We start from the raw sequence: 112,917 nt of genomic DNA, 5'->3' as shown, positions 1-112,917 counted from the left end.
TCAAATCAAGTTAGCCAAATTGGAGGTCTGAGTCAAACAATGGCGTATGTGTGTATGTATGTAAGCATATACATATGCATGTATTTACATTGTACACAGTTGCAATTGCCCGGCAATTATAATATTAAATTGGTTATCTGAGTAACGGGTATCTAATAGTCGAGGCACTCGACTATAGCGTTCTCTCTTGTTTTTTCTTTGTTCCAGGTGTTTTTATTCCCTTGTGAGTGTATTATAATTTCAGTCAAAAGTTTGCATCGCAGTGAAGGACCCTATAAAGTATATATATTCTTGATCAGCATCACCATGTCCGTCTGTCCGTTTCTAGTCAGTTCAGTTTTATAGCTATCTGCTTGAAACTTTCCCAAAAGTTGTCTTTCTATTGCAGGCAGTATATAAGTCGGTGACCTTTACTTCCTTGCAAAAGGTCCAAGGTCTGCTCGCTTGACATTTTTAAACTACTCTTAACAAATTCATTGTTTTCGCAGGCTTTTTGAAGCTAAATAATTTGTACTTACGGAACCATATACTAATGCCATAAATATTTGTTATAATGCAATAAAACAGATTTCTTAATCTTGCGTTCCGTTGTACTATCCGTTTATCTAACATAAACCACATTAGTTGACACACCTAAGAAACGTTATTAAAAAAAAATACTCACTGGCTTGCTTTCAACGTTTAAAATGATAAGTTTATCGGCAAACTTTTTTTCAAAGCGGCGTAGGTAAGTAGCTAGTAGTAATGATACCTTAAGTTAACATTTTGAGCGACTTTAGATAGCTGAGTCATCAGCGTACGTGTGTCATAAGTTAGTGGTTTGTGGGTATATCTTCCGAATATAGGAGGTAAGAACTGGGACGTTACCTTGTGGTACGCCTGCCGCGATGTCGATCTATTTGGTTAAAAGGCACTATTCAAGCACCAGGTGTACGTTTTGCGGAAGTAGAAGCTTAATCTATAGATGATACATTTTAGCCATGCTTTTCAAACGCCTGGGAGACTTCTAGGAAGATCTGTGTTCGAAACAGAGATTTGCAACGAGTATGATCGAGTCAACTCGACAAATACGTGATTGCGAGTGATACACTCCCGAAAGAAATAATCATGCTCGCTGCATCATTTTGACTACGAATTCTTGCAGTCTATCGGCCCGCTTCGTGTCGATCAACATGCTGATTCTTAGCTTTGTGTTAGAGTACATGAAATGATCGTTGGCGAAAAAATATGCAGCTTTAGCCATAAATTTAAATTTGGGACCATTATTCCGTCAGTTTTAACTAGGATATTCTCTTTTAAAATCGAAATTAATAACACAATCTGACTCTAAATGCAGGAACCAAAAATAAAACCCATAGAAAATCCGAACTTCCTAACTTTACAAACACCAAAGTTATGGCATTTCCGATCAATCAGTTGTATGGGAGCTATAGGATATAGTCGGCCAATCCCGGCCGTTCCGACTTATATACTGCGTGCAAAGAAAAGAAGGGTGTGTGCAAAGTTTCAATTTGATATCATTAAAACTGAGAGATTAGTTTGCGTAGAAACAGATAGACAGACAGAAGGACATGCTTATATCAACTCAGGAGGTGATCCTGATCAAGAATATATATACTTTATAGGGTCGGAGATGTCTCCTTCACTGCGTTGCTCCGAAGCAGGCGAAGACTGTCCCATCGGCCGGAAAGGTGATGACCCCCGTTTTTTTGGATTCACAAGGTGTGATCTACATCGACTACCTAGAGAATTGCAAAACGGTCACAGGGCTGTACTACGCCGAATTATTAGGCCCCACTTGGCGAAGAAAAAAGTGCTCTTCCATCATGACAACGCACCGGCTCACAAATTGGTCGAATTGGGGTAGCACCCCATCCACGATATTCTCCAGATTTGGCCCTGTGTGACTTCTTTTTATTTCCAATTTTGAAAAAGTCACTCGCTGGACAGAAATTTGCGTCGAATAAGGATGTCGTCGCCGCCACAGAGGCCTATTTTGCAAACCTCGAGAAAACGTATTTTTCAGATGGGTTAAAGAAGGCTGAGCATCGCTGGGTCAAGTGTATCGAGCCAAAAGGAGATTAAGTTGAGAAATAAATCGCCTCTTTTCCAAAATTTTCGTTTTTCTTTTGGAGGCTAAGTACTTATCGGACCGTATGCTTATGTATGACCATACAAAAAATTATTATTTGGCCTTGGCCAACGTTTTTATTAACATATGTCTGTATGTCTTCCTTGGATAGAAACGTCATGTAGTGTAGAGAATATTGCTTCTTTTTCTTTGTTATTTGTTATTATGGTCATCAGGTTAACTAGAGCCACTCTTAACGTTTTTAACCACCTATGCTTATACCCTTGCAGAGGGTATTATAAATTTGGTCAAAAGTGTGCAACGCAGTGAAGGAGACATCTCAGACCCTATAAAGTATATATATTTTTGATCAGGATCACCTCCTGAGTTGATGCATGTCTGTCCTACCGTCTGTCCGTCTGTCTGTTTCTACGCAAACTAGTCTCTCAGTTTTAGAGATAACGAATTGAAACTTTGCACACACCCTTCTTTCCTTGGCACGCAGTATATAAGTCGTAACGGCTGGGATCGGCCGACTATATCCTATAGCTGCCATACAACTGATTGATAGGAAATGCCATAACTTTAATGTTTGTAAAGTAAGGAAGTTGGGATTTTTTATGGGTTTTATTTTTGGCCAATCAATGCAATCCTATAGCTGCCATATATAAGAACGATCGGAAGTGCCATAAATTTGGTGTTTTTAAAGTTCGGAAGTTGGGATTTTTTATGAGTATTAGCCGAAGTTAGATTTTCTTTCTTGTTTTATTTAATTTTTTCCTATTTTTATATATTGTATTTCGTGCTTTGTTGAAAAACTATACCAATATTGTCGTATGTTTTGACACAGTGTTTTTTTTGTAATAGACTTTTGCTCCTGGTGGTCAGTACCATTGGTTTTTATTTGATCCCATTTACATACATTCGAGCTCTGAGATGCTACACTGGGTCGTTGAGACCAATAGTATAAAAAAATTGCAAAATTTGGGTCTCTGTGATGTGTTTAATATTTCTTTTTTTTTCAAGATAGGTATTTAAAGTATTAATTTTTATTTATTAATTTGGATGGTGTTAAACCCTGTCTAGGTTAATTTTTCTGCTCTTATAACGCATATACAGATAATTTTTCTTTATAATTTGTATATTTATATGTAGTGACAATAAACAAAAGTAAGACAAACAGTGGTCTTATCATCTCTGTGGTCAATTACTTTGATATTATAGAAAACGTTCGCCGTATTGTCTTTGGCTTGGTTATCATCCGATAACATGTCACGGTCGCCATGTTGTAGTTTTATTTAAATAGCTTTAAATTTAATGGATTGATCGTAAAACTTTTGGTTGAGTTATGTTTATTCGAATGTGCTGTAATGCATGTATTAGAGTCAACTTAGCCTTGGCTAAGCTAATGCCCCTCGGTATTATGTGTTAGAATAAAAGAGAGGATGTATATGCACTTAAACTGGATCATGCTTTGCGCCGAGCTATGTAAAATATGCCGCCGTTAGCACTTATTTCGTCTGAACCAAAATTTTTTCGCACGTCGCACTTGAGATATACCTGTTTACGTTTAACTGCAACAAAGTGTTTTCTTAAGTGTACTTGGTACAGCGGGTATTCTTAATATATACATGTAATGAAGATTTATTGGTTATATTTTATATTGGTTAAATATGATTTGACAAAATTGATACAACTTAAATTCTCCGTGACATATAACGACTTTTCGACTTATTTTTTGTATATTCCGGACTTAATTCAGGACAACTTGCTTCTGCTCACTTTTGCTGCTTCCCTTCTACTGCCACTTCTCTTCTGTAGGGCTGCCAACCTGTAGCAACTGATCTGTTCCTTACATTCGGTCATCCTGGCCACTCGAGTCTGTCCCAGACGACAAATTATCCACGTGCCAGTTGACATATTTCCACATCTTCATGTTGTCAGAGCTAGTTGACGGAGAGTTTGGCCCCTCAATTGCAGCAGCTTTTTTGACATCATAACGTCCATTTCTCTTAACATTGGATACTACATACAAACTGGGTGCGTTTTATTGCAACTAAATCGCCTTCTTTGTAGATGCTTTCTTTTTTCGCTTTTTGTATTAATTCCTCGCGTTCTTTGGTCCTCTTTGTATCGAATTCGTCCAGCAACTCTTGTTCTAGCAAGGCAATAAGATTATCGTTGGTCTTACTCCGCATTTTTACACCAAACATAAGTAGGAACGGTGTCTTCTTTGTCGGACAATTGACGTGGGAGTTTATTGCTCTCTGAACCTGGGGAACAAATTTATACCATTTGGAGGTATCTTCAGCCGACAACTTGGATATGATTGAAAGAATGGATCGGTTGACCCGTTCTATTTGTCCGTTGCCTCGAGGTACACCAGTAGTTGTCCAGACATGATCAATTCCATTTTCCCTTGGGAAGTCCATGAAAACATTGGATGTGAAGGCTACTCCTCTGTAGCTGACGATGCGGGATGGGTATCCAAAAACAGCTGACCAGTCCTTAAGGGTTTTGAGAACTTCATCGCTGTTTGTAGTCTTCGTTGTAAACAGCCAGACAAATTTGCTAAAAGCATCAACTACTGCGAAAATATATTTGTACTGCTTGCTCGTTGCATCCATAGGTCCCAAGTGATCTATGTGCAGTGTGTATAGTGGACAGTCCCCTTTTTCTATGCAATAAAGCTGACCTTCCTGCTTTCCCAATTTTTTGTTGCATATACTGCATTTAATGCAAGATTTTATAACTTAAGCGACCTTGTTCTCCATATGTGCGATCCAAAATTGTTGTCGCAGCGAGTGCAACGTTTTTATACCCGTTACTCGTAGAGTAAAAGGGTATATTGTATTCGTGCAAAAGTATGTAACAGGTAGAAGGAAGCGTTTCCGACCCTATAAAGTATATATATTCTTGTTCAGGATCACTAGCCGAGTCGATCTAGCCATGTCCGTCTGTCCGTCTGTCTGTCTGTCTGTCTTTCTGTCCGTATGAACGCTGAGATCTCGGAAACTATAAAAGCTACAAGATTGGCATTTTGCATGTAGATTTTACGATTTCCTACGCAGCGCAAGTTTGTTTCAACATGGTGCCACGCCCCCTCTGACGCCCACAAGCCACAAGCTGTGGCCACAGTTTTGATGCTATTATGAAAATTTTAATTGATATGTATTTGTTTCGTCAATACCTATCGGTTGGCCTAATAAAAGTTTGCCACGCCCACTCTAACGCCCAAAAACCCATTAAACGCTAAAGCCTGGCTAGCGCCTACAATAACGCCATCTAACGGATGACTTTGGAACAGCTGGCCAAGGTGCTCAACAGAGTCAACGTTAATTCTCGATAAGGATTTCTATTAAAGGAAATTGCGATGGTTATCATCTGTCAATACCGAACTATATCCCAAGAACTATGCAAATCAAATCAAGTTAGCCAAATTGGAGGTCTGAGGTCATATGTATGTATTTACATTGTACACAGTTGCAATTGCCCGGCAATTATAATATTAAGTTGTTTAGCTGAGTAACGGGTATCTAATAGTCGAGGCACTCGACTATAGCGTTCTCTCTTGTTTTTTATTTTTTTCTTTGCTTTTTTTTTTATTGAATCTTGTAAGAGTATAACATCTTATATAACAGTAATAATGTTAGTTAGATTATTACTGTCCAGTCATATGACTGCAACTGAGTTATGGGGCCCTGATAATAATTGCTGGGTTGCAAGGTAGTTGCTTTATAAACGGATTCTGCTGGATACCCGAGTTAAGCCTCTTGCGAGATGATTTCGGTGCACAGAGAGTTTTTCTTTGTAAGTCATTTTTTGTTTGTCTGTTTTATCTTTTACTGCAAGAATGATGAGGACTCTGTGGATGTTTTGTTTGTGAATATCCCATGGTGCTCCAGATAGTTCTAAGGATTTTCGACTTGAGAGCGGAGTTGCAGAGCAGCAACTTGTAATCCAGACGCAGGGGCGATCGAGCGTTTAATATCCAGTGGAAGCTGGATGGCCTTTAGTTTTAGATGTAGTTTCTTGCATTTGATGTGTCTTCTAGACGACTACTCTGTCGAGGTGGACGCCGAGATACTATTCAAACACAGTCCAATTTGTTGCTCAGATTTATTATTGTATTATATAATTGGCTTCCTTTGGGAGTCACGAGTCTTGATTTCCATTGGCGTTCCACATTGTTATTCATAGATTTGCCCTCAATTATTTGTACTGATATAAAGTTTGAATTGCCTAAAAATGGGTGGTTCGGCTCAGATGATAGCCAAACAAAAGACAATACGGCCAATGTGGTCAATAACGTAAAAATCGTAGATCACACCGAAAAACTTGAAGCCATAACGTTACTGCTCCTAATATTGACGATAGTTACAGTCGCTCAATTTCTTATTATCTTGTATGTGAAACACAACAAGATAATTAAGAAAAGATATATTAGCAGAGCAGTCAATTTGAAACGATAATAATAATTTATGCGTTGTTGTCACTCGTCGCATGCGGTCTTTCAACTCCTTGTACACCACACATCCCCTGTAGTTTTCCGTGTGATTTCCTCCGCAGTTTTCACATTTCTTCTTTTGGATGCACTTCATTTTTCTTCAAGACTCTGGTGTCTGGCTCCAACTCTACCTTGAAGAGTGGTTGGGGCTTTTTGTTCATGTTATTGCTGTTACTAACGTTCTTTGCAGAAAACCCGTTTTCTTTTGGGCATCGATATCTTCATTGGGGGTTACGTCGGGATCGATTCCTTTTAGAACAATTTGCAAGTCCTTGCTGCTTTTTAGTTGTTACATTTAGTAGTTTTCTTAGCTTCTTCCAGGTATTTATACACAGCTCGGAAATGTTCTTTAGATTTGGTCTGAATTTTGTTGACCAGGGCGATAGATCTTTTCTCAATAATGTAAATTGGTGGGGGCTTTGGTTTCGGTTGGGTCTCTTGACCCAGTTCTGGTTGAATTTAAGCTAGGAGGACAGATCTGTTATTGTTGGATCTCCTAGGAAATTCGTTGTCTCTTTGGACACGGTTTATTTTTGGCTTATTACCCATTGCGGTGCTCTGCGGGCTAAGATTACGCTTAATTTGGATGTAGCGATCTATGCCGGTCTGTATGGCCGGGCCATTATGTTTTGCTTTTGTGGTCATATTTATACCCTTGCAGAGGGTATTATAATTTTGGTCAAAAGTGTGCAACGCAGTGAAGGAGACATCTCCGACCCTATAAAGTATATATATTCTTGATCAGGATCACCTCCTGAGTTGATATAGCCATGTCCGTCTGTCCGTCTGTCCGTCTGTCTGTCCGTCTGTCTGTCCGTCTGTCTGTCCGTCTGTCTGTCCGTCTGTCTGTTTCTACGCAAACTAGTCTCTCAGTTTTAAAGCTATCGAATTGAAACTTTGCACACACCCTTCTTTCCTTTGCACGCAGTATATAAGTCGGAACGGCCGGGATCGGCCGACTATATCCTATAGCTGCCATATAACTGATTGATCGGAAATGCCATAACTCTGCTGTTTGTTAAGTTAGGAAGTTGGGACTCTCTATGGGTATTATATTTGGCCAATCAATCCGACGTACCAAATTTCATAAGGATCGGCCGACTATATCCTATAGCTGCTATATAACTGATTGATCGGAAATGCCATAACTTTGGTGTTTGTAAAGTTAGGAAGTTGGGATTTTCTATGGGTTTTATATTTGGCTAATCAATCCGACCTACCAAATTTCATAAGGATCGGCCGACTATATCCTATAGCTGCCATATAACTGATTGATCGGAAATGCCATAACTTTGGTGTTTGTAAAGTTAGGAAGTTGGGATTTTCTATGGATTTTATTTTTGGCCAATCAATCCGACCTACCAAATTTCATAAGGATCGGCCGACTATATCCTATAGCTGCCATATAACTGATTGATCGAAAATGCCATAACTTTGGTGTTTGTAAAGTTAGGAAGTTGGGATTTTCTATGGGTTTTATATTTGGCTAATCAATCCGACCTACCAAATTTCATAAGGATCGGCCGACTATATCCTATAGCTGCCATATAACTGAACAATTGGAAATGCCATAACTTTGGTGTTTTTAAAGGTAGGAAGTTGGGATTTTTATGAGTATTAAGAATGCATCATATGAATAATTTTGGAGAATATAATTTACAGAGTATTCTGCAAGGGTATATCAACTTCGGCTCCGCCCGAAGTTAGCTTTCCTTTCTTGTTTTTATTGACGTTGTATTTGGCGCTGCAGTCGACAACATCGCTGTCGATTCCTTGATAAGAGCCGTTGCTGTAGATGTTGTTGGGTTTTCTGCCGTTACTGTAGTTGTTGCTGTTACTTTTGGTGTAATTGCAGAAGTTGTACAGCTGCATGTTGCTGATGTACCAAGCGTCGAATCTGATGGTGGGGGCCCTTACATTGAGAACTCCACGCCGTAGGGGTAGGAGTAAGAGTAAGTAGAGAGGGTGAGCATGACCTTGCTCTTTGGGTATCGACTGACAGTAGAGCCGGATTTCTCTTTATAGACGTTGTTTGCACTTCGCTATCGCGCGTAGAGACTTACGAGAAGTATATACACGGAGCTTCTTCCCTCTTTAGTTGGTTTGTCGGTCATTAGTGGCACTATTTCACTTTTTATACCCTTGCAGAGGGTATTATAATTTTGGTCAAAAGTGTGCAACGCAGTGAAGGAGACATCTCCGACCCAATAAAGTATATATATTCTTGATCAGGATCACCTCCTGAGTTGATATAGCCATGTCCGTCTGTCCGTCTGTCCGCCTGTCTGTTTCTACGCAAACTAGTCTCTCAGTTTTAAAGCTATCGAGTTCAAACTTTGCACACACCCTTCTTTCCTTTGCACGCAGTATATATGTCAGAACGGCCGGGATCGGCCGACTATATCCTATAGCTGCCATATAACTGATTGATCGGAAATGCCATAACTTTGGTGTTTGTAAAGCTAGGAAGCTGGGATTTTCTATGGCTTTTATATTTGGCCAAGCAATCCGACCTACCAAATTTCATAAGGATCGGCCGACTATATCCTATAGCTGCCATATAACTGATTGATCGGATACGCCATAACTTTGGTGTTTGTAAAGTTAGGAAGCTGGAATTTCCTATGGGTTTTATATTTGGCCAATCAATCCGACCTACTAAATTTCATAAGGATCGGCCGACTATATACTATAGCTGCCATATAACTGATTGATCGGAAATGCCATAACTTTGGTGTTTGTAAAGTTAGAAAGTTGGGATTTCCTATGTGTTTAATTTTTGGCCAATTAATCCGACCTACCAAATTTCATATGGATCGGCCGACTATATTCTATAGCTGCCATATAACTAAACGATTGGAAATGCCATAGCTTTGGTGTTTTTAAAGTTAGGAAGTTGGGATTTTTATGAGTGTTAAGAATGCATCATATGAATAATTTTGGAGAATATAATTTACAGAATATTCTGCAAGGGTATTTCAACTTCGGCTCCGCCCGAAGTTAGCTTTCCTTTCTTGTTTATATTTCATTTGTTGTACATCCTCTTTTTCAACTTTTCCCGGAGCTCGGTCGAAACTCGCTCTCTTAGGCTGCACTATTTTGATTAAATACGTTAATTCAAGCAGATTTGTTTTAATGGAACGGCGCTTCATTAAAGAATGGAGAGATGGGCTCATTAGGACTCCTGCTTGTTGTAAGTCACATGTTGCATTGCCGCACTGTGAGGTAACAGTTGCGAAAAGTATAATTTGTATATGCTCCTAATAATTACAAATATGTAATTTTTAAAAGAATCTGAAGATATAACCCTTCAAAGTTGTCCGATTTTGTGAGTATGGGTTTTCTTTTGTAACTTAAAGGTGAAGATGGCATTATGCACGTATTTTGTAATGAGCTGTAAACGTTCATGAACATCTCGTCCCGCCCTGAAACACAGTTTCTACTACAACCTTCATAAAAGGTCTGGTCATCTATCCTGTGGGTGTCTTCAGCTAGAACTAGATTGTCCTTTCCTGAATAAGTTTTTCTTGGATGCCTTAATGAGTACAACGATAGAAATTGAGATGTGAAGTGCTAAAGTAGTCCATTTAGGACGATGTTGCAATGTAGTCAAGTATTCCAGATGGCACGTTTTCCAAAAACCTTGGTACATAAATTGAATGTTTTGCCAATATGCTTCTTTCTGACGTTGATGCACTATGATCAGCGCAAGCAAGTGGTCCTTGCAACACCAAGCAGTGCTTGTTACGCGCGAAGCCCTATTCCACAATGGGAGTAAAAAAAGAGATCGCGAGAAGTTAGAGCGGACAATATAGAAACGGACAGACTAACTAACAAATACTAATACTATTTGTGTGCTAAGTAAGATAAAATTAATGTTTTAAGATTGGCAAAGAATCGGTAGAAATGACATAGTCTATTATAGTCATTACACAGTTAAATGTTCATGCATATCATAGTTAGATCTACAAATAGTTAAAGTAAAAGGAATATAGTTCCTGGTAATTCTATCAGGCCCAGAGAAGTTTATGCGACGCAGTAACTCGGTACTCTCCACATCCCCTTGAATAAGTTTATGAATAAAAGTAGTCCCAAGCATCGTTCTACAGTTTAATAAGGATGATAGATTACTTAGGAGAAGTCTAATAAAGAAGGATGGTAAAATAAGGCTTGCATTCCAGTTAAGGCCCCATAGAGCAAATAATAAAATGTTCTTTTGCACAGACTCTATCCGGTCTATATGTACACCATACTGAGGACTCCAAACTGCTGAACAGTACTCCAGGATTGGACGGACTAGTAAGATGAACAGAGTCTTTGTAACATAAGGATCATCGAATTCCTTTTACCACCTTTTAATAAATCCAATGGAGAGATGCCCCCTGGTTTTATTCACCATAGAAGTAATATGGTCACAAAACTAACGTTTTGGGTCAAGAAGGACGCCAGGGTCATCAACATGAGTGATTCTAGACAACGCATCACAACCCAGCGTATACGTTGCATATTGTGGGTTCACCCTAAAAAATTGCTTTACACTTAGCGCTATTTAAATCCAAAAGATTTTCACAAGACCATGTTTGAAGAGCATTTAGGTCCGATTGTAAGTCTGAACTGCTGGAAATTTCGTTATATTGCAGGCATAACTTAACATCATCTGCGTACATGAGGACACTCGACTTTATCAAGACTAGAGGGAGATCGTTAATAAATAATATAAAAAGAAGTGGTCCAAGGTGGTTTCCTTGTGGGACGCCTGAAGTAACTGCGGTCAAATTAGAGATAGAGTTTTTAAAGACGACTCGTTGAGTCCTACCACTTAAATAACTTAAAATTCATGTTAGAAAATCAAATGGAAACCCTAATAAGTCTAGGTTTAACACAAGAAGCGATTTACTGAATCAAACGCCTTACTAAAATCAGTGTAAGCAAATGTTCTTTCTGAAGCCATTTATTACAAAAGACGTTAACTCCAATGACTCCTTCCGAAGTTTTCAAAAACAAGGTAAAAAAGAGGTCTTCACAGAGTTTCAGCGCTGTATCTAAGCACGCAGCCTGGAACTCCGTCGGGACCCGGTGAATAGACTGGTTTAACATTATGGAGGTCTAAGAGAAGAAAGCTTTCGCTTAAACTCAGAAAAAAAGAGTTGCATATGGCACATGAATAAGACGGATTTGGACGGGATGAAACAGAATATGTTGTTTAAAAAACTGGGCAAATAGATCGGCAATTGCCAGATCAGTATTAGAATTTTCAAAAGATAGGGACTGATTTAGGCTGATTTAGGCTTACAGAATTATAAAACTGTTTTGGTTTTTGGAAAACTGGACACTACAACGAGTCAGCTAGCTTTTATAACACCGGGCGTTTAGCACTATATATACAATTTGACCCAGCCTTTATGTAATGAGAAATGACAGATTGTAATCCGCACATTTTAAATTTATTGAAAAGGTGGATATTACATTTTTTAGGTGTGACAAGTCATTATTAAACCTGGTTTATTGTAAATTGACGGATAACATATCGGAACACATAGATAAAAGTAGTTTAATGCATTATAAAAGATATTAAGCGGCCTATCCGGGCTTAAAAAAATATTAAAACGACGAAAATTTGCCTTACAAAAGCAGAGAGTTCGTTTAACAGACTTTTCGGAATTTTTTATTCAGCTCAGTTCCTGCATCTACAGTCAGTCTAAATGGTGACGTTCTTAATAGACAAACGCCTTCTGGATTTCAAACAAAACACAAGTCTACTAAACGTCCTAAGGAGTTTTAATAAAGTCATGCTGCGCTAAAGAAAGTAAAATATTTGATTTTTCGTCTGGTATATTGAAAATCACTAATCTCGATCTGACAGTCTATTGAAAATGGATGGGAACTCAGATGGCGGTGGATATATGAACAAGTAATATAATATATATAAAACTACCGGGAAACGATAATTTTATACTTAAAAATTCTGACGATCAAGCCTGTAAATTGTGTACTTTGGAAAAATTTCGGAGCTAAGAATATCCTTAAGGTTTCTGTACATACAACAATATTATATGGAAGGGAAAAACTATCCGAGTACAATTTAGTCAGCTTATTAGATAAGCTTCTTGTACTTTGATAAGAAAGAATAAAGAAAGAGGATAGTTTTTTGGTGCAGAAGAGGATATGGAAGGCTGGGGATGGTTTTTTAATGGTATTGCCATTTCCCCTGAAAGAGAGTATTATAATTTTGGTCAGAATTTGTAACGCAGTGAAAGAGACGGTTCCGACCCTATAAAGTATATATATTCTTGATCAGGATCAATAGGAGAGTCGATATAGCCATGCCCGTCTGTTTCAATACCGTATGTGAGCTCAGTTTAAAAGCTAGCGATCTGAAACTTTCACACTCGTCCTAAAACACGCAGATCAAGTTTTAAAATCGCCCCGATCGGACGACTATATCCTATAAATCCCATAGGAACAATCGGATATATCTTGCAAGAATTGATGATATTTCGCGCAGTGTAAAAGCTATTGACATGAATCGTTCCAAATCGGGATTTTCTATGGGTTTTATATTTGGCTAATCAATCCGACCTACCAAATTTCATAAGGATCGGCCGACTATCCTATAGCTGCCATATAACTGAACAATTGGAAATGCCATAACTTTGGTGTTTTTAAAGGTAGGAAGTTGGGATTTTTTATGAGTATTAAGAATGCATCATATGAATAATTTTGGAGAATATAATTTACAGAGTATTCTGCAAGGGTATATCAACTTCGGCTCCGCCCGAAGTTAGCTTTCCTTTCTTGTTTTTATTGACGTTGTATTTGGCGCTGCAGTCGACAACATCGCTGTCGATTCCTTGATAAGAGCCGTTGCTGTAGATGTTGTTGGGTTTTCTGCAGTTACTGTAGTTGTTGCTGTTACTTTTGGTGTAATTGCAGAAGTTGTACCGCTGCATGTTGCTGATGTACCAAGCGTCGAATCTGATGGTGGGGGCCCTTACATTGAGAACTCCACGCCGTAGGGGTAGGAGTAAGAGTAAGTAGAGAGGGTGAGCATGACCTTGCTCTTTGGGTATCGACTGACAGTAGAGCCGGATTTCTCTTTATAGACGTTGTTTGCACTTCGCTATCGCGCGTAGAGACTTACGAGAAGTATATACACGGAGCTTCTTCCCTCTTTAGTTGGTTTGTCGGTCATTAGTGGCACTATTTCACTTTTTATACCCTTGCAGAGGGTATTATAATTTTGGTCAAAAGTGTGCAACGCAGTGAAGGAGACATCTCCGACCCAATAAAGTATATATATTCTTGATCAGGATCACCTCCTGAGTTGATATAGCCATGTCCGTCTGTCCGTCTGTCCGCCTGTCTGTTTCTACGCAAACTAGTCTCTCAGTTTTAAAGCTATCGAGTTCAAACTTTGCACACACCCTTCTTTCCTTTGCACGCAGTATATATGTCAGAACGGCCGGGATCGGCCGACTATATCCTATAGCTGCCATATAACTGATTGATCGGAAATGCCATAACTTTGGTGTTTGTAAAGCTAGGAAGCTGGAACTTCCTATGGGTTTTATATTTGGCCAATCAATCCGACCTACCAAATTTCATAAGGATCGGCCGACTATATCCTATAGCTGACATATAAATGATTGATCGGAAATGCCATAACTTTGGTGTTTGTTAAGTTAGGAAGTTGGGATATTTTAAAAGTATTAAGAATGCATCATTTGAATAATTTTGGAGAATATAATATACAGAGTATTCTGCAAGGGTATATCAACTTCGGCTCCGCCCGAAGTTAGTTTTCCTTTCTTGTTTTTTAATCATATCACTGACTACCGTTTTCACCCTATTTTTTAATGCACCAATTTAGTTTTTATACCCTTGCAGAGGGTATTATAATTTTGGTCAAAAGTGTGCAACGCAGTGAAGGAGACATCTCCGACCCTATAAAGTATATATATTCTTGATTAGGATCTCCTCCTGAGTTGATATAGCCATGTCCGTCTGTCCGTCTGTCCGTCTGTCCGTCTGTCTGTCCGTCTGTCTGTCCGTCTGTCTGTTTCTACGCGAACTAGTCTCTCAGTTTTAAAGATATCGAATTGAAACTTTGCACACACCCTTCTTTCCTTTGCACGCAGTATATAAGTCGGAACGGCCGGGATCGGCCGACTATATCCTATAGCTGCCATATAACTGAACGATCGGAAATGCCATAACTTTGGTGTTTGTAAAGTTAGGAAGTTGGGTTTTTCTATGGGTTTTATATTTGGCCAATCAATCCGACTTACCAAATTTCATAAGGATCGGCCGACTATATCCTATAGCCGATATATAACTGATTGATCGGAAATGCCATAACTTTGGTGTTTGATAAGTTAGGAAGTTGGGATTTTCTATGGGTTTTATATTTGGCCAATCAATCCGACCTACCAAATTTCATAAGGATCGGCCGACTATATACTATAGCTGCCATATAACTGATTGATCGGAAATGCCATAACTTTGGTGTTTGTAAAGTTAGAAAGTTGGGATTTCCTATGTGTTTTATTTTTGGCCAATTAATCCGACCTACCAAATTTCATATGGATCGGCCGACTATATTCTATAGCTGCCATATAACTAAACGATTGGAAATGCCATAGCTTTGGTGTTTTTAAAGTTAGGAAGTTGGGATTTTTATGAGTGTTAAGAATGCATCATATGAATAATTTTGGAGAATATAATTTACAGAATATTCTGCAAGGGTATTTCAACTTCGGCTCCGCCCGAAGTTAGCTTTCCTTTCTTGTTTATATTTCATTTGTTGTACATCCTCTTTTTTCAACTTTTCCCGGAGCTCGGTCGAAACTCGCTCTCTTAGGCTGCACTATTTTGATTAAATACGTTAATTCAAGCAGATTTGTTTTAATGGAACGGCGCTTCATTAAAGAATGGAGAGATGGGCTCATTAGGACTCCTGCTTGTTGTAAGTCACATGTTGCATTGCCGCACTGTGAGGTAACAGTTGCGAAAAGTATAATTTGTATATGCTCCTAATAATTACAAATATGTAATTTTTAAAAGAATCTGAAGATATAACCCTTCAAAGTTGTCCGATTTTGTGAGTATGGGTTTTCTTTTGTAACTTAAAGGTGAAGATGGCATTATGCACGTATTTTGTAATGAGCTGTAAACGTTCATGAACATCTCGTCCCGCCCTGAAACACAGTTTCTACTGCAACCTTCATAAAAGGTCTGGTCATCTATCCTGTGGGTGTCTTCAGCTAGAACTAGATTGTCCTTTCCTGAATAAGTTTTTCTTGGATTCCTTAATGAGTACAACGATAGAAATTGAGATGTGAAGTGCTAAAGTAGTCCATTTAGGACGATGTTGCAATGTAGTCAAGTATTCCAGATGGCACGTTTTCCAAAAACCTTGGTACATAAATTGAATGTTTTGCCAATATGCTTCTTTCTGACGTTGATGCACTATGATCAGCGCAAGCAAGTGGTCCTTGCAACACCAAGCAGTGCTTGTTACGCGCGAAGCCCTATTCCACAATGGGAGTAAAAAAAGAGATCGCGAGAAGTTAGAGCGGACAATATAGAAACGGACAGACTAACTAACAAATACTAATACTATTTGTGTGCTAAGTAAGATAAAATTAATGTTTTAAGATTGGCAAAGAATCGGTAGAAATGACATAGTCTATTATAGTCATTACACAGTTAAGGGTTCATGCATATCATAGTTAGATCTACAAATAGTTAAAGTAAAAGGAATATAGTTCCTGGTAATTCTATCAGGCCCAGAGAAGTTTATGCGACGCAGTAACTCGGTACTCTCCACATCCCCTTGAATAAGTTTATGAATAAAAGTAGTCCCAAGCATCGTTCTACAGTTTAATAAGGATGATAGATTACTTAGGAGAAGTCTAATAAAGAAGGATATTAAAATAAGGCTTGCATTCCAGTTAAGGCCCCATAGAGCAAATAATAAAATGTTCTTTTGCACAGACTCTATCCGGTCTATATGTACACCATACTGAGGACTCCAAACTGCTAAACAGTACTCCAGGATTGGACGGACTAGTAAGATGAACAGAGTCTTTGTAACATAAGGATCATCGAATTCCTTTTACCACCTTTTAATAAATCCAATGGAGAGATGCCCCCTGGTTTTATTCACCATAGAAGTAATATGGTCACAAAACTAACGTTTTGGGTCAAGAAGGACGCCAGGGTCATCAACATGAGTGATTCTAGACAACGCATCACAACCCAGCGTATACGTTGCATATTGTGGGTTCACCCTAAAAAATTGCTTTACACTTAGCGCTATTTAAATCCAAAAGATTTTCACAAGACCATGTTTGAAGAGCATTTAGGTCCGATTGTAAGTCTGAACTGCTGGAAATTTCGTTATATTGCAGGCATAACTTAACATCATCTGCGTACATGAGGACACTCGACTTTATCAAGACTAGAGGGAGATCGTTAATAAATAATATAAAAAGAAGTGGTCCAAGGTGGTTTCCTTGTGGGACGCCTGAAGTAACTGCGGTCAAATTAGAGATAGAGTTTTTAAAGACGACTCGTTGAGTCCTACCACTTAAATAACTTAAAATTCATGTTAGAAAATCAAATGGAAACCCTAATAAGTCTAGGTTTAACACAAGAAGCGATTTACTGAATCAAACGCCTTACTAAAATCAGTGTAAGCAAATGTTCTTTCTGAAGCCATTTATTACAAAAGACGTTAACTCCAATGACTCCTTCCGAAGTTTTCAAAAACAAGGTAAAAAAGAGGTCTTCACAGAGTTTCAGCGCTGTATCTAAGCACGCAGCCTGGAACTCCGTCGGGACCCGGTGAATAGACTGGTTTAACATTATGGAGGTCTAAGAGAAGAAAGCTTTCGCTTAAACTCAGAAAAAAGAGTTGCATATGGCACATGAATAAGACGGATTTGGACGGGATGAAACAGAATATGTTGTTTAAAAAACTGGGCAAATAGATCGGCAATTGCCAGATCAGTATTAGAATTTTCAAAAGATAGGGACTGATTTAGGCTGATTTAGGCTTACAGAATTATAAAACTGTTTTGGTTTTTGGAAAACTGGACACTACAACGAGTCAGCTAGCTTTTATAACACCGGGCGTTTAGCACTATATATACAATTTGACCCAGCCTTTATGTAACGAGAAATGACAGATTGTAATCCGCACATTTTAAATTTATTGAAAAGGTGGATATTACATTTTTTAGGTGTGACAAGTCATTATTAAACCTGGTTTATTGTAAATTGACGGATAACATATCGGAACACATAGATAAAAGTAGTTTAATGCATTATAAAAGATATAAAGCGGCCTATCCGGGCTTAAAAAAATATTAAAACGACGAAAATTTGCCTTACAAAAGCAGAGAGTTCGTTTAACAGACTTTTCGGAATTTTTTATTCAGCTCAGTTCCTGCATCTACAGTCAGTCTAAATGGTGACGTTCTTAATAGACAAACGCCTTCTGGATTTCAAACAAAACACAAGTCTACTAAACGTCCTAAGGAGTTTTAATAAAGTCATGCTGCGCTAAAGAAAGTAAAATATTTGATTTTTCGTCTGGTATATTGAAAATCACTAATCTCGATCTGACAGTCTATTGAAAATGGATGGGAACTCAGATGGCGGTGGATATATGAACAAGTAATATAATATATATAAAACTACCGGGAAACGATAATTTTATACTTAAAAATTCTGACGATCAAGCCTGTAAATTGTGTACTTTGGAAAAATTTCGGAGCTAAGAATATCCTTAAGGTTTCTGTACATACAACAATATTATATGGAAGGGAAAAACTATCCGAGTACAATTTAGTCAGCTTATTAGATAAGCTTCTTGTACTTTGATAAGAAAGAATAAAGAAAGAGGATAGTTTTTTGGTGCAGAAGAGGATATGGAAGGCTGGGGATGGTTTTTTAATGGTATTTTCCATTTCCTCTGAAAGAGAGTATTATAATTTTGGTCAGAATTTGTAACGCAGTGAAAGAGACGGTTCCGACCCTATAAAGTATATATATTCTTGATCAGGATCAATAGGAGAGTCGATATAGCCATGCCCGTCTGTTTCAATACCGTTTGTGAGCTCAGTTTAAAAGCTAGCGATCTGAAACTTTCACACTCGTCCTAAAACACGCAGATCAAGTTTTAAAATCGCCCCGATCGGACGACTATATCCTATAAATCCCATAGGAACAATCGGATATATCTTGCAAGAATTGATGATATTTCGCGCAGTGTAAAAGCTATTGACATGAATCTTTCCAAATCGTATTTTTTTATGCATACCTTGATCAGGGTAAAAGCGCATGCTGATCGGACGCCTATATCCTATAGCTCCCATAGGAACAATACGGTGAAGTCGGTCAAAATTTGATCTTTTTAAAAATATTTCGCGCAGTGTATAAGTCTTATTTATTTACGCATATCTTGATCAGGGTAAAAGCGCTTGCCGATCGGACGTCTATATCTAATAGCTTCCGTAGAAAAAATTGTTAAAGGCTGCGAAAATATCCCTTTTTTTTATATTTTTATATGACATTTTTGCAATATAAAAGCTATTGACATGAAACTATGCAAATCTAGTTTATTTATGTATACCTTATTCCTTTCGGTACTTTTTTAATTTAAATTCCGCTGCTGGTCCGGGAAAACTGGCCTTTATTGAGTCTACAATGAACAAAATGAAATATCTCAATATTCTCAAGGACAATTTGCTGCAAAATGCGGAGGATCTGGGCATAAGGTCAAATTTCCGTTTTTATCAGGACAATGATCCAAAGCACAAGGTGGGTATTGTGCAGCCTTGGCTGATTTACAACTGTCCCCATATGATGATTCCGCCATCTCAATCTCCAGATCTAAACGTGATCGAAAATTTGTGGCAATTTTGGAGAATAATATTCGAAAATACTCCATTTCGAACAAAAACCAGCTGAAGGATGCTCTTGTCAAAGAGTGGAGCATTATATCAGCCGATCTGACGAAAAAATTAGTGGATTCGATGCCAAAAAGGCTTCAAGCGGTAATAGACAATAAAGGCTACCACACTAAATACTAAAAAAACAAAAAAATAAATACTTTCCAAATATTTTTATATTTGTATTGCTGCATAAAATAAGCTGTGAGGTTGAAATAAGCAGTATTTTATTATTATTTTGTTATGTTTTGGTTATAAAATGAAAAAGTAAAAAATAAATGAAGTCACTAGTTCAATCTAAACAATATCATCTATAATTTGACACCACATTGGTTGCAGTACGCCTAATAGTTTTAACACTACGGAAGTTTAAAGTTATGGGTTTGAAGTACATACTTTAAGCTGTGAGCCACTGTAGCTGCTATAAAAACAATCGGGAGAAAGGTAGATAAATTATATCAGTATTTTTTTTTATTATACCCAAATAAAAAAATCTATTTTAAGATTATTTCATAACTTCTTATATCTGTTACTCGTAGAGTAACGTGCGTCCGTCTGTACGTCGAAATCTCGGAAACTAAAATAGCTAGAATTTGGGATTTAGCATGAAGATTTTAAGTTTTCTTACGAAAGTTTATTTTAAAATGGTGCCACGCCCATTCAAACGCCTACAAATCACCAAAACAAAAGTTTTGAATTACACCATTAAATTTCTAGTTATGATGTCATTGCATATTTGAAAACGGGGTTTTAGCATTTTAGAGAGCGGAAAAGAGCGGAAGAGAGTGGAGGAGAGCGAGAACATTGGAAACGGGGACCGGAGAACTGCTCCCTCTCAGCTTTTTGTTTTTGAACTATAGTTCGGGAGATTGCGCGTTTCATAAATGGTCGAAATGCGCAACAGCTGGGGGCAATTTTTTTAAAAATTTTATTTGAGTAACGGGTATTTTATAGTCGAGGCATTCGACTGTAGCGTTTCTCTAACTAACTAACTAACCAGAATGGACCATTAACCAAATCAAACCCGATCCAAGTGGATATATATAAATATATATATGTATATATATATTCATACATAAAAATAGTAAAGACAATTGAAATAATCAATAAAGAGATAATTTACTTTGTAAATACCAAACATAAAGCTACAGTATTCTTATGCTTTCATTTGTTTCAATTTATTTAATATGCTGATACTTAAATAAAACAAAATATTTTTAGATAGAATTATTCATTTACTGTTAAAAGCTATTTATCTTTTATAAAAAATAAAATACCAACTAATTGGCCCAAAATTTGGTAAAACCTTGACGATTTTGACAATTTTTTCTGCCTAATCCTACTTGCTTCTATTCTCTAAATGGTATAATAATAAATTTTAAAGCAAAGATTGTTTTAGTGCTTTAAATTAAATGACAAGTTTGTCCTTAATAAAATAAAAATAAAATCAACTGCATGTGTCCAAAAAGTAATATTTAAAAGGGAAGGATATATGGGAAAGGATTCCCAGAAGACGTTTTTACCATTTGTCCCCTTTGCGGCATTTTAAAGGACCGGTTGCAAAATGCTAAAGAGTGAACACTAATTCCGCGAGAAAGTATCGCAACAAAAAACTATAACAGGTCTGGAATATTAGTTTCTGAAAGGATTTAGGAGATGAATGTCCAATATTTTTGTTATGCAATTGCGGAAATGCACAACGTTTCCTTTCTAATAGTTTTTATACCCTTGCAGATGTTATTATAATTTCAGTCAAAAGTTTGCAACGCAGTGAAGGAGAAGTCTCAAGTATATAGTCGACAAGTATATATATTCTTGATCGGGATCACCTCCTGAGTTGATATAAGCATGTCCGTCTGTCTGTTTCTACGAAAACTTGTCTCTCAGCTTTAAAGATATCGAATTGAAACTTTGCACACACTTTGAACGCAGTATATATGTATGTCGGAACGGCCGGGATCGGCCGATTATATCCTATAACTGGTGTTTCTAAAGTTAGGAAGTTGGGATTTTCTATGGGTTTTATTTTTGGCGAATCAGTTAGACCTACCAAATGCCGACTATATCCTACAGCTGCCATATAACAGATTGATCGGAAATGCCATAACTTTGGTGTTTTTAAAGTTAAGAAGTTGGGATTTTTTATGAGTATTAAGAATGCATCATATGAATAGTTTTGGAGAATAGAATTTACAGAATATTCTGCAAGGGTATATCAACTTCGGCTTTAGCTTTCTTTTTTGTTTTAATTGTTAATTGATAACGTATCCCGAGTCGTCTCATAGTTGCTATAATGGCCCACCCTAGTGTTGGGGAAGTATTCCTGACCAGGTCTTTTTTACTGTAGCTCTGCCCCTAGCGCACTCATGAGTATTTAAGTAAATAAAATGTTAAGACTTCTTCGCTCAACGTATTTATACGTGCATACATACATATGTATGTTTGTGCAATTTGCCTAGGGGCCCACAAGCTGTTTTAATCCGAAACACTCTTTGTTCTAAAATTGTATATTTTCATTCATGTGCGTGTATGTACGCATATGTATGTGCCTAAGTGACTCAGATAATTCCAGATACCATATGCACACGACATTCGTTATTTTTCACTCAATGTCAGGTCTGTTCATTTATACCTCCTTTCTTCTTTATCAATTTTAATTTTGCCCACCGGCAAGATATTTTGTTGGGCGCGCTATGTTTTACAAATTATGTGGAATTATGTGCTTATTGGTCATTGGAGAGCATGTCGCAGCCACTTTGGCCAGTGGTGAGTAAAACAGATGTATATATATTAACGCCTATGTGTGATTTGCTTATGTGCACTAGCTTAATGCCAGCAGACACATTATAATTTCCCCCCTCTGCATCCGTATACTTATGTACATACATATGTAATATATCAGACTTTGGTAAGCCGAGACTTAAGTTAAATATATACTCTCGCAGTTATACGTTTTTCCACCAGTTACCATTTAAAGCTTTGTATTACATTCCCTTTAATTTCTTTATTAAAGCCTAGTACTCAGATCGACAAACGAGAACGACATGAACACTTAAATCTTTTCAGTGTGACTGCATTTTCGAGAGTTCATCAAAATTAAGCGTGCTACGGTCTTACTGTCAATCAGCTGGGATTGTTTACAAGCAGTTAAAATTCAAAAATCGTATTAGCGGGAAAGAACGATATTATCAACTACCTTGGCAAGAGAAGTCTACCTCTGTACAAAGAAATTAAAAACAATACAATTTAAATTTAAATGTAGTTTTATTAATTTACTGATAATTATTTGCTTATATAAAGAGCATCTATGCAGTTAGTTCTAACAGGCGATTTTTGTAAGTTTGTATACCCTTGCAGAGGGTATTATAATTTCCGACCCTATAAAGTATATATATTCTTGATCAGCATCACCAGGAGAGTCGATCTAGCCATAGTCAATCTGTCCATTTCTACGCAAACTAGTCCCTCACTTTTAAAGCTTAAAACTTTCCCAAAAGTTGTCTTTCTATTGCAGGTAGTATAGTAAAAGTATAAGTAGTATAAGTCGGAACGAGCCGGATCGGGCGACTATAACCAATTTTTTTGTTGTTCTTTAGGATTTGGTTAATTGAATTAATTCGGACAACAATATCATATAGCTGCCATAGAACCCAAGGCAAAATGCAAGTAAAAAGAATTTAAAGGACAGGACGAAAGTCTTCCACCGTAAAATCCAGTCAAAAACTTTACTATAAGAGAAAGAAAACATAAAAGAGGAAAGCCGAAGTTTATATACTTGTAGCTGTTACAAAAATTCAATACTCTCCATTTCGATGCTTAAAACCATAAACTATGTTTAATTTCCGATAAACAGTCTTTTTATAAAAACAGTTATTTTAAGTCGTGAAAAAATACTATAAAATACTATTAATATATTACTTAATTTTTAGACAATATCTCTGACTATATTAGAAAATGCTGCATAAGTGGGCTTAGGCATGCTCGAACAACTGCCTCGTGCACAAATATCGATATTGCGCCAACAATAATACCACAACTTTGGCTTGGACTATGTCATTCTACACTTGATGTCTGCTGTTCTCGAGAGGTGGACCATCAGAATTGTGAGTTAGGTCGCCTTGCTGCATTAGAAGGTACTCGTTGCGATAGAGGAGAAAATTTGACGTCAAATTCCTATGCAACATGTTGTCGATCTTGTCAAATTGGATTGGCAGTAAAAGCAAGTAAGGTCAACTGCAAGGATCCGTTATTTTCATTTATTTCCTCAATCGAATCTTACCAAGCTTGTTGCTACGAAGCCTCAGATTCAAATTACAAATCTGATAAAGAATATAATGACAGTTATATTACCGAAGATAGCGAAAGTCTAATAGATTCGGAAGAGGGTATAAATGGTACAATTGTCTTAACCGGTGATGGTAAGTTTATAAATCACCTAATTTGAAATTATGATATTTGATTTATCATCCCATCCTTAGAAGATATATGCGGGAAAATTGAGAACCTTTGCGCCCACATATGCGAAAACACTTTTGACGCATATCAGTGCAAGTGCCACCCTGGATTTATGTTAGACAATAACAACGTAACATGCTCTCCGATGAATACCAAAACGTGTCACAGTGGCCAAGTTTTTGATAAACTGGAAAACAAATGCATTGACATTGACGAATGCAAGGAGTGTCCATTATCACAATACTGCCACAATAAGAATGGTGTCTACCACTGCTTAAGTGTTAAGGCAAAAGATTGTCCACCAGGATATCACTATGATAGCGAATACGATGAATGTAAAGGTAAGTTTTATTTCGATTTTAAAGAAACTAAAAAAAAATTCTTTCATATAGTAAAGTAATATTAATTCCATATGGGCTTAAAATATATTTCATGCAACTGGGCGATGCCAAAAATACCTATTATTCACAAATTAGCAATCATGACGGCTTTATGTTATAATAAACTACAGCTAGATATTTGCATAATTCTTCGAAAACGATTGTTCCTCTGTCAGCTACTTGGTTTTCCGATCAGCAAAAATTTTGAAGATGATCAGTGTACTTATAAATAATTTAATTAAAAAAGTCTGATGCGATAGCTTTTACGCTTCTAAGACAAATTAACAGTCAAAGTTTCCTCGTTTTGATCGGACTATACAAAACAGTGTCTCTTACATAAAACTAAACAAATACAAAAACGATCGAAAAAATAGCTGGCAATAAATAGTGATAGGAGAGGAAAAGAAATTGAATTGAACATAGACAATAAGTAGTTTGAATGTTGTATAAAATGAAATCTTATAATTTATCATGGAGAGGATATATTGGCTCACTCAAAGTATCACTCAGGCGAGCTGGAGATCGAGTCACTTAAATCTGGGGCAACCTGAGACGACACAACTATATCTAAATTCTAATACATCTGTGTAATTGCTGGAGCTTTGAGTTATGGCTGGAATTTGATCTATAACAAAATATATTAAAATAAAACGGTTATAAATGGATCTGAAGCGTGGTGCACTTGAAGACTTCCGACTGATATCCTCTTAAATTCATTATGACAAGCATCTTTACCTGTAAACCGGAGATCTTGCCAAATGGCGTTAAAAATTGAGCTCTCTGTTTGTGACATTAAACGGATTATCTACTTATACTGAACATATCCTGACAGTTGCAAGTAGGGTAAATTTATTCAGTCTTCGTGACAAACCAGAATATATACCAGAACCAAAAATATTTCTAAATTTGTCAACCTTCGAGTTATAATGTGCAAAATTTTTAAGTATTTATAATTGCTGGAATTTTATCCATAGAGAAGTATAGTATATCTAGGACATACATTAGAATAAAACGGTTATAAATAGACCTCTGATTTTATTTTCGTGACGAATGGTTTTAAGCCATAATTGAACATAAAAATGCTACAAATTTTGAAAATAAAACCATCTCAATTTTAAATATTTTTTTTTAATTTATACTTTGTTTTTATATACCTTTTCAGAGGGTATAATAATTTGAGTCAAAAGTTTCCAACGCATTGAAGAAGTCATTTCTGGAGTTATATATTTATTTTTTCGACTGTTTTTTTAGGGATTTAGTAGTCTGATTCAGAACGTTCCAACTTATATATTACCTATAATAAAAGAATTCCTTTGGGAAAGTTTTTAAAGTAAATGGCTAGTTTGCGTTGAAGCGGACTGACTGATTTTATAGGCTTGGAAATGTGAACTTTACTGCGTTGAAATCTTTGAACTACAATTCTATGCCCTTTGCAAAAATATTCCCAATATAAAATGTTAGTAATCAGCATGGCAAAGAATCAATGAGTAGCCCCTAGGTTCCCTTGGATATCCAAAACTTGAAAAAACTTTTCTTTCTAGATGCAAAGCCAAGTTAAGAAAAATTTGAAAGTTTACAAGAAAGGAAGCAAACTTCAGCAAGCCCAAGTTTATATACCCTTGCAGTCACTGCGTTGCTGGCTTTTGACTGAAATTATAATATCCTCCAATAATAATAATAATTTAATTACAAGAAACTCATATAAAATACACTAAATATTTATATTCCCATTGGCTTTACCCTCACATCAAAAAACTCATCCACATATCACGGAGAGCGTTGCTTTCTTGACACACAATTCTCTAAAAGCTCGAGAAATAATCTATAGTGACGACTTTGATGCAGTCTGTACGGAAATCAACTCCAAGATCAAATTCAGATCATAAAAACTGGGGCTCGATAAACAACAATGCTAAAAGAAAAAGAGAACAGAAATGTACCACCCAATCTAACTACAACCTGCTAAACGACATGTTACCAACTGACTTCAGCACGCGAAATACTTTCAATCATCGACCTAATTTCGACATCTCACTACTTTAAGCCGACAGCACACAGAAGATAATTTATTTGCCAGCATCCACTTCCATATCTAAATTAAACTTTTCAGCTCCAATAATGCAAATGATTCTCCGCGTAAGCAAATATTAATTACCGACGAAGCAAATTGGCATATGTTTTCCAGACTAACAGAAAAAAACTTTTCTTTCTAGGTGCAAAGCCGCGTTAAGAAAAATTTGAAAGTTCACAAAAAGGTAGCTTACTTCGGCAAGCCGAAGTTTATATACCCTTGCAGTTTTTACAAATCGACTACATTTCGATTTCTATGCCTGTATTACTAAAAGCAATGAAGCTATGTCACTTTTGCGTTGCATTTTGCCATCGTTTCTCTGGCAGCCATATGATAATATTGTCCGATTTTAATTTAACTAAAAATGTAATTTCATAATATTTAAATATTACCAAATCCCAAAGAACAAACATTTTTTTCCGATTGTTACTATGACAGCTATATGATATAGTCGCCCGATCGTTCCGACATATTTACTATTTACAATAGAAAGACTATTTGGGAAAGTTTCAAGCAGATAGCTTTAAAACTGAGAGACTAGTTTGCGTAGAAACGGACGGACAGACGGACATTTTATTGGTTTGCTTACGAAAGCAGTGGTTTCGTTAAACAAACTTTCAGATTTTTCATTCCACCCGGTTCCTGCATTTACAGTCAGAGTTGTGTTATTAATTTCGATTTAAAAAAAAAAATATCCTAGTTAAAATTGACGGAATATGGGTTTTAAATTTAAATTTATGGCTAAAGCTGAATAATTTTTCGGCAAAGAATCAGCATGTTGATCGACACGAAGCGAACCGATAAACTGCATATATGTCGATTTTAATACAGAACTCAAACGTGAAGGTTGTTTTCCTTATTACAGGAATCCCTCACAGATGGTGACTGGCGACGAAAAATGAATCACATTCGACAATATCAAGCGAAAACGGTCGAGGTTGAAGGCCGGTGAATCGTCCAAAACAGTGGCCAAGTCGAGATTGACGGCCAGGAAAGTTTTGCTCTGTGTTTGGTGGGATTGAAAGGGAATCATACACTATGTGCTGCTCTCATATGGCCAGACGCTTAATTCTACCATCTACTGCGAACAACTGGACCGCTTGAAGCTGGCGATCGACCAGAAGCGACCAGAATTGGCCAACAGGTAGGGTGTAGTGTTTTACCACACACTTCTTTGATGACTCGTCAGAAGCTACGGTAGCTTGGATGCGAGATATTATCGCATCCACCATATTGCCCGGACATAGCGACAAGTGACTACCACCTGTTCCTGTCCATGGCGATTGCCCTTACTGGTGTAAAGTTGGGCTCAAAAGAGGGTTGTGAAAAGTGCCTTTCAGAGCTTTTCGCAAATAAAGAGGGAAGTTTCTACGAGGGGGGTATTATGAAGTTGCCGTCTAAATGGGAACACATTATCGAACAAAGCACTAAATAAAGAGCAAAAAAGCGGAAGGGAGTTTGGCAACCTAATATAAACCACACTTCTTTAATTACACTTATTCATGTATATAATTCTATTTGTGTGTTGAAAGTGTAAACTTTATAACTTCTTATTTTAATAATATTTATTTAATTTCTCTTCCAAAATAAAATACTAAAACGCTTCCCGTAGATGATAACGAATGCAAAGATGACAGCTCCAAATGTTTTATATACAAGGGTCATACATGTGAAAGTGGTTTTAGTTTGAAGAACGGCAGCTGTACTGATATTGATGAATGCGCTAATAACGCAACAAACAACTGTCTTAGTAATAATCATCAGGAATGCTTTAACACTTTAGGAAGCTATTACTGCCACTGCCAGGCTGGATTTAACTTGGATGCCACTCTGAAAAAGTGCGTTGGTAGGTTAGCTTTCACATTTATTTTGGAATTGCTAATGTTTTTTCTACACTTTCTCTAGATATCAATGAATGTTCGATAAATAACCACAACTGTCTTCCAACTCAGAGATGTGATAACACAATCGGTTCATACATTTGCACGGTATGTTTTTCAACATCATTGAATATTTTTCTTCTGATAATATGAGTATTCTTTATAGCGTCTTCAAAGCTGCGGCACAGGATACACGTTAAATGCGGAAACTGGGAATTGTGATGGTGAGTAACTACCTAATTTATTCATAAAAGTTAATTCCTGAGTTATTGTTGATCATGGGGAAATTACTATAGTAACAACTTGTTCTTTCCTATTATGTCTTGCAAATACAACAACAACACTATCTTAACAGTATCTCCAAGAGAGCTCGGGTCCAGGAGCATTCTAGGTGGCAAACTATTATTTAAGTGTAGAGCTCAAGACGTACGATCATTTAAGCCGTAATTATATCTACAATTTGGTATAGAAACCATTCTATAGCTCAAAGAGACCTACCCATCAAATTAATGCTACTAAGCAACGTAGGACTGTAGATTCTGCCGATTCTGGTTAAAGCGCTTATTTTGAACAACGTTTTGGGATCCTGAAGCAAAGACTGATGTAAAGCACCAATTTATTTACTCTGTTCAAGTATTTTGAGACCATCGGCAAATAAAATTAACTCTGAATCTTTTATGCACTGGCATAGAAAAGAAGATAAAAGGACCTAGAGCACTCACTTGAGGGAGGACAGACCTTACCACAAACGGTTTAGAAAAAATCACTGTATTCCACTCTATACACCCAGTTCATTAACCAGGATCTGTTCTATTTTAGGATTGAAGAATGCAAGCCCGGATTGTCTGTAAGAAGTTTGAACTTAATTTTTAGCATACTTATTAGCAATAGCAGCGAGAGTATAAAAACATAAAATTTGCATAGCAAATATCCACAAGCTCTTCATAGTCAACATTAGAAATATAATTTCTGATAGTACTAATAATAGACGCATCAGAGAGCTATTTTATATTATTTTATTTTTGGTACTACAATGATTATTTTGATTTAAAATGATTTAATATTAGGGAAATATAATTTCTAGTTGATCAAAACAGAAATCTAAAATAGAGTAGGTCGTTGAAAGAAATCGCTTATTGCTTAATCTGTGGTTGCAGTCATGCTTTCAAACGACAGAGAGAAAGGATAAGAATTAATTTAAACAAGATTTGACTTCGATTTTATTAACCCTGATTTAAGCGTCAATCTTAGCTTTATAATAATACTATAATAAAATAACACTATTGTTAATATTGATGACATGTCAAATTTTGCTCTATCGGTGGGCTTTATCAAAATTTCACAATCGCTCTCCTATTTCAAATATGCTTTATATTTGTAAAAGACTACTACAACTATGTTAATTTTGTATTTCTGATCTATGATTTTGATTCTTGTAATTTGTCTTTCTTTTATCGATTTACATCGTAGTGATGATTCTGGTCATGCGTTTGGATGCACTTTAACTACATTACCTAGCACTAAATCGAATGTTGTAAGCGTGCAGTTTGTGTGCTTTTGCGATAGTTATAACTTAAGTTAAATATCAAGCTAACTAAATTGTATTCTTATAGCCTTTCCTTTGTACCTCATTTTATCGTGCTTACAGAAACCTCGTTAAAGTCGGAAATCATAGGCTCCGAAGTTTTTTCAGATAAGTACACAATGTAGAGGTTTGATCGTCCCTCTAGATGGGAAGGTGTGAACTTAAACCTCACGTCAGACGAGTTCTTTTTTGAGGAATTCAATTCTATTGAAATTATTTGCGTAATGTTATCGTTTCTTCGTAATATAAAAAGTTTGGCAAATAAATCATCAATTTAAGAAAGCATTGTATACGTTTACAAATTATTTGAATCATTTGAAAATTCGGATCAAGACACCAAGTATTTCGAAAAATGTTTTGGGTTTCTTATCCTTTTGTACTTTTTGTAATTGTTTGTTTTAGGATTTTTGAAACTTCTATGTAAACTACCGCGGCATTTTCATATCTATGTTATTGTAAAAATGAGTCCAGTTATTATGGGAAATCAAGTATTAGTATTTAAGTCAAATTTACGTAAGAATTTCATTTTAGTTTGAGAAGCAATGTAAGAATAGATATCTGGGCAGGGCAAGAAAATTGTCAATTCTACAGGGTGCTCCATCTTTCGTGTCGATATGTACATGCTGAATAACTTTTATATTTACCAACCGATTTGTTGCATCATATTTGTTATGTGTGCAATTCTGTATAATTTTTGCCATGTATCGTTGCACACCCAAAACAATCGTTCCGTTGTATTAACTCAACGTTCATATCGGGAAAAATATCGAGGCAAAAAGGCTCCATCTGACAATACTATTCGTAGGTTCTTGTCGAATTTTTTTGAACACGGGATAGTAGGAGATCGTCAACATGCCGTTAATCAGAGAACAAGACGCTCCAATGAACTGGTTAAAGCAGTGAGACAAAGTGTTTCGCAGGACCCAACAGTGTCGTATCGTCGCCGCTCCCAGCATTTTCGCGTCAGTAAAACTACTATGTGGCGCATTTTGAATAGAACTTGAGTTTGTTTCCGTATAAAGTGCAATTAACACTAACAATTGCATTTCTGCAACGAAAATGCCCGGGACTGGTGTCAAAATAGGCGACATTGACTGGCCACCCAGATCACCTGATTTAACACCCCCGGACTTTTTTGTGGGGTTATCTGAAGTCAACGCTATAACACCCGAATTGCCCAAAAAGGTAATGCCAAACGGTAAAAAAAGAAGTAATTTTGTAATTGCTAGCAAGGGTGGCCACTTAATTGATGTTGTTTTCAAATTGGAAGGAACCAAGCTAAATAAAAATACATCACACATAGAAATCAGCTTTTTTTTCTAAAAGATATTCAATGTTTACATACCGACATAAAAGAAAGAGCACCATATAGTGCGGAATGATAACTTAGCGGTCAATGGATACAATAAAACTCAGAGGGATCCAATAAAAAAACACTAACAAGGATTAGATCTCTTTAGATCCACAAAGTCGTAAAGAGGATCAGCTGAAGCCAACTGCTTATTATAGCTGACCAACTTAAATGCTAGAAAAAGCCTACCACAGTTACAAGAATCGTTGGAGCGATTCAAGTATTACATTTATGCAAAAAGAATAAAAGTGATTAATATTGTAATGCCTTCCAAACGTCGATGAAACAACAATGATGGAAAGGATGGTTTCCTCAAATGCTCAACTATGTTAAGAGCCACATAAAGTCCTGTGAAGGATGTGCACTATACAAATTACGACGCCAATCACGCCAAGCCAACCACCTATAGCTTTAGTGGTCATGTTTTGATTACATTACGCAAATTGGAGCCTTGCTATAAAGGTCCTTTTATTAACAAGAAGGTTCTGCCAAACGACAGATATGTTATTGAAGATATCCAAAATGAACAGCGAACGCAAATGCACAATATGTGGTGTACTCGTCCGACAACATGCCAACTGCCACTGGATAATCCAAATGAAGATATTCAACTCAATACCCAAAGTAAACATATACAAAGCCTACCCCTTCCCAGTGCACGAGGAGTTTTTCTTTGCAGGTGGTTTTTTTTTTTTCGTACGTTGATGCACTATGATCAGCGACACCTTACGTTACCAAACAGTGCTTGTTACGCGCGGAGCCCAATAGACGAGAAGTGAAAAAGGACAATATAGAAGCGGACAGACTAAGTTAGAAATACGTACGAGACTAATACTAATACTAATTTTGTGCCAAGTAAGATAAAATTAATGATTTTAGGCTTGGCAAAGAGTCGGTAGTAGAAATAATATGGTATAGTCTATTATAGTCGTTACACAGTACTCTAAACGGTTCATGCATATCATAGTTAGATACACAAATATTTAAAGTAAAAGGAACATAGTTTCTGGTTATTCTATTAGGCACGGAGAAGTTTATGTGTCCCAGTAACTCGGGACTCTCCACATCCCCGTGAATAAGTTTATAGATAAAAGTTTTGCCAAGCATCGTTCCACGGTTTAATAAAGATGGTAGATTAATTAGGAGAAGTCTACTAGAGTAGAATGGTAAAATAAGGCTTGCATTTCAGTTAATGCCCCGTAGAGCAAATAATAAAAAGTTCTTTTGCACAGACTCTATCCGGTCTATATTGGTGTACATATAGTACTGAGGACTCCAAACTGCTGAACAGTACTCCAGAATTGGACGGACTAGTGAAACGAACAGAGTCTTTGTAACATAGGGATCATCGAATTCCTTTGACCACCTTTTAATAAATCCAAGTACTCCCCTGGCTTTATTCACCATAGAAGTAATATGGTCACAAAACTTAAGTTTTGGGTCAAGAAGGACGCCAAGATCATTAAACTGCGTAATTCTAGACATTTTGTTTGACTATTTCATCTTTAACTGCAAGAATGCCAAAGTCTCTGTGGACGTTTTGGTTGCGAATGTACCACTGTGCCCGAGTGATAGTCCACATGATTTTCGACTGTGTGCGCTGTATGATGTCAATGTTGCTGCTGCTCGCGATTTCACATAGCTGGGAGCCTATGTCCAGATAGGTTTAAGACTGGAGTGGTATAGCAGGACCTTGTAGTCCAGACGCATGGACGATCGAGCGTCTAATATCCAGTGGAAGCTTATGGCTTTTAGTTGCATTCGATGTGTCTTCTCCAGGTTAGTCTTTTGTCGAGGTGGACGCCGATATACGTTACTTCGTTGATTTGGGGAATCGGAGTACAATTTAATGATAGTGGAGGGCGTGTTTGCCCATTGAAAGTAAATGTTATTTGTTTACATTTTTGTTCCTTTATTTTAATTCGCCAATCAGATAGCAACCTCTCAACTACGCTGAGGTGATTGGCTAGTTGTGTTGTTGCTCGGCGTGGGCACCACGAGCGACTTAGGATTGCTGTGACGTCAGCGAACGTAGATGTTGTTAGCTCCTCGTTCGTAGGAATATCCGCTGTATATAGGACGAACAGAGTAGAACAGCTCCGATAATGCAGTCGTTAGATGTTGTTGTGTTGCACTTTATTGCAAAGACTCTGTTGAGATACGACTCAAGTAGTTTATGAGACAAGTGTAATTTGATCTTGAGCATGAGGCCATCGAGCCAGACTCGATCGAAAGCTTGAGGCACATCGAGGAATATTACTCTGCAATATTCCCGATGCTCAAAGCTTGTGAGTATTTCTGAGATTTTTCTGTTAACTTGTTCGATTGTTCCATGTCTTTGGCGGAAGCCAAATTGTTGTGCCGGGATAACATTGTGTACTTGCAGATATGGTATTATGCGTGTAAGGAGGCATTTTTCGAATAATTTAGACAGACACGATAATAAATATATAACGATAATGGTCTGTAGGATTAAGGAATTGTGTGGAGTTTTCCGGACTTCGGTATCTAATATAATAGTAAAATTTGCTCGGATTGTTACAAATAGCCTCAATAGAAGTTCCAGCAGAACTTGAAAGTTCAATTATCATTTTTGGTGTTATTAGGTCACCGTCCGGAGCCTTTTTCGGTTTCAGATCCCCGATGACTTTGGCGATCTCCTTTGGCTGAAACAATGTTGGAAAGGATATATTTTAAAATTAGATTTGTGGTAGGAGAGCGTCTTTCTTCAGGGCTCGGTTTAGTGTGCGAGTTGCTTCTTTAAGGCGTTGTTTTGAAGTTGGCGATCTATTGGTTTGCCAAGCACGTCGCAGACGCCTCTTTTCCAGTACAAGCTGTTCCAATTGCAGATTAGTTTTGAAATGCTTGATTTGCACGTCCTTCGATTGTGGTGTTGAAATAGTGGCTGCTGCCACGAGTACATCTTCAAGAGCATCAGTGGATCTTTCGATGTCCGCTTCGATGTTGAGCTGCGGGGTTAGTTCGATGTGGGAACTTACATACATTTTATATTTTAACCAGTTTGTTGTGAGCGATGTCAGTCTCTGGGGGTGATCTGTACTTTCTGGGCTTTGAAGAAGAGTTATTAGCACTGGCGAGTGGTCAGATGAAAGGTCCGAAAGCGCTTTGGCGCTTATTATATTGCGTGGAATGAAATTTGTCACCGCAAAATCTATTAAGTCTGGGACCTTTCTGGGGTCAGCTGGCCAGTATGTGGGGCTACCTGGGGAAACATAGTCCAATTTGTTGCTTAGTTTTATAATTGCCTTCCTTTGGGAGTCACGAGTCTTGATCCCCAGTGGGTATGTTTGGCATTATAATCTCCTGCTGCTATGAAGCGATCTCCAAGTTAGTTGTAACAAGAAAGGAAAACTAACTTCGGGCGGAGCCGAAGTTGATATACCCTTGCAGAATACTCTGTATATTATATTCTCCAAAATTATTCAAATGATGCATTCTTAATACTTATAAAATATCCCAACTTCCTAACTTAACAAACACCAAAGTTATGGCATTTCCGATCAATCATTTATATGTCAGCTATAGGATATAGTCGGCCGATCCTTATGAAATTTGGTAGGTCGGATTGATTGGCCAAATATAAAACCCATAGGAAATTCCAGCTTCCTAACTTTACAAACACCAAAGTTATGGCGTATCCGATCAATCAGTTATATGGCAGCTATAGGATATAGTCGGCCGATCCTTATGAAATTTGGTAGGTCGGATTGCTTGGCCAAATATAAAAGCCATAGAAAATCCCAGCTTCCTAGCTTTACAAACACCAAAGTTATGGCATTTCCGATCAATCAGTTATATGGCAGCTATAGGATATAGTCGGCCGATCCCGGCCGTTCTGACATATATACTGCGTGCAAAGGAAAGAAGGGTGTGTGCAAAGTTTGAACTCGATAGCTTTAAAACTGAGAGACTAGTTTGCGTAGAAACAGACAGGCGGACAGACGGACATGGCTATATCAACTCAGGAGGTGATCCTGATCAAGAATATATATACTTTATTGGGTCGGAGATGTCTCCTTCACTGCGTTGCACACTTTTGACCAAAATTATAATACCCTCTGCAAGGGTATAAAAAGTGAAATAGTGCCACTAATGACCGACAAACCAACTAAAGAGGGAAGAAGCTCCGTGTATATACTTCTCGTAAGTCTCTACGCGCGATAGCGAAGTGCAAACAACGTCTATAAAGAGAAATCCGGCTCTACTGTCAGTCGATACCCAAAGAGCAAGGTCATGCTCACCCTCTCTACTTACTCTTACTCCTACCCCTACGGCGTGGAGTTCTCAATGTAAGGGCCCCCACCATCAGATTCGACGCTTGGTACATCAGCAACATGCAGCGGTACAACTTCTGCAATTACACCAAAAGTAACAGCAACAACTACAGTAACGGCAGAAAACCCAACAACATCTACAGCAACGGCTCTTATCAAGGAATCGACAGCGATGTTGTCGACTGCAGCGCCAAATACAACGTCAATAAAAACAAGAAAGGAAAGCTAACTTCGGGCGGAGCCGAAGTTGATATACCCTTGCAGAATACTCTGTAAATTATATTCTCCAAAATTATTCATATGATGCATTCTTAATACTCATAAAAAATCCGAACTTCCTAACTTAACAAACACCAAAGTTATGGCATTTCCGATCAATCATTTATATGTCAGCTATAGGATATAGTCGGCCGATCCTTATGAAATTTGGTAGGTCGGATTGATTGGCCAAATATAAAACCCATAGGAAATTCCAGCTTCCTAACTTTACAAACACCAAAGTTATGGCGTATCCGATCAATCAGTTATATGGCAGCTATAGGATATAGTCGGCCGATCCTTATGAAATTCGGTAGGTCGGATTGCTTGGCCAAATATAAAAGCCATAGAAAATCCCAGCTTCCTAGCTTTACAAACACCAAAGTTATGGCATTTCCGATCAATCAGTTATATGGCAGCTATAGGATATAGTCGGCCGATCCCGGCCGTTCTGACATATATACTGCGTGCAAAGGAAAGAAGGGTGTGTGCAAAGTTTGAACTCGATAGCTTTAAAACTGAGAGACTAGTTTGCGTAGAAACAGACAGGCGGACAGACGGACAGACGGACATGGCTATATCAACTCAGGAGGTGATCCTGATCAAGAATATATATACTTTATTGGGTCGGAGATGTCTCCTTCACTGCGTTGCACACTTTTGACCAAAATTATAATACCCTCTGCAAGGGTATAAAAAGTGAAATAGTGCCACTAATGACCGACAAACCAACTAAAGAGGGAAGAAGCTCCGTGTATATACTTCTCGTAAGTCTCTACGCGCGATAGCGAAGTGCAAACAACGTCTATAAAGAGAAATCCGGCTCTACTGTCAGTCGATACCCAAAGAGCAAGGTCATGCTCACCCTCTCTACTTACTCTTACTCCTACCCCTACGGCGTGGAGTTCTCAATGTAAGGGCCCCCACCATCAGATTCGACGCTTGGTACATCAGCAACATGCAGCGGTACAACTTCTGCAATTACACCAAAAGTAACAGCAACAACTACAGTAACGGCAGAAAACCCAACAACATCTACAGCAACGGCTCTTATCAAGGAATCGACAGCGATGTTGTCGAGTGCAGCGCCAAATACAACGTCAATAAAAACAAGAAAGGAAAGCTAACTTCGGGCGGAGCCGAAGTTGATATACCCTTGCAGAATACTCTGTAAATTATATTCTCCAAAATTATTCATATGATGCATTCTTAATACTCATAAAAAATCCGAACTTCCTAACTTTAACAACAACAAAGTTATGGCATTTCCAATCGTTCAGTTATATGGCAGCTATAGGATATAGTCGGCCGATCCTTATGAAATTTGATAGGTCGGATTGATTGGCCAAAAATAAAATCCATAGAAAATCCCAACTTCCTAACTTTACAAACACCAAAGTTATGGCATTTCCGATCAATCAGTTATATGGCAGCTATAGGATATAGTCGGCCGATCCTTATGAAATTTGGTGGGTCGGATTGATTGGCCAAATATAAAACCCATAGAAAATCCCAACTTTCTAACTTTACAAACACCAAAGTTATGGCATTTCCGATCAATCAGTTATATGGCAGCTATAGGATATAGTCGGCCGATCCTTATGAAATTTGGTAGGTCGGATTGATTGGCCAAATATAAAACCCATAGAAAATCCCAACTTTCTAACTTTACAAACACCAAAGTTATGGCATTTCCGATCCATCAGTTATATGGCAGCTATAGGATATAGTCGGCCGATCCTTATGAAATTTGGTAGGTCGGATTGATTGGCCAAATATAAAACCCATAGAAAATCCCAACTTCCTAACTTTACAAACACGAAAGTTATGGCATTTCCGATCAATCAGTTATATGGCAGCTATAGGATATAGTCGGGCGATCCCGGCCGTTCCGACTTATATACTGCGTGCAAAGGCAAGAAGGGTGTGTGCGAAGTTTCAATCCGATAGCTTTAAAACTGAGAGACTAGTTTGCGTAGAAACAGACAGACGGACAGACGGACAGGCGGACAGACGGACATGGCTATATCAACTCAGGAGGTGATCCTGATCAAGAATATATATACTTTATTGGGTCGGAGATGTCTCCTTCACTGCGTTGCACACTTTTGACCAAAATTATAATACCCTCTGCAAGGGTATAAAAAGTGAAATAGTGCCACTAATGACCGACAAACCAACTAAAGAGGGAAGAAGCTCCGTGTATATACTTCTCGTAAGTCTCTACGCGCGATAGCGAAGTGCAAACAACGTCTATAAAGAGAAATCCGGCTCTACTGTCAGTCGATACCCAAAGAGCAAGGTCATGCTCACCCTCTCTACTTACTCTTACTCCTACCCCTACGGCGTGGAGTTCTCAATGTAAGGGCCCCCACCATCAGATTCGACGCTTGGTACATCAGCAACATGCAGCGGTACAACTTCTGCAATTACACCAAAAGTAACAGCAACAACTACAGTAACGGCAGAAAACCCAACAACATCTACAGCAACGGCTCTTATCAAGGAATCGACAGCGATGTTGTCGACTGCAGCGCCAAATACAACGTCAATAAAAACAAGAAAGGAAAGCTAACTTCGGGCGGAGCCGAAGTTGATATACCCTTGCAGAATACTCTGTAAATTATATTCTCCAAAATTATTCATATGATGCATTCTTAATACTCATAAAAAATCCGAACTTCCTAACTTTAACAACAACAAAGTTATGGCATTTCCAATCGTTCAGTTATATGGCAGCTATAGGATATAGTCGGCCGATCCTTATGAAATTTGATAGGTCGGATTGATTGGCCAAAAATAAAATCCATAGAAAATCCCAACTTCCTAACTTTACAAACACCAAAGTTATGGCATTTCCGATCAATCAGTTATATGGCAGCTATAGGATATAGTCGGCCGATCCTTATGAAATTCGGTAGGTCGGATTGCTTGGCCAAATATAAAAGCCATAGAAAATCCCAGCTTCCTAGCTTTACAAACACCAAAGTTATGGCATTTCCGATCAATCAGTTATATGGCAGCTATAGGATATAGTCGGCCGATCCCGGCCGTTCTGACATATATACTGCGTGCAAAGGAAAGAAGGGTGTGTGCAAAGTTTGAACTCGATAGCTTTAAAACTGAGAGACTAGTTTGCGTAGAAACAGACAGGCGGACAGACGGACATGGCTATATCAACTCAGGAGGTGATCCTGATCAAGAATATATATACTTTATTGGGTCGGAGATGTCTCCTTCACTGCGTTGCACACTTTTGACCAAAATTATAATACCCTCTGCAAGGGTATAAAAAGTGAAATAGTGCCACTAATGACCGACAAACCAACTAAAGAGGGAAGAAGCTCCGTGTATATACTTCTCGTAAGTCTCTACGCGCGATAGCGAAGTGCAAACAACGTCTATAAAGAGAAATCCGGCTCTACTGTCAGTCGATACCCAAAGAGCAAGGTCATGCTCACCCTCTCTACTTACTCTTACTCCTACCCCTACGGCGTGGAGTTCTCAATGTAAGGGCCCCCACCATCAGATTCGACGCTTGGTACATCAGCAACATGCAGCGGTACAACTTCTGCAATTACACCAAAAGTAACAGCAACAACTACAGTAACGGCAGAAAACCCAACAACATCTACAGCAACGGCTCTTATCAAGGAATCGACAGCGATGTTGTCGACTGCAGCGCCAAATACAACGTCAATAAAAACAAGAAAGGAAAGCTAACTTCGGGCGGAGCCGAAGTTGATATACCCTTGCAGAATACTCTGTAAATTATATTCTCCAAAATTATTCATATGATGCATTCTTAATACTCATAAAAAATCCGAACTTCCTAACTTAACAAACACCAAAGTTATGGCATTTCCGATCAATCATTTATATGTCAGCTATAGGATATAGTCGGCCGATCCTTATGAAATTTGGTAGGTCGGATTGATTGGCCAAATATAAAACCCATAGAAAATCCCAACTTTCTAACTTTACAAACACCAAAGTTATGGCATTTCCGATCAATCAGTTATATGGCAGCTATAGGATATAGTCGGCCGATCCTTATGAAATTTGGTAGGTCGGATTGATTGGCCAAATATAAAACCCATAGAAAATCCCAACTTTCTAACTTTACAAACACCAAAGTTATGGCATTTCCGATCAATCAGTTATATGGCAGCTATAGGATATAGTCGGCCGATCCCGGCCGTTCCGACTTATATACTGCGTGCAAAGGAAAGAAGGGTGTGTGCGAAGTTTCAATCCGATAGCTTTAAAACTGAGAGACTAGTTTGCGTAGAAACAGACAGACGGACAGACGGACAGACGGACATGGCTATATCAACTCAGGAGGTGATCCTGATCAAGAATATATATACTTTATAGGGTCGGAGATGTCTCCTTCACTGCGTTGCACACTTTTGACCAAAATTATAATACCCTCTGCAAGGGTATAACAAGAAAGGAAAGCTAACTTCGGGCGGAGCCGAAGTTGATATACCCTTGCAGAATACTCTGTAAATTATATTCTCCAAAATTATTCATATGATGCATTCTTAATACTCATAAAAAATCCCAACTTCCTACCTTTAAAAACACCAAAGTTATGGCATTTCCAATTGTTCAGTTATATGGCAGCTATAGGATATAGTCGGCCGATCCTTATGAAATTTGGTAGGTCGGATTGATTAGCCAAATATAAAACCCATAGAAAATCCCAACTTCCTAACTTTACAAACACCAAAGTTATGGCATTTTCGATCAATCAGTTATATGGCAGCTATAGGATATAGTCGGCCGATCCCGGCCGTTCCGACTTATATACTGCGTGCAAAGGAAAGAAGGGTGTGTGCAAAGTTTCAATTCGATAGCTTTAAAACTGAGAGACTAGTTTGCGTAGAAACAGACAGACGGACAGACAGACGGACAGACAGACGGACAGACAGACGGACAGACAGACGGACAGACGGACAGACGGACATGGCTATATCACGGCTATGGACTGGGGTCCGCTATCTGACTGGACTTTGATAGACGTGGCCTGCAATTTATTAGTTGCAAACCTTTAATGAAAGTGGTGATTGATACGTTCCCTGATTAGGATGCCGGTTCCGCCGTGGGCTTTACCGTCTGGATGATCTGTGCGGTAGAAGGTGTAGAGTCTTATTTGAAAATTGTATTTGCTTGTGAGGTGCGTCTCTATTAGTAGCATAAAGTCGATATGATTTTTATTCAGGAACTGTGTTATTTAATGTTTCTGCAGGGAAACGCCAGTGGCGTTCCACATGGTTATTCGTAGATTCGCCACCAATTAATTGGACTGCTTAGCTGCAAGCAACTGTAATACCATGTTCTGGTTTTGAACCAGTGTTTGCATGGTCGTTTTCATGAAGGACATCAATTCCATCATACTTTGTTTCATAGTAAGCATCATAGCTTTGTGAGATTAGACTGGAGTTGGTTTTCCGTTCTTGTTTGTAGGGCGTATTAGAATCCCTTCCGTTCCGAAAAATACTTCCGGCGTCGTTTTTGAGTAAGTGTACACGTTTTGAGTATTGTGATGGAGCGTTATTGTCACTCCTTGTAGACCACACAGCCCCTGTAGTTTGCCGTGTGATTTTCTCCGCAGTTTTTACATTTATTATTTTGGGGGTCTTCCTTGCTGGCAGGGCAGTTAGCGCAATTGTTAAAGTCTTCACAAACTATACAGACTTAATTTAAGTGTGCAGTATCTCCTGGTGTGTTCATACTCCTGACAGTTTGTACATTGCTCTGGGCCGTTTCTTTTATGTGGTGCAATAGGTAATGCAGGTTATAAATGGGATGCACTTCCTTTTTCTTCAAGACTCTGCTGTCTGACTCCAGATCAACCTTGAAGAGTGGTTGCGGCTTTTTGTCCCCTGTAAATGATGTTACTAACGTTCTTTGCAGAAAACCTGTTTTCTTCGAGGGCAATGATAACTTCATTAGAGGTTACGTCGTGCTCGGTTCTTTTTAGTACAACTTGCAAGCCCTTGCTGCTTTTTAGTTGGAACATGTAGTGCATTTTCTTTGGTTCTTTCATGTAATTGGACAAAGCTCGGAAATACATATTCTGACGTTGATGCACTATGATCAGCGTAAACAAGTGTCCCTTACGACACCAAGCAGTGCTAGTTACGCGCGGAGCCCTATTACCCAATGGGTGTAAAAACGAAATCGCGAGAAGTGAAAAAGGACAATATGGAAGCGGACGGACTAAGTTAGAAATACGTACGAGACTAATACTAATACTAATTTTGTGCTAAGTAAGATAAACTTAATGCTTTTAGGCTTGACAAAGAGTCGATAGTAGAAATAACATAGTATAGTCTATTATAGTCGTTCACAGTACTCTAAACGGTTCATGTATATCATAGTTAGATCTACAAATATTTAAAGTAAGAGGAACATAGTTCCTGGTAATTCTATTAGGAACAGAGAAGTTTATGCGACCCAGTACTCGGGACTCTCCACATCCCCGTGAATAAGTTTATAAATAAAAGTTGTTCCATTGACCGCCTAGTACTCCCCTGGCTTTATTCACCACAGAAGTAATATGGTGACAAAACTTAAGTTTTGGGTCAAGAAGGACGCCAAGGTCATCAACATGCGTGATTTTAGACAGCGCACAACCACTCAGCGTACACGTGGCATATTGTGGGTTCACCCTAAAAAATGTCATTACTTTACACTATTTAAATCAAAAAGATTTTCACAACACCATGTTTAAAAAGCATCTAGGTTCAATTGTAAGTCTGAACTGCTGGAAATTTCGTTATATTGCAGGCATAACTTAACGTCATCTGCGTACATTAGGACACGCGACTTTGTCAAGACTAGAGGGAGATCGTTTATAAATAAAGTAAAAAGAAGTGGGCCAAGGTGGCTTCCTTGTGGGACGCCTGTAGTAATTCGGATTAAATTAGAGACCGAGTTTTTAAGAGGACTCGTTGAGTCCTACCACTTAGATAACTTAAGATCCATGTTAGAAGATGACATGGAAACCCTAATAAGTCTAGGTTTAACACAAGAAGCGAGTGATTTACTTAATCAATCGCTTTACTAAAATCAGTGCCAGCTAATGTTCTTTTTGAAGCCATTTATTACAAAAGACGTTAGTTCTAAGAGGTTTGTGGTCGTAGATCTTCGCCTTATAAATCCATGTTGACATGGTGATATAATTGATCTACAAAGATGTTGCAAGTGGGGTGTAATAACGTTTTCGAAAAACTTTCAGCCTGGAATTCGTCGGGACCCGGTAAATAGACTGATTTAACTTTATGGAGATCCAAAAGAAGGGAGCTTTCGCTTAACCTCAGACAAAAAATTAAGTTTGACTTGGAATGAAACAGACTATTATGTTTAAAACACAAAAAAATGGTCTTGCATATTGCTCGGTGGGAAGGAGTCGACGTCAACTTAATAAAAAAGTGCAGCTTAGCAAAAGAGGCTTGGGAATCAATCGGAACGAGAAATTAGTTACCTTTCCACACCATTACAGTTAGAGTGGGAAATATAAAGAGAAATAGTAGACTGCAGTTGTTCATTTCGCAAAAAGCGATAGGGAGCGCAAGGCGGGACAAAGCCATACTATCATTTATGAAATATGCGATGAAACGGAGTCTACATGGATACTTGGCAGTAAGGCTACAGCTTATATGTGTGGCGATAAAAAGTTGTTTACAGAAAACAAAAATGGCATGTCGGGTAATGGCCAAAGTGAAAGGATTTTATGAGCTAGAAGAAGCACCGATTTTGTACAATCTACTTGAACCCCAAAAGCGAGCAGCGACGAATTTCGGAAGTAACATAATCGTAATGTGCAAATAAAAATAGAAAAAATCTGAAAAAATAAATTCGTTGTTTTCAATCAAATTCAGATGTGTCACCAGATACAGTTATTTCACTATACCGTATGGCCCTTAAGACAAATAGCTCTTAAGTAGTTCGTTCTACACTTTTCAATACATGTTAGAAGCTATGATAGAATCCGCCCAAAATCAGTTTTTCCTGTTTAAGCTGGGAGACTCGACTCCGATTACATTTTTATATAGACAGACTGCGCCTTTTGGATGTGAAGCTTTGATCCTCCTTCACCATCTTACCATCATCCCTTCTTAATTGAAATAAATTCGACGGATACGTCCTTTAGAAGTACCAGTTTTCAGACTACTTCCATTTGGACTCAATTCGTGTTTTTAACTACAATATTACTCATAGTTCTCCAAGCACCAAGTGCCTTGAACACAACTTTATTGCGTTCTTTTCATCTTTTAATGTATACCGTATTAATTGTAAAACAACTATATATATTTTTAAGACTATTTAGATATTAATAGCTCCAAGAAGTTTATTTGCTTAAGCCATTTTTGCAAGGATCGTAATCTCATCATTAGTTTGAATGTATAATTATACAGATCTTATTTATTTAAAATTACTTTTCACAAACTTGTTTATGGCGCCTGCGCGATGACCGCCAACAATTCCAACTACTAGTAATGGTAAGAACTCCATTTTTATACTAGCCATCTGGCCATGTCCGTCTATCCGTCCGCCTATCTTTCTCTCCGTCCGTCTGTCCGTCTATTTAAATAGTAACAGACCCGATTGCACTCCTATATAGTTCCCATATGAACAATCGGAAAGAAAAGAGAAATAAAATTATAGCTTCGTTGTTTCTTAATATATACCCTTATACCGGAGATATCGTCATTTTTTTAAATTTCAGAAGTACCGTTAATTTTTATTAAAATCTGACTTCTATCTAATTATCGTAAAATTGACCTAGCTTCATTGTTTTTAAGCATCAAAATCGAAATAGGCCAATTAGTCTTCTGCTGTGCCTATCAAAGATTCGTGCTAACGAAGTTATAAAACTGTTTCGGGTCGTGGGAGAACCAGTATTTTTATATTTCCTAAAAAGTCTGGACTTTACATTTCTTAAGAATGTCAACTCTTTGTTAAATAAAGATAATTTATTGGAGATTAACGGATAGTACCACGGAACACAGACATTAAAAACAGAGTTTATTGCAGTGTAAAAAACATTAACTGCTCAGATATATTATTGCATAAGTAAAGATCATACTAATTAAAGCCAGAAATAAAATTATTTAGCCTCAGAAAGTCTGCCTTGCGAAAACAATGTATTCGTTTGAATGATTTTTAAGATTTCGAGAATATGGCTACCAAAACCTCGTTTGGACAGTGGTCTTGAAAGATTGTATGACTTTTCGCCTTTATACTATAGCCTAGTACTCAGATCGAAAAAAAACTGTCCGCCAGTCATGAGAGAGAGAGAAAGGCAAACAGCTGGCGATCACTTTTCGTCAACGGTTTTTTTTCACCTCGGTCCTCAGATCGACGAAAAAAATACCAGAAGATTGCATAGCGTTGCCAGTCTGCGGAAATGTCTCTCACTAAACATGGAGGGAAAAACTAAAAAAAACTCGCAAAATTCGATTGCATGAGTTTACATGTGAGGACAAAATAACATTAATACTATCTGGGGTGCCTCTTGTCAGAGCAAAATGTTTCTTAGGTCAAAAATGTACGAAAGTGCAGCTATACAGATTAAATTAAAAAATAATTATCAGTTAATTAAAAAAAAACAACTGTTAAATTTAAATTGTATTGTTTTTTAATTTCTTTGTACAGCGGCAGACTTGTCTTGCCAAGGTAATTGATAATATCTATTAAAGGCTCTTTCCCGCAAATACGATGTTTGAATTTGAACTGCTTGCAACTAGAGTTGGTGATTGTGAAACCACAGCTGAAAAATCGTTCGGATACCGAATCTTTTGTAGCTCATCTTTTTAAAATCAGCATGCTAGCAACATTTAAGTGTTATGTGCTGATCTGCGAGAGTGCTCTGCTGTTCCGGCTGCGAAGTATGCCCCTTTTGCTGGTTATCATTAGCGCCTTTCTTTCGCTTAGGGGACTTCTCTAATAGCTCACAGCTATTAAGCTGCGATTCCACCGCAAAGACGTAAACTATCACTAGCAACGCCGAATCAGCTAATCAGCCCTATTTGGCGCATGAGCAATTTCATCTCGTTCGCAACCTCGGCACAAGCGTTGCAACAGAACTGCAAATTGGGCCTTTTTCAAAGGTCATCAGGTCAGCCCTAATTACCAGGCCGCTTTTTTGCAAAAACAGACCAAATTATTCTTACTCAATTTACCTATTCGGCCCACTGTACCAATTTGAAATTTGTAATCGAGCAGTTATACGTAGTTCAAAGCGGGGAAACTGCACGCTTTCTGTGTTCTACCAACAAAGAGGCATAATAACATGTTGCTACGGAGGCTTGATCTTGGTTATGGTCCGACAAAGTCTCCTCATATTGTTTCCTACGGTGCTTGTGCGATTTATGTAAGCATTTCCTTGAGGCATGCTTCGCAGTGTCGCACGTATTGCTTGATATCACGATGCCTGTCTTGCCAGCAGTAGGTTGCCATTACCCGGGGATTGGTTTTCCGTATTTCTTAGTGACCCCACCTCGCTATGGTTAGCTTCCTCTTACAGTAGCGTACTTTAATATTGTCAGTCTGTAAAGCCTGGGCAATATACCGCACGCTTTAAGGCTTGGGTCTCTTTCCCTTTCTTCATCCCACTTGAACTTGACTCCCTTTTTGACACTTTTTAGATATAGTGTGCTAGTGTTGTACATTCAGCTGCTTATATATTTTAAACACAGTCTTGCTTTTTTTTCTTCTCTACGATTATCACCGGACAGCTGTTTGCGGAGTGCGAGGTCTTGTGCCAAAAGTTCGGCCACTTGCTCATTTATAATGGATTGCATCGCTCGGTTTCGGGTGTAGTATATCTGCATAATAGGACGGTCATGCTTCATAAATAGTTGTGTTTGGCTATGTGGGCAATGCCCTTGATCATCTTTTCCAGTTCTTTTTTAAGCGTCTCCTGGATTTCTTCCTCTGTATATTTCTCTGTCAGTTTTTTTTGTTTTGCTTAATTTGTGCAGTGATTCCTCCGATCGGTGTTGTAGCGTTCATTGCTCGAGGAAATCTACTCCTAGAAGTAGTTCTCCGTGTTAGTGCACAGCATATAAAAGTTCTCCTGGGTTCGATGTCGATGCCTACATTTACTTGTGCAAGCATGTGCCGACCATATTTTACTCCTGTTGCGGGTTGCCTGTCGGTGTCGTGAGCCCTGGGTAGTTTCTCTGTTTGGCGACAACAGTGAATCGTGCGTATTCTATTCTATCCGTATACCCAACAAAATGGTCTTACCATTTTACATGTATTCTTCATTTTGATGTTGCCTGTTATGCCTCTATTTAGTGCTTGTGATGGCTCTTGTGGTCTCCAATGCTTTCAGTTAATTGCGGATTTTTCCAGTAATTTTACTGTGTTTACTGAGGTATTAAGTAATTTTACTGTGTTTGTTGAAGTCTTCAGTAGTTATCAGCGGTTGTTATATTTCTTAGCTGGACCATCTTTGCTCTGGTTGTCGCAAGTCCGCAGCTAGCTTGTCCCTATCGTAAATGCATAGACGAGCTTCTTGTTTGTGAAAGTCAACACGTTCATGGAGCACCACTCAAGGGATTTTCGTGTTGAACATGTTTATGAGGATTAAGATGTCTGTGGGGCCAGAGAGCTGTGAAGGATCCGATCCTCTCACGACATAGGATTTTTGCAATGTCGAAGTCAGGCATGACCGCTTTTGCCTAGGCTAAATCTTCATGCGAGAAATCCTACTTTGAGATTTGGTCTGCCGTTATGAAGCTGATGGCCAGACGTTTTAGTATGACTTAAGCTATCTGCCCTTCCAGAGGACCTGCTTGCTGTGTTGGGGCCTTCTTTTGCCCGTGTACTGACCTCGATGCCGTTTTTAACATTACCGACTGAGTTATTCTGCGCTCCCATTTGTTATCCTAGGCTCCCAGCCAGATTACCTCTGTACACGATTCGAATGACCCCTTAGATCTCTCCCTTTGCTCTCTCCCATTCCGAACGCCAATCCTATTTGCAGCTACCCTTCGGTGCAGGGGACTCGCTATCTGGAACTTAATGCTCGGCGCCCTTTAAGCCATCCAACTAGCTCTTCAGCTGAATTATAACACGTATACATTTTCCTGATTTTAAGCCGAATAGATTTTGGACCTGTCAGTCTGTTCATCCGTACGATCGTCGAATTTTCAAAAACTATAAAAGCTATGATTCTTACGTTTTTGATGTCTGCGCAGAGTAATGCCTTTGGTAAACATGTTATGGTATATAGTGGTATTTATTCGCTTAATATCTAATCCATTAATTATGTCCGAAATTATTGTGAGCAACCAGATGGCATAGTTACGGTTAGCTGTTCGTAAAGAATCGTCACCACCCGAGGCTACAAAAAAGTTAGACAATAAGTAAACGATGGATAGTCGCCTTGCTATTGTTAGCTTTGCCAATTATATGAGGTGTTTTTACCATCGCGCAAAGGCGAAGTCGTTAACGAAGGTCATTAATATATATGTCCCCATGTCAAGCGGTTCTTAGAGCCCTAGACTCCCTCAAGATAACCTCAGCAACAGTCGCTGCGTGTTCCTGGACGTCCCAAGAAGGACATGCATCCTGTAAGCACATTCAGAACATCGAAGGTAAACTTTACAATCACGATAGCAAGGGAACCAAAACTCTGATACAAATTAATAAGAAAAACGTTTCAATTACAATTGGGACCCTACAGTAGACTCATACGTGGCATGAGGAATCCAAACCTACACCGATTCACACAAATGACAAGAGGTTTAGAGAAGACTAACTAACCGACGAGCGTCGGGGAACACCGTACTCTCAAGGATCAATATGTGGTGGCTGAACTCCGTCATCCCCAACTACTTATACCTAATCTAACATGTTAAACTCTTTTTTGGAATACAATATAATTTTTGAATCTGCGAGATAAGTGTGCAAATTATTGTTTTTTTGGCCGCTTGGGAATTGTTTTACAACTTCAAAATCAGCTCAATAAGAATAAAAAATTGTGTCACTGTTATTTAAAGCTTCGGACTTCGAAGTAAGGATTGTGTGTCATTTTTAACTTAACTTTATATTTGATTAAACTTTTCTTTTAAGACGATGATGAGTGCATTCTAAATACACATAACTGTCCCTCAAACTATGATTGCCACAACACGAAGGGATCATTTCGATGCTACAGAAAAACCACAACAAGCTCAACCACTACAACGACTTCAACTACAATTCCACCTGTAACTATAGAATCTGCACCCAGGACAAATAATTCTCGATATCCATTGGCAATACATCAGCATTATACACGTCTCAACTATGCTGCACCTGCGGTATCCCAATTGGACTGTTCTTCTGGATTTTATAGGAATAATCTTGGTGCATGTGTCGGTAACTACACATAATTAAATTAAGATCGCATCAATTCGCTTCTCGCTTATAGTATTTCAGTATTAATTTTGATTTCAACTTTTAAATTAATAATAATAGGAGCGAAAGGGAAGGCACCCATCTCTAATAATAGTTTCATTATGCTTATATCATTAACCATAAGCCAAACACAAAACAGTGAAAATATATTAGGCACTGCTAAACAATAAACCAAATTACTTAAGTTATGTCACAAAATAACTGTTTAGTTGGTACAACAACTTTTTTTGATCTATTGCAATCGTTCCTTCCACAATAAGCGCTCAAATAGCTGTTATAGAAGAAATTGGAAAATTAACTAGAAACCTTTCATAACTCCATTATTTCATCTTGCCGAAGTTAGTTTCCTTTATTTTTGTATGATGCACCATAATCTTTGGCATTATAAAGTTGTGAAGTTATAACTTTCCAGTTTCGAAACAATTCAATTTCAAAAGAAGTGTTTTTAATTCTCTAGTATCGAGCGGCGGTAACCAGTGTACAATATAACTTTCCTCAAATCCGACGTCCAAGACTGCTATTTTGGCGACTGGGGGGATCATAGTTTCTTTTGGTATTCAAATGGAAACTCTGCGAACTTTCCCATCCTTGACTTTTATTACGTCACTAATACGCCCCTTTGGCCACAGGTTCCTCGGTAGTTGATCATCAATGACGGCGACTACATCACCAACGGCGATTGGGAGGCGTTTAGTGAACCATTTGCCGCGCCTAGTTAGTGTTGGTGTATATTCCTTTACCCATCGTTTCCAAAACTTATCAGCAAATGATTGCGTTTGATGCCACTGCAGCCTTGGATCGGTGTTGTGATCTGCTCTTGGTTTGTAGTCGCTCGATGAGCCTAATAGGAAGTGTTTTAGGGTAAGGGCGTCATGGTCTGCTGAATCTAGGGATACAAAGGTTAATGGTCTGGAATTGATGATGGTTTCAGCTTCCATGAGAGCCGTTCAGAGTGTTTCATCATTGAAGGCGCGACTTTACACTTGGCGGCTACTAATACAGTTTCGTTGTCGTCTCCTCGCTTTATACGGAGGTAGGAAACAGCAGCGTGTAGTAGTAGACCGATGATCTATCAAGATAATTTTGGGTGTCGATTTGGCGCTCTCCGAGATGTTGAAGAACTGCGGTAGAGTTGGAAATCCAATTTCTGATAATGAATCCGCCTTCGGAGTGAATATCTTTTACTTCATTGTAGTCCTTGTAGCTGTCTATGAGATCGTCTACGTAGTGAGCTTGTGTTATGGATTCATAAGCACGCGGATAAGAATTCTTGTACATGGTAAGCAATGCAAGGAGCGCAGCAAATTCCAAAAGTAATTGCGCGCATGACAAAAATCCTTGGTGCCTGACAATTTTTGGTAAGCCATAGAAATCGTTGTACATGTCTATCGCTTTCTTGAATAGTTATCTGATGAAACATTTCGGCGATGTCTGCACATACGACCGACTCTCAATGACATTAGAATATCAGTCAATGGGTGCAGATAATCGGGTCCATGCAGCATAAAATCATTAAGCGATTTTCAGTGGCTTTTTGAAGCAGCATCCCATTCTAGCCTTATTTTATTTGGCTTGTTAGGATTTAGGGCAAAGTAAATTGTTAGATACCATACTCGATCTTGCTTGTGAGCTACATCTTCGGGTAGGAGCTCGACTGCGTAGCCTTTTACTATGAGATTGTCGTTTTGTCGTTGTATTTGATCGAACAGGTCAGGATCCTTGTTAGTTTTGGCTCGTAGGCAATTGAGGCGTTTTAATGCAGTAGAATAGCTTTCTGGCAAAGGTTACCTCCTTATCGCGCCAAAGCAAGCCAACTTCATAATGGCCGTTAATTTTTTTACAAGTTTCTTCCAGACTACCTATAGCCTTTTTATCGTTTTCAGAGTGGAGCTCCCGCGGTGCGATACGGTCTACATTAAAGCTTTCCTTCACAGCTTTTTCGATTTCTGGCCAGTTACAGTCACAGTGATGCAAGGAGCCGTGACGGTTTGAATTGCTTGATCCTTGAATGCTCTATCCCAGTAAGCTCTTTGAGGCTTTAGGAGCGTTGTGTCTTCCCTTACGAATCTTCCGAGGTACTGCCAAAGTCCAGTTGTTGGCGCCAATTAACAGCATTGGTTGTGCGTTAAAGTATGACTGGCAAGTGTGAATATTGGTTACATAGTTTGTTGACATCGACGCTTTGCTTTGGTAAAACCAGGTTTTTAACTGAGCGTACGTTGTTTAGCCACATCCTTTTTTGACTTCCCGCTTCTGATATTTGAATGTGAGCTTTGGTACATGTTTCCTCCATGCGAGTGGTTTCGCTAGTCCATTATAGGCATAGTGGTTCCAGTGTTAAGGAAACTTTAAGGACCCGCAAAATATTTTCGTCAACTAGCGTGACAGATGAGCCTTCATCCAGAAAGGCAAAGGTGTTGAAAGTTACTCCGCTTCCATATAGAGTGACTGGCACGATTCGGCAGTATTGTTCTTCACGGTCGCTATCATTATGGTGGACACTGACGAGTACTGCCTTCGGTGCATCTCTGTGCAGAAGTGGGTGGTGCTCGAACTGACAATTGTCGACGCCACAGTCACGTCTTGAAAAGCATTTGCAGCTCTAGCCCGCTTAAGCCTCATTAATTATGCGCTGCCGTTCTTCAGTAGTAATTAAATTAAGTAATTAAATTTCTGACACTGGGCAGCTTGATGTTTAGCTGATTTTCACATCGCACATGTGAGGCTTGAAGCTGCTTTTTGATCTGATTTAGAATCATCATCGTTGTCCATTCCTTAGTGAGCTTGTGCTGGTCCTTAAACTTGGTACGGCTATAACGGTTGATGCTGCCTCTGCTAATTTATACACCCAGTCGCTGAATGACTTAACAACTGGTATGTCGTTACAGCGGGGGTGTAAGGCCCAGTTGAGCTTCTGTTGCGCGGGCAGCTTATCAACAAGCTCGCGCAGGAGCGTTGGGCTGTCAAGATGAGAGGTCAGATTGCAGGCCTCCATAGTTGCGCATGCCTTAGCGTAATCGATGAGAGATTTCAATCTGTCTTTGTGTACGTTGACCTTCCTGATTTTGTTGATCAAACAATCAAGGATATGTTCTGGGCGTCTAATAAAAGGTTTTCAGGGTGTTGATAACTTCTCGAACTAGCGCTGGAAGTAGTAACTTATCACGCACCAATTCAAAGGCTTTTCCTTTGAAGCACTTCTGGAGTCGAAGCATGTTTTCAGCGTTTGAGAAGCCGACTACGGCGCAGCTATTTTCGTACATGCTGATGAAAATTGGCCAGTCCTCTGCGTTGCTATTGAAGGTAGGCAGATCCGGAGATAGCACCTGTCTTGCGGCTAGCTGGGATGCAGTTGGTCCAATTAATATTGATGGAAGTAACATAGCGGTTGCTCCCTGTGTTTGGGACAGCAATATTTTTGTATTTTTGATCGACTTACTTCATTTCAGCTTCGCGTGTTTCTTCCAGCATTGCCAACGTCAAGTTATTTGGACATGGTGTGATTGTATTGGTGGGATTCGAGTTCAGGCTTGCACTGGTTTGCAATTTCGAGATATCCAAATTGACTTAATTGATTTGTAAATCAAATGGATTGTCCTTTTCCAGTTGATGTTGCAGTCCGCTTGTTGAAGCCGCATCTGTTTCAGCGACTTTGCACAAGGCGCAAGTCCAATCCAGCTGCGAAATAGTACTGTTCACTCCAGCACAGACAAAGTGGTACCACTCTTTGCAATTATCGCATTGTACCCAATTTTGGATACCATCAGAGGCACGGGTCTTTTTGCAAATCCCACAGACTGTGGTATCCGTTTCCAGGGTCATTTTGTTGGTTCACTCAAAGTTTGGATGGTTTAGATTAAGCTCTATTCGGCTTGATGTATTACAGCGTGGCTACTTACACATGCAAATTAAATTTTGTGTTGTTCGATGAATTAAAAAAATACAATTTTTTTTATTATATTTATTTGGTGATAAACCTTTTATTCTTAAACACTTTTAATACAAGACACTTTTTACTTTCTAATGTTTTATACAACCGATCGCGGTCACGATGAAAATAGGACTGCTGCTTTATTTCTAAATCTAATCCAATGAACCTCGGCCAGGAGCTTTTCTTTTTGAACTTTAGAACTTCAATTTATGTTTAGATTAAAAGCTTAGGATGAAACTGTTGCATCTCATTGTGAAATTCAATTATGCTGACCGATGCAATTTGGTGGGAACTTGAAACGCAAAAGGGCGCAATTGATTGGGATTCAAACGGAAGCTGATGTTTACTTTAATTTTAATTTGCGCTCAAGATGAAACTGTCGCATTTCATTGTGAAATTCAATTAGCAATTGATTGGGCTTCGAACAGAAGCTGATGTTTACTTTAATTTTGATTTGTTTAACTTAGTTGGGGAACCAAGATCGGACCTCAAAGCCAAAGGCAAAGACAAAGGCAAATGCAGAGTTTGAAAATATTGTTTATAAAAGCCATAAGTGGCCTGGTTTCACGGGTTGGATAACTCTCCCCCTTCTAAAATGGATCGTCCCGATTCAATATGAAATTCATTTAATTGCTCTCTTAATTCTGTTATAAAATTTTCTTGGTTAATAGATTTTTCTGGTTCTGGCCGTTGTTTTTTGGTTACAAATAATATAGCATTTTTGTATTTTATAATAAGTAAAAAAATCAAATATATAATGATTAAAATTAATAATATAAAGGTAAGTGATATTTTAGTATTATTAATTTTAATAAATGGATTTAAAATGTTTATATTATCTAAAGAAAGTTCCGAGTTATTTGATAGTATATAATCGGATATTTCATAATTTTTGAAGTGATTCGTAGTTATGTAATCAAGAATTTTGTTTTCCAAATTGGTATATGAGATATTATTAATATTGGTTGTGTCATTAAATGTTATTAAAAATGAACCGTTTAAATGGGAGTTGTTAACAATATTGTTACCAGTTATAAGAATGGCACCATCTTGTATGATGTCAATTTTTTTATTTTTTTCTCTTATTTTTTTACAAGTCGATTTCTCTCCATTTAATAATCGGGTGAAACAACTTTTTCCTTAATTAAAGTGCAATAATTATTAAAAAGTTCGTTTTTAAAGTTAGACATTTCATAAAACATATTTGCGCATTTTGCGACTTCATTGCTTAATACTAGTTTCCCATCTTTTTGAGATATCGCTCTAGCGTGATAAATTTCGCATCTATTTTTAATTATTGGGTATTTTATATAAATGATTAAAAGTTCTTTATGGAGTGCGATTTTAAATACAGAGATGTCCATTAAATCAGCGATAATTACTGGTTTTTGTTCATGTTTTAATATTTCCATGATGTCATCATTGTTCAAAATTTTGGTATTAAAAACATCAATTTTTGCTAGTGTAATTGTGTCAATTAAATTTTGCAGATCAAATGTTAGTAATCGTAAACGATGTTTTCGCAGTGGTAAATCTTGATCAATAAAAACATTTTTAAAATCATCAGAAAGAGATTCAATTTCTTTGAACAATTTGGAATTGATAATAGATTGCTTATTATTATTTTCAATTAATTCATTGATTTTATTCTGAACTTTAATAAAATCATCATGATCCGGGGTTCCAGCTAACCATTTCCATACAGTGCCTAACTCGTTTATACCTCTTTTTGATCTAGTTGATATTAATTGTGATAAAATTAATTCGATTACTTCTATGTCATATTTAATTTCCCATTGTGACCTTTTATTAGAATCCCTTTTTATATTATCTGATTCCAATTTTATTATTTCTTTATAAAAACTTAAGTTAGTTACGTGGAATAAATCTGCGTATGAATCGTACGTCAATACGTCTTTATTGTCCTTGAATAAAAGATACTCGTGACTTGTATAGTCAATTATTTCTGATTTTGTTAATAAAATAAGGTGTAATATGAGCACCTGATAAAACATTTTCTGCAAAAGGTAAAAAAAAGTAATATATAAATATTTAGAATTTTATATTATCTTTGTGAATAATCCTATTTCTATTGTTGATTATTATTTTGTTAGGTAAATTTTCTTTAACTACTTGTTTTTTATATCTAGTTTTAAGTTTATTTCTTTCCCCGTGTTTCTTCTCATAAACTACCTGTCCTACATGATAATCTTTGTTTTTTCTGTTTTCATTATGTATTTCTAACATTTTTTCTTGTGTATTTTTTAAAATTTTAGGAATGTTATCGTGCTCTATTTTATTATATAGTACGTCAAAAGGTTTTTGGTTCGTTGTTGAATGAATGCTCTGATTATATTCTTGAGCGGCTCTTATTACTATTTCGGAATAGTCTGTTAAATTAAATTCTTCTTTTATGCATCGAGCTAATTCTGTTAATGTAGAATGTGCCCTTTCAACTTGTCCGTTTGAGGTACTGTGCCTCGGGTCTGCGTAATGTAAAGTTAAACCGCACCTTTGTGCAAAAGATTTAAATTGGGCCGAGGTAAAGCTCGGTTCATTATCGGTCATTATTATTTTGGCTTGCGGAAATTGTTGAAGAAGTTCCATTACTTTATTTTCGATATTTAATTTATTTTGGATTTCTTTTACTACTAGAAATTTTGAGTAAGCGTCAATACAAGTTATGAAAGTAAGACTTTGCGCGTAATATATATCAATGTGTAAATTTTCGCCTTCTTTACTTGGGATTGGGGCTTCTCCAATTGGAATTTTAATTGGATGTCTGTTATATTTGTTTTCGTTGCAAATTTTACAATTTTTTATATATTCTTTTAATTTTGTAAGTAAGTTTGGCCAATAATACAATCTACTGATTTGTTTATAATTTTCGTCTAGTCCCCTGTGCGCTCTACAATGTGTTTCTTCGATTATAAGTGCTCTGTCTTCAGAATTTTCTACATCTTGGACAAATATTCTTGTATACAAAAATTTATTCATAAAATTATCTTTAAGTGGTTTTTGAATTCTATAAAAGTCCTCTAAAGTACAATGAATACCGACTGTTAAATTAGGAGGAATATATTCCCTTAAGATTGATATCAAATTTTCGGGAGTGTCAAATTCTATTATATGTCTGGTATTTTCGAATATATTAACCGACTCATGTATTGTATACCTCCCCGTTGCTAATAGCAATTGTTGCTTAAACTGGTTTAAGGGTTTACGGGTTTCTTGTATAACATTCTCAAAACTACTCTCTGCTGAATGCTGAGTGTTTTGATCTGAGACCGATTCGTTACTGTCAGTTAAGTTGTTGATTTGAATCCTTGATAAGGCGTCTGCAACTACATTAGTTTTACCTGGCTTATAAATGACTTTTGGAGTGAAACTTTCTATGAAGGAATACCAGCGTTTCATTTCGATATTAGGATTTTTATCAGAAATTGCGAAAGATAATGGTTGATGATCGGTTTGAATTTCAATTCCAATCACTCCGTATAAGTAATTTCTTAATTTTTTAAGGGCCCATACTATGGCTAAAAGTTCTTTCTTATTTGTTGCATAAACTTGTTCTGTTTTAGTCAAGGTTTTTGAAATAAATGTAATTGGTTTACCTTCTTGGGATAATACTGCACCAATTGCTACGTCCGAAGCGTCGGTGGTCAGGGTAAATTTTTTATTATAGTCCGGTTGAACTAGTTCTACTTGAGCAATTAGATTTTCTTTCAGCTCGTTGAAAGCTTTAATAGCTGGATCATCCAGCTGAATTAACATTTTTGTTGACATTCTTTTTGAAATTTTGCCATTATGACCTCCAAGATATTTGGTTAGAGGTTTCGCTATGAAGGCGTAATTTAAAACAAATTTTCTATAATAGCCCGTAAGGCCTAGGAAACTTCTTAGTTCCCCAATATTTTTTGGAAGCGGATAATTCTTGGTGCATTTGTTAGTCCGAATGGCATTCTTAAAAATTCGTATTTTCCATTATTTATTGAAAATGATGTTTTTTCGACATCAGATTCTTTCATTAATATCTGATGAAAACCTGATTCTAAATCTATTGTTGAAAAATATCTTGCTTTTCCCAAATTGGATAGAATTACTGATGGGTCTTGCATTGGGTACCTGTCAGGTATGGTACTTTCATTTAATTTTTTATAATCAATAACGAGTCTTAATTTACGGCTTCCGTCTTGATTTTCTCCTTTCTTTGGGACTACCAGAACTGGTGAATTGTAAGGGCTTCGGCTAGGCCTTATAATTTCTTCTGATAACATTCTACTGATTTCACTATTCACGAAGTCCGTGACAGATAAAGCATACGGATATTGTTTCCCATATATTGGCCTGTCATGAATAAGATTTATTTCCCCTTTTATGTCTGTTCTAAAAGGAATTTGCATATTAATCTTTGAATGCTCTTTTTCAATATAGTGAACTATTTTTTCCTTTAATTCGTCTAATTGATTAGTACCTAAATTATTTATCTGTTGTTTGTCGGATAACTCAACGACGGCGGGCTTGAAATTTTTACATTTCAAACGATTTTTATTTATTTGATTTTTGACGGTATTTACTTCGTCGGTACTCTCAGGATTTTTAATTCCCAAGATATTTTTATTTTTATTGACGGATATTTCTACGTCGGCGTTCTCAGGATTTTTGATTCCCAAGATATTTTTATTTTTATTGACGGATATTTCTACGTCGGCGTTCTCAGGATTTTTATTTCCCAAGATATTTTTATTTTTATTGACGGATATTTCTACGTCGGCGTTCTCAGGATTTTTGATTCCCAAGATATTTTTATTTTTATTGACGGATATTTCTACGTCGGCGTTCTCAGGATTTTTGATTCCCAAGATATTTTTATTTTTATTGACGGATATTTCTACGTCGGCGTTCTCAGGATTTTCGAATCCCAAGCTTTTCTCACTATTTTCCACAAATAATGAATCTGTTTTTTCGCTACTTTTATCATCGAAATATTTTTTTATAATAAATTCTTTTAACGGAAGAATATTATTTACTTCAATTAAACTTATTTCATTTTTTTCCTCATTATCATAATATTTTAACTTTTCTATTTTCCCTTTATATTCCAAGACTCCCTTTTCTATATTTATTATAGCTCCAATTTTTCTTAATAAATTGAATCCAATTAGAAGGTCAGATTCTAATCCTTCGATTTCATAAAATAAATGTCTTGTTTCAAATATATTTATAATATGATAATATTTTATAATTGAATACCCATGAACTGTAGTTACCTTTTTGTATATTGATAACTCATTTTTATTTTCAAAAATTCCCTTTTTTATATAACATGCAGTGGCTCCTGTATCTATTAAAATCTTCAACTGCTTTTTTGTTTTCCTGTCTATCCTATTTAAATAAGGCATTCCCCTGTAGGGGTCTGGTCTAAAAAATGATCTTCATTAATATTATTTAATCTGGTTATTTTATTAGCTGGTTGATTTACTGTTCCATTTGGTTCCCTTTTTTGAGCTTGAATTTGCTCTCTATTTTGATTTGTGTGATAATAATTAGAACGATTATTATTTTGATAATAATTATTATTATATCTTCCTTGATTATTATTTGCCTGCCAATTATTATTTCTTCCTTGATTATTATTTCCCTGCCAATTATTATTCGGCTGCCGATTATTATAAGGTTTATTCTGGAGTTGAATCGATGGATCAACATCCATTGGCTCGACGGCTTGTTGCTTTTGATTGTTATTTTGATTATTGTTTTGCCAAAAATTTCCCCTTTGTGGCCAATTATAATTTTGGTTATTACTAAAATTATTTCCCATTTTATTAGAATTATTATTTTGTCGTATTTGATTAAATCGTAAGTTGTTTCCCTGATATTTATTTTCATTTTTAAATCCATTAAACCTATTTGCAAATTGAGCACGGAAATTATTTGATTCTAATTCTTGGACCTTTGCCAAAGCATTGGGCAAATCTGGTGGATTTAATGAGAAAAGTGTTTCTGAGATAGATCCATTTAGTCCGGATATAAATATTCGTAGAGCATTGCTCCTTATTATTTTGTTTGTTTCCTTGGTAACTACGCTCTCCTTTCCGTATGTCATTATGGTTTTGTTTATTAATAAAGTCATTTTTTTATTGACTTCATTATAAAATTCTGTAACTGTCATTCGTCCCTGCCTGAGGATACTTAGTTCTGACTCGAGTATATGTATTGGTCGTTTATCGTTATATATAAAGTCCAATCTAGATAAGATTGCTTGAAAATTTAAAACGGTGCCATGATTGGTAAGAGCATCATGGGCAGCTCCCATAATTTTATTTCGTAAAATTGTTAAGGCAATAAAATATTGTTCGCTTTGAATTTTATAAAGACTCATTACAGTTTCTGCAGCTTCCCTCCATCCTACATATTGTGTTGGTTCCCCAGTGAATTTTGGTAAAGATTTTACCACTTCAAGTGTGGTATCGCATTTTATAGTTGGGTCAATTGCTTGAATTTTATAATCTTCCACAGTGTTTGCATCTGTGGCTAACCTTCCTTCTAAACCTTCTATTTTCCTGGTCACTTCATTCAACTGAACATTTATTAATCTATTTATTTATTCCACTGTTAAGCCTCCCGCTGTGGCTATACTACCTGCAGAAAAATTTGGTGCTGAACCTCCGGTTGCCATTTTTAAATTTAATTCACCAAAGCTATTTATTAAATCTTCCAGATTGTTTCTTTATTAATTATTAAATCTAGGTTCGCGATTTAACTTACTATTTTTATCAATGTTTAATTTTTTTTTTTTTAAATATTTTTTCTCAATTCCCTAATTTTAAATTATAATCTTTTTAAAATAAATAATTTTTTGTTATTATTGAAAATTAATTCCTCACGAAACTGTCCCGATGGGGTCTTCCTTCTATGATGTTGAGGGTATCTTCCTTCTTGGATTCAGCGAAGATTAATGGCGTGAGAATGGCCTTCCTTCCTTCTTTAATTTTATTGTTTCAGCGTGTTGTTTTTTTGTTGTTGAAAGTTCTTGTTTGATAAAACAGTTTTTTTTTTTTTTTAATGCGTTTTCGGTTTTTTATTGTTTTTTTTTTTTTTTTTAATTTGTATTTGTATTTGTGTGTTCTTGTATTGTTTTGTTTAAAATTTTGGTCCACCTTTATTTTAAATTCACCTTTAAATGGATTATTTCATTTATTAATTTCCATTTAATTTTTTTTTAACGATCACTGCCACTTGGTTGTGCCGTTTGGTGGATGTTTTAATTTTTCCACTAAAAATGAAGAGTTGTTGGCCGCGCGAGCTCCGTTTATATTTAACTTATATTTCATTAAATAATTTTTTGGAACTTTTTTAGACGCGGCCCCACGTTGGGCGCCAATTAAATTTTGTGTTGTTCGATGAATTAAAAAAATACAATTTTTTTTATTATATTTATTTGGTGATAAACCTTTTATTCTTAAACACTTTTAATACAAGACACTTTTTACTTTCTAATGTTTTATACAACCGATCGCGGTCACGATGAAAATAGGACTGCTGCTTTATTTCTAAATCTAATCCAATGAACCTCGGCCAGGAGCTTTTCTTTTTGAACTTTAGAACTTCAATTTATGTTTAGATTAAAAGCTTAGGATGAAACTGTTGCATCTCATTGTGAAATTCAATTATGCTGACCGATGCAATTTGGTGGGAACTTGAAACGCAAAAGGGCGCAATTGATTGGGATTCAAACGGAAGCTGATGTTTACTTTAATTTTAATTTGCGCTCAAGATGAAACTGTCGCATTTCATTGTGAAATTCAATTAGCAATTGATTGGGCTTCGAACAGAAGCTGATGTTTACTTTAATTTTGATTTGTTTAACTTAGTTGGGGAACCAAGATCGGACCTCAAAGCCAAAGGCAAAGACAAAGGCAAATGCAGAGTTTGAAAATATTGTTTATAAAAGCCATAAGTGGCCTGGTTTCACGGGTTGGATAACTTGCACGGGTTTTACACTTTTGTGTATAAATAGGTAAATATTATAATAATTAATTATATTAATACCGAATTAATTAATTAATTAATTAATTAATACCGAATATGAAGTGCGTAGTTAAAGTTTTTTAAAGAAATGTTGAGGCACCGATGTTAATAATGGACGAAAGTAGTTTTAGGTAGACAAATTTATGTAGCGGTCTTTATTGAAATCAAATTTCAAATTCTAATAGAGAGCTTTAAAAAACTTTGTGTTGCTTCTTCGCTGGTTTTTTCTCAAGTCGCGTCTTTTACGTAGCGTTACCACATCATACTCTTGGTGCTGCCATATTCGCATAAGTGGCCAATTCGATTTGGCGGCAGGCCTGACAATTTATATTACGGAGGTAACAAAAAGCTATTGCCAAATATTGTTTAAGTGGTAACAAATCTAGTTCATTAAATCTAAATATGTGTGTTTTTTTTTATTAAAATTTCATATTTCATTTTATTATTAACGTCAAAAATGGCAGACAGCCAAGCTCAATTCAATGATATGATCTGGGTCTGCGCTCGCTGCTCCCACAGCTTGAGCTCTATCTGCACAAGCTCGGCTTTATGGTCCACCTTTTCGCGCTTTGCAGGGGCTTCCACAGGTCCACATCTAAGACCTTCACAAAGTATTCCCTAGTACCTGCAATAAATATATTTTATTAGTTAATTGTAAGCCACAAATATAAGTCTGGGGTCATACTCTCGTTCTCCAAGGGGTTCTGCTCCCTGTTGTGAGTACGTTATGCGCCTAGGAAAGAGTGGATCAACTCTTAATGCTGCCACACGGAATACAAGTATAAACAGGCTTTATTGATTTGGCGCCATTCATTTTTTAAAGTTTCCCGTCATTATTATTTACGTTTTCGTAGTGAATGTTGCAATTTTACTAACTATCACATACAAAAAAAACAATCAAATTTGAATGGGTGGATCCCTGTGGGAAGACGGCTTAGGTTTTCTTCAAATAATATATAAGTTCTTTTAGCTCCTAATAATCTTATAATTATGTATGTACAGGGGTGGTATTTGCACAAATTACACGTACTTACTCATAAGAAATGTGCAAATACTTTTGACCACCCCTCTATACTCACATGGTCCTTGAATGCAACTCTGAATATGAGAGCGGAGGCTGAGAAGGAATCGAGATTCAGTTGTCGTTTTGCAAACAAGAAGTGTGCATGTGTTATATTATTCCAAAAAAATTTTAAAAATCATTTCTTTTTTTGTTTTTTTTCGATACATTGTAACAATCGAACATTTTACTTTAAAAATATTGAAAATATCATGGATCCCGGTCATGATTTGTGATATCAGCAACTAACGAATTTCTGCTAAGTCGAAGAAACTCTCTTATTGTATAAGTTTTTATATGATCGGACAGACATTCCTTGATTTTCTAGAGAATTTTAAATTTTATGTGTATCGGTTTTTTATTATAATAATCTGGGTTAGATTGGGTTAGTTTTCAAATCCTTTCTTTTCTTATGAATTCTCCCCATCTCCTGCTCTAATTGTGTTGGTTCCTTGTTAATTCTTTGGGACTCTCAAGTCTATTACTACATTTTTTCTGCACTCCGAATTTCTATTTGTTTTGTTTTAAGCCACCTGTGAGTTCCTACGCAGCGCAAGTTTGTTTCAAAAAGGTGCCACGCCCCCTTTAACGCCCACAATCGCTTATATACGATTTTAAAAATTTAAATATTTCGGAAAAGTAAAAATGCAGTTTTATTGTGTTTATCAATACCTATCGAAATGTAGAAAAAATTTTTCAAATCGGACCATTCGTTAAAAAGTTATGCGTGATCAAAGTTTCTATCTCCATCTCCCTCGCACTCCCTTTACCTGAGTAACGGGTATCTGATAGTCGGGGCACCCGACTATAGCGTTCTCTCTTGTTTTTGAAGAACCTCATGCGCCAGTCGTAAAAATACTGTTTCGGGAAAAACGCGTTTAAAGTTTTAAGAAGCTCTCGCCGTCGCCTGACGCTTCCACCATAAATCTGCTATGTCTTCAAAAAGTTTTTGAAATATTCACTTGAAATTTTAACGGAACATTCTTGAGTAGTTATAGATTCGAATTAAATAAAAAAAAAACGATTTTTAGAAACGGGGGGTCCCTTTAAAGTTGTAGAAACTTTAAAAAGGATTTAAGTAACCCAGGTGGTTTCAACAAGAAAATTAACAATTCGGAGCGCAAAACAATAACACGACCATTCACTGTGAAGGGCGAAAGCTTTATAGGTTATATATTTTCATTATATTGCAATTTCTCCTATAGTTTTCCTTACAATTTCCCTAATATGTAATATCGAATCAATTATATGATGAAATAGAATATCACCCAAAAATTGCAAAATATAAGAAAAAAAATTCCCTCAAAATCAGAATTTCGGTATGAACTGCTAGCTCAGGCATTATTTTTTATAAATGTACTATTTAACACTATGAAACAAAATAAACTTTTTAAAAGAACAATGGAGTGCAGACATTTTTCATCACATCAATACATAAATAAATAGTAGTGTGGACTTAAAATTCTTATGAATGCTAAAGCACTCTGAAATCGAATGATTAAATTACCAAATAATATTTAAAGTTTATAGCTGTACTAAATTCTTGTAGGATGATTTTCTGTGTTTTTTGAATAGGCTTCCATGTACCGATAATCTAAAGGGTCTATTGGTCAAAGATCTATGTTTTATCGTTCTACTCCTTGACCTCGGCGCACGGCAGAGTAGAATTTTTTTTATGCTTAGCTTACAACTTGTAAAACATCACTTTATAAAATCAAATCTTCTTATCTCCGCTCTAAAAAGAAAGAATGTTGTCTTGGAAACCGTATTGGATTTAAATTCTCAAGCTTTTCTTCAATCCTTCAAAAGCTTAGTAAGCTGCCGGAAGATTTCCAAGAAAATTGACTCTAATAAAGGACCTAAGGCCCTTGCCAAAGACTGGGGTCTTTCTCAAAGTCACGGCAAACCATATTAGGTTATTTGTATTTTTGTTTATCACCAAATCGCATATATTGAATTATACATATTTATTTTTACATTTAACAGACTTTAAAACACGTTTTACTGAAATTTAATAAAAAAGTTAAGATATAACAAAATTTACGATAATTTAATGGTTGAGTTTATTGCTAAAATGTATGTTGAGATACAAAAAGGAATAATTTCGCGACACTTTTTCCACGTGGCATTCCGTTTGTATACACTGTCATATTAAGTTCCAATTCAATGTCCTGTGGTCCCTCTAGAGATTTCATCAGTAATACATTAACTTGGTTGTTGTTTTTTAAGGTCCTATAAATTCAAAAATGTAATACTTTATTATTTTAAATTTCTAAAAAGTGAGTTTAAATATATATACTTACTCAAAATTCTTATCAGTAGCTTTTTGAATATTCTTGGTTGCTTGTATGCGGACAATTTTGAGATCAAAATCGATGTTATCATACCAAAGTTGTAATGATTCTCGTGGCAACAGGAGTTGCCTTTTAACTATATTTGATTTAAGAGCGGTTAGCACTGGGACGTTTTCGGCTAGGACTTCGTCGGATTGGGGAGGGATCTTTTATCAAAAATAGCTAACGAAATTACAAGAGAATGTGCTAACCTAGCCAGATGTTACAATTTTAGTTATGTTTATGCGTATTGTTTTATTTTTTTTTTTTATGAGCTTGGTGTAAGTGCTCTATATTACCCGCCCAACCTTGTTAACACTTTGCAATGCTTTGAATTTGGTGTGTTAACCCTTAAGTGATTTGATGTGTGTTTGTTTTTCTTTTAGTACCCCATTATATTAAATTAGTTCAGTTTCTCCATGTTAACATTCAAATATAATTCTTGTTCTTAATAGCAATAAATATGTACATAAAAATAATCATTTCAATATCTTATCTCTTTTCTAATTATTAACAAATACTTCATTTTTAATTTCTTGAGAGCAGTCTTATCCTAATATATGTATTCTTAATTTATTGAAAGGTTAAATAGTGTTTAAATAATTAATTTGATTATATATAATTTTCCATTGAACAAAACTATAAAACTATAGAAATTGACTTCTCATTTTTTACTTGACTACCATTAATTTTTTTTTTTTGTTTTTTAAATTTCTTATATATATATATGCATAATAATCTTATTAAATTTTATTTTTTTTTTGTTTTGTTTTTACTTGTTACCTTTTTAAATCCACGTGTGCATGCAGGCCTGTAGCTGAGTGGCTGTAACTTTAATGGTTAGGTTAGGTTATATAAATATAAAAATTATTAATTAAAAATAAAATATCTGTGGTAGTATATAGTCCAGTATATAGTTTTAATTCTCCTCCAAATTATTTTCTTTCGCTGCGCTGCTGTGACTTTTAGTTGACCAGGTTGAACGTCGCTTGGCCAGCTTAGCAGCTAAATTATTTTGTGGTGCTTCTTCAGAAGGTGCAGTTTCAATAATTGGTGGATTTAAATCCAACCACAAATCCTGAAACTTTATGTTTTATTTCAGTCACATGTATTGATATTTTTCGTGACAAATTTTACCTGCACATATATATGTTTTGCCAAGTTAGGTTCTTCCTACGTCTCTTGATCGGTTTTCTATTATGCACTTAATATTTTTGTAACGCACTTTGAATAAAATTGCCTTTTATATTTATTTGGCATGTGCAAAAATTATCACGTGTTTTAAGTGTACGATTTTATTTACTCCAAGAACGATCTGATTTATTTGAGAGACTCTGACCAACTAAATGCACATGCTTAAAATTTTCCATGAACCGCGTGGGCGTAGGATAAGCTTACTTACAAAAAAAAAGATAGTATTGCTGACTAAGATAAATCAGCTAACCAAAGTTCTTTTACACAAGCGTGGCTTTATCTTTTGAGCTTTTGTTTTAGAGATAAGATAAGACAAACAAAGTGACTCTCAAAACTACGCATGTATATGACTTAAGCCGTACACATACAAAGCTGACCATCACAACACAGATTATTTTATTAGCTTTTACAGTGATAAAAGAAGCTGAAAAATCGGTCAGATTCATTAAGTCATACACTTTTGAAGATCTTTTGCGTGAAATTTTCCAATTACTTTACCATTCTCTTCTAATTCGTAAGAATGGTTACCGTGTTTGCGAACAATTTTTGCTTTTAAAAACTTTAGAGCAAGCTTTGCATTGAATTTTTTTAATTTATTACTCAGAGCACAATTTCGCCTATAAACTTGTTCTCCTAGTTCATATGTCACAAACCTGCTACGAAGATCATATACCCTTTTATTAGATATATATGCCTTGCTGATATTTGCCATTATGGTTTCCCGTATAACTTGTAGCTTGTCTGAATCTAAAATTCTTTCACCTATTTTAAGACTTTCTAATTTTCTCAACAGGTCATAATCTTTCGCATGCGAAACCATATTGTTTCCAAAAAGTGGAAAGTTGGTGAGCATCCGATTACTGAATGATAAGCAGAGCGTAATGCTGCTGAAATGTTGCTGATTTTCTCATCCCATAACCGTTGATCTGCACCAAGATATGATCGAATGCCTGATATTATGGATCTATTGAGGCGTTCAGATGCGTTTGATTGGGGACTATAAATAGCTGTTAGAAAATGTTTTATCCCATGCCTTCCAAGAAATGACTTAAACAGTGAGGATTTAAATTGACTTCCATTATCCGTCACAATGCATTCTGGAACACCAAATACATGAAAAATATTGGTACTCAAAAAGTCTACAACGAGATCTGCTGTAAATTTTCGCAAAGGTTTAAGGAAATGAAACTTAGTTAGGTGATCTAACACAATAAACACTCCTATATTTCCTCTCTTTGACCTAGGATAAGGTCCAATAAAATCCATATAAAGGCGTTGAAATGGCCTTTCACTTATTGCCGGGTTTCCCATAGGTGGTTTCAGTGTGATATTTGGGGCTTTTGATTGTTTACAAACATTACACCGCGCAATAAAGTTTTTCACTTCTATCGCCATGCTTGGCCAATAGAAATTTCTGCGAAGTCTCTCTAAGGTTTTTCCTATACCTCCATGAGCATTATGAGGTGGTGAGTGAGCGTTCTCTATAACTGATTTAGTCAAATCGGATGGTACCCATAGCTTCCAGCAGTTTGACTCGCATACGTCGTCTCTATAAAACTGATTTCTACGATATATATACTGATCCACAACTTTGAGATCTGGTAAACGATTTTGATTCTCTAGTATGACATTTTTCTGCAAAACGTAGTCGTTAGACCAAAAATAAGGTGAATCCAAATCGATTACTGGTAAAACAACATCTATTTCGTTAATTTCCTTGACTGGCAATCGCGATAGCGCATCAGGAACTATATTTAGGCTTCCTTTTCGGTGTTCAATTTCGAAGGTATAATGTTGCAATTTTAACGCCCATCTAGCTAAGCGACCGTTGAGATCAGTTTGCCGCATTAACCATTTTAAGCTCGCATGATCCGTAATAACTTTAAATTCGAGGCCTTCCACATATTCTCTAAACTTCTCGATACTCAGTATAGCACCTAAACATTCTAATTCTGTGACACAACATTTCTGCTGAGACTGGTTTAATTTATGTGAAAAAAATGCAATTGGTCTTTCTATATTATCGTCATCAAGTTGAGCAAGAACACCACCAACGCCTGTTTTCGAAGCATCGCATTGAATAATAAAGGGCTTCTCAAAATTCGGTGTCACTAATAATGGTGCTGAAGTTAATCTACTTTTTACCTCTTCAAATGCCTGGTTAGCCTCATCCGTCCATTTATAGTCTTTGCTCTTTTTGGTTAGATCTGTGAGAGGTGCTGTTATTGTTGCATAATTTTCCAGGAACCTACGATACCAACCGGCACAACCTAAAAATTTACGCAATTCTCTAACAGTTTTTGGAGGAAGTAAATCTTTTATTGCTGATACTCTTTTTGGATCTACCTTAATACAGCCGTTGCCTATCACAAATCCAAGATAACGAACTTCAGGAACACACCATTTACATTTTTCTAAATTTAATGTCAAACCTGCATTTCGCAACACGTCAGCCATTACTTTAAGCAGACTTATGTGCTGAGTAAATGTTTCACTGACCAACAATAAGTCATCAAGATAAACAAATACACGGCTTTTAAGATCAGAGGGAATAATAACGTCCATTAAACGACACATTGTTTGAGCTGCATTGGTTAAACCAAAAGGCATTACCTTGAATCTGTACAAAGGTCGGTTTGGCACAGTAAATGCAGTTAAATCTCTACAAGATTCCTTCAAACCTATTTGCCAAAATGCATGTTTAAGATCTAAAGAAGTTATAAATTTAGCTTTGGGTAATCTTGAAAGAATTCCATTAATTTTTGGTTGTGGATACGCATCTTTAATAGTTACTGCGTTCACTTTGCGAGAGTCAAGGCATATTCGAAACTTTTCTCCTTTCTGTACTACAGCTACAGGACTACTCCATGAACAAGTCGGAGGTGCGGTTTCTATCACTCCTAATTTGATCATCTCATCAATCTCTGCGTGTATTTTTTTCTCTATCGCAGGAGATACCGAAAAATATCTTTGCTTAATAGGTTTTGCTTCGGGAATAATTTCAATGGCATGCTCTAAAATAGATGTTTTTCCTAAGCCATCCCTGTTGAAATCTGGAAACAATGATATTACTTTCGTCATTTGCTGTTTTTGTTCACCACTCAGAGTGTCTGGTAAATTCAGTTCGCTAACGTATATTGACTGGTTTAGTTGACTCATTAAACCAAAGATGTACCAAAAGTCAATTCCCAAATAAAGATCTTGTTTCAGTTCAGGTATTATATAAAGCGTCACCAATTTAGACTGATTACGAAATGTAACTTCGGTTTCAACAGTTCCAAGAACATTATATTTTTGACCTCCAGCAGTTTCTACTAGTGAATTGCTAACTTTAAAATCCTTATTTTTGTTTAAATATTCCTTGGCTGCTTGTCCACTTAAACACGAGACAGATGCACCGGAATCTAATAATCCGCCATATATTTTACCAAAAATTCTCACTTCTACAAATGGTCTAACATCTTTGTCTTTGCTAAGCATTGCATCTAAACTAACCGTCAATCTTTGCGATTTATCTTTAATTTTTTTTTTTTAAAAAATTTCGCAATCGTAAAGAGTTTTGCTTCTGTTCCTAACATCAATTCCAATTTCTTTACTCTGGTTAAAGATTTTGTTATGGACTCTAATATAATTTCTTAATCGAACATGATATGGTATTATAGGATATAATTTTCCTTTAACGTCATTCTGTCCTATATTTATATTTTTAACATATTTTGGCGATGGATGAGTTAAGTCATCCAAATTAATCAGTTTTTTGGATTGGAACGATAGATGGTGTTGTCATATCCATTCGACCTTCTGTTTTTCTGACATAACTCGCAATGTGGTCGTTTCACATTTTCTGTGCCACATCCCATACAAAATATTTTTCTTTCAAATTGACAATCTATGAATTTATGTCCATATTTTCTACAATTCCAACACAGTATTTTCATATCATCAGCTTTATCTCCTTTTATTTCACAAATTTCATTTTCCATTAAATAATCGTTCATACTTCGATCGTCTATACATATTTCATTTACTTTTCGATTAATCTTTGTATTATAATTATTGTTAAATTCCTCACTAAAAGCTTCTCTTCGTGTTACAAGATTTCGTAATTTACCTAAAGAATTTATTTCCAGAAAAAGGTCTTAGGTTACGTTTAAGTACTGAAACTAATTGACTTTCGCTTATTGGATATTGTAACCGATCTACCAACAACATAATTGCATTATGGAATTCATCAAAACTCTCATTGGGTTGTTGCTTTCTATCCCTTATTAATTCTCTTACGTCGTCATCTGACAATGGATCGTGAAAATAAGAACTAAGAGAGCTGCAGAGACTTTTCCATACTACTTTGTCAACCGTACGCCTATACCTCCAGAACCATTCACTCGCTCTCCCACTAAAAAGTATGTGGATATGATCGCACAAAATTTCAAATTTACCGTCCAAACAATCATTTGTCAAGGCAGTCACCATATAAATAAATTTTCCAACAGGCATACCATTTCTAGAACCATTATACTGTAATTTCCAACCACTTATAACATTTACTATTTTTCCAATATCTGCACTGATGCTATTACTTCTGCTCATTCTTTCTTGATTATTTTGGCCTTGAGAAACACTTGGAACGAAAGGAGGAGCTTCTCCATTTAATCCTACAGGAGTTATACTTCTACCCCACTCTGGTTCAATATTAACTGCAGTTTCAATTGATCTTCGATTGATCTGATCTGTTGTCATTCTAGAAATTTGTCGTGAAAGCCCTTCAATAGTTAAATTCATTTGGTCAAGTTGTGAATTAACTAGACGTTCTATCTGATTTACTATTCTTTGCTCTACTGAATTCGAATGCCTATTATCCTCAGAATTATAAGAATTTTCTATATTTTCGTCTCTAGGTGTAACTTGGTCGTTATTAGCGGCTGTTACCTCTGACTCGGGTACTCTTTTCTTTTTCTTCTTTTGTCCGCTCGATAATAACAATCTTCCGTTGGAATCGGTTTCCCTATTTTGCTTTAAACCTTCTCTTGGAACGACTTCCATAAGACTATTTCTTGTTACGTTATGGTTACAAACCGGGCATATACGAGAACTATCAAGCCAATTCAATATACACAATCTGTGAAAAGTATGCATACATCTAGTAATTAATCTCATATCTAATTGCGTCATTGGCTGAGAACATATTTCACAACTACTTTCATTGTTTGGCATACTTGGCCGATCTAAACTGTGTCTCACTGACATTTTGCTCTAATTTATTTCACTCACAATGACGAATTCTCAAAAGTTTCTTTCTTTCAGGGGTACTAATAAAAAAACAAAACACATCATTTTTTTTTTAAATACGCAAAACTTTAACTTTTCCCACAATTATTTAAATATTTTGTCTTTAATAAGGACGGTACGTCAATGCAAAAGGAAAATTGTTCTGGGCAGTAAAGTTAATAACTAGCATAATAACCTTAAAGAAATCCACAGGCAATGTTACATCCCTATCACAAAATTCTTATTTTAGCTCATAAAACAATTGTTTTCGCATACTTCGGACGGCTATGTACAGTATTGTACCACTACATCAGCTGTATTCCAGAGGTTTCTCCAACAATGATTTTAATTGCTTAGACATAGCTTAGAACGAATAAGGCTTAACGGATGTTGGTGTTAAATTCCAAAATTTTCTTTATTAATTTTAATGCCTTTGTTTGTTCTTTGCCCCACGTTGGGCGCCACTTTTGTAATGATTCTCGTGGCAACAGGAGTTGCCTTTTAACTATATTTGATTTAAGAGCGGTTAGCACTGGGACGTTTTCGGCTAGGACTTCGTCGGATTGGGGAGGGATCTTTTATCAAAAATAGCTAACGAAATTACAAGAGAATGTGCTAACCTAGCCAGATGTTACAATTTTAGTTATGTTTATGCGTATTGTTTTATTTTTTTTTTTTATGAGCTTGGTGTAAGTGCTCTATATTACCCGCCCAACCTTGTTAACACTTTGCAATGCTTTGAATTTGGTGTGTTAATCCTTAAGTGATTTGATGTGTGTTTGTTTTTCTTTTAGTACCCCATTATATTAAATTAGTTCAGTTTCTCCATGTTAACATTCAAATATAATTCTTGTTCTTAATAGCAATAAATATGTACATAAAAATAATCATTTCAATATCTTATCTCTTTTCTAATTATTAACAAATACTTCATTTTTAATTTCTTGAGAGCAGTCTTATCCTAATATATGTATTCTTAATTTATTGAAAGGTTAAATAGTGTTTAAATAATTAATTTGATTATATATAATTTTCCATTGAACAAAACTATAAAACTATAGAAATTGACTTCTCATTTTTTACTTGACTACCATTAATTTTTTTTTTTTGTTTTTTAAATTTCTTATATATATATATGCATAATAATCTTATTAAATTTTATTTATTTTTTTGTTTTGTTTTTACTTGTTACCTTTTTAAATCCACGTGTGCATGCAGGCCTGTAGCTGAGTGGCTGTAACTTTAATGGTTAGGTTAGGTTATATAAATATAAAAATTATTAATTAAAAATAAAATATCTGTGGTAGTATATAGTCCAGTATATAGTTTTAATTCTCCTCCAAATTATTTTCTTTCGCTGCGCTGCTGTGACTTTTAGTTGACCAGGTTGAACGTCGCTTGGCCAGCTTAGCAGCTAAATTATTTTGTGGTGCTTCTTCAGAAGGTGCAGTTTCAATAATTGGTGGATTTAAATCCAACCACAAATCCTGAAACTTTATGTTTTATTTCAGTCACATGTATTGATATTTTTCGTGACAAATTTTACCTGCACATATAAGTTAACAAGTTAACATAAGCTGACAGAAGTCAATGACATAAGCATTGATTTCTGTCCCTTATCCAACTCCGGCCGAAATTGCTGATGTTGCATTTGGGCCGGACGCTCGTGCACAGACGGCAAACACTGCATATTTGCGTGGCCGCTGTGAGTCTTTTGTTAGCTCTAAGTTTCATTCTTAAGTTCAGTTCATAATTGTCATTCAATAAAGCAAGAGCACAAGCTCATATGAATCTCCGACACTTAGTCGTTAAATCACTTATTAATTATTACACTGACTGAGTCCCTAGGCCAGCAGTATTGAAGGGAAGTCAACCTTCCAACCTAACCTTCCTATCTCAGCATTGGAGGTACCAGGCCAACCGGCCGCACACGGAGTAACCAGCTAACATCCATTGGAGACAACAGCGAGGGAATTCTGATAATTCATCTCCTGCACCCCCTATACTTTCTAATTGGCGCTCAACTTTAAGATACCCACTCGACAGGCCCTCTTGACCCGAACTGGAAATAATTAAATGACAGTAAAAAACATGTAAGTGGACACTGATGGTCAAACTTTTTGTTGGGTCTGTAAATTAAAAAACTTAAATTGAAAAAAATTGCTACCAGCAAAAACTGAATCAAGTGTTAAGTTTGAGTATTCCTTGAGAATTTGAATTTTAGGAATTTGGTTTCAAATAAAAGTGGTACAAAATAAATAAATATTACATATGAATATTAACAACGAATACGTTTTGTGAGAATATTTTTCGTGTGTTAGCTTCGCATCTCTATGACTGCTGTTTAACCCCCACTCCGCTAAAAAATTTTTTTTTTTGTTGCGGCGGCACATACATTTGCGACGCAGCGTTATATTACTTGCATCTGTATTTGAACCAGCGGAGAAGCAAGTCTACCCGCAACCCGCCAACCACTGGCCACTACATTCATAGTGTTGTGCCTTTATTCTACTTAACGACAGTGCAGGTCCCCCCCCACTATCTAATAAATAAATATTATAATATTATCGCACATTATTTTCCCTGCGAAAAATTTGAATTACCATATATAATGATATATGACTTGTGAGGCGCATAAAAATTCTTTTATCACTCATAATTTCCGCCCTGTGTCACGGCGCATCGTTATTTCGCCAAGCAGCTCAAGTTATTTCTCGCTGTGTACTCAACATACATTTTATGCAGCGGTGCATACGTCGCCACCCTGCAGACACCGTTGTTGGTTTTGTTGCTCCGCTTATCGCAAGGAAATACGACCCCCAAGCTTTTTGCCTTCGTCTTTGTTGTGTATAGCTTTTGCTTATGCGCACGAATTTCGGTGCAGTTAAATCCGGGTGCCCATGAGTAATCCGTTTCTCGAATATAGAAAAAATAAGCAATACTCGAGCGACTCAGAGTCTGAGAGTGAGGGACAGCTCCACACCTCAACCCCAACACTCGGGTCCCCAGCCCCCCCTACAGAAATGGATCCCGAGCAGCTCCGAGTCGTTATACAGGCCGCCGTTACTAATGCCCTTGCAGAACAGGCCGCCCAAAACGAACTGAGGGAGCAAGCGCTTAGGCAGCGAATTGAGGAATTGGCCGGGCGGGTAGCGACAGTCGGAATCGCGTCAGCTCCAGCCCAGACCCCCCAAATAAATACATATAAAACCATAGAGATAAACGACGCCGTTCCATGCAACGAACCGCTGGACGCGGTAAAGTGCTTGCCAGAATTCGCGGGAGCACAAGAAACATACGTCTCCTGGCGGCAGGCGGCTGTAGCAGCCTATCACATTTTTAAACGATTCGATGGCAGCTCTCGCCACTACCAAGCTGTAATAATCATCAGAAGCAAGGTTAGGGGACCCGCCGACGCAGTACTGTCGTCATTCGGAACAGTACTCAACTTCGATGCGATCATAAGTCGCCTCGATTTTACATATAGCGATAAACGCCCGATGCATGTCATAGAGCAGGAGATGGGCACCCTCAGACAGGGAAATCTCTCCCTGCTGCAGTATTACGATGAGGTCGAAAAAAAACTAACCTTGTTGACAAACAAAGTCAATATGTCACACGAGCCGTCAGAGGCTAAAACCTTGTGCGATAAATTCCGTGAAGACGCCTTGCGCGTATTCATTTCCGGTCTCAAGCGCAGCCTTACGGATGTGCTATTCGCGGCAAAGCCGAGAGACATGCCATCGGCTCTGGCCCTGGCACAAGAAGTGGAATCAAACCACGAAAGGTACATTTTCGCAACTACGTTTGCTAAAAGCCAAGAGGAAAAAGATCGTAGGCAAACTCCAAAGCCACAAGATCGTCAACAAGACAAATCCTCTTCCCAGGCAAATCAGCAGTTCGGTGCCAGTAAAAACCCGCACTTTAGCAAACAGCACAGGGCACAGGTACATCCTGTACCGCAGGGTAATACCCAGGAACCGATGGATGTTGACCCATCCCTTTCCAGGATGAAACAACCTACCCAGGCACAGGCTTACCAAAATGGGAAGCCGGCCACATCCGGTCGTTCATGCCCTCACAAAAGACAAAGGGTTAATCATATCGCTCAGAGCGTAGATCAGGCCGATGATACATACGCAGCCGCAGCTTCCAGCGCGGCGGCCAAAGTCGACGATGACGCCATCTCCGAATACGATTCGGACATGATTAATTTTTTAGGGAAAATCCCTGCTGCCCGTCATCAGACGAAGAGTAGCGGGGAAAGAAATGAGATTCCTCATCGACACGGGTGCGGCGAAAAATTTTATCCGACCTCACAAAGGCTTAGAAGGCGTTCGCCCCGTCGATTCCCCTTTCACCATTCACTCACTCCATGGCGTTACAACAATCACCAAGAAATGCTTTGTATCATTATTTAATTTGAAGAGCACGTTCTTCCTATTACCGGACTTATCCTCCTTTGATGGAATAATCGGCCTTGACCTATTAAAACAGGCAGGGGCAACACTATGCCTAGCTTCCGGTAGCCTAAATTGGGGCACCGAGGTAGAGCAAATCGATTTCCATACGTGCGCTGATGTAAACTTCACCAACGTGAGTTGCTCAGATGCACCGCCATTGGCAAAAAACGCGTTCCTAAAAATGCTAAAGACCAGGAAAATGGCCTTTGCAAACCCTAATGAGGCGTTACCTTACAACACATCGGTGGTAGCTACCATCAGAACAGTTAGTGAGGAGCCCATATACGCGAAGTTATACCCGTACCCCATGGGGGCAGCGGATTTCGTCAACAAAGAGATTGAAGATCTGCTTAAAAACGGGATAATTCAGAAATCGGTATCCCCTTACAACAACCCGATATGGGTTGTGGATAAAAAAGGGACCGACGAGCTTGGGAACCGAAAAATGCGACTAGTTATTGACTTTCGCAAATTAAACGAAAGAACTGTGTCCGACAAGTATCCTATGCCAAATATAAACATGATATTAGGCAACCTAGGTAATGCTAAATATTTCTCTACGCTAGACCTCAAGTCTGGCTATCACCAAATCATACTCGCAGAACGCGACAGAGAAAAAACTTCCTTCTCAGTAAATGGGGGGAAATACGAATTCCGCAGACTACCGTTTGGCCTCAAAAATGCAGGCAGCATTTTTCAGAGGACCATCGACGACATCCTACGGGAACAAATCGGCAAGTTCTGCTATGTTTACGTTGACGACGTAATCATTTTTTCGGAAGACGAAGACTCTCACATCAAGCACGTAGATTGGGTTCTTAAGAGCCTGTACGATGCAAACATGAGAGTATCAATAGAAAAATCCAGCTTTTTTAAGAAAAGTGTGAGCTTCCTTGGGTTTGTAGTCACTTGTAACGGTGCTACAACAGACCCAGACAAGGTAAAGGCCATAAAAGAATTTCCGGAACCCAAAAATGTTTTTGAGGTACGATCATTTCTAGGCCTAGCCAGCTACTATCGATGTTTCATTAAGGACTTCGCAGCAATAGCGAGGCCTATATCGGACATCCTGAAAGGGGAAAACGGAACAGTTAGTAGACACAGGTCACGAAACATTCCGGTTCAGTTCTCTGAGGCGCAGCAACAAGCGTTCCAGAAACTACGAAATATCTTAGCGTCCGACGACGTAATGCTAAGGTACCCCGACTATAAAAAGGCATTTGATCTAACGACAGATGCCTCGGCCTATGGCATTGGCGCAGTATTGTCCCAAGAGGGACGACCAATAACAATGATCTCAAGGACATTGAAAGACAGGGAGGTTAACTATGCCACCAATGAGAGGGAACTCTTAGCCATAATCTGGGCACTGGCTAAGTTACGACATTATTTGTACGCGGTGAAAGATATCAACATCTTTACCGACCACCAGCCGTTAACCTTTGCAGTGTCGGAATCCAATCCGAATGCAAAGATTAAAAGGTGGAAAGCGCGCATTGATGAGTCAGGAGCGCGGATTTTCTACAAACCCGGCAAGGAAAATCTTGTTGCCGATGCACTGTCACGGCAACAACTTAACGTCATGGAGGGACAAGAAGCTGAATCGTGCGCAGCCACCATTCACAGCGAGCTCTCCTTGACACACACAATTGAAACAACGGATAAGCCCTTGAATTGTTTCCAGAACCAGATAACTCTGGAGGAGGCACGCTTTCCGTTAAAACGCAAATTCGTCCTCTTTGGTAACAAGAGACGGCATGCGATTAACTTCTCCTGCAAAGAGTCATTACTTGATGAGCTCGCAGACATAATCGTTCCTAAAGGCGTAAACGCCATCCATTGTAACCTGCACACGCTGGCAATGATACAGGACGAATTGGTCCGGCAATTCCCGGCCACCAAATTCTGGTATTGCAAAAACCGAGTGACGGACATTTTTGCAATCGGGGAGAGACGGGAAATCATTACTGCCGAGCATAATAGGGCACACAGATCGGCACAGGAGAATGTCAAGCAGGTGCTCTCTGAATATTATTTTCCTAAAATGACTAAATTAGCCAACGAAGTTGTCCAAAACTGCAAGACCTGCGCGAGGGCCAAATATGATAGGCATCCCAGAAAACAGGAAATCGGCGAGTCACCGATCCCATCCCATGCAGGGGAGATGTTACACATTGATATCTTCTCAACGGACAGGAAATACTTCCTGACGTGCATCGACAAATTTTCAAAGTTCGCAGTCGTGCAGCCCATTCCCTCTAGAACAATTGAGGACCTGAAACCAGCGCTGTTGCAGCTAATGAACTATTTTCCAAAAACCAAAACGATCTATTGCGACAACGAACCATCGTTGAATTCGCATACGATCTCGGCCATGCTGACTAACCACTTTGGGGTTGGTATCGCAAATGCACCACCCTTACACAGTGTATCTAACGGACAGGTCGAACGCTTTCACAGCACCCTGCTAGAACTCGCTAGATGCATTAAGATTGACAAAGGTATAACCGATACCATAGAATTGATTTTACTAGCCACTGCAAAGTACAACAAATCAATTCACTCGGTCATTAACAAAAGGCCAGCTGATGTTGTACAGACGAACTCGGAGGACTTACAAATTAAAATCCGAGAGAAAATAAAAAACGCCCAGGACGCGTTAAGAAGCCGAGAAAACGCATCCCGGCAGAATAGAGTCTTCGAGGTTGGGGAAAAGGTATTGGTAAAATCCAACAGAAGGCTAGGAAATAAACTCACACCCTTATGTGAGGAGAGAGCCGTAGAAGCGGACCTGGGGACCATGGTCCTCATTAAGGGGAGGGTGGTCCACAAGGACAATCTTAAATGATACGACCAACGATGTCCTTTAAGTTTTTTACTTACCTTTTATTATTTTTATACTTTTTCTTCTCTTAGCCACTTGGCAAGTTATTTACTTACATAGGCCTCAGTGCCATACCTGGTTTAAGTTAGATTAATTAAGGTAGTAGCAGGAACACCGGACGCCGGTGATTTGGAGAAGACGAGATTCATAGAGATGCAGCTGACTAACGCAAATAATAGACAGGTAGCAATCAACACTAAAGTTCAAGATAAAATTAATGAATTAACCACTACAGTAAATCAAATTCTTAAAACTTCTAAAGACTCACAAGTCGACACTGGCCATCTATATGAAACACTCCTGGCCAGGAATAGAATGTTGATGATGGAATTGCAAAACTTGATGCTTGCCATTACACTTGCTAAAGCTAATATTGTCAGCCCCAATATACTCGATCACACAGACCTGAAGTCAGTTTGGCTTGAGGAACCCACTAATACCCCCATAGGGGACCTTATGTCCGTAGCGTCCGTAAAAATTTTACAATCTACCAATGCCCTTCACTTTATAATTAAATTTCCAAAAATTAAAAACGTTTGCAAAAAGGTCACTATATTCCCTGTCACTCACCGTAATGTTATGCTGCGAATAATGGACAACGTGGTGGCCATGTGTGGTGGAGAAGTCCATACGATTAGGAACTGTGCCGTATCGCCGGGAGCCACGTTCTGTCAAACGTCATCAGACAGTTCATGCGCTAGAGAACTCCATGCAGGCGTACTGGCACACTGCGCAACCCAGCCAAGTGACCTACATCCCGTCACTCGAGTTGATGAAGGAATCCTCATCATCAATGACCAAACAGCTAAGGTCAGAGTAGACAACGGTACTGAAGTCTGGGTACACGGTACGCACCTCGTTACCTTCGAGAGTCATGTCTTCATCAACGAAACCCTCTACGTCAACCACGATAAGGCCCACACGAGAACTCCAGGGGTAGCAAGATCATCATTGCTCAACATCACATTCAATCAAGATGTGCTCAGCCTCCCTTACCTTCAACTATTAAACGAACGTAACGTGGAGCTTATTAAGGAGTTCGACAAAAACATCGACACCAACCAGACGTACCGCATATCACTGATCGTGGGCGTATTCTGTTGTGCGATGATCTGTGTCGGTATGGTCTATCTGCATTTCTTCAAGGCCAGAAGATCGGCAGCCCAACTGAAGGAAGTCATTGCCGAGATAGCGCCGGCCGAGGGCGGCCTTAATCCAGAGGGGGGAGTAGTTAACAAGTTAACATAAGCTGACAGAAGTCAATGACATAAGCATTGATTTCTGTCCCTTATCCAACTCCGGCCGAAATTGCTGATGTTGCATTTGGGCCGGACGCTCGTGCACAGACGGCAAACACTGCATATTTGCGTGGCCGCTGTGAGTCTTTTGTTAGCTCTAAGTTTCATTCTTAAGTTCAGTTCATAATTGTCATTCAATAAAGCAAGAGCACAAGCTCATATGAATCTCCGACACTTAGTCGTTAAATCACTTATTAATTATTACACTGACTGAGTCCCTAGGCCAGCAGTATTGAAGGGAAGTCAACCTTCCAACCTAACCTTCCTATCTCAGCATTGGAGGTACCAGGCCAACCGGCCGCACACGGAGTAACCAGCTAACATCCATTGGAGACAACAGCGAGGGAATTCTGATAATTCATCTCCTGCACCCCCTATACTTTCTAATTTATATATGTTTTGCCAAGTTAGGTTCTTCCTACGTCTCTTGATCGGTTTTCTATTATGCACTTAATATTTTTGTAACGCACTTTGAATAAAATTGCCTTTTATATTTATTTGGCATGTGCAAAAATTATCACGTGTTTTAAGTGTACGATTTTATTTACTCCAAGAACGATCTGATTTATTTGAGAGACTCTGACCAACTAAATGCACATGCTTAAAATTTTCCATGAACCGCGTGGGCGTAGGATAAGCTTACTTACAAAAAAAAAAAAGATAGTATTGCTGACTAAGATAAATCAGCTAACCAAAGTTCTTTTAAACAAGCGTGGCTTTATCTTTTGAGCTTTTGTTTTAGAGATAAGATAAGACAAACAAAGTGACTCTCAAAACTACGCATGTATATGACTTAAGCCGTACACATACAAAGCTGACCATCACAAAGTGGACCCCTCAATGTAAAGATGGGTCGACCCTCAGGAGATATCATTAGCTTGGATACGAAGGTTAAAAAATTATATGTGTAGGCTGACGGTTTTGTGTAACAATCTTCTCCTTCACAGAAGTTGGTGTTTTGTCGGCACCGGCTGTAAAAAAAAGTAAAAGTATTATACTTTTATTTATAAGAATAAAGGTAGTGAAACAAGATATTATAAACTGTTAATGCGTATTAAACACAAACGCTATTTGCAAGAAAATTTTAATTGATATCGTCCATATAAAGATTGTGCATTCACAATAGGGCTTACTTAGAAAAAAGCGAAAAGGAAATGTCATTGTCCAATTCCTGCACCATTCTCAAAATCATTCGCCACTAGTCCTACTAAACGATGATCTTACTGTCCCTTTCAAATCTTCGAACCTTACAAAACAGTTCTTAATCTCCATTAGCATAACGCATTGTTTAATTAAGGTGCAATGACCTGCAGAACCGTAGAAAAAAGAAAAACTATAACTTCGAAACCATATATCGAAATATCTTCCCTACAAATATCACCGTCTTCAGAAAAGCAAACCACCTTTTAAAAGTGAAAATAAAATACAAAATCGTTTTTTACTTAAAACCTTATAATCAACCACAACTTTCTGAGTAACTACAGTATTACCAAACTCTATTACAAAAACCACAGATATCTGGGTTATAGACTAAAGCCTAGTGCTCAGATCGACAAAAACTGTCCGCCAGTCATGAGAGAGAGCGAGAGGCAACCCAGCTGATTGACAGTACGACCGTGGCACGCTTTATTCTGATGAACTCTCGAAATTTTGGTCACACTGGAAAGATTAAAGTTTTTACGCTAGCGTACTCGTTTGTCGATCTGAGTACTAGGCTTTAATGCTAAGTGTTATAATAATTACTCAAACCATTGTAAAGTCTAGTTCACGCAGCCCCGGAATAGTTGTATAACTTTGTTAACACCAAGCGTAAATTTAATTCTTATTATTCCTCACTGTCGTTTGAAAATATGATATGAAACCACATATAAGGCAATTGCTGATTTTTATGCGCAATTTTTTTAAAGAACTTACTTTACTCGAGATTATTTATTACAGCCTTATTCTTATACCATATCTAAATCGAACGAACCTTGTATTTTGTCCCACTTTAACTGAAAACTCTCTTCTTTTGTATCTTCTTCGTGTTAAGCCTGTTTATTCGCCAGGGCCTTATGACAAATTTCTGGGTGCGTTGTTAGGTATTTCCCTCAAGCCCTGTGCAAATCCCTTCACAAATAATTAACTTGTCTCTGGAAACTTCCCAATTTAAAATTTGGAGTTAATCATTTGTAATTCCTCTCCACATGAAAGGTAACAAGTTAGAAGCTGGTTACTGTAGAGGTATATCTAAGATGCCAGCTATTCCCAAGCTTTTTGAAAAAATGATTACTCTTCATTTGCAGCACCTTTGTAGTTCAATTATATCTCTATGTCAACACGGATTTTTAAAACGTAGATCCACAACCACTTACCATTTGGAGCTCACTTCATTTGTAATAAAGGGCTTTAAAAGTAGTGTTCAAACAGATGTCATTTACATTGACTTTAGTAAATCATTTGACTCTGGAAATCACTTAATTCTTGTCCAGAATCTTGACCTGTTAGGGTATCCAGTTGATCTCCTTATATGAATTTAAAGTTATCTGAATTTCATTCTATTTCTAATATTCTCCGTGTTATTTCCGGTGACCCGCAAGGTAGCAATCTTGGTCCGTTTTTATACCCTTGTAGAGGGTATTATAATTTTGGTCAAAAGTGTGCAACGCAGTGAAGGAGACATCTCCGACTCTAAAAAGTATATATATTCTTGATCATGACCGCGTCCTGAGTTGATATAAGCATGTCCGTCTGTCCGTCTGTCTGTTTCTACGCGAACTAGTCTCTCAGTTTTAAAGATATCGAATTGAAACTTTGCACACAGCCTTCTTTCCTTTGCACGCAGTATATATGTATGTCGGAACGGCCGGGATCGGCCGACTATATCTTATAGCCGAAACTTTGGTGTTTGTTAAGTTAGGAAGTTGGGATTTTCTATGGGCTTTATTTTTGGCCAATTAATTAATACCAAATTTGATAAGGATCGGCCGACTATATCCTATAGCTGCCATATAACTGAACGATTGGAAATGCCATAACTTTGGTGGTTTTAAAGTTAGGAAGTTGGGAATTTTTAATGAGTATTAAAAATGCATCATATGAATAATATTGGAGAATATAATGTACAGAATATTCTGCAAGGGGATATCAACTTCGGCTCCGCCCGAAGTTAGCTTTCCATTCTTGTTTTAACAGTATTTATTAACGATTCCGCGGAAAAAAAAAAAATAATAATTCACAAAATTGTTTAGATATTAGAAGCTCACTTTTCTCCTCAACATTAATTATTTTAAGGTAAGCTTATATCGTCGCCTGTATATCCCTGTATTCTTCAACTTCGTAGTAACTTTGTTGTCACCTTCGATTGGGCCGCAAAAGACGAAATCGTTGTAATTTTGTCGTGATGCTGTAATGCTTTTTTCTGTACTTCCGGGCAATAAGTGCAAGAACTTACCACCCCTACCCTAATATGCAGCACTAACAAAATTTAAAATACCAGAAATAACAATTAATATGAAAACGTGATTGGAGTGATAATATAAAAAATCTCAACGCTTTACTCTCAAACCTGCTCAATATTATAAAATGACAAATCTAAAAGCGTCATTAAATTGCTGATTATGACAAAGAATGATTTTGGCTTATAGATTAACGAACAATTCCTATCATACAACTTAAAACTAGCCAAAATCATTTTGCCCTAGGTGTTTTCTAAACCACCACTTTCCATGACAATCGTTTGAAGGCAATATGATAACAATAGTCACCCCAACCTGCTCTAAAACACCGTTTAAATTTGTAATCCAAAAATATAAAGAAGAAAAGCGGGGAACAACAAAATTATTTTTTTTCTTCTTTATAAAGTTTTTTTTTAATTACGATTTTTGTTTAACTGACTTGCTCAAATATAGCTGTTTAGAAACAATGTGAAATAAAAAAGTAAAAGATTAATCAGATCTGAAAAAGTTTGCATATGGCGACAATATAAGACAATACCCTGTGTCGTCGCGACATATAATTCCTTAATGAAAGTTAATATTTTTATTTAACACATAAAGTTTCTGTTCAAACTTAATTTAAATAGCCTAGTAGATTGTGGCAATATTTAAGCTAGCGAACACCCGTTTTGGACTAGCTACACCGTCTCACTAAACAGAGTCGTTACAGTAGTTAACAATTACTAAATTACTTTCACTTTCAAAGTGATTTTGTATTTTTGTTTCATTTAATCCCATCGGTGGGTTGTATAAAAACCATTGTTCTTTTCTTTTAGTTATTTAAACATACATTTAAATTCCGTTAGCTTCGCGAGTGAACTATTAATCTTTCTGCACTTTTGTAATAATACCTAAAAATTGTTTTAATTTCGTAATTCTGTTCTATGTTTTCTTTTCTTGTAACCCCACCGTTTCTCTTTTGTGCGTTGTTCGTCATAAGTCGTAGTGCTGTTTTTAGTGTTGTTTTTGCATTAAATTACGCTCCCGCTATCTTTGTTTTGAAAGTTCTAAACGTGCAGTTTCGGCGCTCATGCGGTACTTATAACTGCTCGCTTATAAATTCCGATAGGTAAATGAGTAAAAAAAACTTAGTCTGCTTCTGCAAAAAATGCAGCCTCGTAATTAGGGCTGACCAATCTAATATGACTTGCTGGCTGTGTGAAAACATGGAGCACACCAAGTGAGCCGGTTTCACTGGCCGGACAATTTATGACCTTTCAATGGTGCCCAATTTGCTGTTCTGTTGTGATGCTTTTGTGGAGGTTGCGAACGAGATGAAATCGTTCGGCGGCTTGATGGGGCTGATTAGCTTTTTCGGAGTGGTTAGAGATAGTTTTCGCCGAGCTGATGATCTCCTCTCTGGAGGATCGGGATTCGCAGTTTAATAGCTGTTAGAAGAGTCCCCTAAAACTTCTCGGCTTTCCCCTGATCAAACATCTTCTGGTGTATTGCCTTATATACAAGACAAAACTAAAGCCAATTGTAATAATGTAAAGGCGACTTTTGGCCAGATAATATGGTTGTAAAAGAGGCTAAGATAAAGAAGAAGGGAGTAAAACTTCCTAGTCGAGGACAAACAAGTATACCAATTTCAAAAAACTAACTTCTAGGCTCCTTCTTTCCTATCAGAATGGAAGAGGCTGGCGTAGCAAGCTCACTAAATTGTATTCTGATAGCCTTTCCTTTGCATCTCATCTTATTATGTTTACAGAAACCTGGTTAAAGCCGGCGATCTTTAGCTCCGAAGTATTTCCAGGCAAGTACCCAATATATAGGTATGACCGTCCCTCTAGACGGGGAGGTGGAGTCTTAATTGGAGTTGATTCAAACCTCCCGTCAGAGGAGTTATTTTTTGAGGAATTCAATACCATTGAATTTATTTGTGTAAAGTTATCGCTTCCTTGTAGCTCTATATACATAACTTGCTCATATATTCCGCCGTTGTCTAAACTTCCTGATTATTTAAATCACCTTTCCGTTATTAAGTCTGTTGCAAATAAGCTTTCTGATTGGGATCAGTGGTAAGTTCTAGGTGATTTTAATATACCTGGAGTTATTTGGTCCACTAAGGATGGATCGAATGTCTTACTACCTATAGCACAGCATGATTTTATTGACGGCCTGCCTGACGTATCCTTATCTCAAGTAAACCATTTTCGAAATTCACTAGGTCTTGATTTGTGTTTTGTATCAAATCCTGAAGGTGTGTTTCTGTCAAGAGTAGCACCACTCACGCAACCAGGAGATCGATATCACCCTACAATCGAACTTACATTTCACATAGGTAGAGTTATAGAAGAAAAATCAGAAAAATCATCAAAACGAATGCAATGTTTTCGCAAGGCAGACTTTCTGAGGCTAAATAATTTCATTTCTGGCTTTAAATAATATGATCTTTACTTATGCAATAATACATCTGAGCAGTTAATGTTTTTTACACTGCAATAAACAATTTTTTGTGCAAATGTCATTCTAAAAATAACGAAAATTAAATATGAAAGGAAGTTTACCATGGTAAGTTTATACACTCAGCGTCATATCTCTGCGTACAGGGCAAATAATTTTTAATTTGTCACTTTGATAGGAAAAATCTTGGGCTAGACGTGATATAAAAAAATTATGATTTTTGTTACGGATAGTCCCAGCAATTACCTTCACATTCTATATTTTAGAAAATGTGTATCTTCTTTGGTACCCTTATAATTTGTATTTCCCCAAAACCTTATAAAATAAGGTTTGCGTACAGCTGGAGATTGTTGCATTTATTGGCAAGTTTGTGCACGATAAGTATAAAGTATATATATTCTTGTTCAGGATCACTAGCCGAGTGGATCTAGCCATGTCCGTCTGTCCGTCTGTCTGTCTGTCTGTCTGTCCGTATGAACGCTGAGATCTCGGAAACTATAAAAGCTAGAAGATTGGCATTTTGCATGTAGATTTTAGGAGTTCCTACGCAGCGCAAGTCTGTTTCAAAATGGTGCCACGTCCCCTCTGACGCCCACAAGCCACAAGCTGTGGCCACAGTTTTCATGCTATTATGAAAATTTTAATTGATATGTATTTGTTTCGTCAATACCTATCGATTGACCTAATAAAAGTTTGCCACGCCCACTCTAACGCCCAAAAACCCATTAAACTCTTGAGCCTGGTTAGCGCCTACATTTCCGCCTTTCATGGCCCGTGGTACCAATGTCTTGGGGTAGATGGCGCAATACAATAGCATATTTATATTAAGTTGTTTAGCTGAGTAACGGGTATCTAATAGTCGAGGCACTCGACTATAGCGTTCTCTCTTGTTTTTGCTTGCACTGTATCTACATTACGAGCTCTCTCGGTATTTCTGTCTCCCTACTAAATCGAAAGTTCTAAGCGTCGGTTTCTGCGCTCTTGCGGTACTTACCTGTTTCACCAAAAAAAAGCCTGATAATTAGGGCTGACTAGTCTAACTTGATATTAATGTTGATATTAATTGGTTCATGCGACAAACTAAAGGCGGCTTGAAGGGGCTAACGATCTTCTCTCTGTTCTGGAGGTCTCTCTTCAAAAAACTAACTTCTAACCTCCTTCCTTCCTATTATAATGCAAGAGCTTAGAAGCAAGCTTACCACATTTTCTTCTAAAAAATTTTTCCTTTACATCTAATTTTATAGTTTTAACTTAAACCTTGCTAAAGTAGGTGATCCTAATCTCGGAAGTTCTCCCAGGTAAATACACAATATATAGGTATGACCGTCTTTCCAGAAAGGGGAGCTGGAGTCTAAATTGTCGTGGACCCAAACCTAAATTCAGAGGAGGTATTTTTTGAGAAATTCAATAATATTAAAATTATTTGCGAAAAGTTATGTTTTCTGATAACTTTATATAAACTCTAAACTTTCTGATTATCATGTCTGTTTCAAATATGCTTTTCGATAGGGATGAGGTTGTAGTTCTAGGAGATTTGAATATACCTGGGAGTTACGTGGTCAAAGGTGGATCTTACTACCTACACCTACTTCAGTTTTGAATTCCTGTGTTCCCTGGAACATTGCCTATGTCAAGAGTTGACAGACTTAGGTTATGTAAGGTCCATTTTTATAAGAAATACTGTTTCCCAATCAGGCAATATCCGATTTATTCGCCCAATTTTTTCAAACTACCTACTCTTACTCCATATCCACGTCGAACCTCATATTCTGTCTTACTTTAAGCAAATTTTCTCTCCTTTTAGATCTACTTCGTGTTAAGCCTGTTTACTTGCCCGGGCCCGATGGTGTTCCTGGATGCGTGCATAGGCATTGTGCTGAAGCCCTGTTCAAGGCTCTTCACAAATTATTCACCTTATCACTGAAAACTTGCCAATTCCTTCATATTTGAAAGGAATCATTTGTAATTTGTCTTCAACGACTACAGAGGTATAACAAAGTTGCCCGCTTAGCTTTTTAAAAAAATTATTCCTCCTCATTCGCAGCAGCTTTGTAGATCAATTTGTTTTTTGGGTCAACACAGATGTATTAAACCTAGATCCACAACCACTAACCTTTTGTAGCTCTCTTCATTAGTGATAAAGGGTTTCAAAAGTAGTTTTCAAAGAGACTTAATTTACTCTGACTTTAGTAAAGCATTTGACTTAGTAACTTCTTTATTTCTTCTTTGGAATCTGGACCTGTTTCCAGTTGATTCCCTTATATGAATCTTAAGTTATCTGAATGGCAGATCACTAAGGGTCCTTTTTAAAATGTTCTTTGATAAGTTTTTCCTGTTACTTACGGTGTCTTACAAGAAAGCCATCCGCTTTCTTTTAGATTATGTATTAACAACCTTCTCTCAGTTATAAGTCATTCTCGCTCGAATCGAATGTGGCAAAGGAACTGACGGTTAGTCCCAAAGCCGACCAATGCCATTATATCAGAGCTATTGCGTATACTATAGCGCAAAAACCAGAAATTTAAAAAGGAAATATCAGAATATGGTGCGCTCAACGAGCCTAAGAAATGTCGGTTTTCGAATCCAGGTTTTACCATCTTTCGCATAGATGCCGAACATTAAAGACATACGGCATCTGGCACAGTTGGCTTTTTTTTATACCCGTTACTCGTAGAGTAAAAGGGTATATTGTATTCGTGCAAAAGTATGTATCAGGTAGAAGGAAGCGTTTCCGACCCTATAAAGTATATATATTCTTGTTCAGGATCACTAGCCGAGTCGATCTAGCCATGTCCGTCTGTCCATCTGCCTGTCTGTCCTTCTGTCTGTCTGTCCGTATGAACGCTGAGATCTCGAAAACTATAATAGCTAGAAGATTGGCATTTTGCATGTAGATTTTAGGAGTTCCTACGCAGGGCAAGTTTGTTTCAAAATGGTGCCACGCCCCTTCTGACGCCCACAAGCCACAAGCTGTGGCCACAGTTTTGATGCTATTATGAAAATTTTAATTGATATGTATTTGTTTCGTCAATACCTATCGATTGGCCTAATAAAAGTTTGCCACGCCCACTCTAACGCCCAAAAACCCATTAAACGCTTAAGCCTGGCTAGCGCCTACATTTCTACATGGGGTAGATGGCGCAATACAATAGCGCCACCTAACGGATGACTTTGGAACAGCTGGCCAAGGTGCTCAACAGAGTCAACGTTAATTCTCGATAAGGATTTCTATTAAAGGATATTGCGATGGTTTTCATTTGTCAATACCGAACTATATCCCTAGAACTATGAAAATCAAATCAAGTTAGCCAAATTGGAGGTCTGAGTCCAACAATGGCGTATATGTGTATGTATGTATGCATACATATGTATGTATTTACATTGTACACAGTTGCAATTGCCCGGCAATTATTATATTAAGTTGCTTAGCTGAGTAACGGGTATCTAATAGTCGAGGCACTCGACTATAGCGTTCTCATTTGTTTTTAAATTCCTGTGTTCCGTGGAAAGAAGAGTTGACAACCTTTTTAGGAAATTTAAAATACCGGTCCTCAATCTGTTTTTCTAGATATTTAAGTGCTCGGTCAAGACTAACCGTGCTTAATGGTCAGTTTTATAATTGTTACTTAAACCGTTGTAAGGTCCAGTTCTCTCACGACCCGAAACAGTTTTATAACTTCGTTAACACCAAGCGTAAATCTTAGTCTTATACTTCCTCGCTTCGTTTAAAAACATGACGGCAACCACTGACATGACGGCAATAGCCGATTTATTTGCCCAATTTTTTGAAACTACTTGTTCTACACCATATCCAAGTCGAACCTCATATTCTGTCCCACATTAACAAAAGCTCTCTTCTTTTGGATCTTCTTCATGTTAAGCCTGTTTATTCGCCAGGGCCCGATGGTATTCCTGGGTGCGTGTATTGCGCTAAGGCACTGTGCAAACCTCTTCACAAGTTGTTTTAGAAACTTCCCGATTTCTACATTTTTTTTTTTTTGATTTGAAAGGAATTATTTGTTATTCCTCTTTAAAGAAAAGGTAACAAGTTAGAGGCCAGTAACTATAGAGATAAGTTGTCAGCTATTCCTAAGCTTTTTAAAAAAATTATTACTTCTCCTTTGCAACACTTTTGTTTCTCCGTGTCAACGTAGATCCACAAATCTCTAACCTTTTGGAATGGAGTCTATGATCATGCAGAAGGGAATAAATCGTTCTTCGGTACTCTGTACCTTTCTGCCCACTATTGGCTTCCGAGATTTAGGGTATAGTACTGTTATTACGCTGCTCACGGAGCGTAAGTGTTATTTATATTTTGAATATCTTTTGTCTCATTTAATTGAGTCATTCACTTAAATACCTTAAAGGGTAATCCATTTTTCAGCTGTATTTCGTACAACTAAGCGCAATTGCATATGGGTGCCTATTAGCGACAAAAACACATCCGACCTGCTTAACTAAATAATTAAGTTCAAACACAGATTTTTTTTGTATTATGCCTTACTATTTATTTATTGAATCTTCTCCTTTCGGATACTAACAATAAGTGTAACAAATCCTATGGTATTCTAACTAACAGTCTGGTACTGACTTATGGGTCCCTGAGAATTATTGCTGCGAGTTGATTTCGAGATGATTTTGGGTGCACAGAGAGTTTTTCTTTGTGGGTCTTTTTTTGTCTATGGATGTTTTGGTTGCGAATATACCATGGTGCCCCAGTGATTGTCCTTAGGATTTTTTATTTTGAGCGCTGTATGATGTCAATGTGGCTGCCGCTCGCTTGATCGAGCGTTTAATCCATTTTTCATTTAATTTCATTATTTTCATTTCAAACACAGATAACTTAATATATTTTTCCACAGCTTAAAATGCACACTCTCATACTCATTCGTCAAAAAACAATAAAATATTATCGATTGCTTACAGTTATTTTTTTTTTGAGGTGCATTGTTTATGAACGCATCATGAAATCGATTTTTCATTTACATTCTCCAATGTTAGTTATACAATCAAAAGAAAGATAATTAATTAAAGTTAACAAAAAAAAGTTTTAGATGAACTACCTCCTTTTTGTATACATATATTATGGTCAGCGTATAAATAAATTTTTTATCAAATCTGAAAACACAATAATTCACCATTAAGAGATTTGATAAAAATATCTTTTGCAAGTGAGGGTATTTCAAAGTATTTTTCTTAAGTAACGCTGTTTACTAGGCAGTGTCTTTGTTTTTTTTTATTTTTTAACTCATCTTGTCGAAAAAATGTAGTCTTTAATATGTAATCTTGAAGAGCGGACAAGAAAATTAATTAAGCGACTTATAAACTGCAAAATGTTTAAATCTATAGCCATCACAGATAACTTTGTTTAAATAATTCAACGTCTGACCTGAGCTTAAGATTGTAGTACTTTTCCCCAAAGAGGAATTCCAATTGCCCGTACGGCACATATTTGGGCCCAATAGTCCTCCCTTTGTGCTTTATACATATTTTTAACATATGTTTAATTTTTATTTTACATTTTTAAGATACGAATGAATGTGTGGAAAGGAATCCTTGTGGCAACCATCAACGTTGCATTAACACAAATGGGAATTTCCGCTGTGAAAGCCTTCTTCAGTGCTCGCCCGGATACAAATCAAGAGCAGACGGGAAATTATGCATAGGTACGTGACAATTTCCATTATGAAAAAGAGTAGAACGGAAAAACCAACGGCTAAGTTCGCATAGGTACGTGCCGCTAAAAACGTTAATCCCTCAAGGAGTTTCTAGGAAATTTTTATAGATGGTCGATGGTGCTCTGTGGGATTATTCATTTGCTTAAATTTTTTATAATATTAATTTTCTCTATCCTGATACTTGTTTTTAAAAAGCTAGTATGTTCAAGTAATTTACAGTTTTCTTGTAAATCTAGTATACATAATTGTGCAAAAATCCATATCAATTATATTGGCTTAGGGTAAGAAGTCCACATGATTTCGTTAAAGGAAATGAAGTACTTAAGACACACCCGGATGAAGATTTAATATAGGATGATCCTCCTTGGGCCAAGGCTTCTATAAAAGCTTCAAGCTACAAGGCTTCTTAAAGCTGATTTAAGAGCATGCAGCCGTGAAGTACCCATCCCAGCAGGATATCCACAAGATACAATGCATAAATTACAAATACACCGTGTTGGAAAAATCATATATGCTTCTGATTAGCTACGTACCTAGGTAAAAAAACAATATGTTAGACAGTAACCGACCTTTATAGGGCACTCGGTAGTGACACATGTATACTCTAGCAGAGCGTATTATTATTTTAGTCAAAAGTTTGCAACGCAGTGAAGGACAAAATTCCGACCCACAAAATTTTTTTATACTGGATCAGTATCACCATGTCGATCTAGCCATGTCCGTCTGTCTATCCGTTTTGACAAAAAATAGTCCCTTAATTTTAAAGCTATTTGGATAAAAAAGGGCGGTCAGCCTCTTTATCACATAGCTCAAAATAAAGTAATAATTCATTGAACTTTTCTACACATAGTCATGATATTTTTCATGAATAACCAAAATTTGTTATCTGGACTGTACTCAAAGTTCGAAAAGTTGTGCGAGTTGGAATACTTTCTACATAATCACATAACGGTTACTGCTCTTATGTTTATATTTGCTCTGCTATCAGGTAAAATTGCTGACCTTCATTTCTGGGGACCTATCGGTGTTTCAGTGCTTTTTAACCATTAGGACCATTTATGCTTTAAATTAGCTAACCTAGTACTCAGATCGACAAACGAGTATGCTAGCGTAAAAACTTTAATCTTTTCAGTGTGACCAAAATTTCGAGAGTTCATCAGATTTAAGCGTGCTACGGTCGTACTGCCAATCAGCTGGGTTTGTTGACAAAGCCTAGTATCCAGATCGACAAACGATTACGCTAGCGTAAAAACTTTAATATTTCCAGTGTGACCAAAATTTTGAGAGTTAATCAGATTTAAGCGTGCTACGGTCGTACTGTCAATCAGCTGGGTTTGTTGACAAGCAGTTAAAATTCAAATATCGTATTTGCGGGAAAGAGCCTTTAAAATATGTTATCAAATACCTTTGCAAGACAAGTCTGCCGCTGTACAAAGAAATTAAAAAACAAAACAATTTAAATTTAACAGTTGTTTTTTTAATTTACTCATATTTATTTGCTAATTTAAAGTTCATAGCTGCACTTTTATTGTGTTTTTTCGTACATTTTTGACCTAAAAAACATTTTGCTTCGACAAGAGGCACCGCAGATAGTATTAATGTTATTTTGTCCTCATATGTAAACTCCTGCAATCGACTTCTGCGAGTTTTTTGAGTTTTTTCCCTCCATTTCTTATAATGCTCAGTGAGAAGCGCACGCCACAAGATTACATTTTTTAATCTTTTCGCTAGGGTTCACCAAAAGTTCATTTCCGCAGACTGGCAACGCTATGAAATTTTCTGGTATTTTTTCGTCCATCTGAGGACCGAGGTGAAAAAAACCCTTGACGAAAAGTGAACGCCAGCTGTTTGCCTCTCGCTCTCTCTCATGACTGGCGGACAGTTTTTGTCGATCTGAGTACTAGGCTTTACAGTATACCGTTAGGTTGCCGCCTAGTACTTTAAGTTAGCGATTTCATTAAAAATAGTTTTTTTAAATTTTAGTTTTGGTATTTTTGTTATAAATATAGTTAAGTAGCCCGATAAAGGTATTGTCTGCTTTCGGATTGATAAATTAAAAAAATGTAGAAAATAAATAAAGAATTGTCTAGCAAGCAGAAGCTATCAAAACAAGAGCAAAAGTAATCAAGCTCTTTAAATAATTTTAAGAATAGCCTAAACTTAGACAATTGTGGTAGCAAACTGATAATTAAGGTAATGCTAAGTTTGCGAGTGATATGTGTTTATCCCAAATGGCAACCAATTAGCGTTGGAGTCCAAAAGGTTTCGTTTTGTATGGTTTGGTCATGAACTGTCTACAGGTTTGTCTAAGCAACTAGCACTTATGGTTTAAAGTTTGTGAATATGATCCACGGCGACTGTCTCTGATGATTGCGATCGAAGATGAGAAACAATCTTAACAGTTTTAGTTAGTACAAATATGCTTAAGTTAAGTTAAAAAGGTTGAAAGGGGAAATTAAATTGGTACATGCGATGGTTTGCGTCAGTTATTACTTTGCGGTGTCGGCAGATTGCTAACGTTGGCTGACTGACGGTCTGGTTGCCTGACTATCTTGGCGGTAAGTGTTGTTATATTTTATATCTTGTTTACTTTTGTGCCTAACATAATAAATGAATTATGTAAGTCGATGCGTTCAAGCATTTTCCCGACCGTTGAACATTTGATAAGCTATTGCCAACTTATTAATTACAAATTGGCTGGAGTTGGAGCCGAAAGGTCTGAAACGGTGTCTTCCCTCGTGAAGATAGATACCTTTCGGGATTTCCATAATATATATATTTTCAAGCGGTGTATTTAATATAAATCGGTAGCCTGACACAAAACTGGGGTTTAACCTTATGGTGGTAATGCTGAGGTTGGCACACCCAAATCTAACACGGATATCAGTAAGTACGTTTGCAATTTCCGTTTGTCAATTGAGCTATCAGTATACAAATTATGATTTGAATGTGTTATCACGCGCTGTCCCTCGCAATTGCCACCGTGGCTGGTTGTTCTTATGAGCGAGCCGGGCGGTTGCCACTGGCTCTCTTCTCTCTTCTTTTAGGAAGACTATGTCGGGAGTAACTGACTCCGTTGCTAACGGCCCTTAAGGCACGATAACCAATTTCAATTAATAAGGTAAATGCGGACGGCCAATGCCGGAGTTTTATTTTCAAGCAAATGCTCTTTATTGAATATCGAAATTAAAACTGAAAACATATATGACTTTACGTAAGCTATGCGCGGCCGGCAGGCCGACCGCTCGTGCAGCAAAGTGCTGACACTAGCAAAATCAACATAACTCACCATACCGTGCACCAATAGGAACAAGGCTCGGCCCCTAAAGGCGTTTATGCTGATTTTGCAACTAAACACTAGGGTGTTCCTATAATCACCCAAGATCTGTATCGACTTATGAATACTCCTTAACAGTGCTAACATGCATGCTTGCATTCATGAAGTCTTGTTAGTCTTGTTTCTACGTGTCCAACACAATCAATAGATTTCTGCGTTTTATATATGTTGGAAATGTTTGTGTGTTGCTGAATTTTGGGCACACCTGGGAGGGTGATTTTTGATTCGAATATTGCTATGTTATTTTTTTAAGTCGTAGTATATTAATGTCCATTCTGAAACTACCATCCGTTTCCAAAATGCGCATTGAATATTCCTGAATGATTTGCGATCCACGTATCGTTTGTGCTTTGTGGATATTTCCGGAATAAATAGTTTGGTACGCTGCGTGGTATGCTCATAGGTATCCACTGCTTGCTCAATGTAAGATTTCGTTCGTTTTTTACCGCATCTACCCTCTCGCTTCCGCTTTACTATCTATAAGACATACAATGTTCTCCTGATTGGATCATAGATTGTTTCGAACAGTTGGATCAGCATTCAATATCACTTACATATCATAGTCGTACTCTTCAGTTCTTGAGCCCAATTCTTGTTGCGACTTCCCGTTACCTTTTTAGGGATGATGAGTGTTCAAAAAGTGGTAGAAATTTGTCATCTTGTTCTAGCGTGGCGTTTTCCTCGGAGTGATTTTCAGCTATTTCGACTCCAGATCACGTCACGTACATGTTTGTTATTTTCTTTATTTCTGATGCTAAACCATTGATAAAGAGTCTTTCAACCCTATTGTCCCGGCGATAATTTTAACTTTGACATTTTTGATTTTTAGGACGCACAATTTATCAATCACTAAAAAACAATACATTTTACTCGTATTATAAAATTCTGACGTTTCATTTTTACCTTATAGATATTGATGAGTGCGATACTGGTGAGCACAACTGTGGCGAAAGACAAATATGCCGTAATCGCAACGGTGGCTATGTATGCACCTGTCCGATAGGTCATGAGATAAAGCGTCTAAGCACTGGTGTTAGTACATGTGTGGACACCAACGAATGCGAGCTGGATCAACGTGTTTGTCCGTCAAATGCACAGTGCTTTAATACCATAGGATCTTACTATTGTGAATGCAAAGCTGGATTTAAAAAAAAAAATGATAATAATAACAACACACAATGCTTTGATATCGATGAGTGCCATGTGGTTCCGGGTCTTTGCCAACAGAAGTGTATTAATACATGGGGCGGATATCGATGTACATGTGAACACGGATACGAACTAGGACAGGACAACCGCACATGTAATGATATAAATGAATGTGAAGTTCATAAGGACTACAAGCTATGCATGGGGTATGTATCTGACCAATCGTTTTGAAGCATGTGATAATCAATATTATCAAATCTAAGATTCTGTATTAACACTGATGGATCCTACCAGTGTTCTTGCCCTCGTGGTTATTTGTTGTCTGCTGACCGGAATACTTGCCGCGATATCGATGAATGTGCCACTGATTCCATAAATCAAGTGTGTACTGGCCGGGTATGTATTTCACTGGGAATTCTATTTTGTAATTTTAAGGGCTTAAGATCTTATAAACTGTTATACAGAATGGTCTTCTGTCGGTCGGCTTCTTATTAAATCTATAAGATCTTGAAATAACTATTTCCAACATATTTTCTATATGTTGAGTGAACATATAGAAATAGGCGATATCAGACCCAATATAAAACAAGAAAGGAAAGCTAACTTCGGGCGGAGCCGAAGTTGATATACCCTTGCAGAATACTCTGTATATAATATTCTCCAAAATTATTCATATGATGCCTTCTTAATACTTATAAAATATCCCAACTTCCTAACTTTAAGAACACCAAAGTTATGGCATTTCCGATCGTTCAGTTATATGGCAGCTATAGGATATAGTCGGCCGATCCTTATGAAATTTGATAGGTCGGATTGATTGGCCAAAAATAAAAGCCATAGAAAATCCCAACTTCCTAACTTAACAAACACCAAAGTTATGGCATTTCCGATCAATCAGTTATATGGCAGCTATAGGATATAGTCGGCCGATCCTTATGAAATTTGGTAGGTCGGATTGATTGGCCAAATATAAAACCCATAGGAAATTCCAGCTTCCTAACTTTTTAAACACCAAAGTTATAGTATATCCGATCAATCAGTTATATGGCAGCTATAGGATATAGTCGGCCGATCCTTATGAAATTTGGTAGGTCGGACTGATTGGCCAAATATAAAAGCCATAGAAAATCCCAGCTTCCTAACTTTACAAACACCAAAATTATGGCATTTCCGATCAATCAGTTATATGGCAGCTATAGGATATAGCCGGCCGATCCCGTTCTGAAATATATACTGCGTGCAAAGGAAAGAAGGGTGTGTGCAAAGTTTGAACTCGATAGCTTTAAAACTGAGAGACTAGTTTGCGTAGAAACAGACAGACGGACAGACGGACATGGCTATATCAACTCAGGAGGTGATCCTGATCAAGAATATATATACTTTATAGGGTCGGAGATGTCTCCTTCACTGCGTTGCACACTTTTGAACAAAATTATAATACCCTCTGCAAGGGTATAAAAAAACACTTAATAAAAAAGCATAGTTTTTTAAGAGCAAAAATTATATTTGATTCACAGATTTACTAGGGTGGTCCGATAAGTACTTAGCCTCCAAAAGAAAAACGAAAATTTTGGAAAAGAGGCGATTTATTTCTCAACATAATCTCCTTATAGCTCGATACACTTGACACAGCGATGCTCCAACTTCTTTAACCCGTCTGAAAAATACGTTTTCTCGAGGTCTGCAAAATAGGCCTCTGTGGCGGCGACGACTTCCTCATTCGACGCAAATTTCTGTCCAGCGAGTGACTTCTTCAAGTTTGGAACAACTATCTCGCGTATCTTCAATCGGCGGTCTGCCAATACGAGATCGTGGATTTTGTCACGTTATCCTCCGTGGTAGCCGTTTTCGGGGCATCTGGGCGTGGCTCATCAAAAACCGACGTGCGACCACGTTGAAACTCGTTAAACCAATTTTTGATGGTCGCCATCGAAGGAGCAGAGTCACCGTACACAGCACCCAAGCGCCCTTTGATTTCTCTGCGCGATTTCCCTTCAAAAAACAAGAATCGAATCACAGACCGATATTGCTCTTTCTCCATTTTTCTAAAATCCGCGGACACGTCCGATTCCACACGCAGTCAAAACAAAACTACGAGTCCGATTCGGCTGAAATTTCGACAGTAGCCGTCTACGAGAATGTACTACACGATAGTAAATTTCTCTTGCGATAGTGACGCCATCGGGCGGTGAGGATAAGTACTTATCGGACTGCCCTCGTAAGTAGAGCATTGAAAACCCATGCTGGTAAATTAAGAATGGCAAAATGGACATTTCTGTCAAATTAATTTTTTCTATTGTTGGTGTTGCAAATGATAACTTTTTGTGAGTGATAAACTAGTTGGGCTATACCAATAGCAAAGATTATAATAAATTAGTCAGAAGTGGTAAGCGAGCTGCCTAAAGGGATCTACAATGGTTTTAAGAAGTCAAGGCTAAGCAATCTTCTCGAAGATCTAATCAGGGTCTCCCTCCAGCTTACCTCAAGCTATGGTGTAGTTATTGGTCGCGATTACTTTGGTAGTGAATAGATTTGTACGATTTTTTTCCGCAAAATAATTTGAAAATCTAATACTTTGTTGAACAAGAAGATACATGTATTTCTTTACCTCGAAATTATGAGCTGGTAAATTAGTAAAGCACGTTTATAAACAGATAAAAAGAAATATTTTCATTATTTTCAAAATTGTGTTTCTGTCTTCGATTACTTCACTGGGCGCCCAAGTAATTGTAAGTGCTCGGTAGCAATCAGATGCAAAACATTGCAAACGTAATATCAATAAACTAATTTAATACAGCTTCAGATCGACCACCCAATTCCAAGTTGAGAAGAAATGGAGCAATGTTTACCGGGTGTTATTGAAGCAATAAGCTTACGCATACGGCTCCAAGCTAAAAGACCAGTTAGCCTTTTTTTTATAGATTGTTGAACACGCCACACAAGGATTTACCTTGTTTTCGTGTATTGACAAATTATTTTTAAAGATCCCCAAAAAATCGGGTAGCGGGTGCTCCATTCTTGGGCAATTCAGGTGTGGTCATAGCAGGTCATAAGTTAATCAGGATGTGTTGTTATAGAAGACGACCGTGTCTGTCACGGCCGAGAATCCATAAGTCTGCCGGGTGTCGTCTGCGGAGACGCCGTCGACCCAGTGTTATGTCTTGCCAGACAGTTTGCATGTGTGAGCAAACGTTCCCGGTATCGACTTGAGGATTTACAAATCGTCTCCGTTACCGTCGGCACTCCCGTGTCCTGGAACATAACTCGGTTTTCTACATAATGGTGCCACTTCACCCCTAGCATCCTCCTGAGAGCCTTTGCAATGCACGTTTGCTGATCCACAAACTCGATCAATTTGTCCCTTCCAACAAAGGCGACGGTCTAAGGTAACTCCGAGGTACGTCACCTTATCTTCGTGCTTGAGCCTATTCCCATCAATGTAAAGGCTACGCGAACGGCCAGGACATGCTGCGTTTTGTAAACATTAAGCGCAATGTTACATCGAGAGGAACAGCACTCAAATTCGTCCAAGAATGTCTGGACACGTGGGGACGCAGACGTAGTGGTGCTACCAGCTGCAAGAAATGCAGTGTCATCTGCATATGTGGCCAGGAGAGTACCACGAGCAGCTGGACCAAGGACGCTTCCCTGCGGGACACCAGCACGAATTGAGCGAAGTCCAAAACGGTGTCCACGAATATCTACAGCAAACTCCCTATTTTCTAAGAACGATACAGTGAGATTCCAGAGTCTTTCAGGCAAAAGCGGCATTAGCTTGTAGAACAGTCCTTCGTGCCAAACCCTGTCAAAGGCCTGTCGATCATCGAGAAAAACGGATGAGCAGTATTTGTGGTCTTCGAAAGCCCCCAGAACATGGTTAATTACTCTGTGCACTTGCTCGATAGCACTATGGCGACAACGGAAACCAAACTGGTGGTTTGGAAATGAATTTTCAAATGCGTTAATAGCTAGAAGTCTACCAATCATGATCTGCTCAAAAATCTTGGAGAAAGTGGAAAGCAAACTAATCGGCCTATAAGATTCCGGGCAACATGGGTCTTTTCCGTTTTTTGCCACCATTGTGACTAATGCTCGTTTCCAAGGTGATAAAAAAAAAGCCAAGGTCCAGGCAAGCATTAAAGAGGAGACAGAGGATGTACAATGACAAAGCTAGGCAGAGCCTTTGCTACTTTGCCATCAATCGCGTCCATGCCAGGAGCTTTAGTAGTAACCAGTCGCTTTATATGACCACGTACCTCATCTTCGTCTACTGGACGAACAGTAACAGGAGGGACAAATGAAAGTCCTAACCTAGAGATTGTTGTCTGGACTTCATCGCTTGTTGCAAATTCAAATGGAGTAAAGCGAGTTTCAAGATCATCAGCAAATACTTCAGCAATCTCGGAATCACTGTGGACCCAAGTCCCATCACCACGTTTAAGGGAAAACCTCTGAAACGGGTCTCTTTTAAGGTTGCGGGTGCATTTCCAGAGCGCAAATCCGTGGTTCTGGTTAGGTCAATTGCACTGAGCTTGTCCATAAAAAATTCTGACTTGGCCGAACGGAGGACTTTCCTTAGCTCTGATACAGTAGCCTTCCACCTTGCCATATCGATGGTATGCCTCGTCCTCATCCAGACACGGCGAAGTGCATTACCGTTTCTGGCCAAGGCAGCAATTTCTGGCTTTGAATAAGCCCAAGATGGAGGAGGAATAGGTATACTTCTAGGAGGAGGGGCAGCTTGATGGATCTGTTCAACTAAGACCTCAGAAAGAAGAGAAGGTTGTTCCTGAGTCAGAGCAGTAAGTTGCGCACTGAATCTTTTTAAATCCGACCCCGGGGAAGAAGCCTGGATTTGGTGACGATCGTATAGGCAGCCACGCAAAAATATATCTGGAGCGGAATATGATCAGAGGAAAGTCCCGGGCACTCTAAGATTGTAAGGTGGTTGCTCGGGATGCCTTTGTACACTGCAAAATCAATGGCCGTCGAGAGGTGGTCAATGATCCAAGGAAAATGAGTGGGTCCGCCAATAGCCAAAATCTGCATATTTGAGTCAGCAATAACTGACATGTTTCCCCAAGTGCATGATCGCCTGCACCCCAGAAACTGTGGTGCGCATTGCAATCCCCTCCAATGAGAAAGCGGCTACCTACAGAGCCAAACAGACGCAAATATTCCTCTGCCAAACCCAGTGACCAAACTTATGGCAACTGCTTGCAGGTGAGGCTCCGACATTGTGGCACTTAGGTGATAATCCAAACAGGATTTGATGATGACAGCAGCACCACCACGATGTCGATCATCAGGGTGGTTGGCAGAGTGAACAGCATATCCATTAATGTGGTAGAATGACCGGCTGGTAAAATGTGTCTCTGAGATCAATAAAATGTCAATGTTGCGTTCCTGGAGGAGGTGCTCAATCTCGAGTGATTTGCCAACTAAGTTTTTGGCGTTCCAAATAACGATATTTATACTGATTGGCGTGCTTAGAAATCACGCTCTATAACATTTCTAGGGTGGTCGTCATTACTGACATCATTTGATCATTTGATCGAATGCTTCCTTAATCCATTAATAAATTCCAGAAGCCTGTCCTGAGTAGGTTGTTCAATCAAAGAGGTCTTTTCACTTGGATGTAAATTAGCCGATGGCGAAGTCTGACTTGAGGATGCAGAAAGACGCGTAGTAAGCCAAGCATTTTGAGCCGGGGGCATGGCAGGCTTAAAAGTACGTTTTTAAGTGGGTCTACGCTCTACAGAACCAGTGGGCTTACGTCTTTCAATAGCCTCTAAATAGGCAGGACATCGACGGGAAGACGCACTATGATTAGAACCACAGTTAATGCACTTGAGTTGTTCCTCATTTATGGCCAAGCACCTCTCCTTGTCTTTTGTCTCATGGTCACCAGCATATCTGGCACACTTTGGCAAGAGTGAGAAAAATTTTTAGAATGTCCAAATTCTTGACATCGGAAACACCTTAAAGGACCCTTTCTCTGAAGCTGCGGTTCCACTTTAACCACCTGGTAGTCAATTATCTGGATATCATATACATTTTTGTTGTTTTTAGCTGGTTCCAGTTCAACAAAGAATATATCCCGGTTCGCCTTCCCATTTTCACCAGGGGGGTTGAATACATTCAGACAATCCACGACCAAGTTTAGAGGTGATTGATTCATTATTATTAATGGAAGTCATTGTATCATCACCATCATCATCATCGTCAGACAAAATAGCAAAGCATTGTTCTATCCTAAGTAGGTAGAGTCTTCTTGACTTGAAGAATGTGATTGTATGGTCATGCTAGAGGCTGCAGCTTGAGGACGTTTATGGTCGCCAACAGGGTTTGGCAGCGATGATTTATTTATATTACTACCTCCGAGTATGTCAAGATTACGTATTTTCCTTAGGTTATTTACCTGAGTAAAGCGTTCTTTATCGGCAGCATTCTTACTAATCCACTTGGGGGTAAAAATAGTCATAGTCGGGACAGGTGAGGTGTCTGAATAAATGGAATCATCAAACTCATCAGAAGTATCAGAGAGGCACCTATTGGCATCAAAGGCAGTCGCCTTGGCATTCCTAGAGGCATTCATAACAGCTACTTTAGCAGCTTCGTCTGTATTGACTGGTAGTCGCGTAACTTGGTCCTTAGCAAAGACCGAGTGCTTAGCTACATGAGAGTCCTGATTGGTTTCACGACAACCTTTCGTCGAGATGGCTTGAAATTGGAAGACATCTTTTTTGGGAACTACACCAGCATCTGACATTGTACTTGCGTAAAGAAGAAAAGAAAATAAAGAAAAACAAAGTTTACCAAGCAGCCGGCCTGCCAACCGAAGGCAAGGCCGGCAAATGTTTTCTTAAGAAACTCAAAAGAAAAATCGTAGACACAAAAAACCAAAATGTTGTAAAATTTTTTTTTTTTTTTTTAATATGGGAGCTCTGAAATAAACACAACCGTTTAGTCTGACACATTAGTCGAGACGGAGAATATTCTGTAAATTATATTCTCCCAAATTATTCATATGATGCATTCTTAATACTCATAAAAAATCCCAACTTCCTAACTTTAAAAACACCAAAGTTATGGCATTTCCAATCGTTCAGTTATATGGCAGCTATAGAATATAGTCGGCCGATCCTTATGAAATTTGGTATTAATTAATTGGCCAAAAATAAAGCCCATAGAAAATCCCAACTTCCTAACTTAACAAACACCAAAGTTTCGGCTTTAAGATATAGTCGGCCGATCCCGGCCGTTCCGACATACATATATACTGCGTGCAAAGGAAAGAAGGCTGTGTGCAAAGTTTCAATTCGATATCTTTAAAACTGAGAGACTAGTTCGCGTAGAAACAGACAGACGGACAGACGGGCATGGCTATATCAACTCAGGAGGTGATGCTGATCAAGAATATATATACTTTATAGGGTCGGAGATGTGTCCTTCACTGCGTTGCACACTTTTGACCAAAATTATAATACCCTCTGCAAGGGTATAAAAAAGAATACATGGAACAGTCCAGAATGAAAAGAATGTAAGCAGCGCAATTGGGAACAGGCCATTCAGTGGGCTTACGGTGTTATTAACATATTTAAATATAGTTTTTTAAAAATGTTTTTTCTTCCGAGGGTAACACAATTTAGATGACAGTTAGTGGTGGTCTTAGAACGAATTCTTCGCCAATACCCGCCAGGACACTAGCATTCTTAGACATTCTAGGCTTGCCACCATGATGTATTTTTATTGAAATCCGGAAGGAATAGGAATGTCTTAAGGACAATAGCGCCAAGCCATAAGATTTCCTTCAAAAGTTTTCGGTTTTCCTCGTTCATGGTCAGAATGATTTTTAAGACCTAAGGAGACTTTTTAATAAATAAAAGAAAAACAAGAGAGAACGCTATAGTCGAGTGCCTCGACTATTAGATACCCGTTACTCAGCTAAACAACTTTATATAAATATGCTATTGTATTGCGCCATCTACCCCAAGACATTGGTACCACTGGCCATGAAAGGCGGAAATGTAGGCGCTAACCAGGCTTAAGAGTTTAATGGGTTTTTGGGCGTTAGAGTGGGCGTGGCAAACTTTTATTAGGTCAATCGATAGGTATTGACGAAACAAATACATATCAATTAAAATTTTCATAATAGCATGAAAACTGTGGCCACAGCTTGTGGCTTGTGGGCGTCAGAGGGGACGTGGCACCATTTTGAAACAGACTTGCGCTGCGTAGGAACTCCTAAAATCTACATGCAAAATGCCAATCTTCTAGCTTTTATAGTTTCCGAGATCTCAGCGTTCATACGGACAGACAGACAGACAGACAGACGGACAGACGGACATGGCTAGATCCACTCGGCTAGAGTGTACTTATATATATACTTTATTCTTATCGTGCACAAACTTGCCAATAAATGCAACAATCTCCAGCTGTACGCAAACTTTTGAAAGCATGTTATTTTATAAGGTTTTGGGGAAATACAAATTATAAGGGTACCAAAGAAGATACACATTTTTTAAAATATAGAATGTGAAGGTAATTGCTGGGACTATCCGTAACAAAAATCATAATTTTTTTATATCACGTCTAGCCCAAGATTTTTCCTATCAAAGTGACAAATTAAAAATTATTTGGCCTGTACGCAGAGATATGACGCTGAGTGTATAAACTTACCATGGTAAACTTCCTTTCATATTTAATTTTCGTTATTTTTAGAATGACATTTGCACAAACACCCGAGGAAGCTATAAATGTACTACCATTAATTGCCCATATGGATACACTAATGATCAAGAGCAAAAAAAGTAAGTGATAATGAACATTATTTAAAGTTGAAATTAATAATGAGTCTAAGTCATTTTTTTTGAATATGCTTGCCAGCTGTGGCTTGGATTTTGCAAGTTTTTCCTTATTTTGTTTTTTACGATTTTTACTATAATTTTTTTTGCACGAAATTTTTTGTACCATTCATGCTTATTCTCGACCTAGTGGGGATAAAAAGCACAGTTACCCAACCGACCGAGGGGCTTAGCCGTGTATCATACGGCACGATTCGCAAAAAGATAGACGCGAGATAAGAAAATATAAAAAAAGTAACAGTAAGATTAATTTAGTGCCAATGAAGCTAGTATTAATCGTTTTAGGAGCGGCAGAGAGTCAAGATTTGAGATTATCGGAAAAAGAACATAATACTCTGAGAGGCTAATGCAAGGCATAGTTAGATCTAAAATGATTTAATATTAGGGAAATATAATTTTTAGTTAATCTACTTGGCACAGAAAGGGCAGTCAATATCACCATGTATAAGGTTATAAATAAAGATAGTACCAAGCATCCTTCTACGGTTACCTAGGGAGGGAAAATTAATCAACAGAAGTCTACTAGAATAAGCAGGTAAGTTAAGATTTGCATCCCAGTTTAGGCGCCGTAAAGCAAAAAGAAGAATTCAATACGACCAATATGTATTCCATGGACTCCAGACGGGAGACCCATACTCTAGAATCAAACGGACTAGCGAAATAAATAAAGTTTTAGTGACATAAGGATCATCGAATTCTTTTGACCACCTCTTAATAAATCCAAGCACTCCTCTGGCTCTATTAACCATAGACGAAATGTGATTAGAAAATTTTAATTTAGGGTCCAAGAGAACGCCAAGATCGTTTACAAGAGTTATTCTATCCAAAGAGCTGCCTCTTATTGTGTAAGTCGCGTATAAAGAATTGACCCCATAAAAAGTCATCAGCTGACACTTGGAACCGTTTTAATTTAGTAAATTATCTCGGCACCAGTTTTGAAAATTATCTAGATCGGATTGCAAGTCTAAAAGGCAGGAAATGTCCTTATAATGCAGGCACAACTTAACATAATTTACGTACATAAGTACGAGAATGACTTATAATTGCGGAAAGATAATAATAAAAATAATAATAAAAGTTAATAAATAATGTAAAAAGTAGCGGACCCAAATGGCTCCCTTGTGGGACACCGGAGGTTATACGGAGAATTTTAGAAATTTAATTTTTAAAAAGGAACCTTTGTGACCTGCCATTAAGATAACTTGAGATCCATCTAAGAAGATCACCTGTAGAACCTAACAGGTCAATTTTATGAACAAGAAGTAAGTGATTTACTTTACTAAAGTCAGTGTAAATGGAGTCTGTTTGAAAACTACTATTAAAGTACTTTATCACAGATGTAGTAAGCTTCAGAAGGTTACTGATTGTGGATCTAAGTTTAATAAGTCCGTGTTGACACGGAGAAATAAATAATCTGCAAAGATGCAGCAAATGAGGAGTAATGATTTTTTCAAAAAGCTTAGGAATAGCTGAAAACTTTTATATACCTCAGTTACTGGCTTCTAACTTGTTACCTTTTTTGTAAAGAGGAATAACAAATGATTCCTTCCAAATATTTGGGAATTGGGAAGTTTCTAGAGATAAGGTAAACAACTTTTGAAGAGGTTTGCACAGGGCCTTAGCGCAACACCTAAGCACGCACCCAGGAATACCATCGGGCCCTGGCGAATAAACAGGCTTAAATACGAAGAAGATCCAAAAAAGAGAACTTTATGTTAAAGTGGGACAGAATATGAGGTTTGACTTGAATATGGTGTAAGAATAAGGCTAAGATGAATAATCTAAAGTAGAGTATGTCGTTTGAAAAAATTGGGCAAATAAATTGGCTATTGCCTGTTTTCGAACGACAGCGAGGAAGGATATGAATTAAGAAGAAGAAGATTTACGCTTGGTGTTCACGAAGTAATAAAACTGTTTTGGGTCGTGAGAGAACTGGACTTTACAACGGTTTAAGTAACTATTATAACACTGAGCATTAAGCATGGTAAATCTTGACCGAGCACTTAAATATCTAGTAAAAACAGATTGAGAACAGGTGTTTTTATATTTCCTAAAAAGTCTTGCTAAACCAAGGTGATTTATTGGAAATTGACGGATAGTACCACGGATCACAGAAATTAAAAAAATTGTTTATTGCAGTGTTAAAAACATTAACTGCTCAGATGTATTATTGCATAAGTAAAGATCATATTATTTAAAGCCAGAAATGAAATTATTTAGCCTCAGAAAGTCTGCCTTGCGAAAACATTGCATTCGTTTTGATGATTTTTCTTCTATAACTCTACCTATGTGAAATGTAAGTTCGATTGTAGGGTGATATCGATCTCCTGGTTGCGTGAGTGGTGCTACTCTTGACAGAAACACACCTTCAGGATTTGATACAAAACACAAATCAAGACCTAGTGAATTTCGAAAATGGTTTACTTGAGATAAGGATACGTCAGGCAGGCCGTCAATAAAATCATGCTGTGCTATAGGTAGTAAGACATTCGATCCATCCTTAGTGGACCAAATAACTCCAGGTATATTAAAATCACCTAGAACTTACCACTGATCCCAATCAGAAAGCTTATTTGCAACAGACTTAATAACGGAAAGGTGATTTAAATAATCAGGAAGTTTAGACAACGGCGGAATATATGAGCAAGTTATGTATATAGAGCTACAAGGAAGCGATAACTTTACACAAATAAATTCAATGGTATTGAATTACTCAAAAAATAACTCCTCTGACGGGAGGTTTGAATCAACTCCAATTAAGACTCCACCTCCCCGTCTAGAGGGACGGTCATACCTATATATTGGGTACTTGCCTGGAAAAACTTCGGAGCTAAAGATCGCCGGCTTTAACCAGGTTTCTGTAAACATAATAAGATGAGATGCAAAGGAAAGGCTATCAGAATACAATTTAGTGAGCTTGCTACGCCAGCCTCTTCCATTCTGATAGGAAAGAAGGAGGCTAGAAGTTAGTTTTTTGAAATTGGTATACTGGTTTGTCCTCGACTAGGAAGTTTTACTCCCTTCTTCTTTATCTTAGCCTCTTTTACAACCATATTATCTGGCCAAAAGTCGCCTTTACATTATTACAATTGGCTTTAGTTTTGTCTTGTATATAAGGCAATACACCAGAAGATGTTTGATCAGGGGAAAGCCGAGAAGCCTTAGGGGACTCTTCTAACAGCTATTAAACTATTAAACTGCGAATCCCGATCCTCCAGAGAGGAGATCATCAGCTCGGCGAAAACTATCTCTAACAACTCCGAAAAAGCTAATCAGCCCCATCAAGCCGCCGAACGATTTCATCTCGTTCGCAACCTCCACACAAGCATCACAACAGAACAGCAAATTGGGCACCATTGAAAGGTCATAAATTGTCCGGCCAGTGAAACCGGCTCACTTGGTGTGCTCCATGTTTTCACACAGCCAGCAAGTCATATTAGATTGGTCAGCCCTAATTACGAGGCTTCATTTTTTGCAGAAGCAGACTAAGTTTTTTTTACTCATTTACCTATCGGAATTTATAAGCGAGCAGTTATAAGTACCGCATGAGCGCCGAAACTGCACGTTTAGAACTTTCAAAACAAAGATAGCGGGAGCGTAATTTAATGCAAAAACAACACTAAAAACAGCACTACGACTTATGACGAACAACGCACAAAAGAGAAACGGTGGGGTTACAAGAAAAGAAAACATAGAACAGAATTACGAAATTAAAACAATATTTAGGTATTATTACAAAAGTGCAGAAAGATTAATAGTTCACTCGCGAAGCTAACGGAATTTAAATGTATGTTTAAATAACTAAAAGAAAAGAACAATGGTTTTTATACAACCCACCGATGGGATTAAATGAAACAAAAATACAAAATCACTTTGAAAGTGAAAGTAATTTAGTAATTGTTAACTACTGTAACGACTCTGTTTAGTGAGACGGTGTAGCTAGTCCAAAACGGGTGTTCGCTAGCTTAAATATTGCCACAATCTACTAGGCTATTTAAATTAAGTTTGAACAGAAACTTTATGTGTTAAATAAAAATATTAACTTTCATTAAGGAATTATATGTCGCGACGACACAGGGTATTGTCTTATATTGTCGCCATATGCAAACTTTTTCAGATCTGATTAATCTTTTACTTTTTTATTTCACATTGTTTCTAAACAGCTATATTTGAGCAAGTCAGTTAAACAAAAATCGTAATTAAAAAAAAACTTTATAAAGAAGAAAATAATTTTGTTGTTCCCCGCTTTTCTTCTTTATATTTTTGGATTACAAATTTAAACGGTGTTTTAGAGCAGGTTGGGGTGACTATTGTTATCATATTGCCTTCAAACGATTGTCATGGAAAGTGGTGGTTTAGAAAACACCTAGGGCAAAATGATTTTGGCTAGTTTTAAGTTGTATGATAGGAATTGTTCGTTAATCTATAAGCCAAAATCATTCTTTGTCATAATCAGCAATTTAATGACGCTTTTAGATTTGTCATTTTATAATATTGAGCAGGTTTGAGAGTAAAGCGTTGAGATTTTTTATATTATCACTCCAATCACGTTTTCATATTAATTGTTATTTCTGGTATTTTAAATTTTGTTAGTGCTGCATATTAGGGTAGGGGTGGTAAGTTCTTGCACTTATTGCCCGGAAGTACAGAAAAAAGCATTACAGCATCACGACAAAATTACAACGATTTCGTCTTTTGCGGCCCAATCGAAGGTGACAACAAAGTTACTACGAAGTTGAAGAATACAGGGATATACAGGCGACGATATAAGCTTACCTTAAAATAATTAATGTTGAGGAGAAAAGTGAGCTTCTAATATCTAAACAATTTTGTGAATTATTATTTTTTTTTTTTTCCGCGGAATCGTTAATAAATACTGTTAAAACAAGAATGGAAAGCTAACTTCGGGCGGAGCCGAAGTTGATATACCCTTGCAGAATATTCTGTACATTATATTCTCCAATATTATTCATATGATGCATTTTTAATACTCATTAAAAATTCCCAACTTCCTAACTTTAAAACCACCAAAGTTATGGCATTTCCAATCGTTCAGTTATATGGCAGCTATAGGATATAGTCGGCCGATCCTTATCAAATTTGGTATTAATTAATTGGCCAAAAATAAAGCCCATAGAAAATCCCAACTTCCTAACTTAACAAACACCAAAGTTTCGGCTATAAGATATAGTCGGCCGATCCCGGCCGTTCCGACATACATATATACTGCGTGCAAAGGAAAGAAGGCTGTGTGCAAAGTTTCAATTCGATATCTTTAAAACTGAGAGACTAGTTCGCGTAGAAACAGACAGACGGACAGACGGACATGCTTATATCAACTCAGGACGCGGTCATGATCAAGAATATATATACTTTTTAGAGTCGGAGATGTCTCCTTCACTGCGTTGCACACTTTTGACCAAAATTATAATACCCTCTACAAGGGTATAAAAACGGACCAAGATTGCTGCCTTGCGGGTCACCGGAAATAACACGGAGAATATTAGAAATATAATGAAATTCAGATAACTTTAAATTCATTTAAGGAGATCAACTGGATACCCTAACAGGTCAAGATTCTGGACAAGAATTAAGTGATTTCCAGAGTCAAATGATTTACTAAAGTCAATGTAAATGACATCTGTTTGAACACTACTTTTAAAGCCCTTTATTACCAATGAAGTGAGCTCCAAATGGTAAGTGGTTGTGGATCTACGTTTTAAAAATCCGTGTTGACATGGAGATATAATTGAACTACAAAGGTGCTGCAAATGAAGAGTAATCATTTTTTCAAAAAGTTAGGGAATAGCTGGCAGTAACCAGCTTCTAACTTGTTACCTTTCATGTGGAGAGGAATTACAAATGATTAACTCCAAATTTTAAATTGGGAAGTTTCCAGAGACAAGTTAATTATTTGTGAAGGGATTTGCACAGGGCTTGAGGGAAATACCTAACAACGCACCCAGAAATTTGTCATAAGGCCCTGGCGAATAAACAGGCTTAACACGAAGAAGATACAAAAGAAGAGAGTTTTCAGTTGAAGTGGGACAAAATACAAGGTTCGTTCGATTTAGATATGGTATAAGAATAAGGCTGTAATAAATAATCTCGAGTAAAGTAAGTTCTTTAAAAAAATTGCGCATAAAAATCAGCAATTGCCTTATATGTGGTTTCATATCATATTTTCAAACGACAGTGAGGAATAATAAGAATTAAATTTACGCTTGGTGTTAACAAAGTTATACAACTATTCCGGGGCTGCGTGAACTAGACTTTACAATGGTTTGAGTAATTATTATAACACTTAGCATTAAAGCCTAGTACTCAGATCGACAAACGAGTACGCTAGCGTAAAAACTTTAATCTTTCCAGTGTGACCAAAATTTCGAGAGTTCATCAGAATAAAGCGTGCCACGGTCGTACTGTCAATCAGCTGGGTTGCCTCTCGCTCTCTCTCATGACTGGCGGACAGTTTTTGTCGATCTGAGCACTAGGCTTTAGTCTATAACCCAGATATCTGTGGTTTTTGTAATAGAGTTTGGTAATACTGTAGTTACTCAGAAAGTTGTGGTTGATTATAAGGTTTTAAGTAAAAAACGATTTTGTATTTTATTTTCACTTTTAAAAGGTGGTTTGCTTTTCTGAAGACGGTGATATTTGTAGGGAAGATATTTCGATATATGGTTTCGAAGTTATAGTTTTTCTTTTTTCTACGGTTCTGCAGGTCATTGCACCTTATTAAACAATGCGTTATGCTAATGGAGATTAAGAACTGTTTTGTAAGGTTCGAAGATTTGAAAGGGACAGTAAGATCATCGTTTAGTAGGACTAGTGGCGAATGATTTTGAGAATGGTGCAGGAATTGGACAATGACATTTCCTTTTCGCTTTTTTCTAAGTAAGCCCTATTGTGAATGCACAATCTTTATATGGACGATATCAATTAAAAATTTCTTGCAAATAGCGTTTGTGTTTAATACGCATTAACAGTTTATAATATCTTGTTTCACTACCTTTATTCTTATAAATAAAAGTATAATACTTTTACTTTTTTTTACAGCCGGTGCCGACAAAGCACCAACTTCTGTGAAGGAGAAGATTGTTACACAAAACCGTCAGCCTACACATATAATTTTATAACCTTCGTATCCAAGCTAATGATATCTCCTGAGGGTCGACCCATCTTTACATTGAGGGGTCCACTTTGGTATGATAACATCGATTTTGATCTCAAAATTGTCCGCATACAAGCAACCAAGAATATTCAAAAAGCTACTGATAAGAATTTTGAGTAAGTATATATATTTAAACTCACTTTTTAGAAATTTAAAATAATAAAAGTATTACATTTTTGAATTTATAGGACCTTAAAAAACAACAACCAAGTTAATGTATTACTGATGAAATCTCTAGAGGGACCACAGGACATTGAATTGGAACTTAATATGACAGTGTATACAAACGGAATGCCACGTGGAAAAAGTGTCGCGAAATTATTCCTTTTTGTATCTCAACATACATTTTAGCAATAAACTCAACCATTAAATTATCGTAAATTTTGTTATATCTTAACTTTTTTATTAAATTTCAGTAAAACGTGTTTTAAAGTCTGTTAAATGTAAAAATAAATATGTATAATTCAATATATGCGATTTGGTGATAAACAAAAATACAAATAACCTAATATGGTTTGCCGTGACTTTGAGAAAGACCCCAGTCTTTGGCAAGGGCCTTTGGTCCTTTATTAGAGTCAATTTTCTTGGAAATCTTCCGGCAGCTTACTAAGCTTTTGAAGGATTGAAGAAAAGCTTGAAAATTTAAATCCAATACGGTTTCCAAGACAACATTCTTTCTTTTTAGAGCGGAGATAAGAAGCTTTGATTTTATAAAGTGATGTTTTACAAGTTGTAAGCTAAGCATAAAAAAAAATTCTACTCTGCCGTGAGCCGAGGTCAAGGAGTAGAACGATAAAACATAGATCTTTGACCAATAGACCCTTTAGATTATCGGTACATGGAAGCCTATTCAAAAAACACAGAAAATCATCCTACAAGAATTTAGTACAGCTATAAACTTTAAATATTATTTGGTAATTTAATCATTCGATTTCAGAGTGCTTTAGCATTCATAAGAATTTTAAGTCCACACTACTATTTATTTATGTATTGATGTGATGAAAAATGTCTGCACTCCATTGTTCTTTTAAAAAGTTTATTTTGTTTCATAGTGTTAAATAGTACATTTATAAAAAAATAATGCCTGAGCTAGCAGTTCATACCGAAATTCTGATTTTGAGGGAATTTTTT

General features: G+C 37.4%; 2 protein-coding genes across 5 annotated transcripts; one reads left to right on the top strand and one right to left on the bottom strand.

Annotated features, from left to right (window-relative positions):
- Positions 1 to 22,041: 22,041 nt before the first annotated feature.
- LOC108041643 (fibulin-1) lies at positions 22,042 to 112,184 on the top strand. Of its 4 annotated transcripts, none has more exons than XM_044460642.1 (13): positions 22,042 to 22,303; positions 23,467 to 23,955; positions 24,019 to 24,333; positions 28,056 to 28,289; positions 28,349 to 28,431; positions 28,490 to 28,547; positions 48,911 to 49,198; positions 91,110 to 91,247; positions 95,507 to 95,951; positions 96,009 to 96,141; positions 104,470 to 104,558; positions 111,672 to 111,902; positions 111,975 to 112,184. In XM_044460642.1, exons 1-13 carry the CDS (start codon positions 22,231 to 22,233, stop codon positions 112,135 to 112,137), a joined length of 2,739 nt encoding a protein of 912 aa, XP_044316577.1. In that variant the 5' UTR covers positions 22,042 to 22,230; the 3' UTR covers positions 112,138 to 112,184. The 4 variants fall into 4 exon arrangements, with proteins under 4 accessions (XP_044316577.1, XP_044316576.1, XP_044316578.1 ...); XM_044460641.1 differs by having other exon boundaries at positions 22,043 to 22,303; positions 24,016 to 24,333; positions 111,975 to 112,180; XM_044460644.1 differs by having other exon boundaries at positions 22,044 to 22,303; positions 24,016 to 24,333; positions 111,953 to 111,989.
- Positions 69,413 to 72,611, bottom strand: LOC123037875. The gene is made up of 2 exons (XM_044460645.1): positions 72,601 to 72,611; positions 69,413 to 72,547 (listed from the first exon to the last, which is right to left on the bottom strand). Exon 2 carries the CDS (start codon positions 71,031 to 71,033, stop codon positions 69,894 to 69,896), a length of 1,140 nt encoding a protein of 379 aa, XP_044316580.1. The 5' UTR covers positions 71,034 to 72,547; positions 72,601 to 72,611; the 3' UTR covers positions 69,413 to 69,893.
- Positions 112,185 to 112,917: the final 733 nt, after the last annotated feature.

Source organism: Drosophila rhopaloa, unplaced genomic scaffold (assembly GCF_018152115.1).
Source record: "Drosophila rhopaloa isolate 14029-0021.01 unplaced genomic scaffold, ASM1815211v1 contig_203, whole genome shotgun sequence".
In the NCBI taxonomy this organism is placed as follows: domain Eukaryota; kingdom Metazoa; phylum Arthropoda; class Insecta; order Diptera; family Drosophilidae; genus Drosophila; species Drosophila rhopaloa.
This window is presented reverse-complemented; position numbering and strand designations above follow the sequence as displayed.

Excerpts from the sequence above, each read along its gene's own strand:
- LOC108041643 (XM_044460641.1), top strand. The coding sequence starts at position 22,231 with ATGTTTTACAAATTATGTGGAATTATGTGCTTATTGGTCATTGGAGAG. Across the intron at positions 28,432-28,489 it reads TCGGTTCATACATTTGCACG|CGTCTTCAAAGCTGCGGCAC; the intron begins GTATGTTTTTCA and ends TATTCTTTATAG. Across the intron at positions 91,248-95,506 it reads AGACGGGAAATTATGCATAG|ATATTGATGAGTGCGATACT; the intron begins GTACGTGACAAT and ends TTTACCTTATAG.
- LOC123037875 (XM_044460645.1), bottom strand. The coding sequence starts at position 71,033 with ATGTCAGTGAGACACAGTTTAGATCGGCCAAGTATGCCAAACAATGAA.